Source organism: Amphiura filiformis, chromosome 18, assembly GCF_039555335.1.
Source record: "Amphiura filiformis chromosome 18, Afil_fr2py, whole genome shotgun sequence".
In the NCBI taxonomy this organism is placed as follows: domain Eukaryota; kingdom Metazoa; phylum Echinodermata; class Ophiuroidea; order Amphilepidida; family Amphiuridae; genus Amphiura; species Amphiura filiformis.
This window is the reverse complement of record NC_092645.1, coordinates 21,980,133-22,124,311: the sequence shown is the minus strand read 5'-3', so window position 1 is coordinate 22,124,311 and position 144,179 is coordinate 21,980,133. Positions and strand designations below refer to the sequence as shown.

General features: G+C 35.7%; 2 protein-coding genes and 1 non-coding gene across 6 annotated transcripts; 1 reads left to right on the top strand and 2 right to left on the bottom strand.

Moving 5' to 3' along the window:
* Positions 1–4,778: 4,778 nt before the first annotated feature.
* LOC140139992 (3-oxo-5-alpha-steroid 4-dehydrogenase 1-like) lies at positions 4,779–23,115 on the bottom strand. Of its 2 annotated transcripts, none has more exons than XM_072161801.1 (5): positions 22,958–23,115; positions 12,835–12,998; positions 12,255–12,356; positions 10,196–10,346; positions 4,779–6,216 (listed from the first exon to the last, which is right to left on the bottom strand). In XM_072161801.1, the coding sequence occupies exons 1-5, from the start codon at positions 23,107–23,109 to the stop codon at positions 6,150–6,152; spliced, it is 636 nt and encodes a 211-aa protein (XP_072017902.1). In that variant the 5' UTR covers positions 23,110–23,115; the 3' UTR covers positions 4,779–6,149. The 2 variants fall into 2 exon arrangements, with proteins under 2 accessions (XP_072017902.1, XP_072017901.1); XM_072161800.1 differs by lacking the exon at positions 22,958–23,115 and adding an exon at positions 18,490–18,869.
* Positions 23,116–44,901: 21,786 nt separating this feature from the next.
* LOC140139991 (uncharacterized) lies at positions 44,902–137,925 on the top strand. 3 transcript variants are annotated; one of them, XM_072161799.1, is made up of 6 exons: positions 44,902–45,574; positions 48,798–48,955; positions 131,181–132,320; positions 133,969–134,115; positions 134,698–134,781; positions 135,634–137,925. In XM_072161799.1, exons 2-6 carry the CDS (start codon positions 48,878–48,880, stop codon positions 135,895–135,897), a joined length of 1,713 nt encoding a protein of 570 aa, XP_072017900.1. In that variant the 5' UTR covers positions 44,902–45,574; positions 48,798–48,877; the 3' UTR covers positions 135,898–137,925. The 3 variants fall into 3 exon arrangements, with proteins under 3 accessions (XP_072017900.1, XP_072017898.1, XP_072017899.1); XM_072161797.1 differs by having other exon boundaries at positions 48,793–48,955; XM_072161798.1 differs by having other exon boundaries at positions 44,902–45,578; positions 48,793–48,955.
* Positions 134,346–134,417, bottom strand: Trnap-ugg (transfer RNA proline (anticodon UGG)). The gene has a single exon. It is a non-coding gene; the product is annotated as a tRNA-Pro (tRNA).
* Positions 137,926–144,179: the final 6,254 nt, after the last annotated feature.

Here is a 144,179-nt window from a genome sequence, read left to right as displayed (position 1 = left end):
TGTTCATTTTTAGACAGGATTTTCAGATATGACCTTGTGAAAAATAATAAGTTTCTATTTGAGGTCAGTTTATATAGCATTTACCATATAGCCTCAGTGCATATGTATTGATAATTCAAACTTTTTAGCTTGACAAATCCATTAAATGATTACTCACGACTTTAGCTTTCGCCATCAGGGCTGATGGCTTGATCACAAGTGAATAGGTCCACTGCTTTTCCCGCGAAACGGCTTGTTGACATTTCCCGGAAGTGAAGATGTTTTTGTTTTGAGCAGTGGATCGTACACGTGATCGAGAGATACGAGACCTTCGTCGCGGTTGATAGCTTTGGCTCCCTTTTTGCGAATGTAGATTGCTTCCCTAATTCTCCTGCTGAACACAAGAACACATCAGCCCTGCTGAACACATCAGCCCTGATGGCGAAAGCTAAAGTCGTGAGTAATCATTTAATGGATTTGTCAAGCTAAAAAGTGTGAATTATTTATCTACAATCCTACAAATGCATCTATTTACATATGTATTGATTTTCAAAATGCATCATGGGAAGGCATAAAATTTGGCTACTGCCCAAGTATTCACAAACATTAAACCAGCAGGGGCAACTATATAGGCCTATAAAGTGTTTATCACATAGCCTTAGTGAGTATTTTCAGAAATGCATCATGGGAAAGCATGTTTTCCTGTGAACTAAAACTGACCACAAAATAGGCTATTCCAGTTGACATTCATACACCCCTCCGGAAGACATAACCTTAATCTCCCACACAAGAAGTGTGAATTTCAAATGGGCCTACGTGACTCCATTTGACATATGCACTCCCTGTGTGGAAGATTTAAGTCATGTCTTGCATAAAGGGTGTATGGATTCAAATTGGAATAGCCCAATAGACGAAATCTGACGAAACCTAACAACTCTTTAATATCAGCCTCTTGTTATCAAAATAGCAGACTACCTGTCTCCCTTAGTGCCTAAGTTCTGTCTCCCTTAGTGCCTAAGTTATCAGCCAAATTGCTGCCTCTCATGATAGCTGCTTCATCAAATTTTAAGCAAAAATGTTCACAAAATTACCTCTATTATAAGCCTTACATGAACTTTGACCCCAATCTGTGGTACAACGTATTCAAAACTTGGGCCAGCAGTTCTTCTGAAAACGTTTGGTGGTCATAACATGCAATTTAATTTAAAGGAGCAGTAGCATTTTTAAGATTTTCACAAAATGACCCCTAATAACCCCTACATGACCTTTATCTGTGTGTGACTTATATTAAGATTGGGTCAGTGCTTCTTGTGGATAAGTTTGGTCGAAATTTGTGCAAGCGTCTGGCACTAGTAGCATTTTCCGGTTCTACTAAAGAAAGAAAGAGTTTGGAGCTTCACAGTATATCAAGTGGCTAACACCACATGATATAACAAATCAATCTAAGGTCTTCTGAGGTCAAAGGTCAAATGCTTTTAAGTTGGTATATACGATTGAAGGAAATCAGTCTTGATATGTGGGAAACAGAAAAAAATAAATCGGAGGTCATCCGAGGTCAAATGTTAACGTTTGCCCGATTGGGCTTAAGCTAGCTGCAAATTATCCTTTAGTCGGATAGAACTTGCTTGTGAGTGTAAAGTCGGGAATGACTAACATTGTTTTGCTTTAATGTTGATATTGAGGACACGGTGGCCCAGTGGTTATGGCCTTGGACTCATAATCTTAGAGCGTGCTCGACGTGCGCGGGTTCGAGTCCCCGTCCCACCACCGTGTTGCGCCCTTGGGCAAGGCGCTTTGTTTCGCTTGCCTCACCCCACCCAGGTGTAATGGGAAGCTGTTAGGGTAGTCACAGTCGTTGTACTGATGAACCCTGCGCAATATGTAGGCTGCAAACGTGGTTCCGACATTCTAATGACGGCGGAATAAATGTAAAGCGCTTTGAGGCTGTTTACAGCATAAAGCGCTATATAAATAGCTACATTTATTTTTTATTTATTATATCTAAAGTGTATTGAATAAGAATATAATGGATGCCCTGTGGGTAATCTTGTGCCTTTCGAGAAATTCAGGGTCAAAGTTTACACAGAGGTCAAAACTCAAATTTTGAGAAAAAATATAGTTTGACCTACCTACGTAATCTGTCAGGAGTTATTAGCTAAAAGGTAAAAGGTCGAAATTTGAGCTTCATATGGGTCTAACACAGAAAAGTCTCCCGATTTTGCTAAAATGGTCTCAAAATGTTTGTATTTGTCAATATTCGTTCTCAGTTAGGACTTATGGTCCTCTGAGCTAGGAGTCCCATTCCAAGGTTACCACTTGTATTCTTAATTGCGATTGGTCTGAAGTTGGCGGGTTCAGATGTATTTTCATCTTTGGAAATAAGAATGATTTATTAGAGGTCAGTTGGTAAAAATCTTTAATTTTTACAGAGCAGCTATTATGCAGTTGGCAGTTTGGCACAGTTTCAAGATACTTTAGGCAACTAAGATGTGGATTATATGAAAACCACATTGTGAGCAGGATATCTTGGGAATTCATCATCTACTGCTTCCAAGTGCTATTCGCCCAAAATCTTCAAGCTGTGGCCACAGGCCTGCCGAAATGCGCCAACCCCTCTATTCTCTACAGAAAGAGAGATAACAAGGGCCTCCAAATGAAAGCTTTAACAACGCATTTCAAATGTATGCAGTTGGTGAAGTACCACATCATGAAATACTCTATGTACGAGGAGACACAGTTCATCTATGGTCACATAGAGCAGAGAAAGAGTAAAGAAACATTGGAATGGTGTGAAGGAGCTGCATGAAAGAGAAATACATCTTTCTATCAACGTGCTATGTAGAGGGCAACATGGTTGCCAGGGCCTGGACTTTATCAAGGGTCAGAAACGCCAAGAACAGATGTCTAAGCAAGAGCATAGGAGCACGCTATCATCCATTACCAAAGATGTCTCAGAAGAGCACCTACTTGTCTCCTTATATGGAATGGCAAAACAAGGTCGCTTCCTCGGATGGGAAACAGCCATGCACATAGACACAAGATGGAATAGTCTCCTCTCCTCGTGGTCACCTGAGATGCTGACATTTTACCTCAACTCAATCCAAGACACACTACCCTCACCTGCCAACATGAAGACCTGGAACAAACACCCACTAGCATGACTAGGTCAGAGTATGTGGCTACAACTGCTACACAATGCTGCACATATTCAACTGCTGCCAGCACTCTCTTAGAACAGGCCGTTACAACTGGAGACATGACATGGTACTCCGAGAGATAATCCACCAACTATAGTTCCTGCTGTTCAAAGAGATCGAAAGAAAGCTAGAGATCAAAAGATTCATTCAGATCTGAGACTGGAACGAAGTACAGAAATGTAGCATGGCACAGAACCCAGACAGACAACATCATCCAAAGCTGTGAGGACTGGCAAGTAGTGCGGGATGAAGACAATTGCCCAGGCATCATAATTGAACTCATAGTACCTGCTAAGGAGAACTTAGTACAGGCCAGCCACCGAAAGAAAATGAAGTATGAAGATTTAATCCAGGAAGGACAAGGAGCAGGATAGGAACTGAAATACTTCCCAGTAGAGGTGGGATCAAGAGGATTCACAAACACACTTCGAACCTGCTTCAAGTTATTTAACCTCACAAACAAAGAAACCAAAAAGGTACTCGATACTGTGGCAAGAACAGCATTAAGAGTAACATACACTCTATGGCTTGCACGCAACAACAGACACTTTGAAAACTGGGAATTGGTGAATCGTCCGTAGCCACCACTCGACCTACCTGAAGTTGAATAAATGACCACGTTTTACTTCCCTGCATAGAACCAGGATCCTGTGACTAGCCTAACCTCTAACGGAACTTGCACACATCAAGATGTTCCAGCAGTGCAAGTCCTGTCCTGCAGATCCATGACAAATGGTTTGCTTGGTATACCAAGGGGATGGCTTGGCACTTTGGTTTCAACACTGTATATCAACATTCGGGATTAAATCACCATAGATTGTTGCAGACTTACAACATTTGGTGGGAACAACCACCAAAGTGAGACAAACAAGTCACGGTCAGTTTAGGGCCAACATCACCATAGATTGTCGCAGGTTCGTGAAATTTGGTGGGAACGACCACCGAAGCGAGACAAAAAATGTCACGGTCATGCAGTTTGGGGTCATCCGCGGAGTTATTCAATTTGGTGAAAACGATCTCAACAGACAATTTAAACTGCTTACACCAACCAACCAACAAACCAAACAAACATGAATTCTTCCGTTTTTACTAACCGCAAAAGCCGGGGGACCGCCTAATGTTTCATTAATTAAGGGGCTTTGCAATAATTATGAACCCTGGTGGGAGGGTAAAATAGGGAGGGGGAAAGAAATATTTGGCGAGTCGAAGGGGGGGGGGGAGCAATTTCTGGCAAGCGATTTCTGGCACACATTCAGGAATACAGTATACGGAAACGCTTTTAAGCCCTAATGTATGATTTCCTTCAAATTTTAAATTTGTTATTCAATACTCGAATTGCTGAAATAATACTAGCGATAATTGTTGGGAAGGGTTTCTGTCCATTTTGAGCTGAAATAACAAGGTAAAGTGAAAGAAACCATACTGGGTATTTTGGTCGTTTAGCATGTAGTTGGTTCGAATCCCTGAAGTGCGGGCTCATTTTTCCTGGTTCCTCTTTTTAAGGCGAAAGTTCCTGTTGCAAACCTATATATATATATAGAAATAGATAAACACACACGGCTGACAATGTCATCAAATACTCTACATGTCTACACAGAGCAGTTTCTCTATTCACGTTCTTCAATTTACGACATTTTATTTTGCATTGATCAAAACAAATTCATCCATTTCAAAATATCAAATATATACAAATATTACCTGAATTTTATAAAATTACATATATCTTATTAAATGATTTATATTTCATGTCCTTGTTTATATCTTACATTAAGTAGGAATTACTAGGCACCAATTTGGTAAAGCAGGTTGATGAAAATATGTGGCATTAAATTTGTTACGATAGTCTTATGTCCAACAGTTTCCATGTTAATCAATCAATCAATCAATCAATCAATCAATCAATAATCAATCAATCTGCAAAGCTATCTTTTGCATTTTAAGTAATACTGGGCAGGTCAGATAAATCAGAAAGGGTCCATCCAACTCTGAAACGTCTAGAAGCCAATCAATCAATTAACCCATCAGTAAATTCGCCAACCACCCATATTCAGTCAGTCAGTCAGTCAGTCAGTCAGTCAGTCAGTCAGTCAGTCAGTCAGTCAGTCAAACAATCAATCAATGTTTATGGTTATTGTGTTCAGAGAAACGATCACGCTAAGATAAAAATCGTTTAAAAAACAAAACAAAAAACAAAAACGTCGGAATATAATCTCCCATGAGTTGCCTGAACAGAAAATTTACATAAAAACTTCGATAGGTCCTACATGCTATTCACTGGCCATCAATTTACCCTATAGAATAATCGACCATCTGATGCAAAATGTTTTTAAAGGAAAGACCCGGCATGAATTTTTCATCATTTTCTAAACCGCTTCGTTAACTTTGTCCAATTTTTCACCTTTGATCATTATTGTTCTCTTTAATCAAAGGAATGAAATCATAACTCGACCGGCGGTTGACCACTGGTTCTGTCTGGTTTATATTGTTCTGAAGAATGGAAACTGGGACGGAACCGGCGGTCAACCGTCGGTCGAGTTTTGATTTCATCCCAAAGTTATCAAATACTTTCCCTTTCAAATGTTCTATTAGTTGTCCTAACTTTGTTCATGGGCGTACTGGACCAGAGAAGATACCTTACCCTTCCCAGAATCCTTTGCAACACAATATATCACCTCATTTCATCAGATGACACCTCCATTACTTTGTACAGGCTCCTTAAATTTGCTTTCAGTTTGAGAATTAACTGGTTAAACATGATCGCTAGTCAAGACATAAGCATATTTTGCAAGATCTGGATGAACTCTATTCATTGAGGTACATTTCGTCACTATCGAACCATGTTGCATTAGATCAAAATGGGAGAAATGCATTATGGGAAGTGTAAGATATCTTCGCTGGTACTGGGGCCATCGAGTAGAGGAAAATGTGAAGAAGGTTAAAATTCCATTCACTGTAGACACTCGTTGGATAGCATTAAAGAAGAAATGGGATGAAAGCCTTCCTCTCTGGCGGGTAGTCTTCAAACTTCTCTTGGTAAAACCTAATAATGAAAAAAACATAACATTAAGGGAAGGGGTATGAACGTTTGGACAGTATTTATTGTGGGACATTAGAGCACATCAGACATATCGAATTGCATTCTGAATACGAAGAATGTCCTTCTGATATCCAATAATTTTGATTTTTTGAAATTCGCAATGTAATACACATTTTATGGCAAATTATTAAAATTGATATTTTTGATATTTAACAGTACTTGAAGTAAACTTTATAAATCTGATGATTTATACTTAAAGTGTATGTAGGTGGGATGAAAAGCCGACAATCAATTGAAAATTTTGACCTTTCGTATTGAAGATATGGATTCTTTTTCCCAAAACACCAAAAAGAAATAGGTCTGTTTGGGAAAAAAATCCATATCTTCAATATAAAAGGTCAAAATTTTAAATTGATCGTCGGCTTTTCCTCCCAGCTAAATACACTTAAAGAATATATCATTAGATTTATAAAATTTACTTCGAGGACTGTTATATATCAAAAATGTGAAAAATATCAAATTTTAATAATTTGTCATAAAATTTGTATTATATCGTGAATTTCAAAAATTAAAATTATTTGATATCAGAAAGACATGCTTCGTATTCAGAATGCAATTCGATACGTCTGAGGTGCTCTCATGTCCCACAAAAATACTGTCGAAACGCCATAAACGCTCATTCTAGATCCCTTAAGTTCGTATGAATAAAATATACATGTGGACTCAGGTGTGTATATAAATTATAAAACATTTTGACTGTCTTGTATAAATCTTACTATAGATTTGTCTCCTGCTGCAATCAATCTATTATTAAGAGAACCCTGTCTTTGATGAACATTATGTTGTCAACATAATAAACCTTAGACTAAAAATAATTACACGTTTATTGAATAAAAGTGACACTATCTATAAAGTTTAGTAAATCTCATCACGTGTATCCATGAACTTTCCGTTGCTTATGTCTTTAAAGGGACCAGTGACATAGCCAGGAGGGATCCAGGGGCACATTGCCACACACAGAACATCTTCAGGATATCAGGTGTCATTAAAAGGACTAAAAATGAGACTAAAAACTGGTGTTCGCCTCCAAACGTGGATAAAGTTTAGGACGCTACAAACTCGGACGTCTGAAACCGCATTCAATCGACAAACCGAGGACGTTTTTCGCCATTTTGTGTGTGTATGTGTATGAGATACAATTTTACCTAGCAACTGCGGACGGTATATTTAATGCACGTTAGAGGTCGTATCTCGCAAATGCATTATCGTTTGCAGAAACCGAGGACGGCCCCTTGCACTGTGGTCCACGGTTTGTGAAATGCCATATGCGTGTCCTCGTTTGTCGGTAAACACATACGGTACGCTTTAAATCCTTACTACGCCACTGACTGAAATGGGTACATCATGATCCATAGCTTCATCCCTCAACTTACTCCAAATAAGTTGTGATTTGCATGTACCAAAGTATTCCAGCCAGAATACTTTGCATGTACCATCAGAAACCAAGGAATACATAATGTTTGTGTGCATAACCCTTCTTGCAAATTCAGTTGAATATATGAATACAAAAGCCACCTAAGTCCATACTTTGGCCAAATTGAGTTAAGCATGGGAAATTGTTGCTATACATAGGCCTGTCATATGCATGAAAGAACAACTCAAATTCATTCTCTGTGTCTATTGGGCATGTGAAAAATAGCATGTATGAAAGAATCACCCAATTCCATGATTTGAGTCTTGTAACACATTGATTGAAATCCAGTATGTATAAAAGTCCACTTGTAACACATTCATTGCTAGAGAATGACTTTTGAACAAAAAATGGGTTTAATAAAGGAAAGTGTGTGGTTTATATTACATGGCAGAATGCTTATCAACATTATACATACCTGTGTGCTTTATTTTATATTATCTTACTAGTGGTAATCTCATTCTAACATTGTTGTCTTTGTATATGATTCAAATACCACCTAAGTCCAAAATTTAAAATGAACCCCACGAAGTCCCTGAAATGCTAATCGTCATACCTAATACAGGTTAATCCACTCATTTGCACGTAAAACTTACCATATTGACCAGGTAAATCTAACTGAAGGAATTAAAATGATACACGGGTTTTTCTCTCAAAATAACTTCGCATGGACTTAGGTTGCTTTTGTATTCATGTATTCAGTTGTTTAACAAAGAAATCATCCAATTTAAATTTCTTGTCTGTCGATAGACAAGAACTACAATACACTGCAAATAATTATGACTCAACTGTCGGGTAAAAAGGGATAGAGCAATAAAATGAGTGAATAGAACTCAATGTTGATTAAATTGTACTTAAATTGAGTTTTTTTTGAATTTTGACCAATTTCACAAAAAATATTTGAAATTTGGGCCAAAATCGGGCTTTTTTATGATTTTTTTGACAAATCAGCATTTTTTGACCATTTTTGGCGCAAATTTCTCAAAGTTGGTCGAAATTCAAAAAAATGAAAAAACGGGTCCTAGATATTTTGATCTAGTTTTTAAAAATCAATAAAAAAACATTTTTGGCCCAATAATTTTTTTGTTACGATGCACGAAAAAGAAGTGGGCCAAAAACCGTTATTTTTGGGATTTTGGGCCAAAAGTGCCATTTTGGCCCAAATTTGACCTCACAGATGAACTTATCAAGTCTTTGCCATTCTAAATATGTATACTTTTATATACTTTGGACCAACAATTTAGAAGTTATGAGGCCCGAAAGTTTCCATATTTCCAGGGTTCAGACCAACCTTAACCGCTCGGCCATATCACCCTCACCCTAAAAAGTGGATGCTAAGATCACAAAATGCCCCTTTAATATGACATATCATAATCTTCACAAAGATTTATCTATGCAGCAGCTGTTAATGCTATGAATCATCCAATGATCTGCCAATTTTGTTTTCTGATTGAATACATTAGGCAGTAAAATCACTATTTTTAGTTTATTTAGTGTGATTTTCTTGCTTTATATCTGTGTTTTGGATTGATGAGGAAATTATTGTTTTTTCTTCTCTCTTTGGATTTTCTGTGGACTCCAAACCAACCCAAACAAGCCGTACAATCAAACAAGTTAACGGAATTTATAGCCTTGACGCCAAGAACGAAGATGAGCACTTGGGCCCGTGGTCATGATCAGTGCTGCAGCATGATCATTACTGCACGCATGACCACAGCTCCAGCATGACCACTGCTCCAGCATGACCACTGCTCCAGCATGACCACTGCTCCAGCTTGACAATTGCTCCAGCATGACAATTGCTCCAGCATGACCATTGCTCCAGCATGACCACTGCTAAAGCATGACCACTGCTAAAGCATGACCACTGCTCCATCATGACCACTGCTCCAGCATGACCATTGCTCCAGCATGACCATTGCTGGAACATGATTAGGGAATAGCCCTGGAAAAAAGCCTTACACCTATAATTGTACTCGAGCAGGAAGGAGGTGAAAGAGACATTCATTGGGCTATTTCTGGTGAAATCCATGATACATCCCCTTTGGAAGACATGACCTTAATCTCCTATACACAGGGAGTATGAATTTCATATTAAGTCCCCCATTCAGATTATCCCATTTTAAATTCATACTCCCTGTGTGGAAGATTAAGGTCACGTCTTCCACAGGGGCTGTATGGATTTTAACTGGAATGAGTCATTTAATTTCTGACATGTTCATTTGTGATAGAATGTGTATCATGTAAGTTGAAATTGGCATGACAATATTTTTTTATGGCAAAGGTGGCACATTTATTGAGCTATTCCGTTTTTAATCTATACACCCCCTATGGAAGACACAGCCTTAATCTCCTATGCAGGGGTGTAAATTTCAAATGGAGTCACTCATTTAGGTAACCCCATTTGAAATACCCGTAGGCCTACACATGCCTTTCTGTATGAAAGAATATTACGGTCATGTCTTCCATAGGGTGTATAGATTTCAATTGGCGTAGTTCATCTGTACGTACTTATGATGATGAAAGGCCCGTGGTCCAATATTGGAGACTGTAAAAATAGCAAACACGAACGCAGGTAGATTCCAACAAGCCACTGCATAGCCCGTCCATTCTAATGATTCCCCAAAGAAATTGGCTCCCGATATATAATCGAACATACCACCTTTAATATGAAAAGAAATAGTGAATCAGCAGGATCACTGTCACAACATTTTATTTTTACGTTTTGTTCATTCCTTATTCATACACTATTTCTTCTTTACATTTTCATTCGTTCGTTAGTAGTGACCCACTCCGGGGGTGGGGGGTGGACACTCGAATATGAAAGTGACGTTCATGTGCCCACCAGCGTATACGAATCTAGGGGTATATCAGTGTAGAAATTTTCAGAAAAAAGGGGGTCATTCGGTGTTGGCAATGTCAAAAATTAGGTGATTTTGTATGGGAGCGCCCAAATTTTCACATCATTGACAATCCAAAATAGCTTTTTACCCAATTTTTATACAGTACAAAATAGACAAAACTCATCAGGGCATTTAAGGGAAGGGGTATGAACGTTTGGACAATATTTATTGTGGGACATTAGGGCACATCAGACATATCGAATTGCATTTTGAATACGAAGAATGTCCTTCTGATATCAAATAATTTTGATTTTTTGAAATTCGCAAAGTAGGCCTAATACACATTTTATGGCAAATCATTAAAAATTGACATTTTTGATATTTAACAGTACTGGAAGTAAACTGTATAAATCTGATGATTTATACTTAGAGTGTATGTAGGTGGGATGAAAAGCCGACGATCAATTGAAAATTTTGACCTTTCGTATTGAAGATATGGATTTTTTTTCCCAAAACACCAAAAAAATTGGTCTTTTTGGGAAAAAAATCCATATCTTCAATATAAATGGTCAAAATTTTCAATTGATCGTCGGCTTTTCCTCCCAGCTACATACACTTTAAGAATATATCATTAGATTTATAAAATTTATTTCCAGGACTGTTATATATCAAAGATTTGAAAAATATCAAATTTTAATAATTTGTCATAAAATTTGTATTATATCGTGAATTTCAAAAAATGAAAATTATTTGATATCAGAAAGACATGCTTCGTAATCAGAATGCAATTCGATACGTCTGAGGTGCTCTCATGTCCCACAAAAAATACTGTCGAAACGCCATAAACGCTCATTCTAGATCCCTTAAGGCTACGATAAGGGATAAGGTTGGTCTGGGTTATGGTTAGCATTAGGGTTATGGTTAGTGTATAGGGTCAGAGTTAAGATTATAAAGCCACGGTTGTTTAGGGTTAAGATTAGGGTTCAGGCTACACTGCAAAAACAGTGTTTAGGTATCGGGGACAATTAGTGTGCACTGCAGAAAGGTAAATGTGTATTTGAACACTATAATGTAATTTAGATCCTAAAAATCTAAACACATAGGGCATAATCACATGAAATATGTTTAGGATATAAACATTAAAATGTTGAAATGCTACACATTTAACTTTCTAAACCCCAATGTGCCCCCGATGATCACTGTTTTTGCAGTGTATGGTTAGGGTTAAGGTTTCTCTCTATAAACATTACTTACAATGTTAGAAATAATTACATAGGTTGTGTACATAAACATTTTATACGTGTCGGAAAAACAGAAATATCTCTGCTGGTAAATGTGTAAATCATACTTGAATTAGGTCAAAAAAGCTGATACACTTCCCGAGTAATTTTACCCAGCGACTTGGTAATATACGTTAGATGATTTTGTGCATGTGCAAAACTAATACATAACTTCCTTTACATGGTATTTTATACATAACGTAGGGTGGCTTTCTAACAGTGTAACCTATCCATGGGGGCCAAAGGCGGCAAATTTGAAACTGAGATAAAGGCAAAAATATGGAGTAAAAAACAATAAAATACATAAGAAAATAGGCATCAAAACACTTCATAACTTTAGAACCAAGTATGCTAGACCTTTGGTGTTTTCAGTAAATGATAGCCTATTGTATGTATAATGTAATAATCACAGTAACTCAATTTTCGTGTCACAGGTTTATAGCATACCTCTTGGTATTTTATACCCGGTTTCTCCTGGTTTCCTCAAGTTTGTTAGTATTCTGTCTGATTGTATATTGATTGCCATCCCGCCTAAAAACATGCTACAACCTGAAAATGTATATAAAAAACAACAGACAATACGTTCATCATTCTCATGATTATCATCATCATCATCATCATCATCATCATCATCATCTTCTTCTTCTTCTTCGTCTCCTCCTCCTTTGTTTCCTTCATCATCATCATCATCATCATCATCATCAATATCACAACATCATCATCATCAGCAGCAGCAGGTCAGGTCATAATCCTACACTTTTAAAAAGATTGCTTAATATGAAAAAGGGAACAGCGCAAAAAAGATTAGGCTAGGCCTAAACATTTACTCAATATTGAGTGAAATTCAATAAAGTTGAGTAAATTTTGCTCAATTTTTGAGCTGTTCTCTTTTAACTAAATATTGAGTAGTTTTGTTATTTAGAGTGTAGTTTTAAAACAGGTTTCTGATTTTATATAGATGAAAAATACAAAATTGCATTAAAATTTTATTATTATGTGTAAGACATCAATCACAGTTTTTTCTTACCCAAAAGAAATCTTGGTGATATATGGTAATTAGTCTCATATACAGCAAAGTGTGTTAGGTACCGTCCTTGCATGTACCCATTATATAAACAGAAGAAGACGGCTGCTATGAATGGTGCTAATGGTGTTGGTTTGCCCCGATGCAAAAGGCTGAATATAAATGTTCTGAAAAAACAAAAGAAATATTATAGTGGCAGTGTTAATTCAATAATCAACCTTATTTACTATATACCCTAGGTTTTCTACTTGCCGAAGTTTTCCTCTACAAAGTCCACTTGCCCATATTAAAGGGGCATTTCGTGATCCACAGCCTCATCCCCCCACTTTTCCCCCAAAAAGTTGAGATTTTTACACCACTGGATACCTCTGGCTACATAATGTTTATGTACCAAATAGGCCTATTTCTTGCAGATTAATTCGTTTAGCAAAAATATCGCCAAATTTGAATTTCGTTCTGGTGCACATTGTCTACAGAGCAGTGTAATGCATAACTCGCAAACACAAAATCGGAATCAACTGAAATTTTGGAAATAAGCTTTTTTCGTGGATATGTAGGCTACTGAAAAACGTCATAAAAAGAGGATGCTAGGATCACGAAATCCTCCTTTAGGCCGTGTAAAATTAATATTTTGGTTCTCGTCCCTCCCTCCTCAATTTCTGGGATTTGTCAGATTTTTTTTTTTTTTTTTAGATTTTTCAATTTTTTAGACTTTGGAATGATTTATGAAATCTTCATACATAATAAATAAGTTTATTAGAGAACAAGCATCACTTCCAAGTCTTTTTGTGGTACTCTAGGGGGTTTATCCCTCAGAATCTCACAAAAAAAAAAAAAAAAAAAAAAAGGGCCTCATCGTTTCCTCGAGCACTGTTGGAGAAGACCGAAAACTACTGACAATGCTAATTTTACATTGGAAAAAAAAAACAAAACAAAAAACACCTCCCTCCCTCATCAATTCATGAAAATCCTCTGGACGAGAACCAAAACATTAATTTTATACGGCCTTAAGGGCTGGGGTAAGGACGTTGACACAGTATTTATTGTGGGACCTGGGAGCACATCAGACACATCAAATTGCATCCTATTATGAAGAATGTCCTTCTGATATCAAATAATTTTGATTTTTTGAAATTGGCGATATAATACAAATTTTATGGCAAATTATTAAAAATTGATATTTTTTACATTTCACAGTCCTCGAAGTCCGAAAATTAAAATCCTTTTGCAGACAGGTAACACGCATGATTAGGAAAAATTTCCAGCCGGGTTTGCTAAAAATCACCACTGCCAGCAGGAAATATGAATATTTTTTTCCGAGCAGCTTACAATTTTTATGCCTTTTGGGAAACTTTATTTATATCGTCAATACGGGAGGTCAAAATTTTCATATAATCGTCGGAATTTCGTCGCAATTTCATACACTTTAAGTACATAGCTTTAGATTTATGCAGACTTACCTAGTTTTGATGAAAATATGCATTTTTGACATGACACTCTGGGACGAATAGCTACGAATACAGCCGGAAGACAATTCGTAAAGATAACAGCTGAATGCCAATGAATGCTGAAATTTTACTCCCCGTCACTTTCACACCCAACCATTTACACATCCTTTGTTTTATTTTACACATCCTGTCACACCCAACTCATTACGACAGCAAACACCGCGCCGCTGGGAGTGGAATGCACCAGGTGCCGGGACCAGGTAGAATGCACAGCACTGGGCCAAAAATATCTCATAGCTGCTGCTCGTGTTTGTTTTGCTGTGTAGGCCTACATTAAGAAATTGGCTAATTATTGTTTTTGTTTTCTTTACTGAGGCCTACAAAAATATTGGTAAAAGATGTGATGTTAAAAGAAATTTGTTGGAACGATAAATAGGCCTATGTCTACGTGATAACAATTTAATTAAATTTGTGACAATATTTCTGTAACAGAGTATCTTCTCTGATATAATACCGTACTCGTCGTAATTATGTTTATAGGACTATCAATAACATTATAAATAAGAAATCAGATTCAGAACTCATAATCGATCGACCCAGGCGCCACAGCTGAAAGGCACCAAGCCGTGCAAAAGGAAACAACAATTATTATAGTTGGCTCAGTGATGTTAACACCCATAGGCCCCAGACTAAAATTGTGTTGAAACTAATGTAGGCATATTTTGTATTTTCACTCTAGCTCTACCTAAGTAGTGAACACGCTTACACATTTCGCTAAATGGATTAGGCTATGGGACTGTAGACTTAGTAGGGGCCTATATTGAACTAGGCCTATTTTAAAATATATTTCTGGGGAAAGAGCCCTAATTTATAATTTAAAATCTTTATTCATGAAAACATACATGTACCTGCAATTTGAAATTAAGTGCAGAAAGATTTTAATAGAAATAATTATTTGATTTCCACATTATTATTTGAAATGATATCACTGACGCTTTAATTTCAGACATATGATTTATTTTTCATGAAAATGCAATGTGACATCAATGGTCTATATGCAATGCGTGTGTATTACAGGGATGTGAGAGTTCCTTTTTTCAGCTGATTTCCTCTATTTTGCCAAAATACGTGTTTTTCTTTTATTTTCAGCCCATATTTGGCGTTTTTACCCTGATTTTACGCTGTTTTTAGTGATTTTCCTCGTTTTTGGTCCGTGGCCTCTCACACCCCTGGTACTAAATAAACTGAAGTTATGTGCATCGTATCATTATATCCACAGACCGCAGTTAGTCCGTGCACATCGTGCATTTATACTAATAATAATGCAGCAAACCTTTGACGAGCGCGACTACCGTGATGTTGCAAATTCGGCGCTAACAACGCGGACGGCGCACAGTTCATTCATAAATTTCCACTCAGCAACAACAGATCGCCTCAGCAGCCAATCAGAGACAAGTGCGTGCAACGCAGTAAATAAGCGATGTATCCTTACAATACGCGCTCGTCAAAGGTTTTCTGCATTTTAGTATAGGCCCTTGGTTTATGAATATCAATTTTCTTCAGTCAAAACGCATTCCCGGAGCACATTATAGGCCTACCGGACATATAATCAAACCGGAGAGCACCATCAGCATAATAGGCCTGCCACTTGTTTATTAGTACACACCTGGGACGGGTTTCAGGCAATCGATCATGCCTCTACCCGCGTTATAAAAAGGGTGGAAAAGTGCACAGGAGTGTGTAATTGAATGGGAGTGAAATTGCGAGGGTGCGAAATGTAGACTACGAGTTACTTTTAGTAGCTAAAATGGAGCGTGTAGTCCAACGTACGGGTTCACGGGGTCACATCACAAAACTTGGATTTATTAATTTATTTTATACTTTGAAACACTATATGCACCTTATTGATAGTTAATATAATATTTACTGATATGATACGGTACTTGTATTTGATTTGGCATCGTAAATTGCTGGATTTTCGATCCAACAGTATTGATCACTTTTGCTAAGATTATTGTACAATGAAATCACCCGCTATTTTGAGCATGGTGGTGTTCAGCATAGTTGTATGATCGCTTGCGTATTAATCTGGCGTCCCGGGTTCGATTCCCACAGACGGCTTATTGAAATTATTTAGCATCTGTTCATCTTTTTTCAATTACGAAAAGGAAAAACTATATTGCAAATCAAGATGTGTGATTATTTATAATTTATTAGCCTATTTTGCGCTCACTTTTAGTTCATACTCTTCTGTGGCTATTCCGTTTAAAGACAAACCTCCCTCTGGAATCTACCGGCGGATGGGTACTGCTGGGTGCATTCTACTGCCCTTAATTAACGATACGTAAATCCCGATTTCGACCAATGGCGTAGCTAAGGGTTGTGGCGCCCGGGGAAACAAAAAAACAAAAAACGAAATCAAATAAAAAAATATACGGGGGCCGGGGCCCGACCGACCAAAAGTTTGCGTTTTGGGGGATTTGTATAGCAAGTTGTAGGGCCTATATTAAATTGAAAACAGTCGTTTTTATGCGGCAATGTTCATTGTTTGAAATTTTTTATTTCAGATTTTTTCGGTGATACTTTAGGCCTATTTAGGGTCATGTAGCGTCTTGCAGAAATAAATCCAGACAAACTTATAAATCGCGACCAGTAGAACATGTTTTTTTCGTCGCCTAGGGCTCATAGATGTACAATCTTTTATATATTTTGTTGGTACAGAACTCACAAGGCATGAAATGTAAATAACAGACTTTGAGATACATTGACGGACCAGGCAAATATAAATAGGACTTTATTTATATTTAGAACAACAAACATTTGCACGCTATTTTGGTAGCAGTGCAGTGCAGTTGTTGTGTTTAATGGCAATATGTACATCCACAAAATCAAACGATACAGCACAGTTTGCCATAGGTCAAAGTCGAACGTATTTAAAGCAAAGCCAACACACTGAATAAAACCACACTTGCAGGCCTACTTGAAACGATGTATGTGGCCTGTGACACAACTGTTCGGATATCAATAAATTTAAATAATTTTAATACGCTCCAAGTAAATTTTTCGAGGATTGTAGAACATAAGACAGAAAATTCTCTTTTTCAGTCTGTTAATTTCCACCCTCCTAAAAAGTAGAGAAGTCAAGGGGTGGGGTGTGGTAGCCAATGAAAAGTCCTGTCACCCCCCTAATGCTGGCCGCCGTAAAATTGTAGATTTCCTAGGTCTTTCGTTGTAGGCTAGGAAATGCATGAACGTAAAAATAGGCTTACCTTTAAATGTTATCATCCCAGTATATAGTCAAATTTCTATATTCTTCATTAAATTTGAAAATTAAGAGTACGTTCACACCTAAATTAAAAACGATTAGCCCCCTACTTCCCACTTTTCCCTCCATTATATCCTGCTGGATAGGCCTATTTTTTCTGCCCCATGATTCGAAAACGACTGTGTAGTATTAATAGACTATCTGCATAAGGGACCGATCGTTATTTACGGCAGGGGGGGAATGGGTGTTTTGGCAAAAATATCGACAAAAAATTTCGTGTTCCCCCCTCGCGTCCGCTCAAAATTTTCGCGTTCCCCCTTTGTTTTCCCAATTTTCTCCATTTAAAATTTAACAATCCCCCCCTCCTGGTTCAACTAAAAATTTCAGGTTCCCCCCTCAAGACCACAAAAAATTTCGTGTTCCCCCTAAATTTACCCATTCCCCCCTGCCAAATAACGATCGCTCCCTAAGGCAAAATAAAAAATAAACATGTTTCACGTCCCTCCCGCTTCCTTTTTTGAGGTTTCCTCGAATATATTTTTATTTTTTTTTTTTTTGTTATAACTTTTCAAAAAATATGTCTAGGAAGTTGGAATGCTTTCTATAGCCTTGTTAAGATACAAGAAACATTTTAGGAAGGTTTTGCGACCATTGGAGGGGGTGTAACTCTCAGAACAACAAATAGAAAAGGGCCTCCTTCTTTTTCCAGGCATTTATTGTGTACGCTAAAACAGCTCTAAGTATGGGTATTTACACCAATTTTGCGATAAAAAATTTTAAAATAGAAAATAAAAAGCCCCCTCCTCCTCCTTTTTTCGAAAACCCGGACGTGAAACATGTTTTATTTTTTACTTGGCCTAAAATGATGAAACGAAAATCCGGCGAAATTTTTACCACATTTATTAAGCTTGTTTTAAGCTGTTTTATGTGATCTTAATTTCTTACCTTTGAAAATAATGGAAAATCATCATTCCAACAAGCACATAATTTGCAAAATTACTCAGCTGAACAGCATCGGTGTAAAATACGCACCAAACTGGCACGGCGAACGCCGGCAATTCCTGCACGAACCACGCGAAATTGGCATTGATCAACATGCCGAATTTGGTGCTCGCGTATCGCCCGTACGGGGCAGCTTCTCCCCTGGATACAGTATTTAATACCATCATACAAGCGCCGAATAACATAGCATACGCCATGTATGTGATGATTTTTTCTTCATTTTGAAGAAAAGAGACGAGAAGAGACGACTCTGTCTGCACTGATTCGCCGGCCATGTTTGGTGCTTCTGCTATGCATGTGCCTTGGTGAATAGTGTGTTTACCAATATTTACATATTGAGTATGACCATTGACCAAAGGCCCAGGGACCCGTATAATAATAACGTGAGGTCGCTATTATTGCTTGCTTCCCACAAGACTGGTTTTCATTGAGCAAAGGAAGTGCATGGTATTAAATTCAATAGTTTTCTTTCTGGTAAATTATTTTTCTGCTTCATTGAAACCACAAATTAATTAAAAGAAAAACGTCATCAAGCTTCATAAAAACCACGCACACTTTAAAAACATAAGAAAGGCAGTAAAAAAAACCCGTGGGGTAAGAGGAATGTCATTTTCTTCGGAGGGGTATAAGGCTAAGTAAAAAATAAAACATGTTTCACGTCCGGGTTTTCGAAAAAAAGGAGGAAGAGGGGCTTTTTATTTTCTATTTTTTATCGCAAAATTGGTGTAAATACCCATACTTAGAGCTGTTTTAGCGTACAATCCGTACATACAATAATACCTGGAAAAAGGAGGAGGCCCTTTTTTATTTGTTGTTCTGAGAGTTAGACCCCCTCTAATGATCACAAAACCTTCCTAAAATGTTTCTTGTATCTTAACAAGTCTATAGAAAGCATCCCAACTTCCTCGACATATTTTTTGAAAAGTTATTACTGAATTTCAAAAATAAAATTTATTTGAGAAAACCTCAAAAAGGAAGCGGGAGGGACGTGAAACATGTTTATTTTTTTTATTTGGCCTAATATTGGTGGTAACCGGAGTCAAATGTTTGTTCCTACCGTGGTTTGAAAAAATTTTATGACCCCCTCTCTAGGGTTGACAATTTTTATGACCCGTGCCGCACACACAGACCCAAAACATGCATAATGTTATAAGAAAATGTGCAGGGGAGGGTTCTACATAATGTACCACGCAGACTTTCGGATGCTGACTTTCTCGACACCTACCGGTACTTTTTGCTGTTTTTGCCACCCATCAGTATGATCAGTTACTATACCAAATTTTCACACACAAAAAGAAACATTCTCATGGTTGAAGCAAAAATTCAGATTATCCCCTCAAGACCCCCCCAAAAAAAAAAAATTCAGATTCCCCTTAAAACTTCCACCCAGGGGGGGGGGGGCACTCGAATATGAAAGTGCCGTACCTGTGCCCACCAGCGTACGAAGCTAGTGGTCTATCAGTGTAGAAATTTTCAAAGGGGGTCATTCGGTGTTGGCAATGTCAAAAATTGGGTGATTTTGTATATGGGAGCGCCCAAAAATTCACATCATTAACAATCAAAAATAGCTTTTTACCCAATTTTAGAGTACCAGATAGACAAAACTCATTTATTTATTTATTTATTTCAAAATGCAAAAAGAAAAATTCACATACTTTTTCAGGGCCCCCGTTCGGACCTACAATTATTTTCAGCCCCCCCCCCACACCTTTCTAGTGCTGTGAATGTATTGTACATTTTACCGGAAAAGCACAAAAAATGGTTAACAAATTTGGAGTAAGGGTCAAAAATATTTTCTTTCCAAGATGGCGGTAAAATGTCAAAGTTATACAGGGGTCACATTCAAAAATTGCCGCTCATGGATTCAGAAACTTTGTGTATAGTTTGAGATTTTTCCCCTATTTTTTCAGGTTTTGGGGGAAAATCTATATCTTCAATATTATATGAAAGGTCAAAATGTTCAATTGATCGTCGGGTTTTCATCCCAACTACAAACACTTAAAGTACATGCATATCATTCGATTTATACAATTTAATCATTAGATTTATACAATTTACTTTGAGGACTGTTATATTTAAAAAATATCATTTTTTGATCATTTGCCATAAAATGTGTAGGCCTATAATATCGCGAATTTAAAAAAAATCTAAATTATTTGACATCTTCATTGTATTTAAGTTAAAAGAATGTTTTCGCAGCGTGCGAAAATTTCGAGTCACCAGCCCTTAGGCCTAATAATTCTATAAGGCAAAGTAAAAAATAAAACAAGTTTCTCGTCCAGGTTTTAGAAAAAAAGGAGGAAGAGGGGCGTTTTATTTTTTATTGAAAAAATGCCCTAAATTGCCCTAATAAGACGCTTTTTATCCTTTTTATAGCGTAAAGATTAAAAGCTGAAAAACATGAAGATCGGAGAGGCTCTTTTTATTTTGTTGTTTTGAGATGTCAACCCCTCTGGTCATCACAAAACACAATTGCTTCTAATACTATTGTAAAGGCTTACAGAAGAAGTTGCAACTTCTCTAGTACCGTATACCGTATCTTTACAAAATGTTATTACAGAAAGATTGCAAAATAAAAAGAAAAAGGCAAAATCTTCAAAAAAGGAAGCGGGAGGGGACGAGAAACATTTTTTTTATTTACTTGGCCTAATGTGTAAAAATATAGGCCTAACCCCCTTTATTTCTGGTCTCAAAATTCTATGACCCCCCCCCCCCAATTCCGAAGAAAATGGCAGTCCCCTTATAATCCTCAGGCTGGTCATAGCTTTGGAGGTCCGAAAACGAAAATTTGCCGGGAAGTACCGTAAAATGGGGTAACTTCGGTCAGCGGGGTAACTTTGGTCGGTCAAATATATTTTTTTAAATGGTCATATTTCCGTACAGCAATATTGTTTTTAGTTATATTTGGTGTCAATTTGTTCAGAAATATCTTTGGAAGAAATAATAGTTGCTCATGTCCAATTTCCTCGAAATTTACGAAAAAATCAGAATTTTTGACCAAAAATGAGCATTTTTAAACATTTTTTTCAGAAAAAATAAATATCGATATTTATGAGCAAGGATGTGTGCTTGATTAATTTTACAAAGCCCTGGTCAAATGTCACAAAAAACAACAACTTGTCCATATACAGTAAAGGATGATCAATTTTTTTGATTTTTTTTCCTTCATGGAATGGACCAAAGTTGCCCCAAATGCGGGGTAACTTTGGTCAGGTTATTTTGAACCCCTAGGACACCCTTACAAAATTATTAACAAATCTTTTTCAACTTCAAGATGTAGAAGGGGATGTCATAAAAAAGAGATAATTAGAAATATAATTGGTTTCGTTTGGAAGCAGTGGTTTAAAACTCTGAAAAGTGCCCAAAGTTACCCCATTTTACGGTAGGTGGCATATAGGCCTAAATGCCGTGACGCACCCGGTCTGATAACACCCGGTAGGCCTACACGCATTGTATGCATCAAAATGATTGATGGCATTCTCTCCATCTATATCTGGTTCCATACAGCAATACGCAGTATTGCTGTCTGGTAAGCAGGTACGAATTGAGACGTCGTGAATTGAGACGTCGGAGCCGGTCAAACACAGAGAACTAGCCTACATCCCGTATCCTACTATCACTCAAACAAGCAAATCTCTTCACGAATTCACTCACCTTGCGATCCTACATCATCAGTTGAAACAAACATCTAAGTTTCCAAAAACAACTTTGTCATTCCTCAAAACTACAAGTAACTTCATTAATAAAAAATTGAAATCATACTATTACCCGTTATTGAAAATGTTGTTCGATTTATGTGAACCAAAAGAACGCACGAGTCGAGTTCAGTTTACCAAAATGGTAGCTCCTGCCTCCTGGTCACCTCAGATATGACGTCAGTATCAAGCTGCTTATTAAACGGTGGATCGGATTGGTTGAAATCAACGCCACGTTTTTGACCTTAATTACAGGGGTCAGAGATATGCATATTCATATATGAAAATAGCGGTTGCGGATATAGGCCTAGTATCATCACCGGAACTGAGAATTGCGACATTTTCGATGTTTGTACCGGGGAATTTCAGACACGGAGACTCCGCGGAGATTTCGACAAATTCGTCCAAAGGTAACCAAAGGGTTGGGGATCGCATTTTTAACTATCACTAAATGTTTCGGAATTGAGGTCGGCTAAAAAGTAGACAGTTTCGGGGACTGAAATTGGTGTAGATGTCACATTTTGAACAGTGAGCGATAAGTGACCAATTTGATGCTCAGCACAAGTGACTATCTTTACTCAGGGTACTCTCCATCCCAGGAGACTAGTAGACTATCAACAGGAACCCTGGGTAGGCCTACTTGATAAGCTTACACGTTAGTGCAGTGAAGGTTTATACTATTAATATCATGCGCAAGATCTTGCTTAGTTTCTTACCTTTGAAAGTAATGGAAAATCATCATTCCAACAAGCACATTATTTGCAAAATTACTCAGCTGAACCGCATCGGTGCAAAATACGCACCAAACAGGCACGGCGAACGCCGGTAATTCCTGTACGAACCACGCGAAATTGGCATTGATCAACATGCCGAATTTGGTCAAGGGGGTGACACTAACTTCACGGTTGTTCTATTATCAACGCAAACCTATGACAAATCCCGCTGGTTTGCTATTTAGAAAATGAGGCCAGTTATCGATCGGTTATGAATAATTAATTTCGATCCCTTTAGGGTTGGCAAATAACGACGCCGTTAGTTTTGCGAACTCTGCCTGTTCAATGCGAGTACCAAGCTTGAAAGTGCGCCAGCTAGCAGAGCAGGGAGCAATCCGGTGATGGCGCACTAGTATTTCCCATCAGGCACCAGTGATTTGTTTTTACAGAAAGTCTACTAATTTGATAATGGAATAACCTTTCGCAATAGTAATGTCGAAATTAGGAATTGGTGTCAATAATACGACGGTAGTGTATCACTTGAATTTGATACGATATTCAGCCAGCGATTTAGCGATAAAAACCCTTTGACCACTGACCTGACCTGAAGCACGTGAGGCGCCATATTCGTTTGTTTTTATTTCCTCGTGTGATAATAAATATCATTCAAACTATAGTTGTCGGCCGTGAACGTATTTTATAAATGGCCTAAGAAGTTTGTTTTTAAAAATAAGTAAATAATCATCACTCACCGTTCTATTTGATCTTGTGGATTTCCCAACACGTAATAAATTGAAATCCACTACCGGATTGCTCTCAGGTAGTAAAGCGGGCGCACTTTCAACCTTCGAAGCTTGCTATTCACTACCGGTAGTAATATTAATTAAGTGATGTCACTGATGTTTCTGGAATAGCACTTGCATCGTGCATGTATAATTTGAATGTAGCTTGCTGTATTCAATATGTGCATGCATATTACAGGAGCTTAGGTCCATCGAAAAAACAATAATGAATAATTTAGGAGATTATCAGGGGCTGTGAATAATTCTGAGTCCTGGGGAGGGTAAAATTGGGGTGAGGGTGCGATTTTGGCCTTAAAACGCTTTAAAAGGCTTAGGATAACCAGGGGGGCGGGTACTTGGATTATTTTTTCGACGGAGATGTGCGGCCTGAGCTTCCGAACCCATAACCATTTCTAAGGGTCACGATTTTACCGAAAATAGGTAGGCCCCCTACCCATATCTAAGGATTGTCAGGAAAGTAAGGACCCATATCTAAGGATTTGAGCTTGAAAATAGTAAAAGCAACATGTTTTCCGGCATGTTTTTCACACATAGCACCAAAAATCTAAAAGGGAGACCCATGTCTATGGATTTTTCGTGGAAAACCTTATACGTGAGTACCCCCCCCCCCCTGTGGGGAGGGGGGAGGATAATAGTAAAGGTCCGGAAACGCTTATGATATGGAAATTTTATTTTGAAAAAAAATTCTTTAATCACTATTGACGGTTTCGCCTACCATGGTCAATAATGAGTAAAATATCGGTTTAGTTTTTTTTTTAAAGTTTTTTTTACTGTAGGCCTACATCTACAAATCTGATGTATTTAATCATTATTTGGGATCCCAATAATTTGAATGTGCAACAGGATTTATTTATTTATTTATTTATTTATTTATTTATTTATTTATTTATTTATTTATTTATTTATTTATTTATTTATTTATTTATTTATTTATTTATTTATTTATTTATTTATTTATAGGTTTTCCTGTCCAATTTCAAACTTTGGGCGTTCAGTTTAGTATAAGTTTCATTCCTTTTCGCGCGAAATTGAATGAACGCTTACATTCTCGATTTCAATTTAGCAAATGTGCAATCTATTTCATTAATACGCATTCAAAATTCTAAATAGTGCACCCAATTTCGCACATTGTGCAGCAAATTTCGCAAATTGTGCAGCCAAATTCACGTGGCCTTGAATTCAGAGCCTATTTGGAAATACAAATTCATATATGCGGAAACAAAATGGAAAAATGTTCAATCGAATTCGCAAAGTGCAGAATCAAATCCAGAAGTTCTTAAATATTTTACAATGGTTCAAATATAAAAATGCTATTTATCGTGTTTATATTGAACATTAGATAGGCCTACATGTATCGTCAACATTGTTCAAACAAGCACGTTGCTATATTAATTGTGAAGGGAAAACATATTTTTAAGTAATGTTTAAAATTGCCGTAGGGCCTATGCATAGGCCTAGTAAAAAAGAAAATGAATTATAACTAATTATAATATTCAAAAGCATTTTTCCCAATTTTCCCAGAAACCATAAAGTGACGTATGTCCCATAGTTCAATCAAGCTCAGTGTAGTTAATCGTAATTATAAAAATATAATGAAACTCTTCCTTTACGTTAATGCTACTTCTTCTTACGATGGGTCTTTTTTAAATCTTCGTATTTTAATTGTATAATATGTATCGTATAAGACTAAAAACTGAATGAACACAGTCAAAACAACATCCAGAAATTAAATAGCTTAGCATATTTTGCAGTCGACTTATAAACATATCCTTCACATCACAACCTGTTTAATTAGACCCATTTCGTGTCCATTTCATTGTGTGAAAATCTGAACTATATATAGGCCTATAGTATAACATTTTATAAATTTTATTCGGGGTGGGGAACCGACCATGATTGGGGGCACCGGGTCTGATTGGGGGCACAAGCCGTTTTTCGGCCATGTTTCTGTGGGATTTTCGATTTTCAGATCGATTGGGGAACGTGCCCCCCCGCCCCTATGACGCTACGCCACTGGATTAACTGACATGTTAAAGTGTTAATATTGCTAACACCCGAACGTGTTAAACGACGATGCGTTCGTGTGTTTAAAACAATATTAACATGTTACATTCGTATTCGTATATCTGCAAGCATTAATGTGTTTATAAATGAACACTGTACCTAAAGTAAACTTCTCATTACAAGCATTACCCGTTAAAACATTTGTGTGTTTATTCTGTGTTACATAGGGCTACTCACTTTTTTTCTGCTGCAACGTAGACGTAGGGCCTATAGGCCTATGTCAGTATACTTGAAAATGCACATAATTTCAAATTGAATTCCTTTTCGGTAATTAGATTGTCAATGCATGAAATTGAAAATAGGATTAACAACGTTTCGCAATCCCCCGTGCATCTTTGGCGAAATTGATTGCCTATTTCTTTAAATTAGACGTCTAATGGTGAAATTGAAACATTCGAGAACGAAATTGAATTCACAATAATGAATTGTTCTGATCATACATTAATTTGATTGAACTAAAATGAAATCGATTGCCCATAATGCGAAAAAGAAATCGGGATTCGTTGCGATCATTCAATCTTGCGCGAAAACGAATGACACTTTTATTAAACTGAACGACCAAAGTTTGAAATTGGACGGGAAAACCTATATTATAATTATTAAGGCTTGTTCAAGTAACTCACCTCTAACATTTCACGCACTCAGTTGCACCGGCTCAACAAATCAATCAATCAGTTAATTAATCAATCAATAAATTATATGATATTCAATTTCAATCAATAGACATATCATATCAAACCATCAAACAATGAATAAATGAACTGATCGACCAAGAGCCCTTTTTTCTAAAGAGTGTGAGTGAGTGATTAAACAAAATAAATACAAGCATAATTATTTACATAAATAAACAAAGAAATAAAGAAATAAAGAAATAAAGAAATAAAGAAATAAAGAAATAAAGAAATAAGAAAAATTTGAACAAATGGTATCGTAGCATTGCATTCACAAAAACAAACATCGCTGACAGGAGGACTCGAACCAACAACCTTTGCATCACCAGTCTGATGCTCTACCACTGTGCTACGACGTCGTCTAGTGGTGAGGACGTAGTTTTTAGCGTATACAGTGTTCGTCTGTGACAATGCCGCCTCGTGAAATGAATTTAAAGTTATTTTGATATCAATCTTTTTTTTCAATAGGGCCGTAACATTTTGTTTTGAAGATCTCAATTTTTATTTTCTTTAGAGCAGATACAAATATTTCTCCTTTTCTACAATTTGAGCCCAAAATAAGAATCTACGTCTTTTATTACTGATTTAATGTTACACGTCTCACAACAGATATTTAGCTGGCTTAGCGGTCTTGCACTGTGCTTTTTAACCGGGAGGTACCGAGATCGATTCCCACCTCTGCCTGTAATTTTTTTTCAAGCCTGGGAAATAATAAGTTTATTTGGCTTCACAACGCTAAATTATTCATGACTTGCCCAACCTGGTGGTGTAAAGTGCTCCCCATAACATATGAATATTAAGCAATAACACAATGGCTAATTTAAATAAGAAAGCGTCACATGCAAATGAGGGATTGCCCTCTCCAGGAATTGCTTCATGATTTGGTGCTCGCGTATCGCCCGTACGGTACACTGAATCCCATAACTGTACAACTGAACACCACCATAGCTGCAAGTAACATGGCATAAGCCATGTATGTGATGTATTTTTCTTCATTTTGAAGAAAAGAGACGAGAAGAGACGACTCTGGTTCGCCAGCCATGTTTGGTGCTAGCCTACTGATTGGTACCACACGCCTCGGTTTGTTTATCATCAGTTTAAGATCAATAATCTTCCTTACAAAAGCAGGAGAGGCTCAAGGACGTTGTGAAAGATCAATGTGAGGTCGCTATTGCGGAAGTACAAACACTCATACTTTCACTCATATCGGTAACAAACATGACAAATCAAGCAAGCTGTAGGCCTACAGGAGAACTTTCATTGTGGAATTATAATTCCAAAAACTATGTTTCATTGTTTAGCCATAATTGAATACATTTTTACCTTCACTTGGTAAACAAACAAACAAACAAACAAATAAAGCAAAAAAAAAAAAAAACCACACACACACCCCCACACAAAAAACACCAAAAACAAACAAACACACACACCCACAAAAACCCATACATATACATACAAAAAACCCTCCTTTCCTCTCTCATAAATTCTTACAATGCTCTGGATCCCCCACCTAGGTTTCATTATCATTGAAGTATAGGACTTTTTATTTTTTCGGAGGAGAGCAGGTAGGGCAACTACTTGATAATATTTCTACATGTTCATACTACATACTCTGAAAATTTTAGAAAATTCGCACGAGTCCGTTTTTTTAAATAACATTTTGTTCCTAAATGGGGTTATAGCGCCCTCAACGGGCACTCTCTCCATAGGGCTACATGTAAAGACGTGTTATAGACAAATGGCCCTAAAATAAAACGGACTCGTGCGAATTTCCTCAAATTTTGCATATGATGTAGATTTAACATCTGGAATGTAATGCAAGTGATGCCGTTGCTGCTCTCCTAAATTCATTTTTAAAATGTCCGCCCGAGATTTTGAACCTAAACATTATCCATCAGCAGTCATACTCAAGTTTACAAAGTGAATGCAAGAAGTGTGCTAACACTATGGACCACAATGGCCTCATCCCAATTGCATAGTTCAATAACCTCAATTAAACAATCATACTGCAAAATTTGACCTCAAGTTGCAGAGTATGAGTTTTTGTACCCAAATTTTCAAAGGTCATTCAATAAATGTAGGCTACAAATGTATTGGGATTAAAGAATTGTGCCCCTGATAGATGAGCATGTTGTGGATCCTAGTGTAAACACTGTTTTTGCATAATTTGGATAGGTCTATAGGCTATTTTGAAACAGAATAAAAATCAAATAGGCCCCTATATATTAACTGGTTAAGACTAGAACTACTTTTGTGGATCTTGGTCCATAGTTTTAAAAGAAGACTAAGCTTATTTTAAGAGAAAAAAAAACCAGAAAAAAACCCAATGCTACGGTATTAAACTTTACATTGGGAAAAAAGAAAACAAAAACAAGTTCAACTTAAAACTATACTTCAGAAAGAGAAGCTGCATTATCTGGTGCTGTTATTTTTCTCAAAATGTAGGCCTATTTATTGACAAACACACACAATTTTAGTACTGAGGGTAAAGCCTGGTCAGAATTCTTCCGTCGCATAAATTCCCCTAAATCAAATGAAAACCTTCGTCTTGATCATGTTGGTGTCTTTCACTGTATGGTCTGACTACCACAAGTAGAGCGCCATCATTTTATTTTTCAAATTGGGATAAAACTGGTATTTGAACAAATATATCGACAAATAAATTGAATAAACATGAACCAGGAGAATTCATGTGATTCGACATTGTCAGTAAGGATCTGTCTTTAGTATATGAAGAAAAAAGCAAAAAACAAAACAAAAGTATTCATTGGACATTAGGCTCTTTGCACGCGATTCAGTCGTTACCAGTCAGGCTATTATAGTATAGACTATGCCACAGTCGAATTTTGATTAATAGAATGTTTATAATCACGATGAACTCAAAATGATACTGAATTAAAGTATTCAATAGTAAATGGTCATAAAAAGTTTATATAATTATTGACAGTAAAAGTTTAGTACATCTATGAGTATGAATGTTATGGAATGCAACATCATTTAAATACTTAATTTGCAAAGTATTTTTTTGTAAGACCTGAAACTACATAAGACACACCAAATTGCATTCTGAATACGAGGATTGTCCCGGGATTGTCCTTCTAATATGAATTAATTTTGATTTTTTTTTGAATTCGCGATATAATATAAATTTTATGGCAAATTTTAAAAATTGAAAATTTTAACATGTTTTAGAAAAAACTTTATAAATCCAATAATATGTGCTTGAAGTATACATAGCTGGGATGAAAAGCCGATCATCAATTGAACATTTTGAACTTTCGCATTGAAGAAGCACATATCAAATGTGTGGGTGTTTTTGGGAAAAAATTATGTATAATGTTCAATACGAAAGGTCAAATTGTTCATATGATGGACGGCTTTTTATCCCAGCTACATATACATTAAGTATCTCATATCATTAGATTTATACACTTACTTCAAGGACTGTTTAATGTCAAAAATGTCAATTTTTAATGATTTGCATACAATTTTTTTTGGTTTGTATCGCGAATTTCAAAACATCAAAATTATTTGATATCATCAGGACATTCAAAATGCAATCATGGTGTGTCTGATTTGCTTTCAGGTTTCACAAAAAATACGTGAAAACGTCGCTATCCGAGCCCTTAAATTTGAAAATAACTTGATGGTAACGTACGCTACTAATCTAACCTGGCGACACATTAGCTGATTAGAGGTTTGAACAAAATCAAGACAAAGACATGTATAGCTGGGATCTTCGTAATTACGGTAATTTAGCAAACAAACCACTTTGGTATAATAATTAATGAGAGCTTATTTTGTTTACCAGCAATGCAAACTTCTCAATCTTCGGCTCCGCTTAGCTCAGATGTCGAATCGGATACAATGAAAACGACAGACCACATCCCGTCAAGTTCAAATATTTCACGGAAAATTGATTATTTCACCCTCCCCCTCAAAAGTTGTTTTCAATATCTGAGGCATAGGCCTACCTGAGACTTGTCGTTTCTACTTAATATTCTTGAAGAATCTACACGCTGCAAAATCCGATGTCTTCTCACCGGACTACGGGAGGGGTGGGTGGCATGGGGAAAACGGGAGGGGGCATGGGCAAAAATGCCCCAGTCAGAACTCTTTTCCCCAGTTTCCCCCAGTAAAAATTCAAAATTACGAAAATGTCCACTTTTTGCAGTAATTTTGCGCAAAATGTGTTGATTCCCCCTCTAAAATTCATTTTGAAATCCTGGTGTCGCCACTGACTGTGCCATGTTACTGGTGGGGGCATGGGCGTAGCCAGCTTTCTTGGTCGGGGGGGGGGGGGGTCAAAATAAAAATTTTTGGGCACAGACGAAAAAAATTGCACGCAGTTGCATCATACAATACATAGAAACTGTATGTCTTCGAGCTTCCCGAAAAGGGCCTTATTGGGAAGATGTGCGCGTGTAGCGCGAAAAAAATGGTATTTTACACTATTTTCGCCCATTATCCGACTAAAAAAGGGCTTTATTGTTACAATGTGTGCGCGTAGCGCGGAAAAATTTTGTATTTTACACTATTTTTGCCCTGAATTTTGCTAGATCTTTTTCTTTTCCTTTGCCCTCCTGATTTTCTCTTTCATTTTTTGTCAGAGGGGCACTTTTTTTTTTTTTTTTTTGTCAGGGGGGGCACTCTGGGGTCTAGGAGGTAGGAATGGGGTTGTGCAACAGGTTTGGGTGCATTGTCAGGCTTTTTATTGGTATCAATTTTGGGTCACAATTTTCAGAAAAATGGTTTCGAGAAAGTTGGTTTTTAACAATAATTTTCTATAAAATAATAAAAAGTGCAGCTTTTCGTTTGTTATCTTAGAGGATTGGCTAAATTAATAGTAACATTTTGTAGGCCTATAATTATTTGTGTATTTGTATTGTGTTTTTGGTATCCCAGTCGCACATCCCTAGCTATAAATTAAGAACCCCCCAGGCTCATTACTCATTAATTAGTCGCAACACTAATTGCAGGCGCCACTTAATCTTCGCGGCAAATTTAGCGCATATTGAACAATGATCCCGTACCCGTATATAGATAAATGAAGCAATAAGTTGCCAATTATTGAGGATAAGAAAATATTTGATAACTTCATCTATCCAGCTCTGATTTTCTGATTCGGGTCAGAGCTGGATTCGGGTAATGTTTTTAAACACTTCTAACTACGGTCTAAGTGTCAACAGAAAACATACTAACTTTAACAGACTCAATTTAGGAGAAAATTCCAAAAACGCGGTTTTTCCGCCATTTCTTTTTCGTGTGGACAACATAACAAAACAAGTATTCAGTAACAGTAATTTCGACCAACTTTGAGAAATTTGCACCAAAAATGGTCAAAAAATGCTGATTTGTCAACAAAATTATAAAAAAGCCCGATTTTGGCCCAAATTTCAAATATTTTTAGTGAAATTGGTCAAAATTCAAACAAATTCAAAAACGGGTCCTAGATATTTTGATCTAGTTTTTAAAAATTAATAAAAACAAAATTGGCCCAAGAATTTTTTTTGTTACGATGCATGAAAAGAAGTGGGCCAAAAACTGTTAGTTTAGATTTTGGGCCAAAAATGGCATTTTGGCCCAAATTTGACCTCACAGATGAACTTATCAAGTCTTTGCCATTCTAAATATGTATACTTTTATATACTTTAGACCAACAATTTAGAAGTTATGAGGCCCGAAAGTTTCCATAATTCCAGGGTTCAGACCAACCTTAAATAAATAAATAAATAAATAAATAAATAAATAAATAAATAAATAAATAAATAAATAAATAAATAAATAAATAAATAAATAAATAAATAAATAAATAAATAAATAAATAAAATAAATAAATAAATAAATAAATAAATAAATAAATAAATAAATAAATAAATAATGATAAACCTTTCCTACAGTATTGTTTTATGGAACATGAGAGCACCTCAGACGTATCAAATTGCATTCTGAATACGAAGCGTGTCTTTCTGATATCAAATAATTTTCATTTTTGAAAATCACGATATAATACAAATTTTATGACAAATTATAAAAATTTGATATTTTTCAAATTTTGATAATAATAGTCATCGAAGTAAATTTTATAAATCTAATGATATATTCTTAAAGTGTATGTAGCTGGGAGGAAAAAGCCGACGATCAATTGAAAATTTTGACCTTTCATATTGAAGATATTGATTTTTTTCCCAAAAAGACCTAATATTTTTTGGTGTTTTAGGAAAAAAAATCCATATCTTCAATACGAAAGGTCAAAATTTTCAATTGATCGTCGGCTTTTCATCCCACCTACATACACGTTAAGTATAAATCATCAGATTTATAAAGTTTACTTCGAGTACTGTTAAATATCAAAAATGTCAATTTTTAATGATTTGCCATAAAATGTGTATTACCGGTACATTGCGAATTTCAAAAAATCACAATTATTTGGTATCAGAATGACATTCTTCGTATTCAGAATGCAATTCGATATGTCTGATGTGCTCTAATGTCCCACAATAAATACTGTCCAAACGTTCATACCCCATCCCTTAAGGTGTTGTCTTAAGGGGCAATATATTTTTGTCACAGATATTTGGGCACCATTTTGATATTACGCCCTAAAAGGACAGTAGACATGGTAGAAGTTATGAAATATTCAAACTCAAGTTAAATTTTCTACTCGCTCCACTCGCGTCACATCAGTTAGACATGTTCAGTTTTTAAAATTGGGATTCCCCAATATCTGGCCTACATGTGTAAATGGGGGGGGTATTTTGGCATGTCGAAAGTGGGGGATTTTTAGCATGTCAAAACATAGGGAAGGGTTAGCTATTTTTGGCACACCATTTTGACAATTCAGCACTCCGGGGTACACAATTATTACACTAGCCCCTATTGACACTATGTTTATAATATTGGAGGAACTTTATTAATGTTTATTACAGAATGCGTCAGTGTTCTCTCGAGACCTTCCCGTAATTTTTTTACCAGTATCACATTTTCCTCTCAAAGTTCAGAAGATTTCAAACACAAAAGACAGTATAATAACACAAAGTTTAATCAAACATACACCTTTTTGCATCAAAGAGCTGAGATGGCGAAAAGATTAAAATACCACATACACCTTTCCGAAGATAGCATTTTTCTTTAACCTTTCCGACCCTTCACCAATGGTTGCCAATTTGTGTCACCTGGCGAACACTATGTTGCCATGACTACTGAATCCCGGATGTACTAATTACAACATGTGGCGTATTGGCAAGAGGGTTGTGGGAGTGAAATCTAAGATTCTCTGTTCTGCCTCAACTACTGTTTAGTCGATGAGTTTGATTCGTGTCAAAGAACTCATGGCTTTTGTATTGTTTGTATTTTCTTTAAAAAAAAGTATTGTTTGCTTTAAAAAAAAGAGCTATAAAAGAAGACGTGTTAAATAAAGCACTGGTCGGATGTTTTCTCACGGTGGGATACGGTGTGTCAAAATGTATCGACAAAATGCGTTTAAACGGTTTGATGTTCCGTGGTCCATTTTTCACACACTTTCTTTGGGTTCGGGAATTTATTTCAACGCAAAATGTGATCGAAAATACCCTGAAAAATATGAAAAAAGTGGGATGCACCTTTTTAATAGTATTCCATAACAAGTGGTATGGTGTTTTGATGATGATAACCATGATGACAATGGTATTATTTCCAGTGGTCGCGCTACGGGAGGGGGGAGGCAAGGAGGTATCCCCAAACGTTTTTCTTGTCCCCCACACTTTTGAGGCAAAAGACCCAAAATTACGTAAATTTCCAATTTTGCGGCAATTTTGCGCAAAATCGGTCGATGTTGCCCCCCCACCCTGAAATCCACTTTGCCCAAATGCCCCCCCAAAAAAAAAAAACAACCTGGTGATGCAACTGATTATTTCGCTGCGACGACGGTAAAGAAAATAAAAACGTTGTCGACGACTCGAGCATAATTAGGGAGAAAAAGTGGCAATAGTTTTACAATGTCAGTTTTCCACATCCTGGTTCGCCGATGCTCCGCACGGTCGGAGGAAAATTCTAGCATCATCTCATCCCGGCATCCCATTTATGATGACACCACGTGACCATATCATTACACTATCTGAATCGTTTCTTTCTTTTGTTTAGTTAAGTAATTAATATTGGCCCACATTGGCCTGTCCTAGAATTTTAATTACAGTTAACATGGTTAAGTGTATCTGTTTTAAGAATTTCACATATTTTTGGCGACTCGCCATGATTTACCTTAGTCATGCCTCTTGTATCGTCTCGTGATGACTTCATGCGCGGTATAGTACAATGTGTTTCAAAACTTATTTAAAGGGGGTCTTCGGCAATCACAACATTATGCCTTATATGTTAGAAAAATAATAATATTATCAAGCACGAATCACACATGGTTTCATTTAAAACAAACTCATAGTGACCATAAAAACGAATAAAAACATCAGTCGAAAATGTCGAGTGCAATGACGTCCCAGTAATACAATGAAGGCTGACGACAATTGAGCACAACCATTACGTCATTGCACTTAGACAATTTTGGCGCGGGAAATTTGAATATCGCGTGTTGGGAGCCGACTGTTTTTATTCGTTTTTATGGTCAATATGAGTTTGTTTTAAATAAAACCATGCAATTCGTGCTTGATAATTATTTTTCTAACATAAAGGCATAATGTTAAAAGGTGAGCTGTTATAATGTTAGGATTGCCGGAGACTCCCTTTAATACTGAAAAGGTTCGAATATAGACCTACAACTTAGTGCGACGTTTTGCGTGCGTTTTGAAATTACCATCATGCCACGAACGCAGCTGCAATGGGCTGTTCCATTTAAAATATACACCCCTTGTAGAAGAAGACATGATCGAAATCTCTCGCACAAGAGATTTTTAATTGGGTTTACCTGAATGGGTGACTCCGTTTGAAATCTACATCCTCTGTGTGAAAGATTTAGGTCATGTCTTCCATAAGGGGTGTATGGATATCAACCGGAATATCCCATTTTTTGCCGCAGCATTTTCCGCCGCAATAAAACGGCATTTTACCGTAGTACTAACCATGGTAACAAAGTCGAGCAGAAAGAGAAATCACTTGAGCCGCAAAACGAACTTGAAATCGCAGACGAGAAGTGAAAATCGCAGCGCAAAGCCAAAAATCGATGTGGAGCACCGGAAACGCAACGTCTGACGCAACGAAAAAAACTCACGCCAGCGCCAAAACGTCGCGTCGGATTTTATATACAGATGACCTTTAGGCATTTGCTCTAAAGAGACTAAATCGCGTCTGACGTCAGGGCAAAGGCGCGCCGTGATTGGTTGCCGATCTGTGCAGTATTTTCTGTCTAGTTGCCAGAATTTAAGACGCGAACTAGTCTTTTTTTTCATCTCTGTCTTTCATCATGTTCATTATAGTGGCTGCACCTAGTGGTCATGGGGTGAATGGGGGAAAACCCTAATTTTTTTTTCTGTTGCTCTTTAGGGTCTATTGGCAAAATGGATTAAAAATTATATTTATTTTATTTGAAAGACGCTATAATATTATTACGTACTATTATTTAGGCCTATACAATTATCGTCCCCGGGTATCGGCACGCGACTTACACCGCATGACTGCAGGCTTCATTCAATACCGCGCGGCACACCGCTAACTTTCTTTAATCTACGATCACTACATCTATACGAATTATAATAAGACAGAAATTAAATTCATTAATCATTTAATAATTAGCTACTGGTTGATGTTTCACATAGTTGGGAAGCTTTTGGAGGAGGGAAGACACCCAGCGAAAGCGACAAAGGACAAGCTATTTTTTAATTTGCTTTAATATTAATTGAAACCTTTCATTTATCATGATCGGTGTCACCACCACGTCGTCAAAAATAGGTCAGTAGGCCTATAGAAGTGTGGTGATGAGGGTGATGTACAAATGTATATTATTTTTAAGTGGGGTGGAAGTGGATGAGATCTTTTGATAAGTGGTCATATATATTTGATTTCAAAGTCAAGTTTGATGTTGGTGATGCCTGTTGATATTCAAATTGATGTAGCACACTGGAAAGCTACGCAATAAGGTATAGGCCTACTTGGTATACGCTAAAACTCTTATGTACGCTTACCACATCCTGGCCGTACACGCAAAACGATCATTTTACAAGTGTTCAAATTTTAGTGTGATGATGATCAGATGATAAGAGATGATGAACGTAATCATGAGGGGAGGAGGAGGAGGAGGAGGGGAAGGAGGAGGAGGAGGAGGAGAAGAAGAAGTAATAGAAGGAGGAGGACGACGACAACAATGGCGATGAAGCAGCGAGAGTGATACATTATTTATTTGTGACAATTGGTACAATGCAATTTGGTTTCCACATATCCAATAGCTCAACTTTAAAAATGATATAATTACTATGGGTCTTATTATGATGTCATGAAGATATGATAAATGACAATAATGATGGACAGTGATGAATATGATGATGACGAGGGATGATGAGCGTGGATCATCATCGTATATGACGGAGTGGAAGAGGAGAAAAACTGATGAAGCACAGAAGCAGCGGGAAGACAATGATTATTATAATGGGTGTATGTTCACGAAGATACGATGATAAATGACAATAATGATGATGATGAGTGATAGTGATGATGTATAATGAAAGACAGAGATATTATAGTTTGCGTCTGACGTTATCTGTCAAATAGGCTCAAGCACGGTTTGTTACAAGTGTCGTGATGATACGAGTTGCTGAACACGGCGGTAAAACCGAGCGCCTTATTGTTAATTTTGCACTTTCAAACATACAAACCATCTCAATGAGTTAGGTTAAGGGAGTACTACACCCCTGCCCAATTTTGTGCCTATTTTTGCATTTTTCTCAAAAATTATAGCGTTTTTGGTGACAAGTAAGATATGTATATTATAGGGGCAATGACTACAACTACTGCACTGGAAATTTTATTTCAACACAGGCAACATTTGTGGAGTTACAGTCAAAAATGAGGAAAACCAATATTTGATCAATAAATCAATAACTACTTGCCTTGAGTTGCTGAATTTTCAGTGCAGTAGTTGTAGTCCTTGCCCTATACATATCTTATTTGTCACCAATGCGCTATAATTTTTGAGAAAATGCAAAAATAAGCACAAAATTGGCCAGGGGTGCAGTACCCCCTTAATAGTAGGAAACTTTCTTTCGCGAAAGCACCATGTCAACAATGCCTAGAAAAGTTGCTTTTTGCCTTGCAAAAGTACGCAATTTTTGCCATTTAGTGCTATTCCTTTTCTCCGATCAGCACCGGATAATCGACCTTCCTTGTACGCGCTAATTAACCAATCAAGGATTGTAGGGAATTTGATTGACAGACGTCAGACGCAAACTAGTCTTTTTATCTATGTCTTCAATATCTTCAGTATTTCCTTATTTTCATATTGGGAAGTCACGATTAATTGGAACAAAAGTTTGACGACGTCCTATAAACGAAAGTCTTTTCGTCAGGGAGAGGAAGATCAAAAAGTCAGATTACGTTTGCATTGGTCAAAGTTGGTTTTACGGGTTGGAACTGTTAGCAATTCCATAGGGTCGCAGCCCCTTAACGAAATTGGCGCTTTATGGTAGTTTATATAAAGGATTTTATCGAACTATTTGTTTTTCCCTAACAAAGCTATAGCGACATTTTGTTATGATCGAAATTATGTAAAACAAAATGCATCATTTTGTTTCAAAACAATCATCGGTCATCACACAGTTCTTTAACCCCATGTGCTTGTATATTCATAGCCGTTGAAAATTTGGGTACAGAACTCTTACTCTGTACCTTGAGCCAGGGTTATTAAATGATGCGGGTTACTGAATTGAGACCATTTTAGGGACACACCATTAGACTTAGGCCCCGACCCCAACTTCCTAACCCCCCTTGAAGTGTAATGGTGTGTCCCTTAGTGATACTACTCCGTACAAAAACGTATCCGTCAACCAAAAGCAATACCATTTTCCCATAATAAAAAAAGGTTGACATAGACTTTTCTCTCACAACACGCTACATTGAGCGTTAATCTGTTACGCTGTAATGAACCCGTTACAAAAGCCGGTGGCAATCGCCCTGAAGGAAAACATATCCAAAATTGTCAGTTTTGAAATTCTCTCCTTTTCCATTGGTATAACTTGATGGAATAAAGTTGCATCGTACTGAATGAGGTGTCAGTCAAAATACGCCGCAAATTACCCATCTATTGATTATACTGTGGTAATTTAGGTTTAGTGTCTTTAAGGGCTGGGGTATGAACGTTTGGACAGTATTTATTTTGGGACATTAGAGCACATCAGACATATCGAATTGCATTCTGAATACGAAGAATGTCATTCTGATATCAAATAATTTTAGTTTTTGAAATTCGCAATTTAATACACACATTTTATGGCAAATTATAAAAATTTGATATTTTTCAAATTTTTGATATATAACAGTCCTCGAAGTAAATTATATTAATATAATGACATATTCTTAAAGTGTATGTAGCAGGGAGGAAAAGCCGACGGTCAATTGAAAATTTTGACCTTTCATATCGAAGATATGGATTTTTTTCCCAAAAAGACCTAATTTTTTTTGGTGTTTTGGGAAAAAAAATCCATATCTTCAATACGAAAGGACAAAATTTTCAATTGATCGTCGGCTTTTTCATCCCACCTACATACACTTTAAGTATAAATCATCAGATTTATAAAGTTTACTTCAAGTACTGTTAAATATCAAAAATATCAATTTTAATGATTTGCCATAAAATGTATTAAATTGCGAATTTCAAAAATCAAAATTATTTGATATCAGAATGACATTCTTCGTATTCAGAATGCAATTCGATATGTCTGATGTGCTCTAATGTCCCACAATAAATACTGTCCAAACGTTCATACCCCAGCCCTTAAGATATTGCTTTTGTGTGCAGATACTTTTGTGCTAAAGTATATATTAATCTATTCATATATTCATGTACATGGATGATTCACGCAATTGACAGTCATACTTGTCGAGCTAAATGGTTGAAAAAACAAACAAAACACTCTTGAATATTCGGAAACATATTGTTTTATTAGAATATAATAAATGCAAATTATTTCTAAATGTTCACATATCTTGAAGAGTATTATAAGTGTATTATCATGATTATTATTAAAACAACATAATACGTTGTCATGTCATCTACTTGCATGTTAAGAAAGTCGATGCGTTCCGTCATGTTTAGGGACAACACTCTTGTTTCGTACTATTTTTTTTAAAAATCATGTAAGGTTGGTCTGAACCCTGGAATTATGGAAACTTTTGGGACTCGTAACTTCTAAATTGTTGGTCTAAACTCATATAAAAGTATACATATCTAGAATGGCAAAGACTTGATAAGTTCATTTGTGAGGTCAAATTTGGGCCAATTTTTTTTTTATTAAGTTTTAAAAACTAGATCAAAATATCTAGGACCCGTTTTTTCATTTTTTTGAATTTCGACCAACTTTGAGAAATTTGCACCAAAAATTGTCAAAAAATGCTGAGTTTTCAAAAAAATCATAAAAAAGCCCGATTTTGGCCCAAATTTCAAATATTTTTGGTGAAATTGGTCACAAAAATGAAAAAAAAGGGGTCCTAGATATTTTGATCTAGTTTTTAAAAATTAATTTAAAAACAAATTTGGCCCAAGAAGTTTTCTGTTACGATGCGCGAAAAAGAAGTGGGGCAAAAACCGTTATTTTTGGGATTTTGGGCCAAAAATGGCATTTTGGCCCAAATTTGGACATATAGATTGAAAAATATAGGCCTAGATTAAAATGTTTTATTTTGTTTTCACTCTAACTCTCTTTGTAGACTGACTTCACTATCTAACCCAGTTTTACTCCTAATGTACTGCCAAATGACATGACATGTGTTGCATATGTTTGGAATGAGATTTCAAACTGTTTTAGAGTGAACATTTTCAATTGTTTTTTCAACTGGAAAGGACTTGTCCCTAATTCGGGACGGTAAAAGATTGAAAAACAATGAAAATCAATCCTTTCTACTGAAAATTCAATCGAAAAAGATTTGCCCCTAACTTTAATCGCAAAAAGATTATAAACGATTGAGAATCACTCCTTTAGATTGAAAAAAAGTTTGAAAAAATTCAAATCACCCGACTGAATCAGTCGAAAACGATTTGCCCCTAATTCGGGACGGCGAGATTGAAAATTCAATCTTTTTTTTAAGAGAGTACCCATCTGAATAGTTTGTCATTTCAAAATTAACAAGTTTCTATTCAAAAACGAGTAGATCGTTTTAAGATTGTGTAAAGTGGTGAAAAACAGTTCAGTGTTTTAAAACTCTCAACTTTAAAATCTCAACTAAACTAACTCGACCATTTCATGTTGAATCCCTATACCTAACCATATTTCCCAAATGTATCCAAACGGTTGCATACCCTCAGATTTCAGCACATCGCATCAAAGCTCTCATTGGGCGCCCATTCCTTTTTAAAGGATTGTTTTTATTGTAAATCAGTTATTCTTTGTACTACTCCCCAGTCCCTGAAATATCTCCTGCTGAGAAGGATAACGTGGCTTTGAATTTCAAAATTTTCTCCACTCAGAAAAAAACCCCCATATTTGATTGACTTCAAGTCCGGTGTCATTGACATGAAAACATAGCACTCATCTTTTACAAGATGAGATGATATATACCCATTTTTTACCCACATACTCCGAATCCGATGTAGAGAGTGGATAGTTTCATCTGAATGCTATTGACAATTATTATGTTCGTCTGAATCATTGGGCTATTCCAGAAATTAAACGCACCCCTCCCCCTACAGAAAACATTGGATTCTCAAAAATTGACAGCAATTTATACTCTTTTATACACAAATTTCCCAAAAATGTTCCTGTCTTTTTATGGACACTGGGAATCCCCAATTTTTCTAAGCATTTTTTTAGTATCAAATGTGAATTCCCATTTTGTATGATAAAATTTTGGTCTCGGCGCGGAATTTCCAAAAAAAATATGGGAAAAATGTACATGTTTTCTTTAGGGGTGCCATCAATTTCTGGAATAGCCAAATGTCTGAAGTGGAACTTAAGTTCTGAGATGTGCATTGTGAATTTGAAACAAATGCAATTTAATTGACATTATCTATCATACGAGTTATTTATCTTTTGTACACGTACTTCAAGAATATAATACAGGGTGTATCAAAATGATAAGTACCCATTAGATTTAGTGTCTAATAAAACGCCTGCTTATTCCAAATTCAAGATTAGATCAGCTTGAAATGACGACAATAAGTTATGACCCTTTATCACATAAATCTACAAAATAAAGGTGGACGTTATGCTGTATTTTGATGATATGGCAGTCGTGGTCAACTCATTGGATATTGATGGGTACCAACAGGCTGGGAAAATAGAAGCGCTGGACCAGGGGCTACTTTGTAAAACAAAATAACCCCTGGTTCATGGGGTTTTACAGGGAACCAGGTGCTATTTTGAAAGCACAAAATTACTAATGTTCGACAATGTTATGACAAATGCCTTAATAACCAGTAGTCCAGGCCCTAGCTAGAACCCGGCCTACACCGGATAGGGCAGAGATTTTGACACTTGATTTGGGTTATTGGACCTTTGAGGTTAAAGAATCACGGAGGTGCTTTTGCGAAAGCGGCTGCGAATTCGAGAAATCCAAGATGGCCGCCGGCGGCCATTTTGAAAATTTTAAATTTTAGTTTTCACTCAATATTCATGTGTAATACATCATTCTATAGGTTTTTGCATACAAGGAATCAATTTCTGACATTATTTTTATGATTGAAGGTCAGTATAACATGTTTACATTCAAAATGGCCGCCAAATGGTTGCCAAAAGATGGGGTTTTCATTAAAATGTATTTAGAATTCAATATTTTAACTTATTTGATGTTAAAAATAACCATGTGTTGCTGATATTATGGTAAGTTGTCTATGTCATTTCTATCATCTCCTGGATATGTTTAAAAATCAAAATGGCTGCCAAAATGGCCGCCAAAATCGTCTTTTTTCATTAAAATGTGTTACAGGAGTATTATGAAGTACCAGATTTACAATGAAATGGTGCCAAACATTGTGTTCTTTTGTATTCAAAGTATCTCTCTGGTAAAGGGGTAACAATATGACATCAGCATCAATTAATATGATCTCATGGGCATGTAAACATTCAAAATGGCCGCCAAAATGGCTGCAAAAACATGATTTTTTCATTAAAATGATATTTAAAACAGCATTTTAATAGATGTTGTGTTAAATATTTTCATTGAACGCTGATATAATGTTAAAGGAGTATTTCTATCCAAATTTCTTCCTGCTCATGTGTTTTTACATTCATGAAAGAAACCTAAACCCAAATTTTCATGCAAATCGGACATTCAGTTGGCGAATTATGGACCCCGGAGGGAGATCTTTCCGTGTGACTGCGGAAAATCGGACCAAGAAAGGGGTCATTCAGTGAGACTGGGAAAATGTTGGGTCATGATATAAAAGTTGATACAAATTTTCAAACATTTATTAAAATTTGAAAATGGGGTAATTCAGTGAGAGAGTATCAGAACCTTCCCCAAATGTTTTGAAAAGGGGGATCTTTGGTGACAGGAAAACAATAAGGGGGTCATTGGATGAGCTATTTGATAGATATTTGATTCCGTGGAACGGGTTGAAAATGAGCTAGTTTTATTTTAACGGTCAATTGTCAAAATTCAAAAACGATGCGATAGCTGATATATTCCTCAACCACATTGGTTATTAGTTTATGTTGGTTTATGTCTTAAAATACAAAAACAAAATCAGTTCTCGACGATACAGTTCTTTCAGGGACACCCTGTACCATTAATACGGAGATGTTGAATCGCGAAGTAACTTAGATATTATCACTCAGACGGTTAGTAAACATGTGGTATCAGTATAATGATTTTTTTAATGATTGAAATACGGAGCTAAGAATCTTTATAATGAATCTTCAAACAGAATATAATAAGGTAAAGTTTGGGGTACTCTGAGGGCATCAGCCCCTGCATGTGTTATTGCTGAAGTAAAGCCTAGTTTATCCAATAGATTATACGGAGAACAGACCGTGTCGGACACTACAGGTCAAAAGTACGACTAACTTTACGGAAGTGTTAGTCTCCGACACAGATGTTTGGCATGTCCCAAACTGACCCAAAAATGTAGAAATTGAAGAGCAAAATGAGATTTTTACTTCGAAAAATGAATAGAAGATATCTGTCCAGGGATATCTGGCGATTCCTCCGTATTTTTGAGCGTTTGTTGATAAAGGCCTATTTGTCTGTTTTTAGATTTATAATACTATAAGGATGTTAATGTTTATTTAGGCTCCCTTCCTATACACAAGCAAACAACTGCCATTTGGGTCGCTGATTGGACCAATGTGCTATTCCAGAAAATAAGTGCACACATGCATAACCCCTGGAGGAGTGAATAAATAAATAAATAAATAAATAAATAAATAAATAAATAAATAAATAAATAAATAAATAAATAAATAAATAAATAAATAAATAAATAAATAAATAAATAAATAAATAAATAAATAAATAAAAGGAAGGAAAGAGGGAAGGAAGGGAGGAAAATGGAAGAAAGAAAGAAAGAGAGAAAGAAAGAAAGAAAGAAAGAAAGAAAAGAAGAAAAGAAGGAGGAAGGAAGGGAAGAAGGAAGGAAGTATTGAAGAAAGGAATGAATGAAGGAACAAATGACGAATGCGGAACAATGACGAAACATTGGATGATATCACCTGCCTTCTACCGGAAACGTGTTTTAACATGTTTAATTTATTTCCTTAAGATGAATATAGCAAAATAAAGCAGGCCCCTAATATGAAACAAAAATACCATTTATTTGAATAAATGATCATCTGTAAAGTGCAAGGTCACCTGCTATGAATGAATCAAATCATAATATTGGAAAGATCAATATTTGCTTTCGTTAGGATAAGAGTTTGTTTTCAGGGGCTATTTGTTCCTCTTAATGTCTTACTTTTGTTTTGAATATAACAGGAATTATTTACTTGACTTCGAGGTATTATTTTATTCTGAACCATGCAAATATTTACTTTGATTTTATTTGATGAAAACTTGCGCCTCTATCTCACTTCCCTGGCCTAACTGATAGTTTTTAAAGAAAAAAAACACACATAATTTACAAACTTTGACTTCACAATATCAATATTTACAAATAAAAGACTGCAAATGGAGTCTAACTTCTGCACTTTTAGCCGGGACTTTTGGGAGACCCACCCCGTGACGTCACTCAAATTAGCAACTCCAGCGCCACTGCTCCAGCACAGCACACTGGTAGGAAAGCATAGCGCCGCCACTAAGTCTCTCGTTAAACAAATTCACATTGCGATTGGCAAAAAAAAAAGCCAAACAAGATCATTCACTGACATTACTTCAACGAAAGAAACAGCACGAGACAATTCAGCGATATCGAAAAGCGTATGTCATTTACTATACCTGACTGCATGCACAGTTGATTGATCGTAAAATAGAAAATTGGTGGACCTTGTATAGAACTGCAGAAAAAAATAATGGCGTGATAATCAATTCTTTCCTTATTTTTCTGCTTTTATTGTGAGAACAAGAGAGCTTCATTACGTTGGTTATGCCAGCTTCAACCAACAGCATGAAAGACTATTCTAGGCAGAACGGATTTATATAGTGGAAGAACTTTTACTTGATTCGCAGAAATATCGATATTTGGAATTTTTAGCAGTCGAGTCGGAATCACCAACATTGATGTTATGATCTGAAAATAGATCTGTGATTCGTCAATTATTTGTTAATTACCAATTGTGGAGTTATATTTGTACACAAAATCTTCATCTGGGAAATTTTACTATCTTTACATGAGTTGTACCAATTATCATTGGTAATAGGAATTTATTGACGTAGATTTGCCAATCTTGAATGGTGTCGGATTTATAGATTTCATATTTGCAGTTTACATATTTTGGTGAGCTACATTAACTTGAGAAATATTTTACTGAACAGCAGCTAGCAGTGGTTCAATGGTAGCAAGCTTCATAAAATTGCCAGTAAGTACGTGCAGTTTTTAGTACTATATTTTTTTTAAAAAGTAAAATACAGTTGAGCGTTTTATGACATTCACTTGAGCAGGTGTGATATGGGGACAGTTTTTGCTGTCTACCTATGTGACCTATAGTAATTGAGCCGTGAATGATTTTTCTCAATATACTTTTATTATGAATATATACCATTTGGTAACGCAGTTTAGGCCAAGTAAAATAAATAACATGTGTATCGTCCCCACCCTCGCTGATTTTTGGAGATTTTCAAATATTTTTGTTATTTTTCTTCTTTGCTCCTTTACTTTGTTTCTAAAATTGGTGTAATGAAAAGACATGTTAGGAAGTTATTGGTTTATCATAAATAAACACATTGCAAACACTCTCTTGAAGCTAGGGGTATAGCACTGGCGTGTCCACCCAGGATCCTTTCCTGCGGGGGGCTCAGCCCCTTTTTCAGATTTATGCTGGGGGCTTAAGGGCTAAAATCGCCAAAAAAACGGCTGATTTTACATGATTTTTAACAAAGTGCGGGGGGCTTCAGCACCCAAAGCCCCCCCCCCCCCTGGACACGCCACTGTATAGGCTTTGGGGAAATAACAAAAATATTAGGGGCCTCCCCGTTTTTATGATGTGTTGACAAGACTTTGCAAATGCAATTTTACACAGAAATGAACGGTAAAAAAATAACATAATCATGATAATAACAAATAACAAGGGCCTCCCTCACCGATTTTTGAAAAAGTCCGGACGATATACATGTTATATTTTGTTTTACTTGGCCTTATATTCAAGTCTATTGGTATAATGTAAAGAATTCAATTGACAATGCGTAATACTTTCAAATATCTAAATAGTATTGAAATACTTGTATAATTTGTTGTTTGTTGAAGGATTGTTGTGTGAAATCGTTTAAGTCTATATAGTTTAAGTCAACAAGTTGACATTTCTTAAGGGTTACACCCTGCCCAATTTTGTGCATATTTTGCATTTTTCTCAAAAATTATAGCGCATTGGTGACAAGTAAGATATGTATATTATAGGGGCAAGGACTACAACTACTGCACTGGAAATTTTATTTCAGCACAGACAACAGTTGTGGAGTTACAGTCAAAAATGAGGGAAAACCAGTATTTGATCAATAAATCAATAACTACTTGCCTTGAGTTGCTGAATTTTCAGTGCAGTAAGTTGTAGTCCTTGCCCCTATAATATACATATCTTACTTGTCACCAATATGTTATAATGTTTGAGAAAAATGCAAAAATATGCACAAAATTGGCCAAGGGTGTAGTACCCCCTTAAGCCAACATTTTTGTCCATATATTTATAATGCAATCAGGTTTTGCTACTTTGTACATGTTGTAGGTGGTATGGCTTATTTTGTAAAGTCGATTTTTCCAAATCATTCGATATAATAATTTATGTAAGCACATATTTTTGCGCATATCTATCAATATTAACTTGTTACTTTATTGAAAATCATTTTACAATACCCTTGTAAAGTTTTACGACTATTGAGTGCCATCGAATTTTGGCACCATCCCGACGCAGCATATCAAAATCTACAGGTCTCATCAAAACCTCACCCCAGTCACCCAGTCACACTGTCAATGTTCTTTACAAAATTTCAACAGTAGGGGCCTATACTGTTTTATCATGAACCCATTGTTTAAAAAAATTACACAACTTGTTAAAGTTTTACACACACGCTTTCTTTCAAATTTACATAAAGTTTGGTAAAAGTTTCAAGAAGTTGTGTAAGTTTTAAACATCAACGAGGGTTAAGGGTCATGTATGCATTTACACTGTAAAAAAATCACTGAGTAATAAACACTTCAATTCAACACTAAAACAACGTGTTTACAACATTTATTATTTATTAACACTCCCGATATGTTTTAACCATTGTATTATATCTGTGGTATTAATAAATACTCCTGTGTTGTAGTGTTAATCGCATGTAACGCCTCCTTGTTGTATGTAAAGAAATAAACGCATTACAGTGTTTATTAACATGATTAAGTGTTATCAGTGATTTTTTACAGTGTAGTAAATGGAGCTGTATCATTTTTAAACAACATATTAAAGTTGTACAGGTGACCTGCTCAAATTCGGAGTCCAAAGATTTTTTTATGTTATCAAATCATTTTAAACAATTTCGGAGTAACACGATTTTTAAACAACTTTTTAAACAGCGTTTTCATACAGTGTATAACCTACAAAGAAGTACATTTTGTTATCATTCTCCCAACGGTGTCATCACAAAAAATGTTTTATGTGAAATTATGTGATGAGAATTTTGAATTGGCAAATTGTAATAGAATTATTATTATTCTCTAAAGAATCTATAAAGTATATCAATAAAAAATAATAGGCCCCTATTGAAATATGTTGTCAAACTGATGCCTTATAAAATGCAATATTTTATAACATCTTTTCAATGTTTTAAAATTTTATGCTGAATTGAAAGCATTATCTTCGTCATGAATTTGATTGATATATTTGACCACTGAGACATATTTCGAGAGCTAGTGAGGTATCATTAGAGGTCACCTGTATAAATGGCATGTACTGGTAAAACCATAGACTAGATATCGTGATAACGCTGGTTCGATCACCAGCGGTGACATTTTTTTGTTCACGATAGAAACAATATTTGTCAGTTGAAATATAATTTATTTAAGCAGATACATGCATTGACTATGCTAGCATGAGGTAAAAGTCAAATAAATTTTTTTTTTCATTTTCAATTTGCATAAATAAATAATTAAATAAATAAATAAATAAATAAATAAATAAATAAATAAATAAATAAATAAATAAATAAATAAATAAATAAATAAATAAAAATAGCACAAACAACTTCTTCTGCAAGAGTACAGAGTGATGGTGTTTGATTTCTAAACATCTGAGTGACATCCTTATTCTAAACATAACGTTTCTAAACACATTCTTGTCATCACTTTCTAAACACTGTTTTTACAGTGTAAGGTCATGTGTTCCACAGGGGGTGTATACATTTTAACTGGAACAGCCCAATCTCACCTGCAAACTATACACACATACACCCATTCTCAAAGGGGAATTGGTATTTCTAATCACCTTATGAAATATAAAAAAATGTGACCAACTTAGATTATTAATCATCACCCACAAACGAGGAAATATAAGTTACAATTATTTTTCCAATCTTTTTCTCTTCTTTATTCCTGATCACCTTCCAGCATAGGATTGTTGAGATTATTGTCATAATCAGCGGACTTTGTGTTTATAGACTCGCGGGGTTTTACTAGTAAAGAGACAGCCATCATGAAGCCAAAAGCCCCACCGCCAGTATCGGAGAAAAAGGACACAGTGGTGTCGCTAATTCCACATACAGGGCCTCAGGTAAGTCTTGTTACAAGTTTAGGTTAGTTACAGGATGTTTTTCTTATCCTTTATAGTGTTATACTTGGTAGCAATGTATAATGGTGTGACTTGAATAAGGCGTTTGATCTTAATGCCGACTTACAAGTCACGAACAACTTCACCCAAGAATAAAAGAAGGAAAAACGTTGCTTTTAACATTGTTAGATTTTTAAAGACAGAGAAACTGGTGGGGAAATGTGGTATAGGTTGTAAAAAGTTTTCAAAAAGAAAGAGCGAATAAACAATTAATAATTAATTAATAAAAAAATGACAGAACGATTTAATAAATCACTTTGAAATCACAAGATAAAATGAGCACATACATGTACAACACAAGAGCACACTTCATAACTTCATGTTTTAAATTTTTAATGCATGAGAAATGGAGACGCTATTATGAAAAAAATGTACTATTGAAAATATAAATGCATTGGGCCTGAGGTTGAAATATTTCAATACCCGTTATATTTCTTTAAAAGCCTAGCCATACAATTATGTACATTATGAATTATGTCCATGTTTAGGTTGTGGTTTTAAAGAATACTTCCTGTTGTAGGTATAAAATGCTTTTGAGAAAGCAATCATTAAATTTGCCCCTTTAAAAAGTGACCATTAACATGTATAATGACATGGTTGTTTTGCTATACCACATAGAGCAGTGTACATAACCCGTTTAAATCACTAATGCTTAAACGGGCATACAGTTGAAAACATACACTCTAATATGTGCTGTCTAGTGCTAACTAGTATAGTTTCTGAAAATTAAGAATTGAAAATAATAAATTTAAAAACTTAACAAATTGTCTTGCCTGAAGACATTATACACTGTATCACCAAACTCCCAAAATTTGTCTTACGTCGCGTCTTTGTAGCAAGACATATCCAAATCACAGATACGATGCCATGTCTCCATGCAAAACACGATGTCCAGTATTGACGTGTCATTTTGAAGCCGATTGGAGGCACACGAATTTGTCTTCTGATTAGCAAGACATGACTTGCTGAAGGACATGTCCCAATTGAGTAAATGTGTGTCTTACATTGTGTCTTTAGACAAGAAACATGTACATTTTTATACAACCTTTTGTAAAAATTCAAAAGATTAGGTAACATTTTAAACAATTGTGTATTAAAAAAATTCAAACAAATTTATGTTATGTTTGGGCTATATGTTTCCATTTAAAGTCCACACTGTCCACACTCCACAGGAGTAGAGGAGTATGCATTTCAACTTTTAAACAAACGAACACATTGGGCAGTTCCATTTGAATTTCATACAATTACGCAATATACACATTGTATACGATGTGCAGTTTTTTTTAAATATCCATTTTACAGTGTATAGGTATACAGTTCAAATGAATCCGCGGCGATAAAGGATATGTAATTGCTAAATTAATTTACATCGATTTGCAATTTGTATAATGAAATTAATAATCATGAAAGTACATTACGAAATATATAGGTTTTGTCATGCTTAACTGGTCTTGAAATAATTGATGCAAAGTATTTGAATGGAATTGAAAAAGGCAATGTTTCGTTGAATGGTTAGGCGTGGAAATCAAAACTGTCCGAGATTGTGAAATATTAAATGACATAAAGAGCACAAAAATCAAGTAAGCTACCGGCACATCAATGCAAAATAAATATTACTGCTCTTTTGGAAATAAGTGTTATGTAATATGAAAGAAAACGATTATAATTTCGCAATTTGATACTTTACTGATTTTTACAAATCTTCTTCTCGTTTGTTTTGTTTTTGTTTTTGTTTTGTATTTAAATAAATAAACAAATGACCGAAGATCTTTGTTCTACTGACTTTCAATCACTATGGACCACAATGGCCTCATCCCAATGGCATAGTTCAATAACCTCAATTAAACACACATAGTGCAAATTTTAAACTCAAGTTGCACAGTATGAGTTTTTGTACCCAACTTTTCAAAGGTCATTCAATGAATGTACAAATGTATTGGGGTTAAAGAACTGTATATTTCCTTCAAATACAATTTTTAGGCCGTGTAAAATTCATATTTTGGTTCTCGTCCCTCCCTCCTCAATTTCTGGGATTTGTCAGATTTTTTTTTTTTTTAGATTTTTCAATATTTTTAGACTTTGGAATGATTTATGAAATCTTCATACATATGAATAAGTTTATTAGAGAACAAGCATCACTTCCAAGTCTTTTTGTGGTACTCTAGGGGTTTATCCTCAGAATCTCACATTTGAAAAAAAAAAGGGCCTCATCGTTTCCTCGAGCACTGTTGGAGAAGAACGTCACAGGCTATTCGAAAAGAGCAGGGGATCATCCCGGTACTGTTGACTGTACTTCAAAATACACTCAATCTACTCTAGGTTCCAGAGTAAAAATAAGTACAGCTTGTCTGTACGCAGTGCGATAATACTCATACATATGAGGTAGGCACTTACAAGGAAGAAGAAGAAGAAGAAGAAGACCGAAAACTACTGACAATGCTAATTTTACATTGAAAAAAAAAAAAAAAAAAAAAACACCTCCTCCCTCATCAATTCATGAAAATCCTCTGGACGAGAACCAAAACATTAATTTTATACGGCCTTATGTCAAAATTTATTCGAAAACTTCTTAAAATCAACATGCATAGCTTTTATTTAACCATCCATGGTATTTCAAGTTAAGGTAATAGGGAAAACCCTTGGTTCTCACGACGAAAACGTTCTTTAAAATGTTGGAATAATTATGTCAAATTATTGCGCAATTATATATATTTTTGTTCACACCTTTACAGGCCCCATAGCAAAATAAAATCGCAGTTCTTCCACATGAGACCGCTAGCCGGATTCATTTCATCTTAACCATGCTTTAATTCTTTCCTATATATTTCTCTGTGGAGTTTTACAACCACAAACGCTAAGCTAAAACCAAGTTCACTTATTTACCACAACAATAATGAGGTACTATAGGCCTACCACATTAAGTTTATATCGGTATATACAGGGTGATTCAGAAAGAACGGTATCGTCGAGAACTGTTTATCGCATTAACCCAAACATAACTAAATTAAATAACTGATATAGTTGAGGAAATCAGGAATATATCAGCTATCACTTTTTTGTTAAAATTATGACAATTGACCGCTTTGTTTTTGAAATAAAAGAATTTTATGAAACTACATCAAAATACCCAAACAATAAAAGTTTCCGACGATACAGTTCTTTCAGAGCCACCTTACTAACCCAAGATTAAATCATAACGTTTGTACACAAGATAGTCATTTGAATGTCTAATTATCTGCTTTGTTTGTTAATTATTGTCAAAGTTAAATTGATATTTTGCATTCAGCCATCATGTTCGTCTATCACAGCACCCATTATTAACGTCCATTGCCGATCTGGCCCGTACTATAAAATTCAAATAATTGTGCAGTGCTTTAAATTTCAAAAGTTAAACGTTTTTGAAAATTTCTGAAATTTCTGGTTTTTCATTCATCCACCATCTCTGCAAGACGGGGTTAACCCTAAATATCGAAGGTTTGGTGCAAAAATATCCTATCTGCAATAGCTCCCTATATACATTTGACCATTTCTGCATTCAATTAATGTTCATATGACACCTGGCAGCTATTTTAGATACTGCCTTCTTGAATTAAATCTTCTCTAATACTTTGCTATGGAGCCTACTGAGACTTAGCACAAATATTTAGTCGCGATCGAGAAGAACAACAAACTTTACATACATTCATAAGACAACTTAAACACGGGTTTTCACTTAAGGGGGTGCGAGCTATGGTGTTTAACGGGCTATTCCATTTGACATCCTCACTCCCACTGTGGAGGATTTAGCTAGTCGTCCACAGAGGGAGTATGTGTTTCAAATCAAATAGACAATTTGGGAGCTTCCATTTGAAAAAATTCACTCCAGTTAAGAAAATAGGTAAAGCCATTTACAGGGGGAGGCTGGGTTTCAAATTAATTAAGCCTTGCCAATTCCATTCTGCAGAATACTCAGATCTAAAATCTTCCACAGGGATTGCAGACTTCGAAAGGAATAACCAATACGTACTCAACCACGAGCATTACGAGTGGAGAAAGGGTTTTAAACATATTGTTGTAAATCTTTGTTTGAGTTATCTTAATGAATTATAAAGTTACACACCTGCACGATATAAAATATTTGTTTTTCTATGGTGGTGGTTCTATTTAGTTGAAACTGAATCTAGTCGTTTCTATTAATTACGGGTTTTTGAAGAAATAGGGCTTTTAAATGAAATTAAAGGACAGTGTGCGGGAGGACACCTTGACAAACATGAACACGGTATTGTTTTGCATAATAGACCATGTAGACTGTGATTACAAAACATGCATTTGATATTTTGTTATAAATAAAACAGTATGGAACTTGGAAACCAGTTTAAATATGATTAACTTTCAAGCAAACATTTGTGTTCCCACGTAAAAGGCAGTAGGCTATAGTATGCCTATATCTGTATTAAACATCATATAGCTGATGCCGTTTTTTAAAAAGTTTTAAGAACGTTTAAATGTCGGGTTATCGGGATATATATACAGGGTATAAGGACATAAAATGTTTTATTAACTTTCAAAACATTTCTGAAAATGTTCTTAAAAAAATAAACATTCTAACATGATACAAATTTGTTTTTGTTCTTTGACTATACACCTATAATGTTGGGTATTATGTCAATAAACATCATAAACAATAACATTTTGACATCATTTTAAAAATATTGTTAATTGTTGTAGTGTTTTTGCTTTTAAAACGTTTTCACGACCTTTATAAAATCCGACATTTAAAAGTGTTTGTCCAAAACCAAAAGAATTACTTACAAGATGAAGAATTTGAACCGGAAGAAAAAGTACTTTATTCTTTGCAGTATATGCAATTTAGCAATTGTACATGATGTAGGTCCCTAATAATTTTAGAATAAAAGTAAGTAGAATCCCTGATTGCATACTTTGTCAAAAACCCATAACGCATTGTTAAAAATTCTAAACCTACTCAAACCCATTGTTTAATAATAAATCTGCACCATTCATCCCCTTTATTAACATTAATCTGTACATTATTTCCTTTCAAATAATATACATGATATAATAAATCAGTATTACGGTGATTATTGTAAAAACTGACATGGCTATTGTATCTTCCATGTAATAAATCGGATTTCAAACGCATTTTATCGTCGAATTTGTCATTGATTACACATTTTTGGGCAACTTTTAGAGGATTAGTCTAAATGGCTATACTGGTTTTTTTATACGTTTCGTCTTGTAGTACCGATTTCCAATATATTCTGAATTGCAGGTAAAAATGCTAGATTTACCTGTGAATGGGCACATTTATATTATGGACCACAAGAGCCTCATCCCAATGGCATAGTCCAGTAATCTCAATTACATAAATTACAGTGCAAAATTTGACCTCAAGTTGCAGAGTATGAGTTTTTGTACCCAAATCTTCAAAGGTCATTCAATGAATGTACAAATGTATTGGGGTTTAAGAACTGTGCCCCTGGTAGATGAGCATGTTGTGGATCCTATAGTGTTACATTCCTTTCAGAAAGAGCGTTATAATTATTTAAGGGATCTAAAATGAGCGTTTATTGCGTTTCGACAGTATTTTTTGTGGGACATGAGAGCACCTCGGACCTATCGAATTGCATTCTGAATACGAAGCATGTCTTTCTGATATCAAATAATTTTCATTTTTTGAAAATCACAATATAGGCCTAATACAAATTTTATGACAAATTATAAAAATTTGATATTTTTCAAATTTTTGATATATAACAGTCCTCGAAGTAAATTATATTAATCTAATGATATATTCTTAAAGTGTATGTAGCAGGGAGGAAAAGCCGATGGTCAATTGAAAATTTTGACCTTTTATATTGAAGATATTGATTTTTTTCCCAGAAAGACCTAATTTTTTTTTGGGGAAAAAATCCATATCTTCAATACGAAAGGTCAAAATTTTCAATTGATCGTCGGCTTTTCATCCCATCTACATACACTTTAAGCATAAATTATCAGATTTATAAAGTTTACTTCAAGTACTGTTAAATATCAAAAATATCAATTTTAATGATTTGCCATAAAATGTGTATTAAATTGCGAATTTCAAAAAATCAAAATTATTTGATATCAGAATGACATTCTTCGTATTCAGAATGCAATTCGATATGTCTGATGTGCTCTGATGTCCCAAAATAAATACTGTCCAAACGTTCATACCCCAGCCCTTAATATCATGTTTATGGAATGATTATGGAATGACTGCAGTGGATTGAATTTATCGATAGTCCATTTACGGTACCACTTTAGTTATGTAGTAATTACATAAGTAAATGGTCGCCACCCATTTGCCAAAGGCTAAAATCCGTATTTAACCCAAAGACGAACACTATGGACCACAATGGCCTCATCCCAGTGGCATAGTTCAATAACCTCAATTAAACACTCAGAGTGCAAAATTTGACCTCAAGTTGCAGAGTATGAGATTTTATACCCAAATGTTCAAAGGTCATTCACTGAATGTGCAAATGTATTGGGGTTAAAGAATTGTGCCCTGATAGATGAGCATGTTGTGGATCCTAGTGGAAGTTGTATGCTCTAAAAGGAATAAACAAATAAACAATGCTTATAATTCGCCAGAAATTTAATGTCAATTTCAACACTAATTTATATCATATTTAAGATTGAAATCAATTGTGTCATGAACCATTTATGCGGCAAACAAAGTTGGTAAATTTTCAACACCAATTTTGATCACATAGGCATAAGAGTACAACATTTAGATGAACCATTACCATGATTTTTGGTAGTCAATTGTTTGACAATCGAACTTAATCATGCTAAATGCCATATATTTTATCACGTTTACAATCTTTATTGTTACAAATTTCTATATTCAAATCGTTCGTATAGCTATGAAATGAATCTGTGTTGAAAATGGCAAATTACCAGAATGGACTGTTCCAGTTGAATTCCTATATACATGCACCATGTACACCCATGTATGTATGCATGTGGAAGAATGTAAATTTCAAATGGAGTAACCCCATTTAAAATTCACATTCCCTGTGTGGGATTTTAAAGCCATATCTTCCATAGGGGTGAAAGGATTTTAACGAGAAGAGCCAATTTAATGTATTTTGACTGGAATAAAGAGGCGAATAAGTGAATAACAATAGAGAAATATGTTCGAGTGTATCCACTTTGAGCACGCGAGCTTTATGTGATGGTATGTGTGCTTTATCATTTATGCACCAAAATGAAATGTGTCGACCGTTTCTGGAATTTTACCATGTTGAACATAATTATTTGAATCGTGTAAAATGGTGGATACCAGATATATTTGGTTTTCCAAATTTATGATAAAAAAAAAATCTTCAGCGTCATTGAAAAAAAGCATGACAAAAAAAAACCCGTATTATTAAATATTGTTCTTTATGAAATTTTATAGGGTCCTATATGCATGTTTCAAATATCGTCACCAAAAATGAAAAATCTTGTTCTATTAAATTTTTTGATAAAAAAGTCACGTTTTGCGTGGGAACTGATGGAGGGAGTTCTTGCTTGAAGTCACCATATCCCGCGTATGAAGGAGTCCGAAACAATAAAATTGAAATTACAAAGTTCGTGAAGTTGGAATAATATTATATAGGCGAAATATGAATGTTAAATTTGCGTTTTGTCAACTTAATTTTTTAGGTATCAAAATGGTACCCCCATGCAAATGACATTTTGTACTTTAACTATAGGGCTAAAATAGGCCTCACGTGTGCAACTGCAACTTAATAAACTAATTATGATAATAATTTATGTAAAAAGAGACACATGTAGCAGCCGACAAGTGCACTATTTTGATATAGATGTACGTATATATAGTCCAATTGCATGTATTTGGAATAATTTCATTGAATTCTATAATATCAAAAGTGTATGTAACGTAAACATGTTGTTTTGCTATCAGCACTGCAATTACGAACAGGGCAATTTCTGAAATTCAAAAAACGATTTTACGCTCAAACAAGTAAATAACCCACCACATGACCACAGAATGGTTGGGGTATTCCAGTTGAAATCCATACACCCCTATGGAAGACATGACCTTATAATCTCCCAAACAGGGGGTATAGATTTCAAATGGAGTCACCCCTTCAAGTAAGCTCAAGTAACCCCACATTTGATATTCACACTCACTGTGTCGTTTCTTCCATAGGGTATATGAACTTAGACTGGAATAACCCAAAGCTAGAGGCTCGGAAATTGTTTTGGTTAGTGGTTGTACTATAATGTCCGGTCTACTGAAAATACAGTATTTCTATACTTCGACCGTCTTTCAAAACACAACTTCACTAATTGCTTTGACATGGTCTTGATTTTATCATTAGCTAATGATTAGGGCGTAACTAATTATTGAAAATCAATTTCCCAATCTATAGAATAGACTATTTGACAGATCATTAGACTATTTGGGGGTTATTGTCATTAAAATATAATTTATTGAAGTTCAGAATGATTTAAAATCATCATGAGCTTCAGCTGCATGGTCACTCACCATAAATTCACAATTTTTGCAAGCCTGGCGATTCGGAGACGGGAAAGACAACGCTTTGTCTTATGGTAAAACGGAGCGCACATCCCGGGCGCACATCCTACTCTATAGCTCTTAAGGGTAGACGAGGTATTGTTGGTCGAAGCAACCTAAAAATCGATTTTCATTATCTAGATCAATATATTAATTGAAAAATAACACCTTATTGATGTTTTGCAAAAGTTCATTCTACAAATCGTATACTTTGCAAACTTGCTTAATTTATTGTTGTTAATTAGTTATGTACGTTTTACAAAAGTGTTGTTGTTTCAGCCCCTCTTTACAACGTAACTCAAGAACCGCAGCACCTATAAAAGTATATCTGTGATATTTTAATTCTTCTACACACTCGCTATGAATTGAGCAATGCAGTTTTTGCCAAAGCTCACTACCATTCGTAAGATGCTGTGAACTGCCAAATCACAACAGTTTAAAATAATTATTAACCTGCAGCTACACCTTGTTATAGATCTTAGGGGTTGGCTTATAAAATTATGCTTTAATATTATGTGAACATCATTAATATGATTATTTAAAGAGAAAGGCTACAATGTCTTGAAATAGCTGCCAACCAAATGTTTGAAATATTACCAGGTACCTGTTCAAGTAAACATAACGCTAATCAACACCGATTATACACAAAACTTATGTTGTGGGTTTGTCTTGTTTATTGCATTGTACAACAGATACCAGTATCAAAATTCTACTTCAATTAAAGTTATCATTAAATAAATGAAATAAAAGAGTCCAAAGTTCGCTTTCAAATTGAATTGTCAAACTTAATTTCTGTGTATTTTGTGTACCCAAACCAATATATTAAGATACGGTTTTATGAATTAAGATAAACCGTACACCAGGGACGCCACATATGAAACAAAAATCACGCCAATTTTTCATGGGAATTTGACGAAATCAAAAAGATAGCAAAATATCACTGGAGCCAGGCTTTCCAGTTCATTTTCTTTTATCCAGGTATACCTAGGTTTTCGACATAGCTTGGAACCAGAAAATAATGGTATTTTTGCCCTGTCCTTGACCCCTAATTGTTATAGGCCTATTATGAAAATTATTAACCCCGTGCTTGCATATAATGTGAACAATATGAATCAACAGGTCCATATACAAATAAACAAACAAACAAATAAACAAACACTACAAACACACAACAACACCCCAACAAACAAATATTCACCCAAACAAAAAATGATAAAAAAAAAGATAGTAAAAAAAAGTGAAATTTTCGTGACCATTGACCTGTTGACAAGGACCTGTTGACAGCTAAATAGGAGAAAACATAATGAAATATAAGTACAAACAAGCCTAGTATTCAATGGTTTTAAGTACCATCACGTCGGACGCCGGGGTCTGACCATCCAACGCCATTTTCGTGGAATTCACAGTGGTGTTGTGAAAGCAACGATCACTAAAATAATTTAATAAATGACATCAAGTCAATTCTAGGACAATCTAAATAGGACCAATGATTAAATTTTAAAGTTTAATTTGTCTTTATTCAACAAGACCCACGATTAAATTGCAAAATCATTCAACTCGTGCTTCTTGTTTTTTACATTTTATTTAAAAAAAAATGCATACAATTTTTAACTATATATTGCCCACTATTAGCTTTCTACGGGCATGCAAATGCAAAAAGACCAATCTACCTGCCTTGGTCTGCATTAAGGTAGTCCTCGTGTCGCTGCTGGGCTTAAATTGCCAAAATGATTACCAAATTCCACTTCATTTTGAAAACCCTTTTGACAAAACAGAGCGTGCCTTTTGAAAAGGATGACCCATGCGTATAAATCGACTAACCTCAAACTGTGACAAGCTATTTGGTTAGAAAATTATGTGCTGATATCACAAATAATAGCAATGATATTAAATAAATAATGAAATGAGAAATGAAAATAAAAGGCCCATTGCACGTTTTTCATAAAGTGCAGAAATTAACTGTGAATAAAGAGATCTGTTTGTACTCGAACATCGAGGAAAAGTGCATGTTATTGTTAATGATGTGTCTATAATACTGACACGAGATTCGATGCCTATACTGGTAGTTCTGAGAATATAACCAGAAATGGGTCAATATGATTAAAGGGACATTTCGTGATTTAAGAATCCGGTATTTAGGGTACGGTTCAGTAAATATCCATGCACGAAAAAAAAATCCAAAATTTCTGTGGATTCGGACATTGAAATGTTGAATGCGATTTGCAGCCAAAAAAATATTGTTTCGCTGCTTGCCCAAGATCGCAATAGTAGAAAGCTCGTAGTCGCCTGATGATGATGCGTATAATTACATATTACTAGTCCATGTGCTGACGGTAAATTCTGTCTGTTTACAGATCCGTAATTTGTTGTTTAAAATAATCTACAGACAGAAAATACACATTTTTAGTCAAACGACCGATACAAGAAAGCTCATGGACATGCACAACTATTTAGATCTTCTAGTACAAAAGAGTAAGTTGGGGTGGGGTGGGGTGGGGTGGGGGGGATGGGGGTCACGAAGTGATGTGGATCACAAAGGGCCACTTTTATCTTCAAATCATTCATCTATAAGATTGTGTGGTTTCTTCTTCTGATACTTCTGAAAAATATTTTTCTGAAGTAAAGTGTTGTGGATCACGAAGCTCGAAGTACCACTTTTAATCTTCAAATAATTCATCTAAAATTGCGTGGTTTGGTCTTCTGATACCCGGGGGGGGGGGTCTTCGAAAAAACATTTACGGGGATGTGCCACGCAGACTTTCGGATGCTGACTTTCTCTATACCTATAATTTTTGCTGTTTTTGCCACCCATCAGTGCACCAATTTCTCACAAAAAAACCCCAAAATGCACCCTAATTTGTCGCTTTAAGGGGCATATTTTCCTTAATGTGCTCAATTGGGCGCATTGGTCTCCACTGAAAACCCACCCATCGATATACCAAAATTGCTGAAAAGGTACTCCAAAACTGTGGCACATCCCCGTATACCTTCAACCAGGGAGAACCCCCTCCGGGTTCTGATACTTCTGAACAAATACTTCTGAACAAGTGCTCTGGTCATAATTAATATCACAAAAATAGTAGCACTCACAATTAATTACGAATTATGCACCATTTTTCTTTCAACTGCATGACCGGTCAATCATATAAATATCAGCAAGCAGAGACCGTTTTACAACTTTGCTGTCAATTGGTTAAAAATTACTTTACCATCCAACAACACGATGTCAAATTTAGTTCAATTTTGTCCCTAATCTAACCGGATCATCCTTTAAATACCCTAAAATAAATTTTGAGCTTTAAAAGTCTTTAAAAGGTTATCCGTAGTTGTCCATATCGCAAGGCTGTCAATAGGACTTATTGTCACAATATTGTTATCATAATTACCAATGATTACCATAATTACAATAACAAATGTTGATGATTTGTGTGAAATTTTATCGAGTTTCTGCACGGGACAAATTTAGTTGAACTTTTGAAAGATAGGACATTTCTGGGAGTACATTGATCTTACCTCGTCACCTATATAATTATGAACTCGAATAAAAATATTCTGGGGGTTCTACAGTCACAGGACAACTCAATTCAAGTGGAGGTTTCTATAAAATTGCAACAGTGATTTTTACCTTACACTTACAGAACCCTTTTCATGTCTAAAATGGTTCTTACTGGCCTTCGCAGAATACAGGACAGCTTATGAACCCTTTAGTTTTAATATGTTTTCTTAGATATTGGGCTATTCCAGAAAATAGATGCACACCCCCTATAGAGGAGTTCGGATATCCGGACTTTTTGTCCTGTCATGACTGTTGGAAATCCAGACTTTTTAAGTGCCCAAAGGCAAAAAAAATCCGGCAGAAAAATAGTTTAAAATCAAAAATCCTCAATATGAGAGCTCATTTTCAACATTTCCGTGATTTTTCCTTCATTTGATTGGATTTCCAAGCTTTTCCCAGTAACATTGGCAACTGGAAATCCAGTCGTTTTCAGAAAGCAAACTTGGAAATCCGGACATTTCTTTGATTGAAAATTTACTCCTCTATAGGGGGTGTGCACCTATTTTCTGGAATAGCTCATTTGACGCCATACATGGAATTGAATTGAACCAGCCCCGTGAACCAACCTACGGTAAACAAGGCTTCTTTTTCATCACCACGATATTCCCCCTTTTTTCACGCACCCCTGACAGGGCTAATAAAATAAGACCATGCTCATTGCGAATGTTAAAATACTAACGTCTTTTGAAAGTATAGAAAACTACAAAGAATGGCATTTGAGTTTTCCGTCATAAAATTGATCTCGACTTTAATGTTGTTGTTATTAGTAATTTCCTTACATATTTAAATAATATTCTATTGAAAGTAGTTTTTACAGAGCCGAATATGAACTTTCGGATTCCCCTATGATCACGATGATTTGTGTGAGACAATGTAATGATGCATGGTTTACATGTTTTTTAACATCTTCAAAGTTGTACCGGTTCCGCTGGTATAATGCCGAATTCTCCTCAAAAAGTACATGATAGTAAACTCTTTCTTTTTTCACATGGATGAACCATGGACTTGAACAGCTGTATTATGAGGGTGCAGTGCAAGAAAAATCTATCTGCAATAGCTGCCAGGTGTCATATGTGTAAAACTATAGAATGCAGAAATGGGCAAATTGCTATATGGCAGCTATTGCAGTTAAGCCTTTCTTGTACCCAATCCTCGATTTAACAAACAGCAGATGTGCACAACTTTAAAATGTAAATACCATCTTGTAAACATGGTAAAGAGAGAAACCAAGAACATAAAATTTGACTCTGAAAGTTCAGAAAACATGAGCAAAATGTATCTCCCGCATTGACCAAAAATAGTTCATTTTTATTTGTCGATTACCCCATTAATTTTGAGTTAAAAATAAGCCGGTATTTCAGTATAAAATAATGAATTACTAAGTACCGTTTAATACCCTTTATCCAGTGGAGGTAGATTTAATTTGTATCTTTCACTGTGGTATGTTGATGAAAACGATGAAAGGTTCTGAACTTACATATTTTGCTGGTCGTCAACCTTCCTGTGGAGCCTTTTAACACCGCCCTGTAAAATTGTAAACACAAACCTTGTAGTTTCACTGTTTAATAATATACATGACTATTTTCAGAGACCAACTAAAAATACTGGGCCTGTTTGTGCTTATTTGATGATGATTATTGTCTATGTAGCTCTATATAATTATATAGTCATCATGCAAATTTTACATTTCGAAATTCTGGCTATTTTGGTTTGTTTATCTGCTTTTAAATGATAATTATCTAAGTGACTTTGACGGGAGAGGGTTTAGTCGTTTTGATATAGAATGTATAAACAGAAGTGGCAACTGAATGGAATTAACTCCGATTAGTTGCATGCAGACGATATGCAACCATAGTAACATATTATTTAATTAAAAAAAATACTTCAAATGTACTCCACTATTGGTTAATTCTATAAGCTATTCTAATAAATCGAACTTCAGATGAGTCAAATCATTTGCATATTATTTCGTTAAAGATATAATACTGTGCGTGCCTGTGATAATTGTTGCAATTGAATTGTTGCAAAGTTTTATCCCCTTTTCGCTCGTAACTATACTATGTGGTATAATATAAATTCTAAAAGAGAATTTAAACACATTTTTAGACAAACACATGATCTGAACTGCATGGTGTTAGTACCAAGAATTCCCAGTAATCATAAACAGGTGCAATATTTTACCCCCTGTTTTGAATTTGTCAAAATTTAGTCATTTATGATTTGGTAAAATGCAGCAATTGTGTACGAATCTATATACAATTTAATATGGATATGTGTTATCTCTTCTTTTTGCAAGAGCTGAAAATATACAAATATCCATCCTATTCAGTTATTGCCTTTTATATTTAAAAAGTACAGTTACCTCTTTGCTGAACAAATGAGGAGGGGTGTGTCTTTCACTCGGATCAAACCATTTTGTGTATAGGGTAGACTAGGTATTGTTGGTCGAAGCAGTAAAAATATATTATTGAAAAATAACATTAACACTTTGATGTTTTGCAAAAGTTCATTCTACAAATCATATTCTTTGAAAACTTGCTTGAGTTATTGTTGTTAATGAGTTATGTACGTTTTACAAATTAAAAGTGTTGTTGTTTCAGCCTTCTTTGCAACATAACTCAAGAACCACAGGACCATTATAGGCTACATAACTCATTAACAACAATAAATCAAGCACGTTTTCAAAGTACATGATTTATAGAATGAACTTTTGCAAAAGATCAAAGTGTTATTTATAGATTAATCAATACGTATCACTTGTTGGGAGTGAAATTGTACAAAATGTGCACGCGCAGGGCCTAGGCCTACTGAGATATTGATGCGTCTAATGCACGAGCCACGAAGGGGGGGGGGGGTGCAATTAGACCAGAGAAGATGTTCTCTGATAAGACGCATCAACATCTCAGTCTATCTAGGAGTGTATGAACATGATGAATGTTCAATAATATTTTAATTTAAATAATGAAAATCGAGTTTGGGTAATCTATGGCCAAGCTCTCCCTTTTAAAGGGATTTTTATTAGTCCAGACACATACTAGCATTTAAAAATGTAAATTGTGGAACACAAAGCTCCATAATATAGTAAGTACGTCCATTGTGCTATCTTACTTAATTTTCGGATACGAGGACACATTTCTTCAAAATGTCATACATCAATGACGTTTTGAAATATTTTATGAAAGAAACTACTTAATCATGTTTATATAGTATTTGGAGTTAAATAAACAAAGCAATTTACGTTATTATCTTCTTTGATGATGATTGCGCTTATTTATAAAGTGGGGCATAAAATACCAAACATACTTAGGTTACATGTTTGAACTATTTTGGCAAAATATGAAGCGGATTTAATATGTTTAATATGTGTGTATATAGATGATGGTTTAGAAGCAGCCAAAAAAAAGCCGATTTTCATTATTTATGTATTATTAAAAAATTACACTTTGATGTTTTGCAAAAGTTCATTCTACAAATCATATACTTTGAAAACGTGCTTGATTTATTGTTGTTAATGAGTTATGTTCGTTTTACAAAAGTATCGTTGTTTCAACTCTCTTTACAACATAACTCAAGAACCACAGGACCTACAAAAGTTTATCTGTGATATTTGAATTCTTCTACACGCTCGCTATGAACTGATCAATGCAATTTTTGACAAAGCTCACTACCATTGACAAGATGCTGTGAACTACCAAATCGCAACAGTTTAAATTAGTTGCTAACCTTAAATGATGGCTTTCTCCCTTTTGAAAGGATGCATAAAATATGTGACGATTCTACTTACGGAATGTTTTAAAAAGGTACTATAATAAACGCATTCAACTTCAAACATGTCATTTTAAAAGACCCACTTCCGAGTTCTGCGAAAAACCTCAACAAGTTACACACTGTGTAATCTTAAACCAATCATTACTTTATAATATTTTTAATAATTATGAAATTATTTAGCGCAGCAGTAGACATCTTCATTGTGTCACAGATCCTATGATTGTATCCAGCTGAAAGTTAATGGAAGTTGTTATTGGTAATATTGGTAGATTAAGACATTTTGGTCAAGTTACGGATGCGGTGGTTAGATGAAATGTTGAACAAAATTACATCCTCCGTGTTCCTCTTTCACTTTCAAGTTCAAGTTCAAATTTTATTACGTTGTGAGATTTACGTCAACAAGGTCAATATGGACGGAAAGCTATACGACGCGAGAACTGCAGTGTGATAAATTGAAATTCTAAATATAGAAAAACCATTTTACGAAAAACATAAATAATATATGTTAAAAGCAAAAACAACATAACATAAAAGTATGGCACAACACAACAGTGAAAACATGTTTATGACTTTTTGATTAACATGACTGGTTAATTCCGCATTAATTTGCTGCTCATACCGGTTCTTATCCGCACCCGTAAAATATAAGTACACTGTAAAAACAGTGTTTAGCGATTAAACGCTTTTCTAAACACAATTTTACCACCACTTTGTAAACATGTTTACAAGCTAAACATCATGTGTCAAACTTCTCAACATTGGTCAGTGATGGTGTTTAATTTCTAAACATCTGACATCCATATTCTAAACATAACGTTTCTAAACACATTCTTACCACCACTTTCTAAACACTGTTTTTACAGTGTAATATAATCCCAAAATTGATCTGACGCTATTAAACGTATGCAATTTAAATAATAAATATTTGAACGCTATTGATAATTAATGCGATACAATGCATTTTATTTTGTTAATGGTCTCCTATAGTGTACCGGAGAAGATGCACGTAGACAGTAGAATATATATACTATTGTCTTAATTAACTTCGAATCACGTGAATGCTGTATATCATTGGCCATACGAATCATAACTACCAACATTTTGGTAGTTATGACTCGTATGGCCAACGATAATGGTGTACTAATTTTGCTGAACCATGGAATGGTATCAGCCTATATATTAGTATATGTTACTAGCTTATTTGGTCTGAAATGGACATATCTCCCAGTTGAAATCCATACACCTAATATTCAAGACATGATCTTAATCTTCCACACAGGGAGTGCGAATTTTAATGGGGTTACCTGAATGGGTGACTCCATTTGAAATCTACACACCCTGCGTGGGAGATTAAAGTCATGTCTTCCATGGGGTGTATGAATTTAAACTAGAATAACCTATAAAGTGATCAAATCGAGCATGGTCTGGCTATTATATTTCAAGTGCAAACGTCGTATCTGTTAAGGGATGAAATCAAAACTCGACCGGCGGTTGACTGCCGGTTCCGTCAGGTTTCTATTGTTCTAAACATTGAAAACCGGACGGAACCGGGCGGAACAGGTGGTCAACAGCCGCTGGAGTTATGATATCATCCCTAACAGATTACAAAACGATAACTGCCTTCTTACTCGGTAGACGGGTGTTTTTGAACCAGTCCGCTCACAAAGTCAAAATGCTATATCTACGTGTACATAACATAGCAGATACTACACTTTGATTTGGGAAGCAAATATGTTGAGTGAGTCTGTTCTGAAAGTAAAAGGCGGTATCTGATAGCAATAAGCCAAGCAGATAATGGTGTTTTTTATTTTGGGATATGGCAGACTATTGTGGTCGCGTGCAAGCAGCTAAAACATAAAAACTACGCATCCATTAATAATGGTCTTCACGCCACAGACTAACTTCAGATGTGAAATATAACAGATGCAATGGCTGCCTTGTTATATCCATGATTTGCGTGCTGGCCATAGGCTTCATATGAAATTAGTTTTGAAATATTTTCTCAAAATATCATGAGTTATCTCAAGAACCACTGAACCAATATATGGCTTGTTTGTACTCATTTTAATGCATTTTTCATGCTGATGCCAAATATGGTCGTTAAGATATTTGAATTGTTAAAGTAAAATTGTAACTTGTCGTCTGCAGTCACACGTACGTGATTATTGTTATTTTTATGTAATGAAATAGTTTGTTATTGCTAATTAGGGGGCACTAATTAGTGTAAGTATGGCAGTGAAAACTTTTGATAATTTAAAAAGAAATAAATACTAAAATAAAATAACACTAACTATTACAACATATTGATTAAGAAAAAATAACTTAAGGCAGCAATTGCGCGTATCTCGTTTTGCGCCACTCTCTTCCATGTTTTACGACAGATCAAATTTCGATTTCTTAATTTTTAAATGTTTTGGTCTATGATGTAATCATGGACTAAAGTACAAGTTTATGATCATTTGAAATCAATGAAAAATAAGTGAAACTTAAAAGAATAGCTGTTATTAAATGTTATTACTTTGATTAAAAAACGATTGTAAGTCTCCAAAGTTAACAGAGTGATTAAATAATAGAAGGCCAAAAGCAAAAACAATTGTTTTCTCGAGCTTGTGAGTACTTTAGCAGGAGGTAATGTAGCAAAAGTTGATGTTGCTATGTGATATGTGACCGTCCACGGCGAATGAGCCGTAAATTCCTCCCCGGTCAATTTTGTTTTATTTCGTGTTTAAAAATAAACATCATAAACTTAAAAATGGTATATCATTTGACTTCAAACGATATCCAGAAGCGGGGTTATGGTTTGTTAAACTTTGCTCCTTCAAAAAAATTATAACTTTTTTCATTTATACATGCGTCTCTTTTTCCACATTGCTGGCAATAAATATCAAACAGTCATAATTGGCGGTCATTTCAAATCATCCCCAAGTCAACGAGGTTTAAGAAGGTTCTCTCATTGTTAATTGTTGGCTATGCATACCTATACAAAATACAATGCCTGGTAACCCACCACTTGAAAAGGATTTAGCAAAAGCAAACAAAAGACCAGAGCTATTAAAAGTTCTATAGCCATCTAAGGTAGAAGCGTATTATCCACTTCAATAATAGGATTATTGATTGGTGTTGTGACTATCAAAATGAGTCAGATGTCGCGCCAGCTTAAGTTACCGATGAATACGACCTTCGTACACATTTTATACCGTAACTCAGAATACAATTTAGGGAATTTACGGCTCATTTGTGCTGCCGGGTCACATATATCACTCAGGATTCACAGCCATAAAAAAGGAAAATGGTAACGCAGGTAGTATGGAATAGTTTGATTTTCTTTCCATGATCTGTGCTTTTATGGATAATGAGCTGCAGGATTATGCTAAATATTAAACGGAGAAATATCAAACACCATATGAAAACACGGAGCCTGTAATCAACTGTGTATTAAACCAACAACGGGAGATTCCAAGGGCACAGCTTCGCCCGCCAGTGGAAGAGCCTGCTAGAAACTTAGGTATACATACCACCTCGATAGCAAAAGGAGATTTGGACTCCCACGCACCTCCCATTTAACCTATAATGCAAGCAGAATAGATGACTACACTGACAATGATGACTGATGTACACTGACAAATCTTGTTGTGGCCCGCTCCGCAGCCGCGAAGGATGATGATGACTTTTTCCGTGGCGTGGCCAACTCAGTAGGAACATGACAGTCAGTCTAGTCACAAAGCCTGAAATTAATACGAGTAATGTTTACAAAAATGGGTTTCTTATGATTAATTATAAGTGGTTTTTAAAAACAGGTTCTTTTGGAGATATTATAATCCTCATGGATGTGAAATATATACAAGCATCGAGATGTCAAGCGAGTTTAATCGTGTCTTTCGCGATATACAAAATTCAATAACGCTATTAAAGAAACCAGCTTATAGCACAAGAAATGAAATCCAATATTCACTTAGCCCTACCAACATGCAAACACGAGTTTGATGGTTGAAGGTGATGTTCATCTAATTTTATCTTTCTTCTTCATCTTCTTTTCTTGATGTGCTAGGTCGTGGATTATTAACCGTCTATTTGTCACCAGGGTTGTGGGCGGTCATTTCAATGGGGTCACAATTTAATGGAAAGACTCTAAAAGCTATTAAAGGGATGTTGATAGTTTGCACAAATATTTCAAGTTTGCACGATATATTTTAATATTACGCCCCTCATGTTACACCGTAGTTTCCTGTCACCATTTTGCACCTGAGATTGTCTCTACTTCTAATGATAAAAGAGCAGAGTGAATGAGTGATCATTTCAAAGACTTTCTAAACCCAGCAAACACAAATATAAAACGTTTTACAAAAACGTTTCGATGTAAGGGTATAAAACGTTTTAAACATTTTTTGAAGCAGAGTGGAGAACATTCTAAAATAGGTATTGGCAAAATATTTCGCAAAAGGGTCTCAAACTGAAACATTGAGATCCTCGTGATATGACCTTAACTGTAAGCATGGTAACCATGGTAACGTTATAAACTGACATTCTTCCAGACTCAAAGAGGATTCTTTTTTGATTATAATAAAGCACTTCTAATTTTGCAGTACTCGTACATCAAAAACAAAAGGAATGGCTCCCATCATATAAATCACCTTTTGTTGATTGATAAATATGATAACAAGTATTTGCCTAATGAAAACGACAACAGATTTACCTGCCCAAACGTCAGAATTGCTATCAGCAGATCTCATCATAAAAACGTCATGTCATTAGCCGCGGTTTTACGCATGATTCGGTCGCAACACTAGCAATCTGTAGTGTCCAAAACAAAGGCTATATTAAATAGTGACCAGTAGTCAGGAATGATTGACCATGGAGTTGACCATTCACAAGAATGACCGCTCACGCAAGCGATCGTGAACCTTTCAACGCGAATGCAATGAATGAATGATGACCGATACAGCACTGGAACAAGTTATCAAAGACCAATTTCAAAACTCGGTCTAATGAGTCTATACATTCCCAATACCACGACCTGGGTACTTCGACCATCGGAAATCCTCTAGTTGAAATAATGGGCTATTCCAGATAATAAAGGACACCCCCTATAGAGGGCAAACTTTTTTTTTGAAAAAAATTCTGGAATTCCAAATTCGTTTTGGAAAAAATATCTGGAATTCCAGACCCGCCCTCTATAATAGCTTTGGAGTATATGACTGTGAAGGAGTTTTTGGGAAAAAAGTCTGGAATTCCAGACCAAAGTACGTACAAAAAGAGTATGGAATTCCAGTGCCCTCTATAGGGGGTGGTTGATTATTTTCTGGAACAGCCCAATACAAGAAGTAAACTCCCGGGAATAAAGCTAGCAGTACTTTTTGATATAACCGAATTGGGCAGGCATATGAATTAAACCCGGGTCCTCCATATCTTTTGAATTGCGAAAGGACGCTATTTGACGCCAATATACTTTTCTACTATTTAGCATGTTTAGTAGTGCTGGGGTCGCATTCGCAATTGTGCTGAAAGCTGCGGAATTCAAAGTTTCTAGCGATCTCTTGAATTAATGAAATAAATTGATGAAATAAAATTGATTAATCAACCAAAACCTCTAATCAAATGCTTAATTATTTTCTTTAAAAAAATGGTGATATGTTATAACGAAATGACTGAAATCTGTTGTTATTAATAATCAGTATTGTTGTAAATAAAATAATATAAATCAAATGAATTATACGCCCTTGGTGTATTTTATTTGATTGAAATGATTGAAATCTGAAATAATGACCGGTCACTTAAATCCTGAAAGAATTACACTACATGTATGGACCACAATAGCCTCATCCCAATGACATAGTTCAATAACCTCAATTAAACAACCATAGTGCAATATTTGACCTCAAGTTGCAGAGTATGAGTTTTTGTACCCAAATTTTCAAAGGTCATTCAATGAATGTACAAATGTATTGGGATTAAAGAACTCTGCCCCTGAGGGTGAGCATGTTGTGGATCCTAGTGAATGCTGAACTGTAAGCTTAGAGGCGGGACAAGGACAAGCGTGTCAAAATTAGCTTGAGTTGCAGCTAAGGAATTATTTGAGAAGTGATAACATCAGCGCGGTTTAATTTATTCTCTTGAAGTTGAAGAATAAAATGATGCAAGATTAGTACCATCCGTGATGATGATGAAGACAGGAGGAGAAGATAAAGAAAATGATGATAATAAATAAATAATAAAACAATATTAGGAAAAAGATCTAGGGTCGAGGTGAAAGAGTCGACGGAAAGATGACAAAAGAAATTAAGCAATGGAGGCATTAGGAGGAAAAGGGAAAGGGGAGAGTATCAGGTGATGTGATGGGTATAAGGAACAAAAGGAACAGGACAGGAACATGGGAGAAGGAGGAGGAGAGGCAAGACAAAATGTGAAAGAGCCGAGAGAACCATAGCGGGTGGGGGTGGGGGGGGGGAGGGGAAGCAAATGGGGGTGCAACTCAGGTGATGAGCAGAAAAAGGAGCACGAGCAGGGAAAAGAGAAGAGGAGACTGGATATATTTGTGAAAGAGTGGAGGAATGATGAAGCGTAAAAGGAACGCAAGGGACACAATCATGACAACAGGAGGAAAAGGGAAAGGATGGTATAAGGTGGTGGGCACTAAACGGAGTCTCAAGGGCAGATGATGGCTACAAAGAGGAATATAGGAGCAGGAGGTGGAGAAAGAGGAGAGGGAACAATAAAGCAAAGGAGATAGGAATAAAATGGACACGAGATGATATTCGGTATTCGCTGTCGTAGTCCGACGTCACTTCCTGCCGAGGTCACAACTACTTCCGCAGTGATGGATCGAGCGGTTGCATAACAACGCTATCTAAGCTGTACACGTCGATGTTCTTCTGTTTGAAACTCAAGTTTGAGCAATTTCTTATGGGTTTCACTGCCTAGTAAACTTTTGCAAGATGTTTTCCTTCTGAAATCATGAGATTTCAGGTATTAAAATATGACTGGTAATTTAAAAATCTGATATATAAATGCCATACATTGATATCGTCATTGCGGTTCTCATGAAAGCGTGATCCAGTCGCTATGGTAACGCCCCGGGGTCACCAATATGACGTCATGTCTACGATAGCGAATATGGACATAGTAGGAGTAAGAGTAAGAAGGGGAGATTGGGAAAGAGAAGAAGGAGAGTTGATGAAGATGGTAATATCTGCTATGTTATTTGACTGGTTGTGATGACGTACGCCCGAGTACTTTTGCGCCCATCTAACCATAGCTAGACGGGCGTAAGCATCATACATGTAGTCGTAACGGACTTATCCTATCAATTAATGGGCTATTCCAGTTGAAACCCACCACCCCTTTAATAATAATAATAATAATAATAATAATAATTTATTCTTATATAGTGCATTACAAACAAATCTCAATGCGCTTTACAAAGCATACATAAAAGCATAAACACATGGCAACAATATTTAAATATACAGCATTAAGATACGAACTAACATTTTAAAATTAACAAAGAAAATAAGTTGATGTATATTGCACAGTTACGTCAGAGGCGAGCAAAGGGGGGACAGTAGCATGTGAAATATACAACAATAAACATGCAAAATTCAAAGCCAAAAGAACACAAGATGCATATTTCACACAAGGAGCAAATCAAAAGAAGGCACACGCAGAATCAGCAAAAAATGGAAATGTGAAATAGGCACCAGTGCAAGAGGCAAGAGATTGGAAAAGCATACAATGCATATTGCACAGAAATGGAGTGCTTTAAAGCACAAAAGAACAAAACAACAAACGTGGAATACGCATCGTAGGCTTTGACAGAGGAAATTCACAAATTTAACCTATACAAAAAACAACAAAATCAACTGAATCATTAAAATTAATTACTTGCATGCAAAAACGTACATAGTAAAAAAAGTTCGAAGTGTTAGAAGACATATCGTAATCTTTCACACAGGTAGTGGAATTTCAAATGCAGGGCTACTCCATTTGAAATCTACACTCCCTCTGTGGGAAATTAAAGTCAAGTCTTCCATAGGGGGTGAATGGATTTCAACTGTATAGCCCAATCAATAGATACTATGTTTTTAACTTGAGAGAGAAATGCAGTATTGATGATTATATGAAAATAACCATTGATAAATGGACGGTAAAGGCGAATGAACTCTCCGGGCATTGTGTTATACTATCATCGTCCTACGTAAATTAATAAGTCAACACTCTAAAGTCATACAATTATGTATAGATGAAGAAGAAATGCTTCAAATTCAAAAAGCTTTGACAAGTTTAGATATTTCTATGCTGTATAAAAGTTAACAGTAAAAAAAATCAATTGTTAAAAACTAAATCAAGGAAGTTGTTTTAATTTTTTTAAAATTTTGACCAACTTCGAGAAATTTTCACCAAAAATGGTTGAAAAATACTAAATTTTGCAAAAAATAAATTAATCAATTAATCAATTAATACTGTAAATAAATAAATAAATAAATAAATAAATAAATAAATAAATAAATAAATAAATAAATAAATAAATAAATAAATAAATAAATAAATAAATAAATAAATAAATAAATAAATAAATAAATAAATAAATAAATAAATAAATAAATAAATAAAATAAATTAATTAATTAATAAAAAAGCCAGATTTTCGCCTAAATTCCAACCATTTTTGAGACATAGGAACTTGCATAATTGGGAGCTAAGATTGGCTGCTGTGAAACTCATCCAATGTCAATATTTGGTAATGGTACAATAATAAATCCATAATTGTTATTTTTGAAAACGGATGTTTGTCTTTTAGAATCTGACCCAAATTATCATTGTTATTGTTGATTTAACAATGAAATATAGTATATGAATATCGTTTCAATAATTTTTTTTTTAATGTTTAATGTTTAATTTTTAATTTTTGATTTTTGATTTTTAATTGTTAATTGTTAATTGTTAATTGTTAATTGTTAATTGTTAATTTTTAATTTCTAATTTTTAGTATCAGTTTGAGTATCAAATTGATGCAGAGATGAAAGTACAAATGTATTGGGATTAAATAACTGTGCCCCTGAGGGTGAGCATGTTGTGGATCCTAGTGAATGCTGACTATATAACTAAGCTTAGAGGCGGGACAAGGACAAGCGTGTCAAAATTAGCTTGAGTTGCAGCTAAGGAATTATTTGAGAAGTGATAACATCAGCGCGGTTTAATTTATTCTCTTGAAGTTGAAGAATAAAATGAACTTGCATAATTGGGAGCTAAGATTGGCTGCTGTGAAACTCATCCAATGTCAATATTTGGTAATGGTATATATTATTATAAATCAATACTTATTATTTTTGATAAAACGGATGTTTGTCTTTTAGAATCTGACCCAAATTATCATTGTTATTGTTATTTTTAGTATCAGTTTGAGTATCAAATTGATGCAGAGATGGTTTTGCAAACAAATGGTTATTAAAAAGTCATTGAAAATGGTCTGGAAAGAATTGCAAACATGACATTTCGGACATTCTTTGTCCATTTCATAACTCGTGCAAAATTAAAATAAGTATTGAAAGATAGATATGTCAATGGCACAATGACAGGCGAATGATGGGATAGCAGGAGCCATAATATTTCCAGTTTCAGCCATTTAACTACAAAACTGCAGTGTATTTCTTTATCATAACACATTGACCTTTTCGAAAATGAGTCAAGGAAGCCAATATAATAATCACATTTATATTTCCATAGGTCTTGGCGGTTCTGGAGTTAATGCCAATGATAAATAAAGACGAACGTTTTGGGGGGTTTTCCCTCCCGATACAAAAGTCATGCACATGGCGCGGAAATCTCGTATAATTATAAAAACCCATATTCAGGATTGCCTGAAACATGGATGACTCCGTTTGAAATCTACACCCAGGGGTGGGAGATAAATGATGTGCAATTCCATACGGTACATGGTATAGGACTCATAAGTTAACCATGGTTGCCGAATTCGACAGCCACACTTACTTCGTCATTACCTTCATTTTGAAGTCAAATCGTTTCTTTATCAGACTCATTCTTTAGTTTCTTTCATGTTTGTATGTAAAAATGATGCAATTCTCCCTTCGCGATAGTAGGCCTACTAGCTTGGGTTAACATTATACTTGTTCCAAAAAGGGAAAAATCTGAAATGTTGATAAATTTTAGGGTGTTTTTACTCTTCAACAACAGAGGATTAATCAGACATGCAGAGAGATGGAAATGTCGTAAATCTATAACGCCATGCACATTAGAATAGATGTTCGCAAAAACCCACTCCCAAACCACTCTATAACCAAATGTCATGTTTACGTCAAATTCGTCACTTTTTAAAAAGCTTCAATATTGGATGCAAAAAAAACAGTCCCATCGTCGGTGCTTTAGTAAAATGCACAAAACATGAATCAATAAAAATATGATCCGTGGAATTGACAGAATCGCTTCTCAACTTCACAATTCATAAATTCTTGTATATGTCCCGGGTTACGTGCGTCCCTGGTTACGTCCCAATGAGAGTTCAAGCTTGGAATCAAATATATACTAGTATTCATATATCTGTTGCATCTCTTCATTTTGCTTGATGTATGTTGCTGATAAAAGATGCAAGTTCGTAAGCAACATAAATTAATTAAAATATGTGTGAAATAGACTGTAAATAAATTATAGTATGATAAATAGTATGAATTAATGCCTATTGATCGGATGGAAAGAAATCTAAGAAGAAATCTGATAATCTTGAGACTTCATCATCTTTTATTCCTTTAGTTTAATATTTTATCTTTAAAAGTAGGGCCTACATTTGGTAAGTTTTTAGCGGATTCGCTGTCGGACAAGTTTAGAACTATCAAGCTCTCGTCAAGAGTAGCTCTGACTTCTTCAGGACAGAGTATCTAAGAATGAGATATGTAGGCCGCCGCTTGCCTACTGGTTGCTCTGAAAAGAGCCGTTCATTGAAGACTGTCTCTTATCAACAGAGATCAATCAGATCTCGCCTGTCTGCAGCAGTGCTGATGTAAAACGTTTGGTGGCTCTGAAAAGAGCCGTTCACTGAAGACTGCTCCTAGTCAACAGAGAACAAGCAGACCTCGCCTATCTGCTTAATGTAAAATGTTTGGTGGCTCTGAAAAGAGAGAATAAGTGGCGAGCAGTTTCTTAAGGAAGGTTCAAGATTCCCGTTGACTCCTGTCTAAATTTTCTGGGACATATGGATGGGGAGGCATTGATTCATTAATGGGGGAGGTGGTGTGGTTACGGTAGGAATAGTCCTTCGAGAAAGACCTCGGCTATGGGGGGGGGCTCGGCGAAGCCGAGCATGTTCGGCGAAGCCGAACAACGAGGCCGAAGGCCGAGAAGCGAGGCCGAAGGCCGAGCTTCGCCTCGCTATTAATAGATTTTAACCTAAGCCGATAGTCATTCTTGAAGGACTAGCTTTCGCCTCGCTATTAATAGATTTTAACCTAAGCCGATAGTCATTCTTGAAGGACTAGGTAGGAATGGTAGGTGGTATATGCCTCCATCGCCAAGTATTAACCCCAGCCCAGCTCTCTTTATTATACCCCGTTGAGCATAAAAATGCAGGTCCTTCATTTATCGACTGCAAAATAATGAGTTGTTCATCCAAAATTTACCAATGTTTTAATACTATGTAATCCAAAGTGGTTTTGGAATGCTGAAAATTTGAAACCCAAACCAAACAACATCCTGTTTCATGTCTAATTTGCTGTCATTTTGTTTTATTGAATTGATGATACCTTATGTAAACATCAAGTTTGGAATTTTATCTGCGACAAAGAATATTTACAATGTTTCCAGTTGTTCCTTCGGGAGGTTTAAAAGTTTAAAATCTAGTTCGTAACCTATATTTCCCGGGCTATATTTTATTTTCCAACATACATTTTAAATTCATGTGCATCTTGGTACTAATAGAGAACACGGAAACAAACACAGGGTCCATGACAGGAAGTGGGTACGTACGGGATGTGCGGCAGATGTGGGGTTCCAGTGGCGGCGCTACGGGGGAGGGAGGGGCATTCCCCCCCCTCTATTGAGGCAACCCCCAAAATACGTAAATTTCCACTTTTTACGGCAATGTTGCGCAAAATTGGTCGATTTTGCACCCCCTCCGAAATTCACTTTGCCCCCACATGCCCCCCCCGAAAAAAAATCCTGCTGCCGCCACTGTGGGGTTCATATTTGCAGCCTTTTTGGTATAACTTTGGGTCACAATTAAAAAAATATCTGATTTAGAGATAGCAGGGTGGTTTAATTAAAAGTGTAAGATACTTATAAAATTACCCCCTCCCCGATAAACAACAGAGGTTTGATGTTTTTGTCGTTTCACATCGTTTGTCTCTCCTCATCTCTCGCCATTCTTCATCCATGTTTTCTTCCTTTCCAAGCCTTTTAAATCAATGATGAATAGGTTAATATTTTGTGCAATTTCTTACATTTTTATAACCCGCCACACCCTTGATGCCAAAACAGGTCTGGAAACAATGGGGAATTCAGGAATCTCATTCCCGGGTAATTTGGTAATCTGGAGGGAAATTGTGTTTTTTTTGGATGAAGAAATACATAAGAAATGGTGAGAAATCTTGATACGTTGGAGGGATATTTGTCTACAATCTACATTCCTGGGAAATGAACTTTTTTTGCAGACCTGGATGCAAAATTATGAACATTTTCCTTTATCTCCTCTGCGTTCTCATGGTTCTACTCTTTCCCGTTCATGCATGTCATCATGTCAGATCTTCAACAACCATTAAATATTAACGATTCAAAAAGCTAGAAGCAAACTTTGTATAAAAACCATGTAGGGTATAAACCTGCAAGTTATCAACTTTAAAGTCCCCATCAGTTTTGAAACCATTTTTGTTGAAACTAAAATTTGTAACCAAAAACCGGCAATGACCAAGTGCAACGTTGTTAATGGTATCATTGTTCCCATTTCGGAATTGATGACACCACCGGAGGGCTACGAGGTGTCTTTTCCGATTTGAAGGCCATGATCTCATGGATGACCCCAACGTGTAGAATAGCAGCTATGTAAACTACCTGTGGAATCGGCTGTTACCACAACTTCACATACTCCCATCTATTTGAGAGAGAAGTATGAATGTGATTCATGAACAAAGGAAAACGTGTTTTTCACATCATATAAAGGTGAAATGAAAAGAAAAGAAAGAGTTATACCATGATTGCTCTTTTGAGAATAGACATTTCAAAGCATTCAATCATTGGTCCTTCTTTATTTTTGCAGTTGATCTGTTTAAAAGAAATACGAATGTACGCACTTCATAAAATTCCGAGGAATGGGAAAAATTGTCTTTTAGAAAAGACATGAAAGAGGAAGAGTCAGGTTTGCATGCATGGTTTAGAATATTATTTGGAATGTAAAAAGCGTAATGCTCTTTCATACTTTTAGAAGGACTTTAGGGGCCTTCAGCATTGGGGTTGGAGCCAGGGTTGCCGGGTTGGAGTATGATGGATTGGATCTTGTGTCTTGCTTGAACTTGGGAGGATCGACAAGAGAACATGAAACCATGTTCATATCACGTTAAAGCGTGGGAAGGATAGAACTTAACTATAGGCATGGATGGGCATGATCGGCGCATTGTTTGGCCCTGGAAATACAGAAGAGGTCCTAATAACAAATTAATCCCTCCCGCCATCAGCTTCCAATATACAAAGTAGCCTACAGGTAATATATAAAAATAAATAAAAATTCACAAATTGTACTTCTAAGCATTCCAGATAAATGCGCATCTCATGCTCATCAACTAGTGCTCTTCAGAAACCCATTAACTGGTATAACATTATGCTTTGCTATACTTAAACGGGGAATTCCCACAACGTATGTAATCCACAATTCTTCCATGCAGATCATGATGATCTAATCCAAATCAGCATATTTCGTCCGTCAGAGGAAGAGCCTGCTATTTTCGCCCTCTACGTACCAAATCATGACAAAAGGGCTTTCCTCTAACCTCCTGTTTCACACATCCAATGCAAGAAGGCGCAGGCATGATTCAATTTCAAGAGTCACACTTGCCACTTGTGGTCGCCTGCTCCGCAGCAGAAGGCCATGAAGGCTGATAATGATAATGATGGTGAGACCGTGTGATGAGATCACGGACCCAAGAAAGAAATGAGGTGGAGTGCAATTACTTCGTACTTCAACCCAGATAGACTATAGTCTTGGAATCACAGAATCAAGCATCCCGCCATCCCATGGGCACATAAACATTGAGTGATAAACACATGGCGATACAAATGTACAGTCTTCAGTCATTCCACGAGTACCTCGGGTTTTTACGTGATACATATTACTGTCAGAAATCTCGCGCCTTTTTGACCCCAAAATAATTGGAACATTTTTGTCACTTTATCATGTTGATATCATGTTCAGAATGTTTACTTGAATTTAACCTTCTATACCGGGAGGAACTTAATCGCTAGATGATGTTTATAGAGGCTTTGACTTGGGACAAATCCCAGGATTCATTGCGATGTCAACTTCTAACCAGCAAAAGACGTCATGTGACTTTGCTCCGCCATTTTATAATTACAGAATATACAAAAGTCCCAAAACTATATTTGAGATTGGATTGGAACAAAAGTGGAAATTGTTATAATTTTATTTGGCTGGGGGTGATTGTCATTTTCTATAGGGGGCTATCATTTTCTTAGGGGGGTCCCAAATTTACAAAAAGTCGGCGTCAATAAAATTGCGATATTCGGCAACAAAATTGTATGACCCCCACCACCGATATACCTTATCCCCTAAACAGGTTAAAATTGTATTGAAATCATTCTTTACTTTTTGAATAAAATAAACACACTATCTGTGGTCATCTTGTGACTCCCTACATTTTGGTCATCAAATATTTTACGACTCCCCTATTTTTCTTTCCAAAAAATTATGACCCCCACCCCCCTATATTTGGGACCACCCTTCCGAAGAAAATGATAGCCCCGTAGGGGGCCTATCTTTAAATAAGTTTTAGTGTTTTTGTTTTGAAGTCTGTCCGTCACATCAGGACTCAAGAAATAAGAATTTATTGTTACATGAATGATTGGGGCAGTAGTATGCGGGCATGGCCGGCCCACTTTTCGAGATTATGTTATGTTTTTCTTTATAGCTTTATTCCACTTCTGTCGTATTTTGCCGCCCCACATTTTGATGGCCGCTCCACATTTAGTGCTACGGCCCTGAATTGGGGGAATTTTGCTGAAACTTGGAAGAGCCAATTCAGACAATAAGCACGCAAAGGTGTGAATTCCATCATCGAAGTCATTTGTCTGATTTAATAGTGACTTTGATATAGCAACTAGAGCGATTGCAGACCATGACCCTTTATAACCCGCTTTGTATACTCACGTCTACGGCATAGTCCACATGACCTGCATCAATATAGATTGAACCCACCTTAACGGGTGACATCGGGATGAGGTTATTTATTATACACATCATTTGTAGCTGGATAAAAGTCTACATAGTCATTGAACTGGGCATTTGGGAATTCGGTTATTGATCTGGATTCTGGAATACTAAGATGATTTACAGTTTCTGATTATTTTCTCAAAGAATGTTAATTATGATAATATGCAATTAGTACGTTTGCTAGTTTTTTTGCAATTATTTTAGCAGACGACATTGTCGTCTGTCAAACCTAAAATAATGGGCTCATTCCCAGTTGCAGAGTTCAATAACTTGAACTTCCCTTTTACAGATGATCTATGCTTTAACAACCTAGAGCTTTTTCATACCCACAAAACATTCCAAAATCATTATCTGAGTATAAAACAAACCTATATTGAGGCTAAAATGTATTTCATATTTGTAAGGAACCGCTCAATATTTACGCCGGGGTGGGAATTTAAAATAAAAATCGATATTCTGCGTTTTCACCTTGAGTTCGCTCAAAAGTTTCAGACTCCGCCTTGATTTCCCAATTTTCTCCATTTAATACTTACTCCTCATGGTTCAAATAAAAATCCCAGTTTCCCCCTCAAAACACACACATTTTTCCCCACACCCCAAAAATCTCATCCCTTCACTGCTTGCTTGAGACCCCGAGCTGCTCGTGTAGAAGGTTTAAGGTTAATCTCATATCAGCAGAAAGGGTTCGTTGGAACGATTTAGGGGCAGAGTATAGTGTTGACAGTAACAAATGCGTCCCAATTACCTGAACCACACACCGAAGTTGAAACGAGTTCATCAAAAATCGTTCCCTTCTGTACGAAGGTGCCATGACACCTGAATCGATGAATGTCACGCAATGTTTAGTAAAGTTTTGAATATAACATGATGCAGTCATGTCTACAGTAGAATTCACCTCGACCTTTGCAGGACTTAAACCCCATTAAAAGCTATTAAACCAAGATAACACTCATTGAAACAGCTCAACTGATTAAATCGGATCTTCTCTGGCTGTGCACATGTGTATGTTTTATATGTGCGATATAGCAATGAGCTGCTATAATACAGCTTCAGTTGGGTAACCGATTATAAAGGAAACGCAAGGAAACAATGGTAGTGGACCTTTGTTCACGAAATGAGACAATGGCCTGCTTTTTGTTAACCAGCATTCTTGAAAATGAGCAACATAATGATTGTTGACTTAACACCGTTTGGAAATAATTTCTTCATATTTTTGGTGTTATCTGTCGTTTACATATCCTTCCTAAAACACAAAAGTGCCACCCTTTGACAATCACCTACAGTACCCAATTTCGGCATACTATATAAGAAACTCATCATGATGATTGCCAGAGAATAGTTTAAATGTAGCTTGTACCGTTTTTTTGTGGCATCCTTCAGAAGTGAGCGGTCCGATACCAATATTTTCGGTCAAATCTCCATTCAATTAACACGGGGAGTTGGCTAGCTATGCCTTGCCCTCACTCATATTTTACAAAAGTGCGACTATTTCTGAACATCTAACCTAGCTGTTAAATATTGGCTGGTTATTTTTCACACAGTGATGTTAACTAGGCAAGTGCCCATTCTTCCAACATACATCATTTGTAGAGGTCACGCGTCAATGGTAAGAGCACTGTGTATTGTGTATAGGAAAACGGACAGTAACTGCAGTATGATTAACCATGATAACGTAACTTTTGATAATAATTATTTGCACTTATCAAGTTATTTCTCTCAAACAACAACGATTGTTTTTGTCCCTCAAAGTACTTTCTTAGCTTGTTTACATGTTAGCTAATGAGAGCACGGCATTACGGAATCGTGATGGGAGCACACGTGTGGTGTAGCGGATAGGAATCGGATTCCTATGTCTGTACGATCGTAGGTTCGAGCCCCGGCGCAGCATAGTTGCAGTGCATGTGTATGTGAGGTTGAGGCATGGATATGCAGTTTACCTCGGATGCACGGGAAAGTGCAATTTGCCCTACGTAAAGCTATAAAACTGTTGATTTTCCTTCGCATTGCAAGACGGATCGAGTATATCCTGTACGTTGTGAATATCTTGTGCATTGTGGATGCAAATACAGGGTGCAGATAATAGCAGCTCGCGTGTTTGTGTCAATGCCTACCGTAATGGTTTCACTGTGTTAACGTAATGAGGCGCGACCATACCGTTACGGTATCGTCATCATCATCGTCACTCAATCGGCCGTAACGAGATGGTTGCGCTTACTTTGGACAAGCCCCATAATGCATTGCGCTACCCTGCATTATATAATAGCAAATGTTTCAAAAAGACAATATTAAAATGGAGCCTCGTCATCATGGTAAATAACACTATGGACCACAATGGCCTCATCCCAATGGCGTAGTTCAATAACCTCAATTAAACAATCATAGTGAAATGTTGCTGGGGGGTGGGGGGGTGGGGGGTGTGTGTGTGGGGGGGAGTCGCCACACCTCCTCCACAGCGAGTCTGTTACATTCTCAGCATTTAAGAATTCCGGTACCCATTTATACACCTGGGTGGAGAAGAGTAATCGAGATAAAGTACCTTACTCAAGGGCACAACACGATGGCGTCGCCGGGGTTCGAACCCGCAATCTTCCGATTATGAGTCGGAGCCCGTTCCGCTTGGCCACCGTGCTCATATGAGAACATTTCTTCTAGAGTGTATTTACATCTCACAATTATTTAAATATTATTGTCTTATAGGGTAATTTCGTAATGGCATCACAAAACATGCCCATAGAATATGCCTTATATATCATGTGTGTGTATAACATATAAAATCTTTCAATTATGTACGATATTTTATTATTTTAACGCATTCTATTCGAACTGGTTCAATGCTGTCGATATTACATAAAATATTCAAAAATCATGATGCTTTTAACTTTAATTATTGATTTGTATCTTGCAATATTTTCAATAACGTTTTATTTCGCTCAGATGTAGGTAAGCTTAGTAGGTTATTTTATTCGTAACAATATTTTTTAAGCATTTTGCATTTTTATGATTGATAATACTGTGTTTTATTTAGTACTCTGAGTTTACACAACCACAATCCCGCCATGTAGTTTAAAGTGGCTCTGTCATTTGGCCTCGCTTAGTACCATACCGGGAACCAAATAGAGAAGTTTGGTAGTACTTTTGCGTTTGGGGTCATGGGGGAGTATGGTGCACAATGCACATCGCCTCCTGTGGATGGGGGAATTCCTGCACTATTACTGATAGATACCCGTGTAAAGTTTAAACTTTCAGCTCATCTGTAAGACATGACATGAGGAGGACCATATCCTGCTGCAACTGCTGGTCCCGGCCCATTCCGACATTCGGGCACACTAGAGTTATACGAGGGGAACCACAATGGCTGAGTGGGTACATCTGAAACAAAGTTTGGGTAGCAGAAATACACCTAGTCGACATAAAAATTTTAAATCACGCAATTAATGAGGAATCCGATCATGTATATATCTTTAATTTTTAAATAAATTTTAAATTTTTGTCGTAATTAATTCTTTAGTAATATAACAATAATGACTCATCAGCACTGTCTCGCTATTCATTAGACTATGCCGATAGTAATATATGTACCGTATCGTTTAATATTTTCACGAATCGAAGCAACAGATTATCTTTAATAATAAGGTAATTAAAAATGACCATCTCATTTGTCTGTGCTGTATGTTGGTATTTCTATTACAATGTTATTTTAACTCTCTCCACGCGGGTGTCGACGGCAGACATGGCAGACGACAAGTTACAAATATTTGTTTTTAAATTTCAGAATTGTTAATTTTCATTACCATATTTGGAATCAGCATGAAAAACGCATTAAAATGAGTACAAACAAGCCTATTATTGATTCAGTTGTTGATAAGATAGCTCTTAGTCTTAATATTTTGAGAAAATGTTAAAACTTGGACTTTGTATGTTGAATCCTATGTGTAGCATGCAACGCATTAATATAAAGTCGACCATTGTAATTAGGCTACTACCAATGTCAGAGTGATATATAAATAATCAAACAATATACTATGTACACAAATAATGTATGATGTTTCAATGAACGCTGATTAAACATAGCGTAAAAAGTGACAGGCGAAGTACGAAACGTGATATTTAATTAATTTTGTTTGATAATGTCAAGGATTTGCATTTCAAAAATAGATACATTCGACATACAACGAACCTTTTGATTTCATCTTGCAGTATAATGGTCTATACCAGGCACAAAAAGAAACTCGTCAGTTATATTCATCCTTGCTGTTCAATAACTTGATAATTATTCTGAAATATACATTTTGTTAATTAGACTTTGCTTTCTCATTTGACACCCTGTTCGTGAAAAACGAACGAGAATTGACCAAGATATGCGTCTCCAAAGCCTCAAACCCCAAAATCAAAAGTTGCATTTTCAACGATTTTCAATAGGAACTCATCGTTGTATTGCACACAAGCACCACGGGCCAATCAATAAAAGCACACAGTGTAACAGGCACAATTGAATGGTTAAAATTGCAACTTTTCATTTTGGGGTTTGAGAGTTTGGAGGCGCATATCTTGGCCTATTCTTGCTCAATGTTCACGAACCGGGTGTCAAATGAGAAAGAAAAGTCCAATTCAATTAACAAAATATATATTTCAGAATAATCCAAAATTATCAAGTTATTGAACAGCAAGGATGAATATAACTGACGAGTTTCTTTTTGTGCCTGGTGTATATCAGTGGTCACATTGCAATGGGAATTTGCTGGAGAAAGAAATTATTGCTTTGTAAAAGTAGGTTGTATAATTTAAATGATGGTCGTCGTCGGACGTGGTTCCGACGTCTGGTCAATCCTTCCTGCCGAAATTGACCAGCAGTCGAAAAACGCTCCTCGCCCCTCAACTTTCCGTGCTCGCAATTCAAAGGGTATAGCATCGCGATCCAAAGGGAAAGGGACAGTTCTAATTATGTAAATCAACAAAATGCAAGCATCATTGTTAAAGTGGTGCCTCATCAACAGACTTAAAATCCACTTTGAAGGCTGACCAATCCTTCCTGAAATTGACCAGTCGAAAAACGCCCCTCGCCCTTTCGCGCTAGGGGATGACATCGTGGTCCAAGGGAAAAGGGACAGTTCTAATTATGTAAATAAGAAAATGAAATCATATCATCATTGCTAAGGCACCACATCGAATTAGGTCCTATAGAATTATCGGTGCCCAGTTAGATACCGATGGCTCTTAACATCACATCCTGGAGATGTATATAATATATTGTATCAAATAATTGAATATATGAATACAAAAGCCACCCAAGTCCATACTTTGGCTCAATTGAGTTAAGCATGGGAAATTGTTGCTATACATAGGCCTGTCATATGTATGAAAGAACAACTCAAATTCACCCTCTGTGTCTATTGAGCATGTGAAAAATAGCACGTATGAAAGAATCACCCAATTCCATGATTTGAGTCTTGTAACACATTGATTGAAATCCAGTATGTATAAAAGTCCACTTGTAACACATTCATTGCTAGAGAGTGACTTTTGAAAAAAAAATGGGTTTAATAAAGGAAAGTGTGTGGTTTATATTACATGGCAGAATGCTTATCAACATTATACATACCTGTGTGCTTTTTATTTGTATTATCTTACTAGTGGTAATCTCATTCTAACATTGTTGTCTTCAAAAAACCACCCAAGTCCAAAATTTAAAATGAACCTCACGAAGTCCCTGAAATGCTAATCGTCATACCTAATACAGGTTAATCCACTCATTTGCACGTAAAACTTACCATATTGACCAGGTAAATCTAACTGAAGGAATTAAAATGATACACATGTTTTTCTCTCAAAATCACTTCCCATGGACTTGGGTGGCTTTTGTATTCATGTATTCAATTAACAGTTGCATAGTGTTATTGTTTTTAAATAAAAAACGAATGCACAATACAAATGTTCAGGGTACGATAAAAAGTACCATCGGTACCTCTTCGGGCACCGATAACGCTATAGGACCAAAAAAGATGTTGTGCCTAAAGTGGTGGACTGGTGCGTTATCATCATCCTTACAATCCGGCGTTTTGAAGGCTTGCTGCTTTGCGAAATCGACCCACATCGTGCAGATGAAGCCAGGGAGTATATACAATTATCTTCGCCAGAAAACGAAATGATCCAACCTTGTTATAAAGGTAGATAACAATACATTCAATTATTTTGTTTCTCAAGGTAACTTGTAATTCTGACCTAGCATTTATAAACCAAGTTGAATAACCTCCACCATCACTTACTCATCATCAATTATGTTTAAAGAAGTTATTATTAAAAAATCATCACCTTTCTCAGAGGTTGTCGTAAACAGATTGTATTTTCTCTCAAATTAAGAACCCTGAATTTTAAATATCAATGCTACAATGGAGTTATTATTAATAAAGGCATGGCAGGGGGTTTCAAATAATAGTTATCGACTGGTCAGTGGCAGAAGTGGGTAAGTGCAATAGCTGCCCTGTGAATATTTGGCAATTTACACACATTAGGCCTATATTGTACTCATCTACACATGGCAGCTACACATAGCAGCTATTGCACTTACCCACTTCTGGCATTGAGCAGTTTCTATTGTATTGGGTTATTCCGTGTGAAATCTGCCAATCAACTTCCACAGAGGGAGTATGTTTTTCAAATGGAATTGGCTATTTTTATTTTGAAACCCAAAGTCCTCCTGTATGGCTTTACCTAACATCACTGGAGGGAGTATTTCAAATGGAAGTTACCCATTATTGTCTAACCATACTCCTTCTGTAAAACAGACTTTAGCTATATCATCCACATACGATATTTTCAAATGGAACTTGTCAGAATGCTTGAGATGAAAATACCTTTCCTTCTCTTAACCTTCTTCAAAATACACCTAAATTGACAAAAATATTTAATGTAGGTAAAATATTAAATAAAGGTTGCTGCATTTTATACTGGTTAATCATTTTGTGGCACACAACTCTCACTAGGATCCACAACATGCTCAACTTCCAAGGCACAGTTCTTAAACCCCAATACATTTGTACATTCATTGAATGACCTTTGACAATTTGGGTACAAAAACTCATACTCTGCAACTTGAGGTCGAATTTTGCTCTATGATTGTTTAATTGAGGTTATTTAACTATGGCATTGGGATGAGGCTATTCTGGTCCATAGTGTGTTATACCCACAACAAATTGTCACATGTCCCATTTCATCTGACGGACTAGTATATGCTATAGTTCTAGGTAGTCTCGCGACCCCCTCTCCCACAATTTTGAATTTACAACCCCAAATATAAATGGTTTTAAAACCCTGCTTTATAATCTGATAATAATAGGTTGGTCTAATGTTACATCAGATTTGCAGGGGTGTGAAATTTCAGCTTTTAAGCTGATTTCAGCTTTTTTTATTGCTAACATTTACGCGTTTTCTTTAATTTTCAGCCCATATTTGAAGTTTTTACCCTGCTTTTACGCTGTTTTTCAGCTTTTTTAAAAAGTAATTCTCAGCTTTTTTTTGTCTGAGGCCTTTCACACCCCTGGATTTGGGAAGAACTCGAGGAAGGAACAGTCCTTTTAAGTTTAACACTGAAAACATTCATCAAAGCTCACATTCGCAAACAATCCCCAACCAACATGACCAATATATATGTGAAACGCCTTGTTCTGACCTAAGCTATTGTAAATTACCATCTTTTCAGTTGAACAACCTGAGGAAGCACATGACCGTAAAGTAATCAACAATCCGCATCTCAATCAATTCCAATAGCTGTTGCTAGCTGCTAAAGAAATGCTAAAATTAAATTGTTTTTATTCAAAGTGAACAAGGTAATAAAATGTGACAGTCAGTGACAGACATTGCAACACTTAAGTCGTGTTCACACAGTCGGATTTAAGTCACTTAAAACCGGCAATAAGTCACTAATACCGGTTATAAGTCGCTTATTACCGGTAATAACTCACTTATGTCCGACTGTGTGAACACGACTTTAGAGATACCAAGCAACCATGCAATTGTTTTACGTATGTCAGAAGACAATGTCAGAAAGACAATAGAACTAGGACAATCTTTATCCCATTGTAAAATTTCATTGAGAACTTGAAATCAATTTTCATCTGTTTACAATAAAAGATAATGTAATATTAGTTATTCAGATTGTCTGCCCTTTTGGTATATATTTGATAAAGATTCTACGACTGAAAGTTTTTTTTATAGCTGATAGTGTCCAAACTGTTCAAATAATTATATTATTTTTACACGTTCACAAATGTTTGGGGTTCTGTTTGTAATTACTACATATAATTAGCCTATTGTCAAAACTTCATTGAGGGATTCGTAGGCAGCTTATTTTGCACGCTTTTATAATCCTTTAATAAAGTCTTGACAATAGATTAATTCTGCACAGAATTACATGAATTAGATACTGTTAATTTTGAAGGCATTATCTTAGGGATTAGCCTCTTTAGTCTGAAGGGTCTGTACTCCAAAAAGGGTCAATTAAGGTTAGGGTTTTAATAGGACATTATAGATTAGGATTAAGGATAAGGTTAGGGTTAGGTTTAGCAATTATGGTTAGTGTTAGGGATAGGGTTGAGTTATGGTTAGGGCAAGTGTTAAGATTAGAGTTATGGTTAGATGTTTGGTTAGGGTTATGTTTAGGGTTTGGATTATTGCTTATGTTATAGGTTAAGGTTAGGGTGACGTTTTGAGTTATATTCTTAAGAATAAATCAAAACAAAACGTAAATTTTTGTTAACTGTGTTCTCCGCATAGTAAAACCATGTCTAGAATGCTAAGACCACGTTTAGCAATTATTAGCGTTTGGCCATGAATTCAGGCTAACAGTAAGTCCAAAAATTGATTGATTACACAAAACGTAATTATATCTACATCACAACAGGTCTATTTTACTGGTTGCTGGTCCTTGTAATTAGTCCGTGCTAATTTTGAGAAAATAACTCGAAATCATTGATTTGAAACTGAATCTTTACTCCGTCGAAAAAATAGTATGAAATTGACCTTTTTGTAGCAATTTGTATCTGTGTGGTTTGGGAAAACATCTAAAAATTACTCACCAGAAAATAGCTGTAGCGTTTAATTTTGTTCTTATTCAGTAAATTCAGTAGTTTGAATGAATAAGATGAAAATCACTGCTCCGTAGCGTATCAATTTGAAATGAACTTTAAGCAAATTACAGCTCTGCGGTTGAGGACGAATAAATGAATTGTATGATCGTCTATTACACGGTGACTAACTAACTAACGCAGGTCATTGCCGTTGTGACATACACGCTGCTATGTTTCGCCACCACCATCATCATCGATCAATCCTAATACTACTGACTAATCTTCTGGTAAAAAGAAATCGCATGGACTAGTACAAGGCATGTTTGCACTTGGTATACTGAATACTGTGCAGTCTGCACTGAATACCATATTAAATCACAATGCATGAATACCACAATACATTCACCTGGTATGAGCTGGAATGCATGGAATGTTGCCCAGGTGCAATATAGGCGAAACCATTGTATTCCTAGTATGTACATTGTACCAAATCGATCTGAACACCAACATTGCATAACATTCACATGGGTATCAGCTGGTATGCATGACATGTTGTCCAGGCGCAATATAGGTACCACAGCGTTAAATCAGTCTAATACTAAAATGACAATACATGCACCTGAGCAAGAGCTGCAATGTGTGGAATGTTGTGCAGGTGCAATAAGTGAATCCATTGTATTCCTGGTTTGTACCGTGATAGCGCCAAAACTATTTGAATACCAAAATTACAATACATTCACCTGGGCACGAGCTGGTATGTGTGGAATGTTGTGCAGGTGCAATGTGAAACCACTGTATTCCTGGTTTGTACCGTGATATCGCCCAATCTATTTGAATACCAGAATTACAATACATGCACCTGAGTACGAGCTGCAATGTGGAATGTTGTGCAGGTACAATATGTGAATCCATTGTATTCCTGATTTGTACCGTGATAGCGCCCAAACTATTTGAATACCAAAATTACAATACATGCACCTGAGTAAGAGCTGGTATGTGTGGAATGTTGTGCAGGTGGAATAAGTGCAACCATTGTCTTCCTGGATTTATATGCAAGATAGCCAACCTGTATCTGTAGCAAAACATTGACAACCTCGATGGAGGAAATCGACCAGCTACCATGGCGTTAACTTGAATATCGGAATATAACGGAATTGCAATCCCGGATTGCAATACAATATTCACCTAGAGTATGAGCCGCTGGAATGTTGTTGTCTAGGTGCAGTATGTGAAGCTACACACGTTGCATCGTCATGTATCTAGATTTATGGCAATCTAGATTGATCTGACTTTGAAAAACAACACGTGAATACTCCCATCATCATTGTATCTATTTTACTGAAGGCTGGCATTTCTACCATTTCTACTATTTTGTCTAATAATAGATGGAAAAATAAGACATGCCCTAGACTCACGGTTAATATAAACATCTCAAAAAAAGTAACTAACCTCCCTTAAATAATGACCATTATTCAAAAACGGGTGATTGTATTACAAATCTGTAAAATGCGTTGGAAGCAGAATTTATTTCTGCGCATTTTGACACCTCATTTGATACGTTAGCCCTGAAAATAATAAATCACCGGTCAATTTAATGTAGTGAGGTCCAGATTTGAAAGTTGCACTTACATACAATTTTTTACAATATAAAAACACTCAGATATCATTACACAGATTTCCTTCCATTACACTGAATGCAAAATCAATACAATTTACTGCAACTTTCAAATCTTGGGCTACATTGCTTTAAATGTACGCTGTGACGTCAATATTTAGTCAATAATTGCTACAAATGAGGTGTCAAAATGTGCAGAAATAAATTCTGCTTCCAACGCATTTTACAGATTTGTAAAACAATCACCCGTTTTTGAATAATGGTCATTATTTATGGGGGGTTAGTTACTTTTTTTGAGATGTTTATTTCATTCTACATGTTCTATTGGATAGGTGCTAGTGATTAGCAATTGATTTATTTGTGTATTGGAAAGAAATTCTATTCATATCTCTGGGAATGCATTATATCTCTAATACTCTATTCTTGGCAACAGAAAGGTTACCAGAAGCATCTTTACAGTGATATTTCATTAGTCGTTTGTTAGTCCAACTTGTAACGCGAATACATTATGTTGCATACTTTATATATTGAATGTAATACTACAGAATATTCTCTCTGTGTTGTATGTATTAGGATTGGGGTTTAGGGTTAGGGGTTTGCGTTATGGTGCGGAGGGTACTCTTATTAATACAAGCTATAATGATCTCAGATGGCGAAGCTAAATAACCGCCATATCGCAAATTTCACCTCTAGTTGTGGCATACTTGTAGTTTATGTACCCAAACATCCAAAGGTCATTCTATGAGTGTAGAAGCACATTGGGTTTGACGAACTGTGTACTGACAGATGCGCATGTTTGAAATCCTCGTGTTTATGGCTGTTGCCAAATTTGTAAGAACGATACCAATTTTAGACAATCGGATGTATTCAATCAACATCATGTCGAATAGAAATGGTTAAAACCTATGTATCGTTGTGCAGGCATGGTCACTAACGGTCAATTTAGCCAATCACAACTTTGACTCCTATAGTTCTTGTCATGAATAGTTTGATTGAATTTAGTTGTCAGATTTTCACAGTAATGCGATTCTAGAATGAACACGTCTGTCTGTCAGCTTCGTTTTATTGAATCATTTTTTGTGTCACCAGGATTCATTCATTTTGATTCTTTTCTTAACATTACCATGATAATAAGCCCAGTACTTTTTTTACCTAGCTGGGGGGTTTACAACCCCCCGAGCTAGGTCCTGTTTTTCTGTCCGTTCTTTCTTCTTAGTCCAGCCGAGCAACGGCTGGACTCTTGAATCCCAGTGGTTTCTTCTTCTTTCTTTCTTTCTTTCTGTCAACATTTAACATAATTGGCTCTAGCTCCCTAATTATTTGACCGATTCTGACCAAACTTGGGCAAAGGCTCCACTACACCAGGCTTTACATTTGACATGACCCATTTGGGGTCAAATGTCACGCATGAGTAATTTTGGCTAAAAATGTGATTTTTACCAAAAATGCTTCTTCTTTTACAGATTACATGGTAGCGCAATGAGACTTGGTCATCGGCATCGACTATAGTTGGAGTCTATGGGGTAAACACAGATTTGGGGTCAAAGGTCATTAAGGGGATTTTTTCTGCACATAACCAAATACTTTCAAAATGCTTCCTTTCCTACAGATTACATAGTACAGAGATGAGATTGACATATATGCACTGACAATAGCTGGTGTCTATAGGGTAAACACGGATTTTGAGTTCAAGGTCATGAAGGGGTAAAATAGGGTTGATTACTGAAAATCACCTTAAAGTTCACTTTTTCCTGCATATTAAGTGCTGTGATCATCAGAATAATGCCAAAATGACTATAGCATTGGGTGCATATAGGGTTATAATCAGATTTGGATTGAACATGGGGAGGGGTCTGTTTTGGGGTCAAAAGGGGTAAAATTTTGAAATTTGCCCAATTCAAATGAAAATTAGTATATGTAATCACGGTAGTATTCAAAATATGATGGGGGTCATTTCAAGGTCACCAGAGGTCAACCAAAGGTCAAAATGGGTCAAATTCCAAAATTCCTCCAATTTAAATCTAAATTAGAATATGTAGTATTGATATGATTTAAAACAAAATGGAGGTCATTTCAAGGTCAACAGAGGTCAACAAAGGTCAAATTATTTTATTAGGTAGATTGTTATCAAACGTAATGCCAACATTTTTTATGAAAAGGCAATTGTGTTCCAAATCTTTTCAAGGTCATAGAAGGTCACTTCAAGGTCACGGCTGGACTTCGCAGCCTTCTGAGGATGCAATATATCTAGTTCTTTCTTCTTTCTGGCAATAAATTTCAAAATGCTTCTCCTCCTACATGTTACACCCTACAGTTACGTAACTTGCACATATGTATCGGCTATATCCAGTGCCCACAGGGTCTAAACAGAATGGGGGTCAAAGGTCATTAATGGGGCATTTCTGGTATTTAACCAAATACCTTCAAAATGTTTCTTCTGTCACATATTATATAGTACAATGACGTCATTTGCATATATGCATCGGCTATACCACACGCCTATATCTTGCATACAGAATTAGGGTCAAAGGTCATTAAAGGGGTAATATCTTACAAATGCATTATCTGGCCATCTGTAAGGGGTATGGGGCTCAAACTCGGTGACAACAAATCTCATGACCAGGGGAATATTTTGCATGGGTCAGGTCAAAGGTCATGCAGAGGTCAAATTTTAGAAATGCATTTCCTGGATATCTGTAAGGGGTACGGAGCTCAAACTTATATTAGTGACAACAAACTTAAAGATCAGGAGAACATTTTGGAACACTTTGCGGGGGTCAGGTCAAAGGTTAACTGGGGTCAAATCTTATAATTTCATTTTCTGGATATCTGTAAGGGGTATGGGGCTCAAACTCAATGACAACAAATCTCATGACCAGTGGAACATTTTACAGGGGTCAGGGCAAAGGTCATGTAGAGGTCAAATCTTAGAAATGAATTTTCTGGACATCTGTAAGGGGTACGGGGCTCAAACTCGGTGACAACAAACTTGATGACCAGGGGAACATTTTTGGATCATTTTACAAGGGTCATGTCAAAGGTCATCTGGGGTCAAATATTAAACTTGCATTTTCTGGACATCTGTAAGGAGTACGGGACTCAAACTTGGTGACAACAAACCTCATGACCAGGGAAACATTTTTGGATTATTTTGCAGGGGTCAGATACCTCCAGAACACCAACACGCCCCAGCTAGGTTTGTGGTCTATGACCACCATTTGCCACTAGTTGCATTTGTATTGTATTTTATTTGACAACACCAAATTGATACCACTTTTATATTATTATTCTCAATATATTATGTTTTGGTGAAATGCTGATTGTTAATAATTTTATACAGAGTATAGTTGAAAAAAATACAACATAATGATAATGATTGTTGCTACGTGGTTCAAAGATTGTTGTCGGAAAGACAAGAACTTCAGTTAATAATGGATTATACTGTATTGTACAAAATAGATTAAGTCCTTAATGCATATACTCTTAAAGAAAGCAGTACGTTACTAATGATGTCTATTGTATTCTACAAACAATGATTTTGACACTCTTTTTATGTTAACAGCGATTCAGTTTTGTACACACGACAATAATGATTCTAATGTCGACTTTCCACTCTTTGCATTATCATGGTTCAACCATTTGGTTAACTTTTGAATGCTAGTTTTGTCAAATAAATTGTACAAAAATGATTTTGAAATAACTGGTAAAAGCTATCATACCGCTTACCATGACAGAATTAAACAAATCATGTACCTCTAAGTGTTGTTGTAAAAAAATAATATATCATGGGAAATTAATTTTGTGATTATACATATTTCTTTTGCAGCCAATATTGTCTGCGGACTGTGTCGTCTGCCATATTATGGTGTCGTCTGCCATTATATGGTGTCGTCTGCCATCATGGCGTCGTGTACTCGTTTGATACAATATACATTCAACAGGCATTATATTTTCCTCTAATATTTTTACGTTTGTACTTGGCTTGTATTGTATACATGTATTATTATTTCACCCTTAAAATGACCCTGTTTTATAAGTTACTTGCCAACACAAAATCACGGAAATTTTAATTTTCCCAAATTCACACTCACGAATTCGGCGAATTAGTATAGGCTACGATCGCGTTTCGCCAATACATAAACAATGGAATTCTTAAGAACGATAAGTGTTCGCATTTGCAATAATTAGTCAATAATACCATTAAAATTTGTATTATGCAGATGATAAGATATCTAAATTGGAAAATAATAATGTTCGCAATTCTTGTTAAAACGATTCCTCAGTCTTGTTGTGTATAGCTTCTAATAGTGTTTTTTTCTTCTTTATACCTCAGTGAGGTTGGCGAAACGCCTTTATTTTATTTAGTTTATATATCAAGCTCAAAAACTTGCTATTCCACAATATTGCGGCTCAAAAGCCACGACATGTAAATTAACATTATCAAAACATTATGTATAACTTATTACAGTATATTCAAATGAACCTTAAGTTCATCCCAGACATTTTGATTTTCTTTTATAATTGTTGGCACATTTTCTGCATTTGTTGTTATTTCATTCAATCTTTCTACTTCATTAATAAAGAGCATTGGTATCGGAGTAAATATATTGGTTTCACTATATCTTATTTTGGCCTTGTAAACTGCTTCTAAATAGCTTCTAATAGTGTTGACTTTCCTGTCTGTGGATCCCCATGGTTCAACTAACTTGCCCACTTTGCACAAAAGATTTTATGGACCTAAATCGTTATTATCAATATTCGGTCTAATAGCCTATATTGACAATGATTTTGACCATTGTTCTTTGTAAAGAAAAGGTTGTCTACGCCTTTTGTTTGTTTCAGTAGACGTCCACTTCTATATATTTGATTCTAAAGTTGATTTTCCGGTAATTGCAACATCATGGTTCAGATAATATTTTACTCTCTTTACCTGAGGTGTTTTTTATTGAACTCCTGTTGCCAATCGTCTGTCAAATATCATTTTACATCTTATATCTTTAAATCATAACTTAGAATTGAGTCTTTTGAGGAATTCAGTTCTGATTTCTGTGAAACAAAAATGATAACATTTTGACATCATATAAGTGTGTGTAATTATTGTGTGTAATTTCTGAAGAAATATTTATAATACTTTTAAATACCATTTACTTCGTGTCTTGTTCTATAAAAAGCAGACAATTATCATTATGTCCATGAAATGACCTCTGTTTCTATCAAGCAATGGGCTATTCCAGTTGACATATATACATTCTATAGACCCCCCATGGAAGACATGGTCTTAATCTCCCACACAGGGGGTGTAGATTTCAAATGGAGTCGCCCATTCCAGTAAAAGTCACACTCCCTGCGTGGACGATTAAGGTCATATCTTCCATAGTGGTGTATGTATTTTAACTGGAATAGCCCAATAAACCAACATTCAATTTATATCGCCATAACTTGTGACAATTGACTGTAGAATTGCGTTGCTAAGGCATTAACGTTTACTGCTAGTAGTAAATAATTCTCGACTCACATGCTCAGGTGAACCGTGAAGAGAGCCAGAAATAGTCTGCTATATTAGGGACCGTTCAATATTTACGACAGGGGGAATGAGTGTTTTGAAGAAAAAAAAATCGACGAAAATTTGTGGATTCCCCCGTGTTTTCCCAATTTTTCCCATTTAAAACTTTACATTTCCTCGTCATGGTTCAAATAAAATATTCAGATTCTCCACTCAAGACCCCCAAAAATGTCGGATTCCCCCTCAAAACTACCTGGCGTGAATATTGAATGGACCCTTAACACGTTTTTGTTTACTGCAGAAGCAATGGCCAAGTATCACAAAATGTGGCAATGTTTTTTAAAAATGACAATCTGTGATTAGTTTTCTTATGTTGTCATTACTAAATCTGAATGAATCAATTTTTTGTGTGGTCAACACGTGGTGAAGAAAAAATAGTTTGTGGCACTTTTTCAGGATCAACACATATTTCCAAAAACATGTCTTGACCATGCATATGAAATATATAGCGAGAATGCCCTTTGGTACTATAGTTCATATTTCACATTTCAATATGTATTGCAATATGCTGACTGAAGGTATAATGTACAGATCCATGAATATTGAAAGCCTTATAAAGAAGGATATGGTATAAGTCAAAATTAGAATGATTTTTATTCTAAGAAAACAAAAAATAAAAAAGCAAAAGCATGTTTTAAAAATGATTCAGTGACTTTTGAGATTGCTTTTTTTATATAGAAATAATAATTTTTTATCCGCTATGAAAATGGCGCGAATTTTAGTCGTCTGCAAAGTTAGAAACTGATTGTTTTTTCCCCGGTTTTTTCAAGTGAACTGTTGTCTGTTTGGTGTCTTGTTTCCAGTGGGATGTGCAATTTACTCTTGTAATTCACCCATATAATGAGAAAATCATGAACTATGACGGCATAACACGCATAACTGTTGATTGTGCATGATGTATTTATTCCGATTTTCAATTTCTAGCTGACCGAATGACTTTTGGGAAACTCTATCACTTGCGTGTGATTATGATTCCGTGGATATTCTCGGTACACTACAAAAATGTGTCTCTTGGCAACAGTGTCTTAATTTAGATATGTCTTCAACAATACATAAAGAATGGTTAGGATCAAGATATGACAATCTCTAGGACACAGTTATGCATCTATACTCAAATAATGAACCTTTTCGAATTTCATTCGTTTGTATGATTAAATACATGGACTAGGGTTGCCTTCTATGTTTGGGGTTAGTGAATTGACTCAAGCACAAGGAAAATAATTTGCAGTGACTATTTGATATGCAAAATTTATATCAATATTAATAATAGTGTGAAACGCAAATTAAGATTGTTATTTAGAATATATTTAGAATAAATTTTTGTTGTACTGTCACCCGTTTTCTAACGATTTTTAAACTGGGTCCTTGCAGTTTGATTTGATTCAGATACTAGGTAAAAATGAGCAACATAGACATAGTTTAAACTAACATTTTATATCACTTTCAAATGCTACGGTCTTGTGAAATCCCCCTCCAAAACAATGATCAGGAAAAAAAAAAAAAAAGAATGTAGGCGTGTAGAATTTTGCACCTCAAACAGAACAGATAATGGTTGACCTTGTTAATCGAGCCAATAATTTTAAAATTGCCTGAAAATCACCTTATCAGTTCATTTTTTTTCGGTCCTCTCTCTCTCCATACCAATTTCAAAACCCTTCAGGGTAGCGCCTTATGTCAATCAAAACTCAGTAAGTACCAGACAATGGCCTTAAGGATGACGAATAAAAAGAGAAAGTGGGAATGAGATTTCAGCCCCGAGGCGTAGTTGACCTGTACATGTAATTCTCTAGCTATGTAAACTTCTGGGGAGAACTATGGATAACCGTCAAATTGGTTTAAAATCTACATGCATGCACGCGGCAGTTCTTTTTAAATGGCAGTTGGTAAAACTTCCACCAATTTTTACGGTACCAGAGATCTAGAGAAAATATAGCGAAAAATGAAGTGAAGATTAAAATAATACGAAATCATTTTCATTCCGAATTCGTAAAACCTGTTGAAGACAACAGTGACATACGTACACACCGGGCGTACACATAAGGAGCAGCTAATACACTTGTTAAATTAATTGATCAATACATGGAAGTTCCTGATCAATATAATCAAAGGCTTTTGCACGAGCCACATGTACGTCCGCATTCTTAAATCTGAGTTGAATATAATCAAAAGCTCATCTGAAACTCGATTATGCAAAGTTACAAAGCGATGAAATAAATAATGCAGATTAAAATAATAATTACGGTCAAACCCAAATAGTGAATGAATGTAGTTTTAAAGAAGTTCCTTTTAAATGTCACACACTAGAATTCCTCAACAAAATATTAATGAATAAGACATGCAACCTTTTAAAGTTTTTTCTCCCGATTGTTTGTTCCGAATCTGTCGAAATATTGGAAATGCAATAAAAAAATAGCAAAAGCAATTACGGAATAGGAGCCTGATATTGTGCGATTCCAGTTGATATCCATACATCCCCTGTCGAAGACAACGTTAATCTCCACACAGGGTGTAGTTTTTAAATTGAGTCACCCATTCAGATAGCCCCATTTGTGTTCACACTCCCTTTGTGGAAGATTAAGGTTATGTTTTCCACAGGGGGTGTATGGATTTCAACTGGAATAGCACATTGTTTTCAAACGAAGAAACTGACATAGCGTGAAATAACGCAAAATGAATTCATCTAAATATAACTGCTAACCAGCCAATCATTATTGGAGGAAAGAAATCAATTTAGATTACCCCGAACCTGTCTGTAAATCGGTTTTTCGTTATCTGAAATGTAAAATATAGAGAAGTAATATGTTGGACTTCGTTAAAATCTAGCTTGAATTATATTCACCATGTTTAAAATAATAGAATGAGATGGGAATAGGCTATTAGCCTTAATTTACAAGCAAGCGAAAACGTTTCCATCAGTAGAAATATTAAATATTCTTATATATTGAAAATTGCGTGTGACTGTTGCAGAACAAACATGAGCTGATAAAATAAAATTTTAACTACAGCAGCAACAACAACAACAACAACATACAACAATACAGTGATAAAAGTGCATGTTTGGTCTTATTCGTACATGTATCTACCTCGCAGAAATACTATAGCACACTATACAATATTGGCACTTTTTTTGAACCTGTAAAATTCCTCCCATTAACCTTCTGATGGGTGTTAAATTCCGCACATTATAAAGCCATTGAAAAAGTAATATTATTCTTGATTGAGAAAAATTACACCCTTAGCACTTTGAATGGTAGTTGTATGGGCAGGTCTTACGTTATATCAACTTTGAGAACAGGTGGCCGGTGGTTTAGTTATAGTAAATTTGACTCAAAAGGGCAAGCTTAAATACTGTATAATGTACATGATACATGCCTGGGATACAATGTATATGTTCCTTATATTTGTCTGATTGCTGAGAGGAGGGTCAATTTGACGTAATATGGTCACTGTAAAATGGTGTCTATACTAAACTGCTTTACTTTCTTTGAAAAAAAAATGGTACCGATATGTCGACGACACCTTTGCTAAACTTACACACTATTACTATAATTATTATTAATCCAGTATCTACGAGTGAATGACATATTGAGAGTTATGGGAAAGAAAGTCCAATCTGCAATAGCTGCCAGGTGTCATATTTTTAGATGTGTATAATTATAAAATGCAGAAATGATCAAAATATTTATGGGGCAGCTATTGCAGATATATATATCTTCTGACCCTAAACCCTCGAAATAACATAGCAGATATTATGTGATTTGATTTGGGAGGGTTATTTATCCGTTTGCTCCAAAAGTGAAATGGTCTATTCCTGTTGAAATCCATACACCACCTATGGAAAACATAGCCTTAATCTCTCACAGTGGAGTGTGAATTTTAAATGGGGTTACCTGAATGGGTGACTACATTTGAGATTCACACTCCCTGCGTGGAAGATTAAGGCCATGTCTTCTATAGGGAGTGTATGGATTTCAACTGGAATAGTCTAATGCAGTCGTCTGCTTTTGTTCGATGTTATGCCGTTTGGTCTTAATAATGCGCCATCAACCTTCCAGCGAGCAATGCAAGAAGTATTGCGTGGCTTAAATTGGAAATTTATATTCTGTTACTTAGACGATGTAATTATCTTTAGTAGAAGTTTTGAGGAACATTTGGATCATTTGAAACAAGTATTTGATAGACTAAGAGAAGCAGGATTAAAGTTACAACCCAAGAAATGCACTTTTGGACAAACTGTTACTGAAGTCAAGTATTTTGGTCACATCGTTAGCAAAGATGGCATAGCTACAGATCCCGCCAAGCTGCAAATTGTTAAGGTTATCCTACGCTAATCAAAGTTGCTGAAGTTCGTTCTTTTTGAGTTTTTTTGAGGTATTATAAGATCAAAGATTTCTGTAAAATTGCTGACCAACTCACAAATTTATTCAGAAAGAATATTCCCTTTTATTTGGGATGCAAAATGCATTGAAGTATTTGAAACTTTGAAGCCTCCAATTCTGGCCTATCCAAGATTTGATGATACTGAATTCATTCTTCAAACAGGATTTGATGTTTTCCTTTGCATGGTTACTATTCCCCAGTTTAGCGTCACAACTCATATAATTGGAGACAGATCTTTCTAGCTATGCAAAGGTCCCATGTTCGGTTCATACTGAGAAAGTAATCTCATTTGCTGCCATTTATTAGCATTCGGTGGTCTAGCGGAACGGGCACTGACTCATAATCGAAAGGTTGCGGGTTCGAGCCCCGGCGACGCCATCGTGTTGTGCCCTTGAGTAAGGCACTTTATCTCGATTACTCCTCTCCACCCAGGTGTTTAAATGGGTACCGGCATTCTTAAATGCTGGGAAGGTAACAGACTCGCTGTAGAGGAGGTGTAGCGATCCCCCTATAGCAACATTACATGGAGGAGTCTGGCCCAATCGCCAATGAAAGAGAGACGGGCACTCCGATCACTGTTTATACAGGATCGACTCCTTTACCTTTACCTTTTATTAGCATTCGTGTTAAATTATTTTCACAACATTATGTCTCCTCCTTGCAAGAGATATGATATTTATATAGAAAGACACAGCTATTCGATATACGTCACTGCTGCCATGTTAGTGTTGTTCAATAGTCATCAAAAACTGTCCCCAAATGCAAACTCGAATCAGAAGAGGATCTTATTATAGATGAAGTGGCATAAAAGGCGTTGTATGACATGCGTTGAAATGTCAAAACGAATGCAAGCAATTAACAATTTACCGCTTCATTTACTGATCATCGGCTATAGTATTTGTTTTCAATTGATATTCACTCATCAAAGCTTGAAATTTATCATGTTTTATGTTTATATACAAGTAATATATATAGAGATGTAACGAAGTAACTTGTATTTTGTTATCTCCCACTTCGACTCAATTTCTGTGGCAATTGAGAGTGGATTAAGAATTTCCTTTTTCTTGACCAACCCAAAAGTTGGCAGTAAACAATATTCAATTGATTTGTGCTCGGATCTGTGATTTTTATTATGAGTGATTTTATTATTAATTATTATCTTAAAATCAGTTTCGCTACGTTTTATGAAGCCAACAGGCTTTTACATAGGCTTTAAAACTGCTTGAGCCTCTGTTTGAACCTGGTCCCATCAGGACCCAAGCGTATTGTTTGTACGAAAATCGTATTCGGTATTATTGTCAGCCTGATTGTTATCGTTTTCATCAATTCGATGCTGGAACACGAACTTGGACTCATAATAATGTGATCATACCTCTTCCCGTCCTCTGACGTATAGAGCTTTAAAACTCAGCAGAATAAGTGTCCATGATCATTATTGAACAAGATGCTGAATATCGTTATTGTTCCTTTAAGGGTCGAACTCGGCTAAGTTAAGTGAAACACATTCGAAATTATTTTAGACATCTGTGGCTGATGCCTTTTCTCTTTTAGATCACTCAGGTGGGCGAAAACAGGGTAAAATGGACATGATGAAAACTAGCACATGGACATGGACTTATAATGAGCCACAGGTTTGCTACAAGTTTACAGCCCGAATTGCGCGTCGAATCATCGAAAAAGTCGCCCAGTTTTCTTTTAAACTATTGATTTCCATATGGGACAGGTAACTAAACGAAAGTCGTAGGAGCCATTGTTAAAAATTCGCCCATTTAATTTTCCTAAAACAATTGAATTGTATGAGCGATCAGAAATCACGGAGAAAATCTTCAAAAGTCGTCCAATTGGGCTACAAATTCGTGGGTTCGATAACTCCGATGAACCATCCAACGATGCCAAATAACCTCATCTTTCACGACAGAGTTCTTTAACCTCTGTCCACTTGTATGCAACCCTTCCGGGCAACCCTTACGCACATGGGAACAGAAACTCATACTCACAACTTGAAGTCAACTATTTAGCAATGTAGGTCACTCAACTTTGCCATTGGGGATGATATCATTTTGGTGTATAGTGCATACTGCTTACCTGTAGTCGCTTAGAATTAAACTCAAAAGAACATGAAGAAGACATCGTGAAAAATGAGTTGCGAATGAAAAGTGATCACTGGTCTACGGAGACACTGATATAGCCATTGTGACATCACCTAAGGCAGATTGTAAACCCACTACATGGAGTCGGTTGTGACACAATTATCAAAATTTAACGTTTTTGAAATTTCAAGATTTTAAAAGAAATGTCAAAATATAGGTCAAAATATGACTACATTGTTACTAAATTAATAATTTTACTAAAATGTAATTAATTACAAAACAGAGATCCACAAATTTACAGGCAAAATTGAGATTTATTCTTCTATTTTTGTGCGTTCATCGTGATATCGTTTGAAATTTCAAGATTTTGAAAGAAATGTCAAAGTTTACAAAATATAGGTCAAACTATGACTACATTGTTTCTAAATGAATCATTTTACTAAATTGTAATTGATTAGACAACAAATTTACGCAAAATTGTGATTTCTTCTTCTTTTTTGCGCGTTCATCGTGATATCGTCTGCTCGACATAATCACATAGCCTACGACAAAAGTAGGTGATCTATTCAATGGCGCAAACGTTAATTTGATCATTTGCTTCTATGGTAATATTAGTCAGACACGAGATAACCTATCTTTTACTTATCAAAATGATGCTAAGTTTAACTCCCTGTATTTTGAATAGAAGGCAATATTTGCCGATAGCAGTCAAGATGTTAAAGAAATGAAAAGGAAAATGAAATTTCTCATATTTAGTTTAAAAATTTTCATATCGTGAAATAGGGATGAAGAGGAGTTTTTCTAGAGTACAAACATGCTCACTCTTTCATATCGATTTTAATACCCACATGATAAATACACCTTTGGGGAGATATTTAAAAATCTCTGCACCCACTTTGGTAACTCACGTACCCGGGAGCGAAGCAGTGAAGTATCTATTTATCTTATCAAAACGATCCTTTGTTTAATGATCGTGTATCAATGGCACAACAAATAAATACATGGGGAGTAGTTTACCGTATCATTGTGCATTACACGCGCCATTTTCATGAATGTATATCGGTGACAAGTTGTATATTTCGTTCAAAAGACACTCTGTTAGTTCGTTTTATTTATCTCTATTAGTCTAAACAATAGTGTTATCGTGGGACGTGGGTGTCCGAAAACGCGCATTTATCAACCTATATATTCAATTTGATATAAATGAGTCTTATATTTCATTCAGTTTCATTTTATGAACAAACGAATGAATGAATGATTCAATCAAACAAATAAATTGGTCAACGTAATTCATATTTGTGAATGCATAAACATATACATATACATATACTAACGGGTGCACCATTGGATTTAAAAAAAATGTATAGCCTGAAGTGACATTTGCCCAAAATGAGCAAAACCATCTAAGTACATGTATACATGTATTTGATCAACGTAATCAAAGGCCTTTGCACGAGCCGCAGTCTTGCATTCTTGATAATTTGAATGTATTTATACTAATCAACTTCACCCGAAAACCATGGAAAGAAATACATTTAAAGAAGAATAAAAAATAATAACGACCTAATTAAGTTTACAAACAGTGAACTCATGAACGAAAGAACGAATGAATGAGTGAGTGAATGAATGAATGATCGAGTGAATGAAAGAGCGAACAATCGAATGAATGAATGGGAAGGATGCAAAAGAAGTATTTATTCATTCGTTCATGTGAATATTGTAAATCTAATTATAGATGTATCATGTATATACTTATACATTTATTTGAACTTCATTTTATTGCATTTCATTTTTCATATCATTGAAAATTTAACCGCGACGTTTGTAGACATCGGTTCAGTGTTATAAGGGGTCATATTCGCGACAAGCAGTTGTTTGAATATTGCCACAATCATGACAATGTTTGCGCCCATCCAAAAACAATGCATAGTATGTTTACACTACACTTAGACAATGTTGTCAATTTAAACATTATTTTGCTATCAATATGATGTATTTGTATAGTTAGAATATCCAAACAATACCATACGTATAAGAGACTGCATAGTAACATTTCACAGACATAAGATTTACCATTATGATATATTTGTACAAAACATACACATCTATGATTCGTTTGCTTAAAATAAATTAAAAATAAGATATTTAACTGAAATGGGCTATTCCAGAAAATGGATGCACACCCCCTAGAGGAGTTTGGATTTCCAGACGGTGATCACTTATGATTACTGGAAATCCAGACTTTCAAAGCGTCTATTAAATACGAAAACATCCAGCTAAAAATAGTTCACAATTGAAAATTCTAAATTTGGGGGGCTCATTTTGGACATTTCTGTATTTTCTCTTATACATTTCATTGCATTTCCGAGCTTTTCCAGTACCATTATCAACTGGAATCCCAGTCATTTTTAGGTAGCAAACCTGGAAATCCGAACATTTCTTTTATTGAAATATTTACATATTTTCAGGAATTGTCCAATAAACTATAAACTGTATTTTACGCAGCAAATGCACTTATCTAACTGAGTAATTCACTAACATACACAAGCATGTAGAAGATCACCAGTATGTGATCATAGCCCATGTGTTGGCAATAAAGTATCGACAGATGAGTATAATGATATCATTACTAAACTAAAAATAAGACAGAGAAGCTAAATTAGATACGGCTGACCTGACATGGACCCGAATCATTAATTATCTACACTAGGAAACAATATACCTCAAGACGTTTAGTTTACAATAGAAACATATCCTGGAGAGAGACAGGTTTCGAAAAGCTATGTAGAAGATTAATATAATAAAGATGTGTCTATTTGTCAATTTTATAAATAGTACAATTTAAGAATTACAAATTTTGTGTATGCGCATATATATCAATCATTTTATGTCAAAAATATGTCACATGGCTGTCAAAGGCGTTCGTAATGTCTCCAAAAAATTGGCCAATTTAACCCTCCCCATTTTAGGTACGTTGTAGTCTCTGGGTCTGTGGAAGAGCACTGTAAATTGTATTGGATGTGTGGGTGCAATGGACGAGTGTTGGACTTTTATTGCCATTTATTGTGTTCATCATGTTCATGTTGTTAGTAATTAAAATGCTCAATTATAAATATCAAACGATAGGACCTAGACATATTGGTACCTGATATTGGAAGAATTGTATTATGACAGTATTTCTTAATAGGTATAGCCTATATGCTCTGTAAGTTTTGAAAATTTCGAGCATCGAACAAGGTTATCATTATTAGCTTAAGTTATAAGTCGAAAAAAGAGGGAAAAATATCGCATTTCGTATTGGATTTTTAAAATGGTCGATCACTGAGACATAGGCCTTCTGTTTCGTCTACTACTTGCAAAATGTTCACCTTGAGCCAATTTTGGTTCTTGAAGACAGAGCTCTAAAATTCTTAACAAAAAGTATCTTATGAGCATAAACTTAGTGCATGTTGAATCCACACTGAAGCAAAACTGAAACAAGTACCCCTAAATTAGATACGTGTGACCACTGACCTGACAAGGACCCAGCTAGTATTATGCAGACATTTTGTTTTGATTTGGTATAAATTTATACCAATACCTCTCTATATTGTTTTCTTTTATAATATAATACTGGACTAACAAAATATTTGTAATAACAAAGCACATAGATACGGTTGGCCTGTCATGCATTTTAATTACCCGATATGAAATATGCATTATAAACAAAGATTACATTGAAAAGGAACCTCGCGAGATCTCGCAAATAATCACGATATCTTTTGAATACCAAAACAATGTATTAACATGATTAATAACAACAAACATTACAAATGGCTTTTTCACGTGTTTATATGTGATGCGATCAAGCAAAATCAGTCGGAACTCGGAAATATTGATTTTGAGATATGGTCAAAGAAAGGAAATAGTTCCTTTTGTTTCTTGTTGTTTTGGAAACTCTTCAATTGCTCATATCTTCGGAACTGGTTCTTCAATCTCAATGGGGTTTTCTGCAAAATTCAGTTTTGTGAATGCTGTTTACCATCCTATAGGAAACTGCAAATTGAATATTTCCGAGTTCTGACTGATTTTGCCTAATTGACACACATATATCAAAGTGCTTTTGCTAACAATTATACTCATTTATTTGTTTACCAATTCAAATCATAAGAATTATAAAATACGCTTGACTTGGTATGTATTCCATTTGAGCTTGTCGGCCTATTGAGTAAAAAATATTCATCTAAACAAAGATTTGTTATGTACCAGGTACCAATAATGTCTAAGCCTTATCGTTTGATATTTATAATTGAGCATTTTAATTACCAACAACATGAACATGATGAACACAATAAAAGACAATAAAAGTCCAACACACGTCCATTGCATCCACACATCTTATACAATATACAGTGCTCTTCCACAGACCTAGAGACCGCCACATCGCTCCTGAAAATAATTAAAACTAAAGGAAATTTTTCTTGACGCTAAAAAAATATTCAATATTTTTAATACCATTTCAAAGCTTATAACCAAAATGTGCTCGATCTGTAACAACACTGATAAAGGTAATTTTAACATCTTTTTGACTACTGATACTCGCAAAAAGATGAACAAATTTTAATTTGATGGGTAACTCCATGTAGAGTCAATACGAAGATTTTTATGAAAACACAAAATAATTTAGGTCTGTTGCTGACTTCATGTGAGGGTGTTTGTTCCTGTAAAACGCCGAACTTTTGAATATCATTATTGCGAGTGCAATATCCGCCTTTATGATGGAATATCCGCTGTAACTTCTTATGCTGCTCTAAATGAGTGATTAAAAGCGAGGAAAATGACTGTGTTGAGTACTAATAGCCCATATATTTGAACTTAATAACAATAAACCTACTTTCTTATGCCTCACTATCTCTATGAAATAAGACACCATTGTACAAATACCTTAAAGATGGTCGTTTTGGTCGTCTCTTACAAAAGATCGCTTCTTTCACTCAACATGCTCATCTATCAGGGCACAGATCTTTAAGCCCAATTCATTTGTACATTCTTTGAATGACCTTTGCAAATTTGGTTTCAAAAACTCATACTCTGAAACTTGAGGTCAAATTTTACACTATGAATGTTTAATTGAGGTTATTGGAGTACGCCATTTGGGATGAGGCTATTGTGGTCCATAGTCTTTAGGCAATGAATAGATCGGTAACGCTCTTTTTCGCAGACGATATTTAAGTACGAATTTGATGAATGTTTCCAAAATATCTCTTTAAAAATAACGAAGCACCTATTGACGAGACTAGATTTAAAATAAACATAAAACTGACTTCAGATTGGGCCAGTGGTTCTTAAAAAAACCCCTCAAGACAGCCAGGATCTGTGCCTCAAGGAAAATGTTTCTATTTTGCAGACGAGATGTCGAAATATACTGCAGACGGTAAGGTATGAATTTGATTTTTAAAAAAATGCAAAATTTTGAAAAATAATGCAACACATTTAAAAGATCGGCATCAAAATTTGTTCATAAGATTAAGAATATACCAAAATACTTCAGATTTGGACGGGGATTCTTAAAGAAACCCTGTTGCTAATTTGCAGACGATATGTCGAAAGCGATATTCCGGCGCGCGTGGAAAAAGATGACATATTATAGCGGGGTATAATTTGATCAAAGGACAGTGTGTAGATAGGAATTTAAGGTCAGGTAGATTGGTTACATTGTAGAATAATTTTCTTTGTTCAGGTTAAAGGTCTAAATTTTGTACCAAAAAGTTGCATTATTTGCATTATAACCTTGATGATTCTTGTGACCTAAATTTGAAACCTGCTTGAAGTTTCAAGTTGATTGACTCAATTGTTTAAAATCATCCTTCATCCGATTCTGTGCAGTCTAAATGTCTGGTTAGGGACCGTTCATTATTTCTACCGGAGGGGGGGCCGGGAGCAGACAGAAAGTCACTGCCGAAAACTATATGACCCCCCTTCTCCGATAATAAAAACCATATGACCCCCCTCCGAGCTACATGAAAATCATATGACCCCCCGCCACCAACCAAAATAGAAAGTATTGCTGCATGCTGCAGAGGAGTTGGGTCTTTGTAATTTTGGTTACAGGGATGTGCCACACAGACCTTTGAATGCAAACTTTCTCGCATCTGTACCATTTTTCATCACCATGTAGCAGTGATGTCAATGTGCATTTCATTTATATTATAGGCACAGCTTCAAGTAGCTAGTGGACACTTAAAGCGCTGACGTATGCACATGCGCAATGACCGCGCAATAGATGCGCACATGGATCAGCTACCTCAACGCATCACGTCACTGCCACATATCAGACTGAAAAATTATGCCTTTAAAAGGAATAAAAAGTAGTAAAAAGTAGAATAAAAAGTAGTGACATCTTACCATAAATCAGTGATGTACAGTGGCATAGATTTCTTTTTGACAAGGGGTGAAAAAAAAAAAAGTATAGTGAATCCAGCACCTTTTGGTGGCAAAATAAGTTTATGGTTCAAATGCGCGCAAAGCGCTCGAAAAATTTTGATATTTTAAAGCTAAACTGATGAAATATGGTGCAAAAGAGGAATAAATGCGCGCGAAGCGCACGGAAATTTGCACTTTTTGGGCTAAAATGGGCAAATATGTGGTCAGAAACCTATAGCCTATTCAGGCGTCAACATTAGGGGGGGATGATTGTATGGAGCATCCCCTGGCAAAATATTGGGGGGGGGGATCTACGCCTATGTTGATGTACCACTTTTTGCCGGACTCGGACACCAACAGACTCGGTTCGACTCAAACTTGGACACAGAAGGTCCAATTAGATCCATGTAAAATGTGAAATGATTATCTAAAAATGTCAAAATAGATCTCAAATGTGATTCAAAATTTGTTGTCATAATGATGATGATGATGATGATGATGTTATTTTTCTATAATGTATTTGAATACATTGCCCAAGTTTACTGTCATGGTGGTTTAGGCGAGTCTTTGTAGTTTAACTAGGGTATGGAAATGCCACCTGTGTGGGGTGGGGTTTGATAGTAAAAGAACAAAGAAGAGTCTGACCACAGCATTACTGTGCAGCAGCTTGCAATTCTCTATTACGAAAATGGCAGTGTACATGTATATTTATGAAATATGGTTCAAAATTCTCTTATTTCAGCAAATTTGTATTGTACATTTGGCAAATTAGAAGCAAAATCTAGAATTTTTCTCCATTTTTTGGAATGTTTTACCCAATGACCCATTTTTTCAAAATGTTATAATAAATTACTTACTTTTGGTGCAAATTTATGTCAATTCCGTGGCAGGTGAAAAACAGGTGAGGCCCGACTTAAGTCCGGACTATATAGGACCAAAGTGTCGACCGACATGCAAAGCGGACATTTAATGGTCAAGGGTCACGGGGCAATGTTCCAGATGGGGGTCCAGGGGGCGAAGCCCCCGGAAGCTCTAGGATTTTTGAGATGCAAAACCATCTGACCCCCCCCTTTCAATAACTAAAAACCACCTGACCCCCCCCCTTTTTGCCTGACAAAACCATCTGACCCCCCATGTATTCTCCCGGCCCCCATCCGGTGGAAATAATGAACGGTCCCTTAGTTTTGAATAAAAAAAACCGTTTCAAACTTCGTATAATTTTTTACTTTCATGGTCATCATACATTATGGCATGTATTTTTCAGATGTAGGTCGAGTTAGTTTTCCTCTTTAGTAATCGATATATTAACCTCATTTGTTGTCTTTCATCTTATAACAATAAGTCTTGTTTTATTGTTGCACACAACAAATTCAACTTTCTCCACGTGGGTGTCGTCGACTGCAGACGACAAGTAAAAGTTTGTTTCAAAATTTAAAAAAAAATATCAGAAATGTAAATTTTCATGTCCATATTTGGAATCAGCATTAAAAATGCATTAAAACAAGTACAAACAAGCCTAGTATTGGTTCAATGGTTCTTGATATTTTGAGAAAAACTAGTACGCAGAACATTACATCACAAGGCAGCACATGGACTTCACACGGTTTGGAAAATTATATATTCTTCTGAACCACGGTGGTATAGCAATGAAAAGATCAATGCCTTTGCAACATCTTGCTACAGAGTTATGTTAAACATCAAGCGTGTGGATCGGATCCCAAATGAAACCATCTACAATCTGACCAACACCACTCCACTGGTTGCCAGAGTCAAGATTCATCAACTCAAATTTCTCGGCCATATACTGCGTCTTGAAGATGACGAGCCTGTGAAAGAATATGCCCTTTATATTCCACCACATGGGAAGAGGAAACCGGGACGGCCGCGGACACTGTACTTACAGTATGTACAGCACCTCCTGGGAGATACTGAAGGATGCTGCAGCCAAACAAAATTGTTTCGCTTGTCCAAGATCGCAACAGTTGGAGAAAGCTTGTAGTCGCTTGCTCCGCAGCCGACTGATGATGATGATGATGATAGCAATGAAATGAAATACATGATATTGTTAGTAGGCGACAGCAAGAGTTCTTCATGTTCAACTTTTTATAAAAAATAATTGTAAGACAGAACAAGCCGACGTTGGACGTCGGCTTCTAAAAACAATGCTCGTTGCTGATATTTAAAAAGCTGACTTTTATAATGAGGTATAGTCAATTTTCTTCAATAATTTCGACTGATTCCGACTGTGCATGCAGTGCAACGAGGCCCCATACAAAGATCATATGTGATCTTCCAAGTTCATATGTGATCTTCCAAGTTCAATTCTAATTCAATCAAAAGTATTATAGGCTAATAGTCTCTAAATTTATGTATTTGGAATTTATATTAAATGACAACCAAATGACTGTTTTATGTACTATTATTCGTGGACATTAAAGTCTGTTTTTGTGCTTTTATTTACTACTGTCATTTAAAAATAACGCACGAGTTTACGCCCAAACGACCAAAGCTAATCGTAGATACACCATTCGCGCTCATTTTTGTGATATAATTTTCACCACAGCAACTTACCCGGGGGTAGGACCGGCCATCAAAGATGACCATAAAGGGGCGTTGGTGAGCCCCCAATGATTTCATTTCGCTCTTGTGAAATTATTTCAAGAGGTACTGACTTTTTTGAAGAACTTTTTAGCCGAAAATTAATTTTGCCTATACTTTCGTAGATCTGTACATAGCCAGAATTTCCCAAATTGCCATGGGCGCCCTCACATTATGACGTCATATCGACATTAAGTGGAGAATATTTGTACTTATTTTGGTATCACTGGATAGAGGAGACCAGTTGCTATACATTAGTACCATTATATAATAGTATATTATGACGTTTATAATTGAAAATTAGGGGGGGGGGGGGTCGCAACATCCCCTCTCTTCGTAGTTCGTGTTACAAAATATGGCTCAGTAGTCATGGTAGTTCTAGGGTTAAGAACCACAAGTCGTAGGATCAAAATTTGTGAGATTTAGTTCAAAGTTTGTTCGTATTTCGAATAGACATGATATAATGTCTTTTTTTAAATAGATGGATGAATTTTTCGTGAAAGAAAAGTCGTTATCACGCATCAACCTGAAAACAGACGACCTGACGACGGCCTCTTCAAATTGTCATTCATATAGGGAAAAGTGACAAACTATATAAGAGATTACTATAAAGGAAAAATGAATTCATGATCATGGTGAGGACATATTGGTGCAATTTGCATTCGCAGTTGATCATGCTTGACTGTGAAAAATCTAGCATATTTTGTGAATTTTATAAGCTTTTTATTCTGGAGTCCTGTATAAAATTTCCATAATATCTGATGTTTAGTGTGCCTGCATACAATGGGCATACAATGGAATTTGTTGAGTTTGATATTTCTTTGCTTAAACCAACATTCAATTATGAGCTTCATTTCAGTTTTACCTTTCTTATTCTTTTCTATTGTTCTTCCGGTAGCTTCTGTAGTAAGTGGACAGTGGGAGTAAACAGTTCAAATCCGTACACCCATAAGGAAGATACGATCTCAGTCTTCCACACAGGGAGTGGGAGTTCACTGGAGTTACCTGAATGTATGATTCCATTAAAAAAAATCTACACCCCTGTGTGGGGTACATTAAGGTCATATCTTCAATAGGGGGTGTATGGATTTTAAAGGAACAGCACAAGGGACAAGGTACTCAGGTAGTTCAGCATGAAATATAATAAAATTCCCTTTAAAAGGGAAGGCCAGCCTCAATGCAGAAGAGGTCTTGTAAATAGTTTGGGTCACCGTGAAAGGCATTTTTTAGGAGCACGCTTACATCCATGTTACATGACAGTTCACCAAACCATCAATGGTGAGAACATGCACAAAAAAAAAAAAAAAAACATTAACTCCTATAACTCCTGTCAACTCCTTAATTCATTACTCCAAATTGTTCTGTATTTTTGTCTTTACTGCTTTTTACCCATGCTTATTATTAAAATCAAGAAATACACTGCAGTTGTGAAAACATGCATGTTGATCTGCAATTGTATATGTTATTTCAAGAGCTCTTCAAAGTATTTTTCTAAGCAAAATTAGCGTGTTTGAATTAGCTAAAACACCCTCTTAGCGGCTGTGGTTTTGACGAATGAGCGCATTCAAACAATACGTATTAAATATTGCAACATTAGCCCTACAAGCAATATCTTTTGTTTTCTCTGTATTAATTATAATGCTATTTAAAGAAATACAATGACCCAGAACAATAGCTGTTGCTTTACAAAGTAACCAAAACCGCTGTATAATAAAATAAAGGTATGGTCATATAGTTCAAAAGTTCTCCTTTTGTTTAATATCACCTCCTTGTGATTACAAAGTAGGGCGTCTAAGAATTAGTACCAAATGTCTCAAAGCAGTTTTGCTGATAAAAAATGTTCCAAGTAACAGGTCCCTTATCTGAAGCGTATCTACATTATCGATCGAAGTAGAACATTCTAAGACGTTTTGAAAGAAGTTAACCCAGCAAACACAAAACGTTTTCGACATCATTCGCAAAAGGTTATAAAAGGTTGTCAGAAAACGTTTAAATGTCGGGTTATACAAAGGGTACATTAATGGTATAAATCGTTTTCATAACATTAAATAACATTTGTTGGTAATTTACTGCACAGCAAACACAAATGTTTTACAGAAAACATTTAAATGTCGGGTTATATAAAGGGTATAAAAACGTTTTAATAACATTCCAAAAACATTTTTGAAAACTTGGTACAAATAATTCTAAACAGAATGTTATTTTGGGGTTGAAAAAATATTTTGCAAAAAATGTTTGCCCAAAATATTTACAATAACGTTTTTAAAATGTTTTCACAACCTTTATATAACCCGACATTTAAATGTTATTAAAACGTTTTGTAAAAAACATTTTAAGAACATTTCTGTGTTTGCTGTCTGCAAATATTTTAACATAATGTTATTTAAGTGTTGACAAAATATTTGGCCAAAAATGTTAGCAAAAATAGTTTACAATGACATTTCGAAAACATTTTAAAAATATTGTTGTAGTGTGTTTTCATACAAAACGTTTTAAAACGATTTCATGACCTTTATATAACCCGACATTTTAATGTTATTAAAACGTTTTTACCTAAACCAAAACCCAAAATATAACTTATTTAAAACGTTTTAAAACGTTTTTGTGTTTGCTGGGAAGTTACAATAATTATGCTTAAAAGTATAATTACTTAACACTGATTAACTTACTTCTTTTGTACTATACAAAGTTGTACGGGTATCTATAAGGCTTTTGATCATGTCGATTAGCCAAAAGGATTTTTAAAACTTGCGCTATATCATCAGGTTATTGTTATGTTCGAAAGATTTTAATCAATATTACAGGTTACTTTCTTACTTTTCTTTGGAACTAATCAACTTCTTTGGAACTAATCAACTCGTTACATTGGTGAACCATGGATGATAACATCAGTTCAAGAAGTCAACCTTTACAACGTATGTAAGTCGCTGAGAGATAGCTGGAATCGTGTTTCACTTTCAGCAATACTTGCAAATTAGACAATGTATTGTCTCAAACCGCTGTTGTATAATAAAATATAAGTATGGTCATATAGTCAAAAGTTCTTTTTTTGTTTTATATCAGCTCCTTGTTATTTCAAAGTAGGGCGTCTAAAATTAACACCATATGTAATTATGCTTAAAAGTATAATTACTTAACACTGATTAACATACTTCTTTTGTACTAAACAAAATTGTACGGGTATATATAAGGCTTTTGATCATGTCGATTAGCCAAAAAGATTTTTAAAACTTGTGCTATATCATCAGGTTATTGTTATGTTCGAAAGATTTTAATCAATAGTACTGGTTACTTTCTTACTTTTCATTGCAACTAATCAACTTGTTACATTGGTGATAACATCAGTTCAAGAAGTCAACCTTTACAACGTAGTATATGTAAGCCGCTTTAGTATGAAGTTCATGAGAGAACGTTTCAGCAATAGGCTACTTGCAAATTAGAAAATGTTATAGAAAACTAATTGAAGCTGCATGGTTTTGAGATATACGTCTTGATGTTGTGTAGAAGACATGTCTCAATTGAGTATAGGTGTCTTAGCTTGTGTCTTGTGCCAAGACATCGGATTTTTTTTTATTGCTGAAGATGTGTGCAATTTTACATACAGTGTTTATCCAGGAACTTTGAGTTAAAAGTGAGTTACACAAATTCATTGACGGATATAATTTAAAGACGTTCTTGTTGTCTTTATTGATTTTGAGAATGAAAAAGAATATTACATTAATTATTTGTCGTTTTATCTTCATCAGCAAAATTAGTGTCTTAATGATGCATACGTTTCCCCATTTTTGAGAATTGAGGATCTAAGAATACATCAAGTGCTTCTGCAACAAAAATATGTATATTATACACATACACTGCAAAAAAAACACTTAAACAACTCATGTTATTTAAGTGTCATGTTTAAACACAGAAAAAGTTGTTTAAACATGTCACTTAAACACCCCGAAGTAAAAAGGTTTTAAACAGTTGTTTAAAATATCTTTGCACAAACATCTAAGCGTCTTAAAAGTTACAAAACAGCCATACTTTATAACATGCAAGAGATATGTCATTAAAATTCAATTATGAACAAGTGCATTTTATCAAGAAGATCCGCTCATTCTTTGAACTTTTAAACTAAAATATAAATGGAATGGGACCCACTGGGAGAAAGGGTATTATAATCTTAAAAGCATTTTTATTGTTGAGCAATACCATCATTTCCGTTACGTATTGTGTTCATTTAGAATATACTCACAGGAAAACAAGGTGGGGTATTAATGCATGCATGTGTGTGGAGTTGTGAATGGCTATCGCACAGGAAAACGTTTAAAAAAATTACTGGAATTTTAAAAGAAAAATCTAGTAAGATGTACAAGCATTTTCCAAATCCATAGTTTGTGAAGTACATGTTAATGTGTCACAATTAACAAACACGAATGTTTGATTATCATAGGAAGGCGGTGCATATTAACATAGGTTAACTATAACGGATCTTTTCAGAGCCACCATTTCTCTTCAATTAGATAAGGGACAATCATTAGGCAAGTGACAGACCATAATGATACTTTGTAGACAAGGAGTAGTTTACATGTAGAAATCCTGTGCTAGTTATGTTCTGAAGAAGTCAAAGCTGATTCTGACCATGTTCTGACGAACGTTGGACATTTTCAAGTCCTTTATACCGTGTAATTCTCAATCATATTTGAAGACGATCTTCGATACCATTTAGTACTTAAATCTTCACTGCATACAACATACAACAAGTTTCATTTTTTTTTTCATTTCAAAAATTTCGGAATTGTAAATTTTCATACCTATATTTGGAATCAGCATAAAAATGGATTAAATTGAATACAAACAAGCCTAGTATTGGTTCGTGGTTCTCAAGATAGCTCTTTATATTTTTGAGGAAATATCTCGAAACTTGGACTATTTTATGTTGAAGTCTATGGCTACTATGTATGCAGTTTGCATTACATCGTCCAAGTGATGACTCTTTCATCATCATTCGATTCGTCTAATTTGAAAACAAACTTTACAAAGTCATCATTCCTTGAAACCAACTTCAAGTTGATAGAAAAGTCATAGACATACAATAGATTATACGTGAGCAATGTTAAATTACAAATGTATTTATTTAAAGTATCGATGTTCCGATGCCTAGCACAGGAACGACAATTTGACAAATTAGAAATCACCTTACCGGAATCAATCAATAATACTGTTTCACCTCATGCATCTATCCGTGTTCCAAAAACATCAAAGTTGAACTTTCTTTCTCAAAATTTGATTCCGTATATCAAGAATCACTGAACAAATTTACCATTTTTGTACTCATTTGAAAGCATTTGTCACGTAGAGTTTAAATATGGTCGTGAAATATTTAAAAATTCTAATTTTTAAACATTTTCTGAAATAATTTCAACTATCGTCTGCGCACCGATAACCGTGCGGTAAGGGTGAAAATGGCTACGCAGTCACAGGTATCCAAATTGGTGTTTGCTGCTACCTATCGTCGATATTTTTCCCGCGTGCTGGAGCCTAACTCTTTTGCGCTCGATTTTAAACAAATTAAAAAACAGACGATATGTGAAGAGCTGAAGAAAAGGAAACATAGGCATGATAGATAGAGAGGAGAAACACATGTACTCAAAATTAGGACTAGAACTTTGATTATGAGCTATGCCCATCAAAAAACAAGACTTAATGAATGAATTTGCAGCCTTTCATCTAATTAAATGCTTTCCAAATAAATATTTCCAAATAAAATATAACCTTTTTTCGCTTATTTAACAATATTTTGATTATTTTTAATTAAAATACAAAACTAATAATTAAATAAAAGAACAACTACTTGCCCTTTAATTTCAAACAATTTTACACTAATTTCAAAGATAACGCAATTTCAAGTTGAACGTTCGTCACTCTCCTACGCACCAAAAAGGATAGACTTGTGTTACAGTCGCACATAAAAGGTTAGACTTACATTACCAGTCGCATGGACAATCGTGAGTTCATTTACCTCGCTAAATCCTTTGTTTTTAATCACGTCGCGTTGCGCACAGATATGGAACCATGTAAATAAAGCAAAAGAAAGCGTAGCCATTTTCTCTGTTTGGTTACCACGAGTTCTATATCAAATTTCTTCTTGATTTGTTGAACTAACAACATCCCTCGTATGGTATGGACATTGAGAACAACGCAATTCCCTGCGACGAAGTCCCGTATCCACTGTATCTCGATTTGTAATTAAAAATATTATTTTGCATCTGTGGTACTAAAATTAATACCCAAAATAATATAAGGCGAGTGATCTATGTGCATCTGTCAATGGAAATGTATGAACTGCGCAACAAGAGATTGTGTCATTTTGTTTTATAAAATACCTTCAGCGGATGTCGAGTGCAGAATGCATACCCGAAAATTTCAAACTCAGTATTTCAAAAAAGCGAGGACAAAGTTACACTTTTCACATTTTAAGTATATATAAAATGTTTTAATGCATGCAACTAACATGCATGTATGATTTGGTTCAGAGATACGAGAAAACTCTTATGTTTCACAGGATATGCTTGCGACCTGCCAACAGCGGACAAAATGATAATACCGATAATAGTTGCAGGAGAGCAAGCTTATGGTCCTGATGTACTATATAATTCAATTTACATTTTCAATGGAACACATCTTTCAAGTCTTAACATTTAACTTTGGAAGCATATTATACAAAATAATAGTCTATTTATTGACGTGTAAGGCGTATCTCATGTAAAGTAGCGTCGTTGATAAAAAAACACCAAAAAAACAAAACAAAAAAAACCCGTCTGTTTCTTAGACACGAAGGGGAATGAGGGTGTGTGGGAGACAGCTCTAAAGGACATCACCATTTAAATATAGGCCAAATTTATTTTAAAGGAGGTCCTTTTCTCTTTTATAAAAGCTAATTGTAGCGAGGTGACAGGTAGTTTATTCCATTTATGATAAGATCCTCGAAGATGACAATGGCGGGAATGAATGAGGAAAAATTGAAGGACGAACGAAATTGGCCGGGGAGGACAATGACTGATTTGATAATAATAAGGCGTAATTGACTACCACCATGAAGTTGGTAAATGAAAAAAAAAATCTTAGACTTTATACTGTATAGGAAATTTTATTTAAAATAAATCAGATATTCTACTTATAGGTTAAAAACGGAAGATGAGCATAAGTACTTAATTGTTTTACTTCAAACACCTATGGCTTTGACCAGGTGTGAACTTATTATATACAATGCCTATCATTTTTGGCCATTGTTTTGGAATATTAATAGCAATTATGATTTTCTAGCTGTTATTTTATTCACAAAAACAAATTTACCAACTTCGCGCACAAGATAATGCACTACATGTAAAATCCCCTGTGCATATTCAAAACCCATTTGCTATTGACTTGAAGTAAGATTCTACAAACATTGTTATATTTAAATTTTTGATGGGACTTAGTCATTGTTTGCTATGGTAACGGTAACCGGACAATGGATTTGATATATCCAGATGAAATTACTTGCATTAACGTGTTTCGCGCTGATTTTTTTGACGCAGCCGATATTTAAGATTTCCCAGCATTTCTTGCATCAAAGTTGTATTTTTACAACCATATTTGGAGTTTTATACAAATTTGTTCAACTTGAAGACAAACATTATTAGTCTTCTGTGATTCATGTGGAAGATTATTCTGTGAATAGTAGCTTAAAGTGTTGGAGCTGTATTGTTTTTTCTAGTTTTAGCCATTGAACTACAAACTACAGTTTACTTCTTAATATCAATACATCGATTTTATGAGTCCAGAAAACCAAAAATCTCATTTCTATTTCCATAGGTTTTGCGGTTCTTGAGTTAAGGGCATTTCTCCTCCTAAGAAAAATCACGGACACATGGCGAACATTACACCCTTAAGTTAAAGCCGTGGGATCTCCTTTGTAGAACTCGTACCATTATATTCCTCTTGTGTGTCAGCTTTATTTGTCTTAATATTTGAGTTATGCTCACGTCCGACCCGCCTTAAGGACTCATTGAGTGAAATTTTCCTCTGGGGAAGAGACGGATGCGAGGATAAATAGTGTCTCATTTTCTTATTTGAAGTACGACCAAATTGTCTCGATTTAGGGAATAAAAATATTGTGGTTTTTCTTTTCAAACAATGGACATTTGAAAATAGCATGTTTATATAGTGTGGTAGATAAGTAGTGTGTTTGCCCGAAAGAACGAATCCATAAATAGACATGGCAGACGATGAAAACGGTATCCAGGGAGGGAGGTGACCAGAATACGGGCCAGAATATCATAGGACAATGCATGGACTTTTATTTGAAGACCTGAGCGCAAGAAGACCGTAAGTCCACTTGGCCCATCAACATGTATACACTAAAGTTACGTATAGTTTCGTATAGTTTGGTAATGTTTTATACATGTTCCAGGTGAAAACATCATGAAAGGTTGTGAAAGATTTGTTTTGGCCCCTGAACATGTATAAAACATTACCAAACTATACGAAATTATACGCAACTTTAGTGTATACATGTTGAGGGGCCAAGTGGACTTACGGTCTTCTTGTGCTCAGGTCTTCATTGTAGTTTCTATAGAATGATAAATGAAGAAAGAATCGTTTGTTGTGAGTATAACAAGAAAGGAACTATATATAGAGTGGAAGAAAACAAAAGCGACAACATGAAAACAGAAAGAAAGGATGAAAAAGAAGCAAAGACGGATGGTAAAGAAAAGGAAGATGTTCCCAGAATCCTTTGCAATCGAATGATGCGCACATGGATGCGCATATTTTCATTGCGAACGAAATTGCTGCGCAGCAATCAGCAGTAACGATGTGCGCATCCACGTCACGTGAAGTATATAGTGTACATTCGCAAAGGCTTTCGGGATTGACCAAAATGCTCTATTGGTGCCATGTTTGAGATTTACATTTTTAACAATGTATTTTTTTTAATTATCTGATTTTTCTAATCAGATTTATACACAACAATTATATTATGATTTCCTTCCACGAAATCGATGAATCAGGCCGTTTTTGCATATGTGTTATGTTTCTAAAACCATCAGATGGTTAAACCTGACATTTTATTCTAGATGCTCCATTGCACTTTCATCAGCCCGAAGTGTGTCAAAATTATTTAAAGCACACATACACCCCCACTATAATACACAAAACACGTTGTTGTGAAAAAACAAAGCAAACAAAAACACACCGTTTTACGTCCAAAAGTCGCTCCGCTACTAAACCAATTTAAAATACAGTCGTACCTAACAGTAAAGCTCGATCAGTCAGCTCGAAAAACGAAATACAACAACACTTTTGTGGAAAAAATATGAATGTTCAGTATTTGAATTATAACTGAACAGATTCCTCCAAGATCCACTTGGCTATTTTACTATACGATAATTTTCACATCTTCAGTAGATAGCAAGTTGTGATATAGTATATAGTTTATCTGTGAGACGTTTGTAGGAAATAGCATGTGTCTTAAGTAGTTCATCAGTGGCGTATCTTCAGCAGATAGCATCTGTTGTAAGAAGTTTATCAATGGCGTATCTTCAGTAGACAGCATTTGTTTTAAGTAGTTTATCTGCGGCGTATCTTCAGTAGATAGCACGTGTTGTAAGTAGTTTATCTGCGGCGCATCTTCAGTAGATAGCACGTGTTGTAAGTAGTTTATCTGTGGCGCATCTTCAGTAGATAGCATGTGTTGTAAGTAGTTTATCTGTGGCGCATCTTCAGTAGACAGCATTTGTTTTAAGTAGTTTATCTGCGGCGTATCTTCAGTAGATAGCACGTGTTGTAAGTAGTTTATCTGCGGCGCATCTTCAGTAGATAGCACGTGTTGTAAGTAGTTTATCTGTGGCGCATCTTCAGTAGATAGCATGTGTTGTAAGTAGTTTATCTGTGGCGCATCTTCAGTAGATAGCATGTGTTGTAAGTAGTTCATCAGTGGCGTATCTTCAGTAGATAGCACGTGTTGTTTAAATATATCCGTGGCGTATCTTCAGTAGATAGCATGTGTTGTAAGAAGTTTATCATTGGCGTATCTTCAGTAGATAGCATGTGTTGTAAGTAGTTCATCAGTGGCGTATCTTCAGTAGATAGCATGTGTTGTAAGTAGTTCATCAGTTAGTGGCGTATCTTCAGTAGATAGCACGTGTTGTTTAAATATATCCGTGGCGTATCTTCAGTAGATAGCATGTGTTGTAGGTAGTTTAGCAGTGGTGTATCTTCAGTAGATAGCATGTGTTGTAAGTAGTTCATCAGTGGCGTATCTTCAGTAGATAGCACGTGTTGTTTAAATATATCCGTGGCGTATCTTCAGTAGATAGCATGTGTTGTAAGTAGTTCATCAGTGGCGTATCTTCAGTAGATAGCATGTGTTGTAAGTAGTTTATCTGTGGCGTATCTTCAGTAGATAGCATTTGTTTTAAGCAGTTTATCTGTGGCGTATCTTCAGTAGATAGCATGTGTTATAAGTAGTTTATCAATGGCGTATCTTCAGTAGATAGCATTTGTTTTAAGCAGTTTATCTGTGGCGTATCTTCAGTAGATAGCATTTGTTTTAAGCAGTTTATCTGTGGCGTATCTTCAGTAGATAGCACGTGTTGTAAGTAGTTTATCTGTGGCGCATCTTCAGTAGATAGCATTTGTTTTAAGCAGTTTATCTGTGGCGTATCTTCAGTAGATAGCATGTGTTGTAAGTAGTTCATCAGTGGCGTATCTTCAGTAGACAGCATTTGTTACAAGTAGTTTATTCGTGGCGTAACTTCAGTAGATAACATGTGTTGTAAGTAGTTTATCTGTGGCGCATCTTCAGTAGACAGCATTTGTTATAAGTAGTTTATCTGTGGCGTATCTTCAGTAGATAGCATGTGTTGTAAGTAGTTCATCCGTGGCGCATCTTCAGTAGACAGCATTTGTTTTAAGTAGTTTATCTGTGGTGTATCTTCAGTAGATAGCATGTGTTGTAAGTAGTGACATAATAGGCCTATACAGTAGGTATAGCATAAGTTAAGAAGCTATTATAAAAATATTAAAGTCGAACGCCACCTTAACACATACAGCCACCAGATACACCAAATCTTCAAACCCTCCCCACCTTTTACGAGACAAATCAAAGCCCAAAAAAGTTTTATATTTCAATCAATCATTCTATTATCGGGTTAACGTATTTCTTCAATTTACACGGTTTGCACTATGCAAATACTTAGCGTTTCCCCATCATTGTTCAACACATGTCCAATTTTACACTAGAGGAGGTATATAAGACCATTGAATCATTTAGGGACCCTTTGTTCCGATCACAAAAAATGACGAATTTCAGCTGAATATTGAAATACGTGATATCAGACCTTGGGAGTTGCACCTTTTGGTAAACCCTAGGGGTTCTAACCTTCAAATTTAACAATGATGGACTCATTGATTTGTAAAAGAGAGCACAAATTCTATTCGCGATTTTCGGTAAAGATAATATTTTTAGAGCACCAAACAAAAGCTTTGAGCGGGTTATAAAGAATGATCTCGGTTAACTCTGTGGGTCGGGTTGATGCTAAATTTGGGTCAGAACTGGAAACTCATGACAGGATTTTTGAACTGAAAATTATACCATTTCTAATATTATGGGCTCCAGGTGTGATGTGCCTAGTATATATTATAATTATAATGTTTAGCTGTTGGTCGTTGTAAATTATTCTAAACATTCGAGCACAAGATTAATACTTCTATCATTCTAGAAATAGTTATATGCAACATATGGTGAAATGTTTGGTATATAGTGTACATTTTTTTAAAGTATTTTTCACGAGTATTCTAATTTTCCAACACCTGGCTTTTACTCTGAGGCTTTACACGATTTCAACAATTTGGACTGATTCTGTTTTATCTTCGGCAAGCTGTACTTGCGGGAATTATATGACAAGTATCAGTTGCACAATAGAACAGAAAACCTGGTTTTCGTCGATAAACCAGGTTTTTCGATCGAAAAACCTGGTTTTTCGCCGATAAACTGATAAAACATGTTTTTTCAATTGGAAAACCAGATTTTTCGAATTTGATTGAAAAACTCTGACAATCGAATTGATAAACCTGTTTTTTTTATTTGAAAAACCAGGTTTAGACCTATCGACGAAAAACCAGTTTTTTTTGTTCTATTGTGCAATGCCATAGGAATGACACCGATCATGCGGATCTCAATAGACCACAATGCGTATAATTATTGGACGCTGCTAATTTACATAAAACTCATGTGAAAGTGCCGAGTCCATAATCTCCAATTCTCCATGATGCCCACATGAGGAATTTCTAAGCTTGAATACGACACGTCAATGTGGTATATCAAACTCTGGTCAGTTTATCCGCGTAAATACCGCACTTTTAGCCTAAATCCCAGAGCTCTAGCTGCTTAATCATGACAATTGTTGAATATAAAATGTCTTTTATTCAAGCCGTGCAAAGTAAGAAAGAAATTCTCCATGGCATTACCCCACAACATTGAAAGGAGAATAAACTTGCTCATGAATTTGAACGTTCAATCATGCATGGTTAGTATACTATTTTATACATGGTCCTTAACTCCGCAAAGTTCGAATGCACTCTGTGAAGTATTTTCTTAAAACTTTATTGTTGGTATATAAATTATACTTCTTTAAATATGCCAAATATGTATGCATAAATACGAGAAATAAATATGAAATGTCACGCAGATTAATATCAAGAATTCATTAACAATGGGAAAATGTGCGTCTTTAAATTATTGGCGTTTTGTTGCATTATTAATTTTGATGAAATCAAGTTGACAAATATTATGCATTATGATCGTTCATGATGATGATTTGTCAGTAGGCCTATTTACATAACTAAATTGGCCAATTTTTGAAGCTTTCAATAATTATTTTTGTTGCAATCTTTAAAAAGTGGCAGCCTAGTGTCAATGGAACATTGGCCGGCATATTTAACATTTAAATGCCCCATCAAAAGTGAGATTTTGGAATGTAAAGAAAGCCCAAATTTGTCTGATGGATTATGTTTCCTTTAAGGGCTCGGATAGTGACGTTTGCACAGTATTTTTGTGGGATCTGAGACCACGTCAGACACACCAATGTCCTTTTGGTATCAAACAATTTAGATTTTTTTGAAATTCGTGATAATACAAATTTTATTACAAATTGATATTTTTGAAATAAATTTTATAAATCTATTATCTTAGTGGCAAGAATTCACATCATTATAAGAGAAAAATCAAAATCGTAATAAGTGTTGATGAAGCACAATACGACATAAGAAACATACCGGTCAATTCCATATAAGTTATTTGTAAAATATTTTTAAGGGGTACTACACCTGTGGTAAATTGTGACTAATTTTGCATTTTCTCAAAAATAATAACACACGGGTAACAAAAGTTATGTATATTATCGGGGCAAGGAATACAATTACGACACTGACATTTCAGTGACTCAAGACAAGCGGTTCAGTATATATGATAGGAAATGAGGTACATCTTAGCGGTACCTTATTTCTTATCATAAATACCGAACCGTTTGTCTCGGGTCACTGAAATTCCAGTGTAGTAATTGGATTCCTTGCCCCTAATATACATAACTTTTGTTACCACTGTGTTATTAGTTTTGAGAAAAATGCAAAAATAGACACAAATTTATCGAGGGGTGTAGTACCCCTTAAACACAAAAAAAAGAGAAATATTGAAAAGTGGTCCCTTTTTTACTTTAACACTTCATTAGAAAATTTTAAGCCGTTTCGTACTCAAAATATGATACCAGCTGCCAGCGAGATGTTTTAGCAAACACCGATTTACCATAATACCTCCTAAATCGCGTGCGTGTGTGTTTATAGAATGGGCAATATATGTGTAATTTCACGGTTTTTTAACTTACGGTATTTTCTTCTAAAACCGTTGCTCATTATTTATATTTCACAAAATTTGAATAGAAATTTTGTAGATAGGCCTTTATGCACCCTCGGGTATTACATGTAAGGGTCGGAAACGACGAAGAAAGGACGGGGGAAAGAATAAACAAACACGCTCTTGAAGCGATTTTTATAGTTGTAGTATTTTGTAAAATTAAGTTCAAGTTAGGGTCATGTAATGAGACGGGGTGTGTAGCGATTGAATTGAAGGATATGGTAAATAGGTTTTAGGCTATACTTAGGGGGAATTTAGACAAACAAGAACGGTGTTTGTCTTTTATTTGGGATAAACTATACACCGGTATATACTTGTAATATGCCTATGGATGTTTCTTTTGAATTTAATTATAAATGCTATTAATGTCATGTATCCGAAAATATGGGATGATGAACATGATACATAATGGTATGTTACATAGGTAGAAAACTACAATAACAACAAAACAACAACAAAAAACAAAACAAAACTAAAACACGAACAAAAAATTGAATGATAATTAAAGGGAGAATAAGCCCAATCGCCATTTCTAACTTCCGGTTTTTGAGAGCAGTTTTGGGACACTTTGACCTCTGACATATCAGGAAAATGTACGTAATTATTATTAATTTTCTTATTATTGTCATAATGTTGATCATTAAAAATACTAAATAATTAATTTCTAAAAGAGTAATATTTTTTATATTTGTTTAAATTATTGTTAAACATTTTTGATTATATTTTGTACGTACAAAAACCCAATATTTCTGAATTTTCTGAAAGGTCAAAGGACAAAGTGTCCCAAAACTGCAAAAACTGTCCTACAATGCATTGTAAACTTCCAATGCCGATTTGGCTTATTGTAATGTGATCGTGAGTGGATAAATGAATGAATGAGTGAATGAATGAATGAAATGATCAGGGCGCGAATGAATGAATGAATGAACGAACGAACGTGAAAAAGGAAGATGAAAAAAGAATAACATAAAGATAAAACAGAGAAAATAGAAAGAGAGAATGAAGAAGGGAATTTGACGAAATGAACAAATAAATGTGAGAGTCTCGAAGATCAAGATAAGGGAAGGTAATTTCTCCTTGCCATATAAATGGAAGGAAAAAAATAAAGTAAATTAGTAATATAAATGGAAGGAAAAAAATAAAGTAAATTAGTGAATGTCACAACAACAAAGTAATTTTCTTCAATTGATGCCACAAATACTCGCAAAACAAAGTCTCAGGTGTTTCAATGTTTATGTTGCCCCGTATATTGCCCGAACGACAAAATTATGTTTTTAAATTAGTTTAATAAAACCAGACATCAATACCACGCACTTCTGCAATGACAGATCTTTATCGGGGAAACTTTTTTCCAATCTTCCAAAATTATGTTGTTATTAATATTCCTAGTTTCCATGGTAACTGATATTAATACTATCACTATGGACCACAAGAGCCTCGTCCCAGTTGCATAGTTCAATAACCTCAATTTAACAACCATAGTACAAAATTTGACCTTAAGTTGCAGAGTATGAGTTTTTGTACCTAAATTTTCAAAGTTCATTCAATGAATATACAAATGTATTGGGGTTAAAGAACTGTGCCCCTGATAGATGAGCATGTTGTGGATCCTATATATTGGGTTTTGCTTTTCATCTTTGTAATTGCAACACATTTGCAATATTGGTGATATGATGTTTACATGATTTGATAGAATATAATAGTGAATGGATCTTTTTCAACGATAATTTACATTGAAATGACTTTATTATGCTTGATAAACAGACAACTTCTATCGCCCACGTTAATCGATTGCTCAGTGCCAGATGTTGGTAAGCGAAATAGCTGCCATATGTAACTGCTATGTGTAGATGTGTACAATATCCTGTGTGTAAAGCGCCAAATGTTCACAGGGCAGCTATTGCACTTACCCACTTTTGGTGCTGAGCAGTCGAATATGATTATCTGTTAAGGCAAATTTATATATTTTAATACACTACAAGATTCCTGTTGTGGCTGCCTGCTCAGGTATCGCCACCGTAGTACCATTGTAGTACCAATGCAGTACCACTGCTGGTACTTTGCATTGCACTTTCTAGGTACTCTGTGTGTACATTGGCGACGGTGTACCTGTGCAACCGGCCGCAAAAAGAATCTTGTTGTGTACATTCATAAAAATATGAAATCTTAATACATAAGCTCATACTCCACAACTTCGGGTCAAAATTTATATGGTTGTTTAATGGAGGTCAGTGAACGGTGGCACTGGAAACGATACCATTTTGGATCATTGTGAGATTTGATATTTAAGATAAAAATTCCTTTAAAAGGAATGGGGCGCCCAATGTGAGCTGGACGGGATATGATGATCAAATACGAGAGAAATGCTTCATGGAAATGAAGCTTTCGTGTCAATTTGCGATTATGTGGGGTGGGAGTTCTGTTTTGGGGGCCTATTGTAGTGAGGATATTGCTTTGGATATTGAATATTGTTGAATTTCGTTATGCAGGTCCTAGGGTATATGATGGATAAGACACAAATAAGTAAGCTCCCCCCCCCTAGTCATCTATACAGCCACTCATTCTCAACTCTGGTTGCAAATACACTTCTGACCTTCAACACAGTCATGTCTTTCGAATTTATTCCTTTCTCTGCTGACCAGAATTGAAATTCGTTAATTAATGTTTTTTTATCAGAGATAGTCACCACAAAGATACTGAGCTGTGTTCTAATATCTTTGTCACAATCAGTTAGCAGGCAAGTACATAAACCAATTAGTGATTTCATAATTGGTCAGTGGTTGTTTTGTTTGGTTTAAGGATTAGGTGTGCAAAGGTCACGGCCCTGTTGCTACTGCAATCACTATGGACCACAATGGCCTCATTCCAGTGGCATATTATCAATAACCTCAATTAAACAATCATAGTGCAAAATGTGACCTTAAGTTGCAGAGTATGAGTTTTTGTACTCACATTTTCAAAGGTCATTCAATGAATGCACAAATGTATTGGGGTTAAAGAACTGTGCCCTGATAGATGAGCATGTTGTAGATTCTTCACACTGTAAACAACTAGTTCATGTGCAAACATGTTCAAAACATACATAATTAGAATGGTCAAATGTCGCCGTCTATCGGGTTCTAAGAGGCGGTAAACTGGTTTAAACCATACCTACCCATACAAAGGTCACGGTTTATTTGGTGTTTTTATAAGTCCATTAATTTTGTATTTTAAACAAAGAATATACGCACAACATTTTATCCCGTGCATATCAGAAAACAATAATAAAATAAAATCCAAGCATATTGTGGGTTTATTTCTAAGCTGGGCATACTTTTAAGCAAAACAGTTACGAAGTAAATCTAGCAAGACTGAAATTAGAAGCTTTTTGCAAAGTCAAGCCAAATAATGGGCCGCCGCCGTAGCGGGCGCCCCAAAAATGATCAGATCATTTCAAAACGTTCTTGAGTATATTCTTGTCATGTGTATCATTTCGTTTCATATAAACAAATATCTCTGTGGCTAGCAAATACCTGCATGTACTTTTAATAGTACTCAAAAAAGTGGTGTGTGGTCCTTTTACAAAAGACTGCTCATCAGTTTTCTTTCAGATAGGCCTATGTTTTGGAGTTTTTCAGTAACTGACGAACTAAAATAAAGAAGGAATCAACTGATAGACTCCCGGGGATAGACTCTTAAGTCGAAGCAAAGCAGTTCCAAAAGGGTTCTAGTATATCAAGTGCTCTACAGGAGAACCCTCACACTTGAACCATTAGAAACTGTTCGTGAAAATTCAAGAAACCTTTAGAGAACCAAAAAGGTTCATCTGAGTGATGGTTCCTTTTAAGAACCGTTAAGGGTTCTACTGAGAGGACAAATAAAAGACCATTTTTCTTATAGTTTTATAGCGGATGCATGTCTGTATGACCCATTTCTTTAAAACGGTCTATCCTTAGTGTAAGAGAGCACGAAATACTAATAGGATTAGAGTTAGGGTAAGGGTTAGGGTAGGATTAGGGTTATGGTTAGGATTAGTGCTGGGATTTGTTTGGTATTCTCTTACACGAAGGATACACCTTTAAACTACCTTTCTTATTCGTGTCAGCCTAACTCAAGGACTGAACATTAACTTGTTTTTGTATTGATCATCATCTTAATCATCAAAATAATATTTTGAGATTATTGCAAATAAATTGATTAAAGAAATATGCCTAATCTTGTTCTGATATCTGGGTGCATGGGATATTCCAGAAGAAACCAATACCCCTATGGAAGACATGACCTTAATCTTCCACACAGAGAAAGTGAAATTGACTCGATTTGAAATCTGCGTACTCTCTTTGTGAGAGATTATAAGGTTAGGCCTATCATATCTTCCAGGGGGTATGGATTTCAACCGGAATAGCTATGCAATTCACCAAGCAAATTGTCTTGTATCGAGTATATGCATGATATCATGAATAAACATCGTTATATGAGTTGTTTTAAACATTTAGGAAGTGTTTTTGTAGTCTCAAGATTAAAGAGTTCATTTTACATTTAGCAGTGCAGAGACGCAGAGGCAGAGACGAGACTGCATATCAAACAACCTTTCTGACACATCTATTTTGTAAATTAATTTCTTTTAATTTCGATTCAAAAATAAAGCCGTGAATTATATTTTTATGGTTGAAATTTGCGATTGGTTTGAAGATTGATTGAACGTCTGCTTTAAATTGGCGAACATAAATTTAAAACCACTGATTTCTAAATATAAATTTGTCTATGATAATACCAGAGCCATTATGGAAATGTCAAGTTTTAATATGAAAGACAGAAATAATAAAAAAAAGTTGTGCGTACTTGTCATTTTTATGCATGATTTGGTTAAACATGGAAGAAAGCGTTATTATCTTTCAAGTGATATTTCAGTACTTTTGTTTTATATATGTTATCGATCTTGATTACGCATTCTCAATAATATCAATCGATTAATCAATCGATTGAGAAATCAGTCAATAAATAACCAATCAATCAATCAACCACAATCAAACAATCATTTAATAAATCATCGAGTAGTCAATCGAGTAATCAATCAATCAATCAATCAATCAATCAATCAATCAATCAATCAATCAATCAATCAATCACTCAATCAATCAATCAATTTCTTTGAGCTGTTTCCGAAATTATTTCTTATATCAAATCGTCATTTTTTTCTTTCTTTTTCTTTCTTTCATTGCAGGTTTTTATGGTCGAAGCCCAACAAGATTCCAAATTAAAACGAACCAAAGTCTGCGCATGTGCAAGCGTCCTCATTGCTCTCATCATCGTAGCTGGCGTCCTAGGCTCTATCGCCCTCTGGAAAGTTCGATTTCCATATCAGAATGAACACATACATCGTCCATACAAACCAAACAGTCATAATTATCCACCCCCACAAAACACGGGTCCAAACAAATATCCAGGACACGGTTGGGGTACAAAAAGCCCTGTGAACCCAGGGCAAAAGGAGGACATTTCTGAAAATGATGTCCCAGATATATTGAGGGCGTCTACTACTGTGCTGCCCTCTAACGGGCCGCATGACGATACAATTTCAATCGATGGCCCTGAAAAGGACCGTGTAGATACAGTAAGACCTACAACACCATTTGAGACTCTCACTGTGTCTGTGACAAGAACTGATGATGATAGTGACGAGGATAGAACATCAATAGAGGGCGGTAATAAACCAACGTCAGAGGGCGCTATACCAGAAGAAGATGATGATGATGATGAGTCAGAAAGTTTTGGAAGTTTCGATCATAGCTTTAATTATGAGTGGACAAGTTATGATGGTTCGTCCAGCAGCGCAAGCAGTGTCGAGTATCAAGTGTATCAATCTTTTGATCAAAATGGAGAAATTAGCCACGAGAGCAAATTGATACCGTTGACGCCGGATTACGAATCTGAATCATATGATGATGATGAAGATGATCATACAGGATCCGGGTTTGGAGATCATGGATCCGGATTTGGAGATATGGAAGGGTCAGGAGATCAGGAAGGATCTGGAGATTATAGTTCCATAATAGATCCGGACATGTATTTACCATTACCGGAAATTTCATTCGGAACTCATCAGTTTCCAATGTTAGATCAGAATGATTATAGTTCCAGTGTCACAGAAATTAGTAATGTGTTGAAGGACCCGAAACAAGAGTACGAGTTTTGGAAATATATCTACGATCAGAGTGATGTTTTGGTCAATTATATTGAGGGCGCTAAACAGAAATTAATACGGCAGGAAATATCACTTAATATTGTGGATCCGGATTTACCGAGTGTGCAACTTGTAAGGACGCCAGGACCGGAGGACAACTTCAAAGGAAAATGTTACAATGTAAGATAATGTTTAATTCTTCTTCATTCCTGGGGAGGAGGAGGGTGAGACACTTTATCAAGCCCAATGTCCTCGAGCAGAAATTCCCGGGAGAGAGTAATGATTTTTGGGATTTGACACAATCACGGACCATGCGGACCGCCAGTAGGGTCCCAATTTCAGATATGTGTAAAAAAATACGAAGCCAATGACACAATTGACCTGTAAGGCCCATGAAAGTCAATTCCGAGTTTATCGTCCCTCTTTTTTCACATGTTGATGAGGTGACTTTTTTCATTATTTCATCAGATTTCATTATTGACCTAAAATGCATGTTGATTTAGGCCAAACTCATGAGTTATAAACATGTTTTTATATGGGCAGGGACTAGAAAAGTTAGATAAGAGCCTGGTTTGCTTCCAAGTTATGAATTTATATGTTTTACAAACAACAATATATGTTTCCAATTGCTAAAACTGGTGAAAACACTGATAATTTGAAAATAATGAATTATTTTGGCATTTTTGAAAATTTGACGCGGGTATTTTTGGTTTCCAAAAAGTGACGCGGGCGGGGGACGATAAACTCGGAATCAACTTTCATGCGCCTAAATCATCGTAGTTAGTGTAAGCATTTCAACGATATAGGACTATTATTAAACTCAGTTCTTCTTGGCCACACAGTCACCCCGCCCTTTAGATGCAGATCATTTAAAATAATTCTTTTCCACAATTGCCCGGATGTTTCCGTCCATTGGTAGCTTTTCAATCTCACCAAAAACATCATATTTCAGGTCAAGTTTACACAGCTAAGGATTGAATAAAAGACACCCAAGTTCAAATGTTTTATTTTCAAAAGTCCGTGAAGAAGACGAAAACATCCGGGCAATAGTGGAAAGGAAAAAAATATGATCTGAAGGGCGGGGTGATTGTGTGGCCAAGAAGAACTGCGTTTAATAATAGTTTGTGAAGAAGATGCGAATCTAGTCAAATCTTTTGCGGCTATAGACGAATCCAACGAGCCAAGTCATGGTCAGGATCTGGTCGGCCATTATTGGGTCCCCGCAGCACCTAACTAGTGTTGTGACCGCCCAATCGGGTGGATTAAAGCCGCTTATAAAAATCGATGTTAGATTCTTTTGTGTTGTAAACTGTCATCATTCTCTTGTCTACGTGTAACACGGGTGATAGAATGCAGTTTAAAATAACCTCCAAGGCCGCATCATTTCACATTTTCGGTGAGATGGAGCCGACGGGGACCCAGCTTTGGCTGCCATTGAGGTGTAGGAATGCGTGAAATTGGATTCGTCTATAATCATATGATCATAGGTCACACATGACACTGGGTTATTCCAGTTGTCATCCACGCACTTCCTATGGAAGACATGATCTTAATCTCCCACACAGGGAGTGTGAATTTCAAATGAGGTTACCTGAATGGGTGACTCCGTTTAAAATCTCCACCCACCCCCTGTGTATGAGATTAAAGTCATGTCTTCCATAGGGACTTCAACTGGAATAGCCCATTGCACTGATAAGGGCCAATAATTATAGATGTGAAGAAAACTAATTTTATGTTTCTTAGATACACTTTTTATCTTGCGAAATTCTTAAATAAACTTATTTAATAATATTTTATAACATTTGTATAACTTTCATTCTAATTTCAGTTGGTTTGCTCCATGAAAACACAGCCAGATGGCGACAAGATGCGGTGGACGTTGACGGGTTATGCGAGAGAGGGCGTAAGACTAGTTCATGCGTCGGGAAACAAGGGCGAAGTGCAGATAACGTTGAGACGGCAGCCGATAAGCGCCGTAAGTATTGATAATGACAATACCATTATGATTAAGTAGAGTTTGCACATTTTTCAAAATACGACCTGCTAATATTTCTTTGTTTACATTGAAAGTGAAAATATTCTGTTTTCAAAAAAGTAAATAAATAAAAATAAAATAAAAGTAACACAAACCTTCCGTTTAAATTATGACATGTAAATAAAAATGTGCAAGATGAAAAATCGTCTGAAAAAAAAAAAGAAAAACACGGGCTCGTCCGGGAATTGAACCCGGGACCTCTCGCACCCAAAGCGAGAATCATGCCTCTAGACCAACGAGCCAATCTTGATAATGTTGCATTTTTGTAGAACATAAATTTATATGGATTTATCAATCCTGGGGTTGAAGCATTTAATTATTTTAGTGCGTATAACAGCTTGCGTATTCATAATTTATATTACGAAACTGAAGGTAACTTAACTGTTGGTCGGCTTTACATACTGGCAGTAAACTATGATCCTGATAATATTTTATCAATGATACTGTTCCTTTATGTACTCTATCTACAACATTCAACCCTAGAGCTAAAAGTATTTTTATTTCAACTTTTTTCCGTTACAGACCTCAATGTTGCATTACAATTCGTACCTTTTACTACAATTTTCTGACTTATGCTTCATAGCACAAGTTGAGAGCGGTTTGCCGGTAAGTTATATTGTATTTACTTCACATCTGCCACTCTCTCACTATGGACCACAATGGCCTCATCCCAATGGCATAGTTCAATAATCTCAATTAAACAATCGCAGTGCAAATTTTGACCTCAAGTTGCAGGGTATGAGTTTCTGTACCCAAATTTTCAGAGGTCATTCAATGAATATAAAAATGTATTGGGGTTAAAGAACTGTGCCCTGATTAGATGAGCATGTTGTGGATCCTAGTGTATCTTTGTTTCTTTATTTGAAATTTTTCTCAGCTAAAGTAAATTATTGAGTATTTCGGTTGAAATCCTTACACCCACTATCATGTAAGACATGATCTTCATCTGCCACATACAGGGAGTGTAGATTTCAAATGGAGTCACTCACTCAGGTAACCCCATTTGAAATTTACACTCCCTTTGTAGAAGATCAACTTAATACATCTATTATAGTGAGTATGGATTTCAACTGGAATATCTCAATTTCTTAAAGGATTGGTTGAAACTTAACTAATTTATTTTTCCAAATGTACTACATGTAGTTAGTCATAGATCTAAAGAGAAATAAACCAAATGAAGTTCAACATGTTCAATGAATTATGCGACAGAGTACGCATACTTCATTCCTAACATAATCATAGAATTCTGTCCCTTTAATCATGCTAAGTTATTAACTATTGTGTCATTGTGGGTGTAACGTAGCTGTGTATTTTAGCTTTGTGTCAATGGACCCAGCATCGAACCCTGTGGAACCTCAACGTCATTAGAACAAAATTACGAAGTCTGTATGAGCCAAGTATTGGCATTACTTTAAGTAATATCACTTGTATTCAATTCCATGTATATCTTCTTTTCAGCAAACATTACCGAAGCGAAGATCAGATGTTCCCATCGTTGAAACGTTCCAATCAACCGCCAAAATCTACGCCTCATCGGGCTCCGAGTTTTGCGAAGGTTTGCCTGTCTACTGGGCCAGGAAAGTTGACGGTGTCCAGCTTATGGACACGTTCGGGCGTGTCAACGCCACCCCTGGTTCCTCATTGGCCAGGCGGAAGGATATTCAAATGCCATGCTGTCATTGTAAAGATGAACCGTGTATTTGCTCTTGTGATATGTTGTGAAAAACTGTGAAAAAAATAATTCTTTTATATTTATTTATTTAACAATTGTTTAAAGCCAGGCGGCATAAATGTATTATAAAGCAGAGTTTTTACAGTGATAAGGTGTATTATAATTATTATTATATTAAATAATGAAAATTGTCCTAAAAATATGATTAGGATTTTATCAGCTTTTGTAGAATAAAGTTAACGATCTGTTTGTCAATCATAAGCATTCTGTATAATAATGAATGGCTACTTTATTATATCAATCAAACAATGGGCGTGACTTTTGGAATATTGAACAGGCGTGGTCATTCTATAGTCAGTCTACTCTGAAGCACAAAGTACCGACGCGAACGCACACATTGTGCCGATTTTGAAGGCACGCATACCTGCAGCAGAGACGCAGCACTACACACTGTTAACGAGCTGTATACGCGTGCGTTGACACTGTGTACTTCAGAGTGGACAAACTGTAACAGGTATAATTGCAAATCTTTTTGTTCGCGTCATTTGAAGTGTACTGTTTGTGTTATCGTAATATATTCTGGTACACCAGTATACATCACAAAATGCTACGAGGATAACCACTGCGCATGTATGAATCCCACGTGATGCCATGACGCAATCACCCTAAGCATGCTAAGTGCTATATGCCAACAGAATCGCTGGCCGGGCCAGCAAACCCGTGGCTACCGGTCGGTGATCATGTGCTTGGCACAGGAGGGGTCTAAGGTTCGAATCCCGGGGTATACCAAGTAACTTCTTTGTTCATCTTCTCTCCTTTTCGTTTCTTCTTTACCTTCCGAAAAAAACAGTGTTCAGTGTTAGGGTTAATGACATCGTTAAAAAAACACGATGACGGGAAAATCAAAAAGTTCGTTAACTTTGTTCTACAGCCATGACAGCTGTACATGAACAAAGTACGTGCATGTACTATAATTATAATGTGTTGTATGAATTTTGTACTTTAATAATAATGCTGTATCTCCCATTTTAGACAAAATGCTTCGAAAGTATCATTTTTGGGATTAAGTTAAAACAGGGATATTTTTCAGGCTTTTGGCCGAATTCAGGCTTTTTTGTAGTCCAGATTTACGCAATTTCTTTTATTTTTAGCCCGTTTTAGGGCCATTCTGGTCAGCGTGTCGCGCCTCGGAGAACGCCTCATATCGATATCGCCACCAATACTAAAAATCTTCCGGAGCCTCTGATTATCAAAACATTTTTGTGCTAAAATGGGAGATATAATATGTTTACTAGACTGACGCCCTCACTCGTCAACGTGTAGACAATAACACAATAAGGCGCAGTTTTAGACGACGAAGGATTCAGTCTACTGTTTACCATGTTCACGTTATATTTACCTCAAAATGTATTATATATCTTGTGACCAGTCCCTTTATATTATATATCTTGTGACCAGTCCTTTAATGTTAAGTGACAGGGTTGTAATAAGGTACACATTGTATTCAAGGCAAATATACGGAGTTTGTAACTTCATGACAAGGGTATTAGAATAGTATGGATTTGGACAATTTTATAAAATGGTAGTTTAAAATCTATTAAGGTTATTCGAATATTATCAAAACATTTGGCTCGAATAGATCAAGTTTGAGATTGCCTTTAAAACGCGAAAAGATCAGCCTTTCAAGGGAACATAATAGTTGTGACCTATGCACTTATGTTTCAGATGGATTATTTTTGAAAAGACCATACAAATCAGTGACATACAATACATTAACAAAAATGTGTATAGCCCCTCTCGAAAACTAGTTATTGCTTATGTACTTGCTCAATTAGCGTTTTGTGCAAATTTTACTACAATCATGAATGGTGCCCTTTTTATGGATCTTTTCTTTCATTTTACATGTAAATTCTATGGGAATGAATATAGAGAAGGTGTGAGAGGGCGCTATAGCCTTCATTTAAGGCCATTGTAGGCACTTTAAATACTCATAAAAAGAACCAAATACTACAAAATTCACATCGAATGCTACTTGAGGAAGTATAAATATAGATTAATACTTTTTTTTTGGGGGGGGGGGAGAGTATAACAAAAACAAAAACAAAAAGTCCTATACCTTAGTGGCTGTGAAACAAAGGTGTATGGTCATGTGTTGGTTATTAACCAGCGAGCGTTTAGATAGGCCAAGAGCATGACAGTGACAATGCCTAAAGTTCATTAATTTTTTGCATGCATGTAGGTCATTTAAGATCGCGTTCATGTGGTATAATTATCGTTGGTTATAGTTAGATTATTGATCTGTTACACGCACTCACGTCCGAGTGTCCTCATGTTTAAATACCGTCTTGTTTCCATAATTGAATTCCGCATAGTGCCGAATTTACCAAATTACTATAAACCTTCCCTATATAACCCGTTGTGTCTTAAGCGATTTGCCGAACGCGGGTAGCGACATAACGTCACCATCTGTAGTCACCATAATACAAAGAGGTGCGGACCCGGACGGTTTATAGTAGTTAATTATTCGTCATTGTGCAATATTGTAGTCAATCACAAGAATGTAAAACGATGGGCCACAGAATTGTAATAGAATTCAAATCGAAATGTGCCGTGTGTATACACATATAACTTAAATAATGTATCGATAAATGCAATGTGATGTTTTGTATGTTTGTGTGTATGTATTCAAATATGAAGAAAATTATACCATTCACTGCAGCGTTGTTTAATGTTTGCATTTATATTATTATTATTACTGTTGTTGTTGTAAATAATGTTATTACAATGAAAAGTGACACTTTGTGAAGCACTTATACCAGGCTTTGACTTTGACACTTACATGCGAGGTACGCGTCACTTTGCTGAGATTAGTTAGGGAAACTGTCAGGATGCGTCGAATTTAGGCAGGACATCTATTTACGGCCGATAACCCTATCGGCGCCCCGGTGAGATGTGATGAGGACGATACAATTTTAATCATGACCCAGGAAGCTTAAAGGGCTCAACATAAGGTTAAACCGTGCAAATGATAATACTGTACATCTCGAGCACGTACACTGTTAGAACATTAGGTAGAATTTACCCAACATTGGGTTTATTTTCAGGTATTCAACCGCTGGGTACCATAATGAACAACCCTCATGGATTAAGTAAGGTTTTTACCCAATATTGGGCAAAATTTTACCAACCGTATTTTACACAATGTTCTAACACTAGGAGAGCTTTTTAGGAGAGTGATCGCTCTCACTCGCCCCATAAGTCAAAGCCTGGTTTTCTGTATGCAACCCTACCTCTAGAAAAGGTACCTCTGATCCGTTTAATCGTCAAATTATTTACATTATCACAAAGCTTCTCAGCAGTGTTGTAAAAAGTAATACTTGAAGTTTCAAGGATCGTACATTTTGCACTTTCATAATTCAGAAAAGGTTGATATTTATAACAAATTGAAACTCTTCACGTTTAACTTAGTGAGAGAGACGCAGTCTTTTATGTGGAATACGTAGACATTTTGTAAAGCCCATGCAATATTAGTCATATGCAGTTATGTATCCCTGCCTATGTGCAGTCATGTTAACGTTACATGTATGCCAACATACCAATATAATACCACGTATACCTATCTCCTCACATTGTACAATATACACAAATGTGTCCTGCTACCACAAAATGAGCGTAAAGTCGCAAGTTGGTAGTTTCGAAGCATCCTGGCTACTGCGTTGGTGTTCACACGCACCTGTCAAGCCAAAAGTATGTACACCAGGCACAAAAAGAAACTCGTCAGTTATATTCATCCTTGCTGTTCAATAACTTGATAATTTTGGATTATTCTGAAATATACATTTTGTTAATTGGACTTTTCTTTCTCATTTGACACCCTGTTCGTGGACATTGAGCAAGAATTGACCAAGATATGCGCCTCCAAACTCTCAAACCCCAAAATGAAAAGTTGCAATATTAAGGTTAGCCGAGAGTTTTTCATGCGCTTGATTTCAGAGGTGCGTACGTTCATAACAGAAACAGCCATGCAGAAAATGAACAAGCGTACTGGGACGTAGGCCTACTTTACAATAGAATATTGATCCACGGTCAAGACATGAAACTTGGCTTAGCTCGTGCCCGTAGCTCGTGAGTCGGGGGCGGGCGGGGGTGTCATGAGGGGCGGCATGCCGGGTCGGATGCCGAGGGATGGGCACAAGCCGTTTTCGGCAATTTTCATAAGGATTTTATAAATTTTAAATATAACATCAACAACAGTATCAAAAAGCAATTATTTGCAAATCGAATTTGGGAAGAATATTCAAAAGACAGACTTAGCAGGCCTACAAATTTCTGAATTATATAAAGTGAAAAACAATCAATCACGATTCACTGCAGTCAGCGAATCAATCAAATAAAACTAAAAAGAAAGGAGCAAGAAAGAATAAAGAAATAGTGAAAAAAGAGAAAGAAAGAGAGAGAGAGAAAGAAAAAGAACGACAAAGAAAGGAAGAAAGAGAAAGAAAGAAATTTAAAAAAAATGAAAAAGAGAAAGAAAAGAGGAAAGAAAGAAAGTAAAATGAGAAAAGAGAAAAAAAAGGACAGAAAATTCAGCCACACAGGGACTCGAACCCACAAAAATTGTTCATAACAGATTCCCAGTCCAACGCCCTATCCACTCGACCATACATCAGCTTACGAAATTTCTTGTTCTCGAAGCGGATATGTAACTATTGATGCAATTACTTAATGATTACAATCGCGTCCGCACAATGGCTCTTAGAATAAACACGCATGTCGGCGCTGAAATTTTGAACGAAGTGATGGAGGAAAAACCTCATTTTTTGCAATACTAGCTTCAATTTGGAGTGAAAATCAAATGGGATAGCAATTGGCAGAATGTTGAGAAATAATGTAGGTATTCAGATGTCTAAATTAACGCCCCGTTATCAAGATATCGATAATTTCACAAAACAGTTTTTTCTCAGACAAGATTCTCGAAAATGTTCCCCAAAAACGGGCTTTTTAAATTTAATCGGTACTGTATTTGGTTCTTCCCCATGGCAACATTATTTCTTTAATCGATTTGTAGTACAATACAAAAAAGGAGAAAACAATCACTCGGCGTGGTTTTATACGGAGCGAACATTTGAAAAAACTGCATGGAACGTGTTTTTGATCTTGTGAACATGGTGCGTAAAAATGATTTAAACGAAGGATTTTCAAACGGATTCTAAATTTGTTTATAAACACACAAAAATAATGTAAAGATACATCCATGCACCAACATTTGACTCACTGCGATATTTGATTGCTGAGAAAACGCGGTTTTAGAGAACAACTTTATACGTCTTTTATACGTTTTTTATACGTTTCTTCGTGTAACCTTAACGATTCAATTGTGCCTGTTACACTGTGTGCTTTATTGATTGGCCCGTGGTGCTTGTGTGCAATACAACGATGCGTTCCCATTGAAAATCGTTGAAAATGCAACTTTTGATTTTGGGGTTTGAGGCTTTAGAGGCGCATATCTTGGTCAATTCTTGTTCGTTTTTCACGAACAGGGTGTCAAATGAGAAAGCAAAGTCCAATTAACAAAATGTATATTTCAGAATAATCCAAAATTATCAAATTATTGAACAGCAAGGATGAATATAACTGACGAGTTTCTTTTTGTGCCTGGTGTATATCCTTTGTGAATGGCGTCACAATGGATCATTCATGAAGGACATAATACTGGCTCGTACGTGGTGCGCGGCAAACAAAGAACATCAACCCAGTCAGTCAGGATGTCTCGAAACTACTAATTTGCGACTTTATGCTCATTTTGTTGCAGCAGGTCACAGATATATTTTATTTCTGATGTAAATTTTCTACACATATAGGACAAAATTGTACAAGAACTTAATATCTAATGGTTGTGTGAAACACTTTAAATCTTAAGATCATAATTTTATTCTAAAAATTGTTTAAGAACCATTTTAATTAATATAAGCGAAAAGATAATTCCACTAAAATGAACGTTACTATGTGCTTCATCATTTATAAACAAAATCAATTTCAATTAATCTGCGGAGTTGATGTACATGCGTGTCTTTTGCAGAGCGTAGTGGTCATAGGTGGAATGCAGTTATTGTACAACTGCTACACATGTATTACTTTTTTTTTCAGTGGAAGAACTGATTAAAAAAGAACGCTAGCATTACAATCCGGCAGATGGCACACAGAGATATCAACACGTGTGTCAAACAAAATGACGTCACTGCCTCAAACATGCAGATAACAAGCACTGTTTGGTTTTGGTGACAATTTCTTAATCATGAATGCAAAAACGTATTCCTTAATCCTACGCAAAAATGATATATTTATTTTATGATAATTGATGATATGTATTAATTAAAAGTAGGATAATTCTTCGTGTATTACGCATACCGCTGAATAGGAAACTATGTCGACTGTAAACCGTCCAGTGCCTTATCCGTTTCGGGCATTGGTGGCGACCAAGGCAAAAACGGCTTTGCATTAAAAAAAAATCGATAATATCGCCCTCTACGGTAATACAAAGGGACGTTTTACAGTAGGTTTAGTTTCGTCAGTATGCGCAAAATCACGACGATATGATCTAATTGGGCTATTCCAGTTGAAACCCATACACCCCATATGACATATGAAACTCATGACATCAATCTCCCGCACAGGGTGTGTAGATTTCGAATGGAGTCATCCATTCAGGTAATCCAGTTGAAATTCACACTCCCTCTGTGGAATATTAACTTCATGTCTTACATAATAGTGAGGTATGGAGTTCAACTGGAACAGTACACTGTACATAAAATATTAATGCATAATATTATAATAAATAAGACCACAAGTATTATGTGTTTGCTGTATGTTGTCAACTACATATTAGTGGTTTTGTAATAAACAATCTATGTCATGCTTATAAAGAATTATGTTTTCTACGTTTCCATTTGTTTGACTTGTCATGGCATGCAGCAAAAACACGCTTGTGTCCTGATGCGACCAGGCTGGCAGAGATCAGCAACTCACCCTGCACTGATTCATAGCAATGAGTCAGCCAAAAGATGCATTATCCAATAAAGTGTTCAAGTTTGGTCTCAGGAATGACGAAATACCAACCACGACGAATTCATGAAAATCATTCAGAATCGTAAACTTTAATTAATAATAGTTTCAGCATTTCCGCCAAAAATTTCCCATTTTTTCACATTAGTGATCCTCCGCTATTCTTGTTTTGTGTGTTTGGTCATCTTGAATGCAGTCGCGGTGATTGTAGACACCCGAATTTCTATTTCTTCAATCACTAGCCTGTTTAATGACATCTGTCCATATCACCACAGTAAACTATGCTGTATCATTGTAAGCTTACACTTACAGTAAGCTTAACTCGGTTTCCACTTGAGGAAGCGTACTGATATTAGTATATAGTTCTATCTTGCTGGTTTATATTGAACAACCGCAAATGAGAACATTCTGGAAGAAAACGATGATTTTAATGTCCGTAATCACCCACACCGACTGCAGCCAATTAAACACATAAAACAAAATGGTGGAAATTTGAGTCTCGCTTTCAAATTCGGACTGGACCCATTTGCTATTCAAGCAGGTCAAATATCGGAACCGACTCATTATGTTTTTACACTGGATCAATTGACTCATGTAAAGTAGGGCCTATATACAGGTACATTTACTCACTATACGTGGGTCAATGCAAATGGGTAACATCGCAATGACTCATTATATGTGAGTCACTGCTCTTGGTTACCGTGTACGCATTAAGGCGTGTCAAATGAAATTACTCACTGCAAATAAGTCAAGTGACCCATCTTTGACCCAGAAAAGTTTTCTGTGCACCTTGGCTGGTGACATGGAGAAAAACAATGGATATGCATAACGTCACCCTCATAACCTAAGTGCCTATAGTCATTATTACATGTTTCTCATTTGCAATTTTGATTTTCTGAGCAATAAACCCATAATTAATAAAATTTCCAGCCGCATTCTTCATTAACTTGTGGAATACATCAAAAGAGATGAATTTCACAAGTTAATGAAGAATGCGGCTGGAAATTTTATTAATTATGAGTTTATTACTCAGAAAATCAAAATTGTAAATGAGAAACATGTAATAATGACTTAGGCACATTGGTAATTAGCTTTATTGTTTTATACTTTCTAGGTATGTTACAGCCCCACACATTTTAAAAAGTAACTCCTAACTCCTAAGCATGAGCTATATTGATAAAAGTCATTTCTTTCTGACGAAACAAGTCTGAATACGACTAATGGAGCGACACAGATTTTTGAACACTTTATTGGAGACAGACCTCTTTTA

Coding starts and splice junctions, on each gene's coding strand:
- LOC140139991 (XM_072161799.1), top strand. CDS start 48,878: ATGAAGCCAAAAGCCCCACCGCCAGTATCGGAGAAAAAGGACACAGTG. Junction 134,116..134,697: donor GACGGCAGCCGATAAGCGCC/GTAAGTATTGAT, acceptor TTTCCGTTACAG/ACCTCAATGTTGCATTACAA. Junction 134,782..135,633: donor AAGTTGAGAGCGGTTTGCCG/GTAAGTTATATT, acceptor TCTTCTTTTCAG/CAAACATTACCGAAGCGAAG.
- LOC140139992 (XM_072161800.1), bottom strand. CDS start 18,821: ATGGCCGGCGAATCAGTGCAGACAGAGTCGTCTCTTCTCGTCTCTTTT. Junction 10,347..12,254: donor CGGGTATAAAATACCAAGAG/GTATGCTATAAA, acceptor TTCATATTAAAG/GTGGTATGTTCGATTATATA. Junction 6,217..10,195: donor CGGGCCTTTCATCATCATAA/GTACGTACAGAT, acceptor TTTCATTATTAG/GTTTTACCAAGAGAAGTTTG.